This window comes from Myodes glareolus, chromosome 16 (assembly GCF_982192425.1).
Source record: "Myodes glareolus chromosome 16, mMyoGla1.1, whole genome shotgun sequence".
NCBI lineage: Eukaryota > Metazoa > Chordata > Mammalia > Rodentia > Cricetidae > Myodes > Myodes glareolus.
Genome location: NC_142041.1, coordinates 12,494,284 through 12,638,462, shown reverse-complemented (window position 1 = coordinate 12,638,462; position 144,179 = coordinate 12,494,284). Strand labels below are relative to the sequence as shown.

Below are 144,179 nucleotides of genomic sequence, written 5' to 3'. Positions count from 1 at the left end.
ATTCTATCTTACACCACTAAGAATGGCCAAGATCAAAAACACTGATGACAACTTACGTTGGAAAGGATATGGGGTAAAGGGAACACTCCTGCATTGCTGGTGGCAGTGCAAACTGGTACAGTTGCTTTGGAAATGAGTATAGCAATTTCTCAGAAAATTAAGAAACAATCTACCTCAAGACCCAGCAATACCGCTGTTGGGTATATACCCAAAAGATGCTTGATCATACCACAAGGACATGTGCTCAACTACGTTCATAGCAGCATTATTTGTAATAGCAAGAACCTGGAAACAACCTAGATGCCCCTCAACCAAAGAATGGATAAAGAAAATGTGGTCCATTTGCACAATGGAGTACTACACAGAGGTAAAAAAATAACGAGATCTTGAAATTTGCAGGCAAATGGATGGATCTAGAAAACATCATATTGAGTGAGGTAACCCAGACCCAGGAAGACAAATATCATACCTACTCACTCATAAGTGGCTTTTAGACATTAAGCAAAGAAAAACCAGCCTACAATTCACAATCCCAGAGAAACTAGACAACAAAAGAACCCTAAGAGAGACACACATGGATCTGCACAGGAAGGTAAAAAAGACAAAAATCTTCTGAGTAAATTGGGAGTATGGGGGTCACGTGAGAGAGAAGAAGGGGAGAGGGAAAAAAGGAAGGAGAGTGGAGAAAAATGTATAGCTAAAAAACAATAAAAAATAGTCTAGTGCTGAGTCCTCTTCTGATTGCACAACCCTAGACGCACCAAAGGCCACTGAAACAGACACTTTCAGTAGGGGGAAGCCATCTCGACTGTGTAATTAATCCTGGCAATCTCTTCTATAGTTTTTCCATGGCTTTTGAAATCTTTTCTCTCCTCAAATTTATAATAACCTTTCAACTCTGTTTTCTTCCAGTTTTACATATGGCCTCTAATCCATCTGGAAACGATTTTGGTATGTGGTATGTAAAGTATTTATTGAAAAGAATAGTTTTAGTAAAACTGATGCGGTAGGCTAGGCTCTTTGAGAACAGGAAGCAGGTTCTGATTCACTCTCGGGGATCCTGGCCTTTCCCAGGCTGAAGCATGATACACTCACCCTCCGTCCTTAGGGCTCTAGAAGCCGGAGTAAACTTCGGATCGATGGCTTCTCACAATAGACAGCATGCAGGTGACAGTATTCATGACACTCTACTCGTGTCAAGACATCTTCCACCCTAGGTCTCCATAGACTCAGGAAAATGTTCCGATTGCCCTGTCTCTGGCCAACAGCGCCCCCTGGTGTCATCTTGCAGTTGCCTGCACTGACATGCCAGGTGGGCAAATTCTTTTCCACTTGAATAATGCCTCCCCATTATTAAGAGGCAACCATTTCCTGGTTACCTCCTAATAATAATGGTGACGACGACAATGATGATAATGATAATAATAATAATAATAATAATAATAATAATAATAATTTGATATGGATTAGAGGAACTATTGGGGGTGGAGCTGTTAACTTGGCTCCTTAGTAACCAGTGTCTGGAGCTGAGAGTTCCAATCGCTGCTCTGGCTGGGGGTTTAAAACAAGGTCCATAAAATGTGCTAAAATTGAATTTTATTAGACAAGAAAGAATCCTTGAAATTTCCAGAGAACAGAGAGTTCAAAAAATCTAGTAGTACGTGCTCAACCCAAATTAAAGGCAATACAAGATAGTATTGCTGTACAAAATATGTAGTTGACAAGCAGAAGCCAAAACATGAATACTAAACAAAGTCTTGGTACAACGCTCTGCCTGCATACCTGAGACTGAACTCAACTGACTGTATGTACAGAATAGCCCTGGCGAGGAATCGTTGTGACTAAAATCACAGTAGCCACAAGTCGTGAATAAATATGGAGAGATACAATGGAGTGGATCGTTAAGGATGGCTACAGGGACTACTAAGGCACCTCTTGCCACAGCATTTAAAAAACGTGGGAGAAAATATATATGATTTATTCTGGGAGGGTTCTGTGGCAGGACTCCCCATCTGTCTGGAACCCAAACCTTCCTCAGCATTTCACAAATGTTTGCTTACACCGAAGAACTGTGTGTTCTATGCTTCACTACACCTGAAAGCGGGGAAAATCTGCTTCCGCTTCTAAATCAGAGAAGTTCCGCACCTTGACCTCTTCTGGAAGGGCACAAGCCTCTGGCCCTGGCCAACCTCCTGCCTTTCTCTTTAAAGGTCTTCTGGAAGCCGTCTTTGTTCTGTAGACCTTCCGGTTTCCCTCTTTGTAATCTGACTCCCTACTCAGCAGTGCGCTCACTTTGGTTTCTTTTTCCCCAGCTGCCTTTCTTTAGTTGACCACGTGGATTTTTTCATCTTTCAGGTTTTCCCCTTTGGAGGGAGCATGCTCAGTGTTAATGGTGTGGGTGTAGAAAGAGTGGTTCTCGCGTGAGCTGACTCACATATACCAAGGCAATTGAGAAGGATGCTTTGTTTGTCTCTGTGTGTTGTTTCTTAAAACGCGTGCTGGATTTATGTCAGCCCAGCAGGTACAGCACCTATAATCTCAGCATCAGGGAGGCTGAGACAGGAGGATTGAGAACTAAAAGCCAGCTCGGGACCATCAAGGTGGCTCAGTGGGTCAGTGCTTTTTGCCAACACTCAAGACCTGAGTTCTCTCCCCAGAACCCACACAGTAGAGAAGACAGACTCCTGCAAGCTCTCGACTGTCTTCCACACATACCATACATGGTATGACCATGTAAACACACACACACACACACACACACACACGAAAAATAGATATAAAATAATTTTTAGAAAAAGAAGACAGCCTGGGCTACACAGTGAGATCCTGTCTTAAAAACAAACAGAACACTACTTCGTGGTTCGGAATTAGGATTAGAGTAACATTGCTAAAATACGTCCCCAAGATGCACCTACGCTTCCATTTCCCTTTTTCTTTTTTAAAATTTAGCTTAACTTTTCATCAGTTACACATAAACAGCCAGCCTCTGTTTAATTCCTATTTGATGCTGTAAGCACTTGCACACATGATGGTGTGGGGGTACATATGTGCTAATATATACCTGAATATAAGAACACAGGGAAAATGATTTTATGATTGGGAGGGCATGAACAAAAGGATTAGGTGTACACTTGAACTCTTGTTCCCTTGTAACCCATATTTTTCACGTGTCTTTTCTGTTTCATTTATAGTAGGTACCCTAACATTTGTATGAAGGAATACCTTATTTTCTTATGACTCAGATAAATTCTTTAAACACTTGAAATAATGAAGCTAAAAATCATTTTTTTTTCCGCCACGACCACCATCCCAGGTAGAAGAATATGATAGCTAAGGGCATGGGTTATGTTCCCATCCTTTGTCTGTGTGACAGGTTGTTCTCACTGGGTCTCAGTGGCCTGATATTTAAAAACAAAATCACAATAATAGTAAACAGGTTGGTTATGAATAGTTATTTCTGTAAACACAGTTCTTGGCATATAATAGTGTGTTTCAGACACGATAGTAGGGGAAAAGGAGGATTTGCATCAAGAGAAAAGAGGGTGATTGCAGAGCAGCAAAGGCAGCGAGGACAATACAACAGCAATGCTTCTCTGAAGGATGGGACAGAAACCGGATGTCTGTCTCTTTCTCCTTCAAAGGCCATGACCATGTTGGTTGCTAAGGACCACAGCTGCTTTGAACCTGAGGAACTAGTCAGAGAGAAATGATGCTCCTGGCATGTTTCAAAGCATGTTTACTGAGATTCTGTTGGCTGAAGGAGGAGGAAGGGAATGGCAATGGGAAAGGTACATTGAAACTGTTTGAAGGCAAGCTTTAGTGAAGAGGTCTTTGACTATGTATACATGCTTTCTACTGTTAGACTTTATTATTATTTTCAACAGGAAATATGGTTCAGTTCTCAGATTACTATAAAAGATACACACTGCCTGGCCTCATTTTGTCCTAGCATTTAGTTTTCCTCTGGAGTTTGTACGCAAATTCAAATAGGAACTGTTGTTTTTATTCCTCTTTCCTTCACAGAGAAAAGCTGTTAGTTGCATTCATTAGTCCTATCCCTTGCTGCAAAATGAAAATATGAAGGCTTTTCAGCAAAGTGGAGGCTCATTTATTTTGGTCAGTGCATAGGGCTTTGTGATGGGGTAAATAAAGGCCAGTTCCTATTGAGAGACACTTACCTTTCTGCTGCTGCTGAGGTGTGGCTATGAATGAGCTTGTTCTTGGGTCTCTGGGTATGTGTAACAGCTTAAACTTCCAGAAGTAGAATTATTGGGTGACCAAGTAAGGATATTTTTTTTAAATATTTATTTTGTGTACAATATTCTGTCTATATGTATGCCTGCAGGCCAGAAGAGGGCACCAGACCTCATTACAGATGGTTGTGAGCCACCATGTGGTTGCTGGGAATTGAACTCAGGACCTTTGGAAGAGCAGGCAATGCTCTTAACCACTGAGCCATCTCTCCAGCCCCCTCAAGTAAGGATCTTGTGGTGGTAAATAGATGCTTGCAGGTTATTTTTCTTAGGGATTTCTACCAGTCTTGGATTTTTACTAGCACTAGCCTAGTTTGTGACTCCCCTTTCTGGCTTTGGAAGCATTGCTGATGCTTCCCATGCACCTACGTTTCCTTCTCGCAGATGGGAACACACGTTTTCTTTTATGGCTTTAGGAAGACATCCCCACTCTGATATTTTAAAAGAATTCACACCTGCCTTCTGGGGCTTCTCATCACTTCATGTTTTAACTTTTAAGTCTGACCCTTTGGGAATGTATCCTTTGTGGTATGAAGTCTGGATGCATCCTGTGTTTCTAGTTGGCTACATAGATGTCTATAGATGATTGCATTAAAAATCCAGTATTACTCCTGTCTTCAAACACCATCATATTATATCCAGAATTCCCCTGTGTGTCTTCATGTGTCTATCTGTCTTTATTTTTAATATATGGTTTTTGTCCCAGTGGCCCTATACAGTCACACTCTTAAGGCAAACACGAATTAAATTAATCCCACGCTAGCTCAGGATTATGTATAATAGAGGGGTTCTTTATTTAGGGGGAAACTCTGTACCAACCAGGAACAGTACTGAATTCAATATCCAGGAGAGAGAGAGAGAGGGAATGCATCTTTTTGATACCCAAGGCCACGCCTAACCTGGTTCAGCCTCTCAAAGCCATTGGCTGAAGGATATTCCCCATCAACACTCTGGTGTTATCAGAGTTCAGGTTTTACAGACTGTGTTGAACCTGATAGATAGAAGCAGTGCCTGATTGTTGCTTTCTGAATTTTTCTGGTTTTTTTTCCCCCTCCTATCAGGTTTGTATCCGGAAAAAAAAGAATCTGCAAACAGAATTTGTTTTTCCTTGCTATAGTTACAGAACTCAAATATTCTTCCTTTTGAGTACCATTGATCAATAAGGATACTAAACATCCACAGCATAGTGGGCATTCTATTGCTCCTAAATTTGGGGAGAATGACTCCCATGACTGCTGATGAGATAATTGCTATTGTGCTGATATTCGTGTGTGATTTTTTTTTTATGTGTATGAGTGTTTTACCTGTGTCTGTGCACAGTGTATGTGTCCGGTGCCCAGAGAAGCCGGAAGAGTAGGTCAGATTCCTTGGGCCTGGAGTTAAAGGTAGCTGCAAGCTGCATATGTTGCTGGGACTTGAACTCAGGACCTCTGGAAGAGCAGCCAGTGGCCTTAACTGCTGAGCCATCTCTTTAGTCCCTATGTGTGTGAAATTTAAACACTTAGAAACCTAAAAAGATGCACAGACAAATATTTAGAGTTGCAAAGATAACACAGATGACTAACGTATGTCTTCTATTTAGAGTCCATGAATGCTAGCATCCTATCTCATCATGAAATAATTATCAAAACCAAGAAATGAACATTGGTTACATGTGTGTGCTGAATCAGATTAAAGGGGGAATTCATTTATTCTTCTTTCTGAGTCTCTTTTGTAAAAGTTGCACTCTGTCTTGAGAGGACTGCAGCCAGTGAGGGTATCGAAGTGATGACTGCTTTGTGACCCTCACAACTGCTGCAAGCCCGAAACCCTGGGGAGGGAATGTGAGGTAGGGGTGTGTGTGGGTGTGTGTGCGCGCGCGCATGCGCATGTGTGCACTCAAGAGGTTTTCTTGAGCTGAAGTTCCCTCACTTCTTAGGCATTCCTAACAGTCCAGTGCCAAGACTACTGAGGAAAATGGAGAGTAATGGATGATTAATCGACATGTTTTCAAAGCCCCAGAGAACCGGTCCCTCCAGGCTGTGGAACTTGTGGGAAATCACTTGGATTCAGAAATAAAATCACATTGGAGGAGGTGAACTGAGACTCCTCAAAGAACACAGACTCCAGAAAGCTCAGCTGAAGCAGGAAGAAAGGCTTTCTGAAAAACTTGGGGAGTACAGAGAAAACCCCAGTGAGAGAGACTCCCTCCAGGGAGGAGCCCGGAAAAGTGGCATTCCCTTTCTACAGAGACTTCACACTCACGTGTCAAAGACTAGACAGATATTTAGCAATATTGGCCAAAAAACATCTTGAAACCAAATTTTCGAAGCTGAATGTGGAAAGGGTGCCATTACTTTGTGGCAGACTTTGGATCAAAGTCACTCCTACACTAGCTCTCTTAAGAGAGAGAAAATGCAGAATTACGCTGTTGGACACACCGACCTAGAGATGCAGCTGAGTTAGCTGTGAAAGTTTCGAATGGGTGCTCCGATATCTTGAATCACTGAGAAAATTCATGGCGCCACCTTCTCAGAGACAAGAGAAGTTTGGGATAAACTTCACAGAGCTGGGAAGGGAAGCTGTTTGAGGGAAGAGATGGAATTCCAATCCTGCTTCAATTCTGTCCAAACTGTTTGTTTGTTTATGTGAGATTTAAACACACTTTCTAAATTCTATTGATTTTGGTTCATAGACCATCTGATATTTATATTCTAGCATTCTTCACTGATCTGTTATATGCAAAGACAACTTTACTAGTTTTTCTGTGGCCTTGTGTTTTAAGTGAGCCATCTCTCCAGCCCTTGTGGTTTTTCTTTCTTTCTTTTTTCTATTTTAAAGTAATCTTAATCAGGTTTCTGTATAAATGCTGCTCTTTCAAGAGTGTCTTATGGGGTGAGTTGGTCAGAAGTTGAATAACTATGCTTCTTCCAGTTTGTTTTGTGTTTGTTGGGGGCTAGTTTGGGGAAGTTGCCTAGAAAGCCATACATTCTTCTAGGTATTCAGTTTTATTTCCAACATTTAGCAAACAGCATTTTTCTTAACTTAAAAAATAATCTTGTTTTGATCTGTGTTCTCCACTTTGGAGACGTTTTCCTCACAACTTATGCATGTTGACTTTTATTCAACAAATTTATTTGTTGTACAGCTTTTTAACCTTTTTTGACTTTATTCCTGTGTTTTTTAATTTTCTCAGTTTCCTCTAAGTGTTGACACGTGCTTAATTTGTTTTTATTTTTTCATGTCACTATTTGAGGTAAGTTCCAACTCCTCCATGCTTATCCACTAGTAGTAACCTGTTTGCTTTGTTGCTCTCAATATTCCTGCAGTTTTAATTAGGTTTTTTTTTTTTTTTTTTTTTTTTTTTTTTTTTTTTTTGGTTTTGGTTTTTCAGCACCGTTGCATAATAGCTGTGACAATGAGATGGTTCACTTGCCACCAAGGGCCTAGTGCCCCGAGTTTCCATTCTGGGAACCTGTATAAAGGTAAAAGGAGAGAACTAGCTCCTAAAATTTGCCCTCAGATCACTATACACGTGCCCTGGCACACACACACATGTGCATGCACAACACACACTAAATAAATAACTATAAAAAAGAAAGGAAAGGTTTTGGGTTGGTGAGATAGCTTAGTGCATAGTGGCACTTATAGCCAACACTGGTGACTTGGGTCCAGGCCCTGAAATCCACATGTGGAAGGAGAGAACCAACTTCCACATGTTGCCCTCTGACCTCTACTGGATGCTTGTTCAACACCCTTCCAAATAAGTTTTTTAAAAAGCTCTGATTTTGCTAACATTTTACCTTTATCTATTTCTCTCTACATTTAGGGCATTGATTGTATTTGGTCACATTATTTGTCTGTGTATAATATCCTTTCTGCCAGATGATATCCATGTGCTATTTCTGTGAGCAAGGGTTATTACTGTTAGGTTGTGTCTCTTCCTGCCACAGCCTGACTCAGTCTCCATTTTCTGTCTTGACCTTTGTGTAAATATTCTGAGCTGACTTCTCAGACATGATGTTGCCATCTGGCCAGACTATTGGATGCAGAAGAGCCTAGAAAGACGCTCAAGCTCAGTTAGGACGTCTTCCAAAGCTCAAAGACTTCCTTCATCTGCCTGCTCCCTGCAAACGCGGCATTCCTACACAGTCCCTCTTTGAAGTCACAGCTTTTGCTCTCCAAACAAAGTGGGCTCAGGAGGCCTCTGAGCCTCTCTAATGCTCTGCCCTGCCCCCAAGGTGACCCTCTGGTGTTCAGGGGCTCTTTCACTGCCATTGTCTGAGCTCTGTAATGATGGGACATGGTAACACCTCTTCTTCCTCTCCCAACTTCCAGGAGCTCAGCTCTGCTCTCAGTTCAGTTCTCAGAGTTAATCCCTATCCATACCTCCTAATAGTGCTACTCCCTATGGGATTATGGGGGGCAATTACATTCAGATACACACATACACACACACACACACACACACTTTTACACTTCCCAAGGGGCTCTCGTTCTGTGGATATTTATTTCTCCAGGTGTCTCTAGGACTTATCACTGGCGGGTCCCTTTCCCTCTCATCCCTACACTCTCCTGCGCAAATGGTCTAGTCTTTGGGTCTCACCACATTCTGGAGTTTCTCTGTGTCTCATAAGATCACGAATTATGGAATGTATCGAGTTGGTTCTTCTGTGCTCACTTGTTACCTGGTAGTTTTCAGAAAGGAAGACGTTTGGACCTCGGCTGTGGCCAGGCTCCTTTTAGAAGGTTTTCATGCCTTTAACGTGTCCCTTGTGGAGCTAGTTGAGGGCCTGAGGATCAGGCATTCCGTCCGGTTAGAATCATACTTTAACACAGTAGAACAAAACAGACTCATGGTAGCCTTTTTAATGTCTTGTATTTAAGACTTTCAATGATAGTTTTTTTTTTTTTGCTAAACAGAAAAAATATATTTTAAATGAATTAGTTTTATATTTCTGGAAGTTGAGGCTGGGGTTGTGCACATTCTAGAACACTCTATCTGAGCTGCGTCCCTGAGGAGGGAAGTCCAGGTGCCCTACAACCTACACAGGTGTTAGGTCCAATAAGGCATCATAAACTGAAAACATCACTCTCAAAATTTACTTGATCTACTGAACATCACAGCTTCACATAGCCTATCATGCACAGGTTCAGTGTACCTAGCCTGGACTACAGTTGGGTAAAATCATCTAACCTAACAAAACCTCCCTAACAATAAAGTAGTGACAATCTTTCCCATTTGTTGAATACAGCATTTCTCGGTGTTCTGGGGGAGGGGAGACGACCTAGATCTAGGTCGCTCTTACAGGTCCCTTAGATAAGTATTTGCACATAACCTACACATCCTGTTTTCCTTAATTATCTGCCAAATTGATTGCAATGCCTAACAAAACAGACCGTAAATATCAGTTACAGTATGTTGCGAGAATAACCAAGGGGGAAGTTTGTACAAGTTAGTACAATTTTTTTTTCCCCCTGAATAGTTTCAGATCTGTGGTTGGTTCTCAGCCTAGAACTCCCAAGGTGCAGCCAACCTTCCGTTCTTTTAATCAGGACTGCAACGGTGGGCCATGGCGGTGACTGGAGACTGAGCCAAGCTCTTGCTGCCTAGCAATGGACCTGGGGTCGGGGAGGTCTGTGTGTTCAGGCTGCCTACTGATAGCTTAGAACTTAGAAACTACTAGGGTAGTTTCTGATGAATGGCACTGTCGGTGTTGTAGCAGCACAGAGCAAATGACAAACCATAGTCTGTAGCGACCCGGACAGAGTTAGCAACATTCTATCACACTACCTGGCCCCAGACAGCTCCCTTTGGCTTCCCCCAAGAGCACTTCTGTACCAGAATTTCATTCTGTAGATCTCCTACCCACCACTCGAAACAGAGGAAGCAAAAGCCCAGAGCCTTGAGTTTCCATAGCGCCTCTGCCAGCCTCACCTCCACTGGCAGCCCGGCCCCATTCTTGCCTCCCATCCTGGGAGAGATGTTCCTTCTCTCCAAGACTGCAACCTTCTTGTAGCTCCTATATTTCTGCTCTTTGACTTTTAGAATTTTACCAGTTATCTTTGTCTCTTCAGCTTTCATTTACAAATAAATTTTTACCTCTTCATCCCAAACAACCACACACATCCCTTCTCTCATTCCTTCTCTCGATTCCTCCAGCGTTTTGCTCTTCTTTCTCTCCGCAGCACACGTTGCCTTTTCCCCAAGCATGGGCCACCAACCCTCCCAGCCATTCTATTTGTCTGTCCCCCTCCACACATGGACATTGTTGTCACTAAGAGAAAGCCAACCCCCGTCCCAATCATTTCCTTCTCTGGAAACCCCATCAAGTCACGACACCCAGTACCTCGACTTCTAGAAAACAATAGAATCTCAGTCTTACTGGTCTTTTCTTCCCATCACTAAACCCTCACTCAGTAACTGCTAGGTTTCAAATCCAGGACAAAAGGTTGAGGTGCCTATTTAACATATCCAAGTGGACCTGGAGGCCAGGTTTCTCCTGCATCCCTCAGTTCCTCCCAGCCCATTCCAGGGTCCTCCTGGTTGGCACACCCCACCCTCTACCCTTAATTCTCCCTTCCGCCCGGAGGCTGGGCTGTCCTTCCTCCAGCTGCCCCTCCCTATATAATCCAGCCATTTTGGTTACTCCTTCCTTTTTTGGGTCTCCTGGTTAATGCACCCAGTTCCCCTCTCCCATCATTTCCCTTCTCCTTACATGGCTCAGGGCCGTGTCCACTATTGTGTCTTCCGGATGTTCCTGCATTTCTATGTCTCCTTTTATCTACAATAAACTGTCTCCTTCTCCTTCACCATACCTAGCTGCAGTTGTGTTCTCTCTCTCTCTCTCTCTCTCTCTCTCTCTCTCTCTCTCTCTCTCTCTCTCTCTCTTCCTCTTTCTTTCATTTAGGAACAACTCGTACTGACAGTAATATTACAGAAATGATACAGTAGGCCAGAAGCCCAGAAAGGGGACACAGAACCATAAAGGAGGTCAGGTTGGTTACCAGCGGCGATGTCCACGAGACCTGTAGCCTCGTTAGTCTCAGGAAAAGCATTTCAGGTTGCAGTTCTCAGTAACTTTATTTTCCAAAACTATGCCCCAGGGGACCACACCATCCTTGCTTCTTTAAAAATAAGCAGAAATAAAAAGCTTCTCTCAGCCCAGGCTGGATGGAGTCAGCCCAGTGCCTCTCGGAAGGCGTTCAGGTCTCTCAGCAGCAGTTCTGCACCGGGCCTCTGCAGGGCGCGGGCCTCCCAGCAGCTACAGAGGATGCTCTGCAGCGTCTGCCCCACCGGGGAGGTAGTGAACACCGCTCCCGCCAGCGACGGGCGCAGATTGTAGGCCACCACCGCGTACAGCACCTGCAGACGCTCGCCTGAGTAAGGCACTTCCCTGGTGGCCATCTGCCAGAGGGTGATACCGAAAGAGTAGATGTCGGCTTTGGGCGTGGCGCTCTCTCCTTTCAGGAGCTCCGGAGCTTGGTGCGTGTAGGTGCCTCCTATGTGGTGAGGGCGCGTCTGACTGCAGCACAGATCTTGCAACTTCTGGGAGCAGCCAAAGTCGCTAATCTTACAGATGTCCTGCTCACTGATCAAAATGTTCGCTGGTTTCAGGTCCAAGTGCAAAATGCTTTGTGAGTGGAGAAAAAGCAGGCCGCGAACAATATCTAGGGAATACTGAAGGCACTTCCCCAAACTCAGTGGTTCTCTGCTGCAGCTTAGGGGTCCTGGAGAGCTGGTGGCACCGTAGATGACTTGGTGTAGAGTGACATTACCCCCAAACTCCATGATTATGGTACCCAGGCTGTTGGAGTCTTTGGGCGTGCGCGTGCTGGCAGCCACAACCCCGACTATGTTGTCGTGGCGCAGCCTTGCAATGTTGAGTTCAGCCCAGAAACTCTGCTGGGATGCATGTAGGTTCTTGGTGCACTTGTTCACTTGCTTTATGGCCACGGGAACACCTCGGTAAGTGGCTTTGTACACCGACCCAAACCCTCCGGAACCCAGCTTGTACAGTAGGCATACCTGTTCCCAGTCGATGGAGCACCAGGCCTGCCCGCGTGGCAGCCGCGGGGCCCGAGGAGAAGTGGCCCCCAGTAACAGTTTCCCTGCCTTCCTGGGAACCACCAAGGGACTGCTGCAGGGCCGCGAGTCCACCGAGGGTGACAGCTTGCCATGGGCGTAGCGATACAGGGCTAGAGGTGATGGCATCACACCTTCAGGTAGGAGAGGCACCGGGGCACTAGGGAGAAAAGACTAGGAACAACCAGAAGGCACTGGAAGCATGGTTGAGTGTTCCTGCCTTCGCTCTAGTCCCTTTTACTCCTTCCTAGTATTCTTAAAACGAGCCACATCTGCGCTATCACTTGGCAAGATGGGCTGGAGGTGGGGCACAGGTGAAGCATGGCAGTTTCTTTCGGATGAAACCATTGCTGTCTCACAGCTAATGTAAATCCTTAGCAAAAAAAAACCCCACCTCTCACAGGTTAAAGAGCACCGGCCTGCCTCAGGGCTCACCTCTCCTTTAAACTGTTTCTTTAATCATAATACGATGAAAGCGATTTTCAAGTATCATTGGATACACCGGCCCTTAGACTGAAGAGAAAAACAGAAAAAAAAACAGTGAACTTTGGTACACTTTCCAGGCTATAATGATTGTCGGTGCTAGTGTTCACCTGCATTAAATCACTGTCAGCAGCTACTGGCTGCGAGAGTTGCAATACAGACAGCAGACATTTTGGAAACACTTGCCCAGATTATTAGGTACAACCTTCATAAGAATGAACAATTGTAACTTAGTGTCATTGATCCAAATAGTCAACACACACACACACACACACACACACGCCTTCTAAGTTCATCAGAAGGGAGAATTCTGATGCTGTATTCAACTTCTGCAGCGAGATAACAAAACTTCTGAGCAGCACCCCGACTTCCTACCGGTCTTTCCCTTCCAAGGCAAGTCAGGTCACCCACAGCTCGCTTACTTTGAAGACAGATTCCACAGTCAAGGAGCTACTTGGGATTTAATGCAGCGTTGGAGGAAGGGAAAGAGAACACGATTGTGATGGCCACGGCTGTAAATAACAGCAGACACAGGAAAAGCAGGAGAAACAGACACGCCACAGAATCACCTACACCACAGGAAAGCAGGTACTGAATATAAGTTCAGGGTCTGGCCACCAAACCACAGACCCATCTTTTCTGATTTTTTTTTTTTTTTTTTTTTTTTTTTTGCCTATGCGGATCTACGGTGGATGGTGGAAAGTTGTGTGAGGGTTGTTCTGCACGCTGCCAAGGGGCGCTGACGGACAGTCACGGAATTACTTGCGGTGCCTGGCCGGGAATCGAACTCGGGTCCTCGGTCAGAGCGGTCAGAGCAGTCGGGCGCTCTGCCCCCTAAGCTGTCTCTCCAGCTTTTGATTTTTACAATAAAGCATTCATTTTCTTGCTGTCTCTTTGGGGGGAAAGAAGAGAGCAACACCATTACCCTGTCTTTCAGAACAGTCCCTAAAAGAGCTACATTTTCAGCTGCTGGGTAAAGCTTTATATTCTGTTTTGCTTAAAGGCGATAAGTAACCACTTTTTATGTGACAACGATGTGCTTCTGATTTTAGAACGACAGGTTTTGAGAAGGCAAGTTAGTAAAAAGAGAGCCATTCCTATAAACAACTCAGAATCCAGACAATTCCAAGTCTCTACTTGATGGTAATAATACAGTTTAGTCTATCACCTTGGGCATAATATTTAATTGTTTAAACCTCAATGCTTTATGTAAGAAATTGGGATAATAATAGTTATCAAAATAAACATTTTGGAAGACTAGAAGTTGAACAGATTAACAGGATAAACTATTTAAAAAGCAATAGTGCATTTTAATAAAATCTCCATTCTCTGCAGTTTTGCCTGTAACACCCGATTCTGTGTTACCCCCTCGGTACAGTTCGCAGGCCACTGTACCGTACGCGAGCCGGGCAAGGGCCTGGAGATTGAAAGAACACACAAGCGACCTGGGTCCTTCACATGGAGATCAGCCTAAAGCCGTTTATTCAACGTCGTGGACTTCCTTAAATACTTAGCTGCTGCACAGGTGGGAAATTGCCACACCCAAGATGGAGTAAACAATGCCCTACAGCTAAGCACCAGGCAGGGCAGAGGGAGCACAAAACCAAACAGAATGTTTTAGCTGGCTGACCAGAAACTGTCCTCAAGTAATCCCAGGAGCAGGGGTAGACCCGGGCCCTACATTTGCCAAACCCCAAATAAAAAAGGCCAATAGTGAGCATAACAACATTTAAAAGTACTGATTTAGCTGGTTGATGGTGGCACATGCCTTTGATCCCAGCACTCAGGAAACAGAAGCAAGCAGGTGGATCTCTCTGACCTCAAGGTCAGCCTGGTTTAAAGAGTGAGTTCCAGGAAAGCCAGGGCTACACAGAGAAACCTTGTCTCAACCCTTCACCTCCCTCCCCCCCCAAAAAGAAGAGTGTACTGAAATTACACTACAAACCTGCGCCATAGCTATCACATAGATAAAATTACAGCTCTGGACTCTGAACTGGGGACTTTAGGAGCCATAGGGTGCCTTCAACCTGGGTATCACACAAAATACGTTATAATGTGATTTATTATTTTGTAAGTTTCAATTCTAAGACAACCTCATCAACAATTCATTTTTTAAAGTCCAGTTTAGTATGGAGCCCAAATGCCAGGTATTAGTGAAAGCGTGACTCATGGTGTATGTTCAAATCTCAAGTTCATTGCTGCTGTCACCTGCCCATCTATTCAAGTTCAACTGAACGTCCACTAGTTACTGCTTGTTTCCTTTTAGAGATATTGAAAGACCTCGGATATGGGGAGACTCTCACTCAAGTCTCGGGATAACACGACCCACCCAGTAACTCAGGAGAGACTGTCTGTCCTTGCTGCAATCACAGGTTTAATCCACGGGAAGACGAGAACCAGTGCACTGGGCTGAGACTCATAACCCATGCAGGGGAAGGTTCGACCCTGAGTACCTGGGAGAAGGGTTTTTTTTTTTTTTTTAAAGATTTATTTATTATGTATACAACATTCCTTCCATGTATGCTTGCATGCCAGAAGAGGGCACCAGATCTCATTATAGATGGCTGTGAGCCATCATGTGGTTTCTGGGAATTGAACTCAGGACCTTAGGAAGAGCAGCCAGTGCTCTTAACCTCTGAGCCATCTCTCCAGCCGGAGAAGGGGTTTTTAAGGGAAGAAACCACAGCCCAGTAATCCGAAAGGGGTAGGGAGGGTGTCACAGAAAATTCTGAAAATACCAGTGAGGAACACAAGGGGGGTAACTCCCTGTTCCTCAACGTTATTCTCAAGATTACAATCTAACTTTATCTTCAGCTAGTTCCTGAAACACTGAACAGGCTAATCCTAGATTTCTGATTCTTCTCTCCCTGCTTAGATTTTTGGCTCTATTTTTTTCCTGCTTTGGGGGGCGTCTGGATTTATCCAGGTCCTTCAATATTTTAAACAACTAATGGGTTACATCCTAATAAACCCACTGTAGGTTGAAAATACCAATAGATGGAAAAGTCATTTATTAAATGCGTTACCTACTGTAATGAGCATGGAACCAGATTCCTCTGAATGAATAAAGAAAGGGGAATCTGTAGTGTAGATAGAACAGGAAATTTATAGAATAAGAATGAATGCAACTTAGTGTAATGTAAAAGCATTTATTTCTGTGTGTGGTATGGAAAATTACTAAAGTGAAATATTAAGAGAACATTTGCCCGCTTGAAGGCTGCCACACCCATCTGGCCCTGCCAGATGGAGAGGCTGCACAAAGCAACTGTGGTAATGAAATAATCTTGCCACATAAGAGGGACCCCCACCCTTCTGTGGCCAGTCGATACTGATAACCTAGGACACCTGTTTATCAGAAGGATCAAGCAAAGGGCAGTTTCGAACTGACTTAAAAGAGGGGGCTGAAGCAGGACGGTTATCTCACTTCTCATAATGGCCCAGGCATCTGGCCTCGTGGAAAGAGAGATCCTCCAAGCCTGCCTCCTGAAAAGCAGAAATATTAAACCCCTTGCCTAAACATCTAATGCTCTGTCTCCTGAGTACAGAGCTTCATATCCCGAAAAAAGACATTTAACATCTTGCATCCTGAATGCAAAGCCTCATTCCCTGAGAATGGACATTGAAGGTCTGTCTCCCGAGAACAGACAAGATACTCTGCCTTTCAGAATGCTTTGCCATCCCGAGAGCAAAGTTTCGTCTTTTAAGCAGACAGAACGCTTTGCCATCCCGAGAGCAAATCTTCATCGTCGAGAGTAGAGAACTAAAAGCCTTGTCTCCTGAGACTTGGTCACCCGAAAAACCGAGTCCCAAGGCCCTACATTCTGAGGTAGACTAGCACCAGGCCAGAGACTACGCGGTGAAGGATTGATCCAGCACCTGATATCAGCCTGGAACAGGACATCGGAACCTTATTTCCTGAGTGCAGACTATGGGGTCAAGAGTAGAGCCTCGTTATCCAGCCCCAGTGCGGTCAGGTGTCCAGCCTGAAGAAATTCAAAAAGCCCTTTTTAAGCTGAAGAATACCAGGTCATATGATACTATTTCATGCATGTATGAGATGTTAAGAGAAGAGCATAGACACGCTAATACATATGTTTAGTGTGTGAAATGTTAAGAGATATAGATAATTGATAAGATTAGGAAATGTTAATGGATAAGTCAAGGTTAAGAAGTGTTTTATAGATAGATAATGAAAAAGTTTTTATAGATAAGTAATAGATAAGTTGTATTAAGGTTAAGAAGTGTTTTATGGATAAGTGATAAGTTAGATTAAGGTTATGAATTGGTTTTATGTATTAGGTTTATTAGAATTAATAATTGTGATATTGAATTGCCTGTGTGATTGCCATTATCAATCCCCCATGCCTATTAAGATTGTAAACCCATTGATGTATTGGATATTGAAGTTGCTAGTAAAGAATCATTATAAAACAATTCCCTTGCTTGGTCTGGTCACTCATCGCTCTCTGGGGAGAAGGGCACAGAGTCATCATAGATATTACTTGAAAAGAACCTGGAGTTGAAGTCTCCCAGCTTGTAACACCTACCAAATGTCAGAGATGGTTACTAACCCCATGTCAGAAGTACAGGCCATTCTCAGCCTAGTAAAGGTCTGTTGAGGGAGTATGTATGCTACACCACTGTAATGTTAAAACACTGTAGTTTGAAGTCATAAATCAAACCGTGGAAAGCTGGGCGACAAGCTACATTACACTTCTTTCTAGGCAAGCTGCCATTACTCTGAAAAGATCTACCACCATTATCAATTTTCTTTTCTACAGCAGCACCTAAGTTCTTACGATTTTAATTAACTGTATTTAATGTTGACTTTGTCTATATACTATTTTGTTATTTTTAACCTATGATGGGTTCATTGTGGTGTAACCCAGTCGTAGTTTAATATATCTATAAAAGGAAACAAGAAGTGGATAGTGACCACTCAACTACAAAACGTGATAGATGAGCAAGTGACGGAAGCAGTGAACTGGAGATTTGTGCTTACGCCGTGAATCATGTTTTCATCAAAACCTTGCATTTGGGTAAATACTAAACTCTCATTTAGAAATGAAATATTTACAGATCTCAGGAGTGGATAAAGCCGGGATATGGAGATAAATTACAAAGGCTCTGGGGTTAGATGAATGGGGTTGCTAACTGTCCCATCAGCTCAGTTTCCACCCATGGAAAAGGTGCTGAACACAGCCAACCACAGGCTTGTGATGAAGACTCAGATTTCCAAAACTCCTTCGCTCGGGGTTTATGATAGATGGCACTTAACTACTAACTATTGTTTATGAACCTCATAGAAATAAAACTCTGGTGTGTGTGGGCTTATCCCAAGTAAGAAACACTGATGTGTTAAGGGCACTAGTTAAAAAAAATCTACTGGGGTTAAATAAATTCATTTTCTTGTAAGTTAAAAGTCTAAACTGTGTTTTCTGGCACTTTCGTTTTCAAGCTAAAGATGTAAAAGCACGTGACAGTATCCACGTACGGCCAATCCACGGAGCGTTAATTAAGTTTATCTCATCAAATACAACAAGGCTTTGTGACCTCCACAGGCAAAAGGCAACTCCTGAAGGTCAGGACAGGTAGGACCTAGAGCTGGGAAGGAGGCTGCGCTAGTCCAGACCTCTCCTGGCAGGCTGCACAACCTCTGCCCCCCTAGATGCAGACTTCGGGATCTGCAGACGTCAGCACGTTTATCAGAGGCGACAACAGACACGGAATCTACGGCTCCCGGGACGCGGTTCCCTACGGAGCCCCTCGGGGCGCACAGACCGGCCCCGCCCCGTCGCGGGCGGCCCGGGCGTTTCCTTCCTGCTCCGGGTCCCGGAAGTCGAGCGGCGGCACCGTCGGACCCGCCCGGTGGCTGAGGCCTCGGGGGTCCCCAGAGGAGGACCCTGCCACCGAGCACCGCCCCGCCCTTCCCCACAGGCTAGCGCGTCCTAGGGTCGTCGAGTAACCGTCGGGAGACATTTTGAAAATGCTTTGAAACGCTACAGACGTCACGACGACGCTCGAGACCCTTGGGTGTGGGGGAGGGCGGGACGGGCGACGCCACATTCGCGCACGCGCAGTCCTGAAAACAAGCTGCTCGGGGAGCTGGGGGGCGGGGCCGCTGCAGGGAGCTCAGGTTACGTCCAGCCGGATTTCCGAATGGCGAAATTAGAAGTAGGAGAGTATTGGAGTCCTTGGTAATTCCCCCCCCCCAACAGCCCCGCCCGTTTACAAACGCGAATTAAGGCCGAAAACTCACTTTTGAGTTAAACCAAACCAAAAACCCAAACGTTCAAACATAGACAAATACCTGTCTTACTAAAAATTCTCAAGTAAAACTTGAAATAGCATTATGCTACTTATATTCTTCTGGAATTTGAATTTCATACCTTGTAATAGAACACTGACTTGTTTCTAAATCAGTGACGTGCACATAGAATTACTGCCATTTCTCTGTGATCAACTTTGAATTTCAGAGCTTGATCTACATTTTGTAGAACGGAAGACAATCCCAGGGTGAGATTTGTGCACACGACTTGGTTCTGTTCCTCATAGAAGCGGCACTCTCTACCATTTAGGTTGGTCACTTGGATTTTGAATTTTAACTCTGAAAATATCTATCTATCTATCTATCTATCTATCTATCTATCTATCTATCTATCTATCTATCTATCTACATATATATTTAAATACCTTCTCACTTGACAAGATTTTAATACATACAGCCTGGTGATATGGTATCCATGTCCACTGTTGGCCCAACAGGGGAAGCACCACATCACCAAAACCTGCAACTGGGTTCAAGGCCTGTGAGGGCTGTAGGCTTGTCATGAAAATAGGACTGCCTAGCTTCCCTTTTAGAGAAGTCTTTCTGTTTCTCCATCCTTTACCATGGAGCTGTATGACTGGAACTGTGTTTGACGAGGCTCTTTTCTGTGTCTTGCCCATTCGGTTTCCCATCCTTTCCAGGTATCCCATCAGGATCTCATGAAGTTCCAAAACTCTCCCATTTGTGCGTGTGCTCAGCCTTCTGCTTAACCAAGTCATATGGAAGAAGCTTCTCATCTACAATTCTATGTGGAGTCCAGAAATATTTCCTATGATCTGCTAAGCAAATTTTTAATCTTTGCATTATCACCATCCTGACGTATACTATGTGTCAGAGAGAAATGTCGCAAATCAACTTTTGTGGGACAGAGCCAGACACAGCAGGGCTAAAATGTAAAGTTAAAGCACCAGATGCTAATGGCAGGAAAGAAAAAAAATCTCAGATCAACAATCTACAATTCAGCACAAGAACTTAGACAAGGCAGTAGACAGAGCCTGGAGGAACATAGAGATGGAAATTAGAAAGTAAAGTCAATGGGAAAGATCTGTAGAGCAAAGATAGCTTTTCAAAGTTTGGCAAATCAAACCAATCTCTACCAAGGCTTGTAACACGGAGGGTCAGCTGCTTGTTGGGGCCCGGTACCCCATAACCAGCAAGCCCCAAAGAAAATCACACACAGGACTCCATAAGATTACAAACTGATTGGCCCATTAGCTCAGGCTACTTACTAGCTCTTATAACTTATGTTAGCCCATTATTTTTATCTATGTTAGCCACACGGCTCAGTACCTTTCTCAGTGGGGTAGCTTACACCTTGCCTCTCCAGTGGTCTGGGCAGAACTGGTGAGGACTGGGATTCCTCCTTCCTAGCATTCTCCTGTTCTACTTCCTGTCTGGTTTACCTGCCTATACTTCCTGCCTGGCCAATCAGCATTTACTTAAAACATGATTGACAGAATACAGACAGTTCTCCCCCACCACTTCCCCCTCTTTTTTTTTTTTTTAACAAAGGAAAATACCCATAGTCCAGTCCATTTTTTTGGAAATGTAGGCGTAGTATTTCAGGCTACTTCCGGCTGGTTGGGGGCACTGATAATCTTATGGGGACCTAAAGAAAATTTAGAATTATGATCAAGTCCTGACTGGAGTATCCTGTGAATCTTGATCATCTTAGGCAGCAATCTTAAATCTGTTTTGAGTGTAGAACTCAGACACCTGGGCCATCTGTTCCTACTGGAGATTTATCAGGTGGTCTTTCTTGATCAAACTGGATTTTTCTTATCACAGAATGAATTCACAGCCTCTCATTTTCTGTGGAAACAAAAGCAAAATCTCTTTTCCAAAGTAACATACCTTTTTACTTCAATTTTGAAGTCAAGGTATTTTTAAAATACCTGTCTGAGTTCTACATTCAAAACAGATTCAAGACTGCTGCCTGAGATGATCAAGACTCACAGGATACTCCAGTCAGGACTTGATCATAATTCTAAATTTTCTTTAGGTCCCCATAAGATTATCAGTGCCCCCAACCAGCCGGAAGTAGCCTGAAATACTATGCCTACATTTCCAAAACATGAACTATGGGTATTTTCCTTTGTTTAAAAAAAAAAAGAGGGGAAAGTGGTGGGGGAGAATTGTCTGTATTCTGCCAATCATGTTTTAAGTAAATGCTGATTGGCCAGGCAGGAAGTATAGGTGGGTAAACCAGACAGGAAGTAGAACAGGAGAATGCTAGGAAGGAGGAATCCCAGTCCTCACCAGTTCTGCCCAGACCACTGGAGAGGCAAGATGTAAGCTACCCTGCTGAGAAAGGTACTGAGCCATGTGGCTAACATAGATAAGAATAATGGGTTAATATAACTTATAAGAGTTAACAAGAAGCCTGAGTTAATGGGCCAATCAGTTTTATAACTTATGGAGATCTCTGTGTGATTTTCTTTGGGGCTTGCCGGCTGTGGGGAACTGGGCAGGGTAGAAACCCCAATGAGCAGGCCCCTTCATGTTACAAAGGCTGACATGTACAAGAGAAGACACCCATTATCAACCGTGCTGGTTAGAGTAATAATGGCCCCTCTGGAAGTGCAGCTCTTAACTACTGAGCCATTACTCTCGCCCCTGCTTTCAAAAGTACATTAGAAAGTTGTGTGCTATTTTGTTTGTGTTCTGACAAATGAAGCTTGCCTGGAGATCAGAGGGTAGAGCCAGCCACTAGTTAATCATAGAAGTGAGGCGGTGGTAGTGCAAGCCTTTAATCTCAGTACTTGTGAGGTGGAGACAGAAGTGATAAAGTAGGGTGTGGCCAGGATCGGAGCCCTTTTGGACAGAGGCATAAGAGAGGAAGGAAACAACTAGTTTCTGCTCTTGGTTCTTTGATCTTCCAGGTTTTTACCCCGATATCTGACTCATGGTTTTTATTGATTAAGATTAATTAGATTCACGCTTCAGAAAGTAGAGGAGGGGCTAGTTGGGGAAAAAGTGGTTCAGTGGGCATGGGGACAAAGAAAGGTAATGTGGGGTGAACATTTCAAAATCATATGTATTTATGAAATTTGAAAGATACAAATAAAAATAAAAACACTTTAAAAGTGTTACTTTAAAAGTATTTAATGATGCTTTATTGCTATGATATAAATTTCCTTATTTCATGGCGGTGGAATAAGGAGTAAAACAGAAGTGAATATATAAATATACATAAGCATATGTTTACAGCCATATGAGTTCATGGAGACATGTATGTCAGTTACAATGCTCATGTCTGTCACTGGTCATATGGCCACAGCTGGCTTTGTCTAACTACGAACTTCCATTACTCATTCTGGATCTTTATGCCTTCAGCAAGCACTGGTTTGGCCCTTATCTAGTGAAGGGACCTGATACTTCAGTCCTAAATGGTCTGGGCTATTAAAGGTCCTACTTGGAATGGGATATCATTTTCTAGCAAGCATAACCATAGGGCATAATAATAACAGAAGTCATAAGAGATTTCCTATATGGCAGGTATTTTCTCCCTTATCAACACTGTGTAGGAGTTGAACTTTCCTTTGGTAACCAGGGTCAGCCTCCCTTGTAACAGGGGAACAATCATCCCAGATATTCTAGAAGCAGATGAAGCCTTCCGGAGAACCTCGCCCAACCTTTCGGAGTGCTGTGCTGTTCTCTCACTGGGACTAGAAAAGAGTCTTCAAAAGGCAACCCTTCCTTCTGTCAATCCAGCTGATTCAGGATGGTGGGAACATGCTGTGACCCATGGAATTCACGAGCATGAGACTTTGTCAAGTTTATTTTGCTGTGAACTCAGTTCTTTGCTCAAAAGCAATACTATACAAGACACTATGGCAGAGGACAAAACATTTTGCAGTCCATAGATAGCAATTTTAGCACAGCGTTAAATGCAGGGAAGAAAACCTATATCCAGAATAAGAATCTGTACTAGCAGGAATAAAACACCATCCCATCCCGTGTGGTAGCAGATCCATGTAAGCAACCTGCCATTAGGTAGCTGACTTCATTCCCCTGCGGGAAAGAGGCCATATAAGGCATTCAACATTAGTCTCTAACGCACCATAGTCAGGATTGCCTTGCAGAATATAGTTCATGCTACAAGTCCATACATAATCTTCATCCTTGCCTCATGGTTCTGCTGAGTATTGATTGAATACATGGAAACAGCTCCTAGCATGCACAAATCGCTCGTCCCATCCCTGTGTTTATTAAAACTTTTTTTTTTTTTGACTGAGGTTACCCCCTGGGAATTATTCTCCTGGGATGCCAATACTTTTAGGCTCACACTTTACTGTTCTAAATTCTGCCAGCGGGAGGGCTTCTCTCCACCTTTCTGCAGGAATGGCTCAAAAAGGGCTGTGGTCCCGTTGCTATCCAGTCCAAGCACAGTGTCAGAGCACTGCACAGGAACACCTGTAGCCAGACTTTTCTTTCCTCTTTCTCAGCTTCTGATCCCAAGAACCACCCAAGAGGCCATCAGCGCAGGCTGGGAGAGATAAGGGAGAGAAGCAGAAACAGGGACCTGTGGACACTGTGGCTTCTCCATGTGACTTACTTTTAGAGTTTCAGGACGTGTCTGCTGGGACCAATGGCCTGCACACACATTCCATTTGATGGTAGCATATGACTGTGTGAGCGTGTCCAACTTTATGTATTAGTTCATCAGGTAACACCCAGCCCATGATGGGCAGCTCAGGCCTCACAGTAATGTGGTGGCTTACGGTGCTGATTTCATAATGAGGTTCAGGTTGTTAGCCATAGCATTTCAGATGATTGGTCATAAAGCTGGGTGCTGGGTACATATAACTTCCAGATAAAGAGATACATTTATACATTATTATTTGAAATATTTCTTCTGCTTCCTCCTCTTCTTCCTTCTTTGGTTTTTCAAGACAGGTTTTTTTCTGTATAACAGCCTTGTTCATCCTGGAACTCTCTCTGTAGACCAAACTGGCCTCAAACTCAGAGATGCACCACTGCTGCCTCACTATATTCCTTAATGAATATAACTGATAATGCTTATAACTGATAGATCTATGTTACGGTCCTCAGCATATTTGAATATTTAAGCTTGTAGATATCTGCAGGTTACTGACTATTTTGCCCTGTAAAATGACCTATGAAGTAAACTGCTTTCCTTAAGTGTTTCTCAAATAAACTCTACATAAAACGCAAATACACATCTTTTAAAGATGTTTACATTATTTATTTCATGAATTATGTTTTGGGGGCCTTGAATCTCTTGTGACTTCAACATTCAGCAGTGTGGAACTAGGACTGTTTGTTCCCCACAAATCCATCAACACGGTAAGTTTCTAAAGCAAGACCATCTAGACCCCTCTGAACTAGGAAGCGACACTGGAATGGAGAGCTGACAGCTTTGAGAGATGAGGGAGCACAGTGAAGGCGATTGTTGGCCTTGCCAACTAAAAGCAAAGTCATTTTCAGTATTTTTTTTTCTTAGTGGGTATTGGAAATTTTTTTTTCTTTCAAAATTGGAAACCGCACATCAATCCCCAGGAAGTGATAAACCCAAATCTGCCCAGCAGCTTTGACTACGGCCGTGGCCTGGTTAAGACATAGCCCACTGCCAGTCTCCCACATTCACTCATCTTTTGGAGCAGCCGTGCAGATGAGTTAAACGAGATGCAGGAAGAACCGCACTCCCACGGTGTTAGAGTCCTGGATGGTGGTTAAGTCTTCCGTGAGACCTTCAGGAACTCACTGTTCTCCATTCACAACTTTCCTGGGGGGAAGTCAATCTAGCCACTCACACTTATTGATACTGTCCCCACAAGAACAGTCCCCATTCCACAGGTTGAGGGACAAAAGTGGGAACCATTCCAGAACTGAAGAAACAGTGACCAAATCGGTTCAGGAACCCTGTGTGCAGACTGAGAATTGATCTGAGCTAAAACGCCAATGTTTACTTCCCAAAGGCTCTACAAGGCTGGGCTGGTAACACAGTGGGTTCCGTGGAATTAGGGTCACATTAGAGCCAGAGTTCTTGCAGTTTCTGAAAGCTTTGGTAACTTTGTCCGAATGTGTGTACTCATTCTCATAAAAATCTGGTACCCTAGGGGAACCGGAGGAAAAGTTAACAATATGTGCTTTTGGTCATGTCCTTCCTTAAGAGGACACAGTCTTCCCTTCATTCCAGTTATTATTAATCTGTAGATTGACTTAAGTCTGGGTACTGATTAAGTAACCATGCCTCTGTTTTTGACTCAAGTTATACTTTCGATCAATTGATTTAGAAATATGAAGTTATATAAATAGTAAGAGTTTAGTAGGCTTCCTATATTAGCTAATTTTTGGTTGTTGTGTCTGAAATACCACAGACTGGATAATAGTTTAATCAGCCAACAGTTATATAGGCTTGGAGGTTCAAAGTTGGGAAACTCATCTAATGAGAATGTTCTTGCTGGTGAGTGCTCTCAGCAGAATCGCGAGGTGATGCAGGAATTCTATACAAGGGAGTACCGACAGGGGCTGAGCCAATCAGGACTTAGTAACAGATCTACTCTGAAGCACTTCATTAATTCACTGAAGCATGATTTGATAGATACATTCATGAGGGGAGAACTCACAGGACCCAAGGCAAAAACAGACAGAATCCTAATAATCTGACATGCAGCAAAATTAAAGATACATCAGTTAAGTAAAAAAGCAAAGCATAGGAAATGTTTCCTGTTAAAAATGACCAGAGATGAGAAACTATGTATGTGCTTATGAAAGAAAAATAAGAATTTTAAGAAAGACTAGGCCAGAAATCAACAAGATTGCTTATTTAAACCAATGAGGAAAATGTATGAGGGTGTGAGGAGAGGTATTTATTTGCTGTGCTTTTAAATTATACATTATACATTTTAGAATCATAATATTTAAAATGCTCAAAAATATCAATAAGAACAAGGAATGAGCAAAAACAGGATACAGAAACAAATGAATCCACCTGTTTCAAACACAGCACACCTATACTGAAAGAGGTAACACTGAGCGTAGAATTGTAAACACTATTTCTATCAGGTAAAGAACAGAAGGACTATAAATATTATGTTATTATAAATATGTATTGGCTATGATGCTATTTTACATATATTTCATAATTAGTAGTTACATAAACTCAAAATGAAAGCTAAGTTTGTCACTCATGGAGGAGGGAATTAATTAGCTTGTGGCCAGGAGAAAGGTTAGAATAAAATCTCAGTTATTGTTGGACTGAAATCTTTGAATTTGTAAACAAGAATGAGCCTGTGGAGATACATAAATACATTCTGTGATGGCTAATTTTATGTCAACTTGACAGAGGCCAGAGTCATCTGAGAGAAGGGAACCCAACTAAAAATCTGTCACCATAAGATTGGGTTGCAGAAAAGTCTGCAGAACATTTTCTTAATTAGTGATTGATGGGGAAGGGTCAAGCACACTGTGGGTAGTACCATTCCTGGACTGGTGGTCCTGGGTTCTGTAAGAAAGCAGATTGAGCAAGCAAGACTTGATGAGCAAGCCAGCAAGCAGTTCCCCTTCATGACCTCTGCATCAGCTCCTGCCCCCAGGATCAGGTTTCTGCCCTGTTTAAGTTCCTGTCCTGACTTCCTTCAGTGGTGAACAGTGATGTGAACATGTAAGCCACATAAACCCTTTCCTCTCCAACTTGCTTTGGTCATGGTGTTTTGTCACAGCCATAGAAACCCAAACTAAGACAAATATAAACATATTTTTACATACATTATTAAGAAAAAGAAATAAAAAATCTCTTGTGAATATAGACACAAAAGTTCCTAACACAATACTAAGAAATCGAATCCAGCGTACATACTTATAAAAGAGGATAACACTCCATTACAAAGTTGTGTTCATCCTCAGAATTCAAGGTCAGTTAAATACTCAAAAATCAACAAATATATCTCAGCAGTTAAAAGCATTGGCTGCTCTTACAAATGATCCAGGTTAAATTCCCAGCACCCACATGGCAGCTAACAACTGTCTGACACTTTGGTACCAGGGAATCCAACACCTTCTTCTGGACTCTGAGGACATCAGGCATGCATGTAGAACACAGACATACAAGTAGGTAAAACACCAATTTATATAAACACATAAATTAGCTAATTTAAAAATGGATCGTAAACCTCCATTGAAAACATCATACTATGTAACTTCTAGAGAAAATTTAAGAAAAAAATATGCATACTTTTAAGTTTAGTGATGAGATTTTAGATTCTACTGCAAAAACACCATTCAAGAAAGAAAAAAAATGTAAATGGACTTGACGAACTGAGAACACAAGTCACAGACTGAGAAAATATATGCAGATCACATAACTGACCATGATTGTAATATTAAAGAACTCTAAAGCTCAACAATAAAAATTATTTAATAAATATATATTTTTTTTAAATGGGTAAAAGACCAGAAGGAAAACTTTTCTCAAATTTTGTACAGTTGGCAAATAAATATCTGAGATGGTCCTGGGCATCATTTGTGATTAGAATGTCAAGGAGAATGGCAAGGAGACAGAGCTAAAGTCCTTACACTCCACTGCATCAGACCCCACAAAGACGGGTAGCAGCAAGGACTCTCTAGACACACCGAGGCAACAAAAGGAACAGCGCTTTGGGAGCGAGATGTAGGAAGTCTGTGATCAAAGGAATCACGAAAGCAGACACAGTCTTAAAACCGATTGACTGCACAGAGAATAACAAAAATGGAACAATAAAAAACTCTGTGCATATTGTAACTTCGCGCGTCTTGATCTTAGTTACACCCTAAAACTAGGGAAACGCCTAAGACCTAAGGATTCCATAGATTTCTCAGACGCAGGGATTATAAACCACGGTGAATAAAATTTACTTTCCGAGTTTCAGACAATCTCGGGAGCAATTAAAACTGAGATGAAATTCAGTCTTACTCACATGAAAAGCCAGACAACAGAGTTTGGAGGAAAATCGCCTGGTTAGGTGAGCAGAGGAAATCTCAGAAAGGGGACACTCAGATTCTTTGCATATACTCGGTCCAAATTTCTGGCAGATTCCTGGCATACTCCTGTGTTGGGCAGACTCCAAACTGCCATAGGTAGGCTAAAGGAACCTCTGTTTGAGTGCAGCCGGCCACCAAGGGATCAGGCTAAAGCAAACAATACCGCTCCTCAACACTCCTTAGAACAGTAGTTCTCAAACTTCCCAACACTGCGACCCTTTAATACAACACCTCATGTTGTGGTGACCCCAACCATAAAATCATTTTGTTGCTACTTCATAACTGTAGTTTTGCCGCGTTATGATTTGTAATGTAACTATCTGACCCTTAGGGGTTGAGACCCATTGGCTGAGAACCACTGCTTTCGAGACACAGCCAAATCATGAAATTGTTAGAAGCGTCAAGAAACAGGAATTTGTGCGCCACCAGATACGAGCGAAAGTGACTCGTGGAGGCTAGCCCCGGGAAGGCACAGTCAGATGAGTTAGCAACAGGGATCTCAAAGCGGTGCACGAGGGATGAACAACTTAATTTTAGTAGAGAAAAAGAAATCATTGACAGATATGAAGGTCCAGAAACTCAAAAACACTCTACTGGGAACGAAACACTCCTGCAGGCTGGGGATGATGCAGTTCAGGAGGTGAGCTTACTGAGCATGCAAGTGGCCCTGTTTGCAGCAGAATATGCAAATATGTAAAGAAACCGAAATATTACCCTAAATACTCATTGAGAGTTACACAAAAGCCTTAAATGCTAAACCATGCTTGTGAAGCTCCAGGGTGCGTGTGTGCGTGCAGGGAATAGGAGGTGAGGAGGGAAGTTTGGCTGTAGTGTAGGCAGTGTCTCCACTGGTGGCTCAGTCATTCTCACCTACGAATAAAAGGAAAATCAGGCATGGTGAATGCTAAACCAGGCGGAAGTGGTTGGAAGTCATGGATGGGATGGAAGCTGACATTCAAAAGGGCAAGAAGGATGGCTAACCACTGTAAACCTCACAAAAACAGGGCCAGAGAAAGGGAGAACTAATCCTTAAGTCAATAATAAATATAAGAACAAAACCAGAATCTAGGTGGAAAGGAGCTGAGTTAACCCATTAAACATCAACGAAGGCTGGCAATATGTGAACGACAGAAACAAAGCCAGGTTCCTTCCCTTCTCTCCCTTCCTCTCCTTCCCTTCTTCCTTTCCCACAGGTCACTTTCTCTACCCCATTTCAGGTTTTTTTTTTTTTTTTAAATTGAAAATAGATTTTTTTTTTGTAGCAAGAATTCTAATTGTACTAGATGTAGTACGAGTTCTAATTGTTCTTAATAATAAAAACCCGGAGTCAACTATCAGGGGCGAAAGCTGAAAGATCAGAAAAGCAGAGCAGCCAATCATTAGAGAGTTCTTACCTCTACCAATGCTCAGACCAACGGGGGGCTCTTCTGTCAGACTGAATCCTGAACTCCTGTCTCCTCCCACCTTACGGTCCTCTCTCTGCCCAGCCACATCACGTCCCATCTCTACCTCCCAAGTACTGGGATTAAAGTTGTGTGCCACCTTGGCTTAGCTCTGGTTCTCTTTTAGACTGGTTTAATCTTGTATAGCCCAGGGTAGCCTTGAGCTCACCCCATCTGCCTCTGTCTCCTGAATGCTGGGATTAAAGGTGTGTGCGGTCACTGCCTGGTCTCTATGGCTAACTAGTGTGGTTAGCTCCGCACTCTGATCTTATTTTTGTTTTATTTGTTAAAGCACAACTAAAACATCACCACAGATTTTTTTTCTCATATAATATATCCTGATTATGGTTTTCCCTCCCTCTACTCTTCCCAGTTCTGCCCACTTCCCCTCCCATCCAGATCCACACTCCCTTTCTGTCATTTGAAAGCAAACAGGCGTATAAGGAATAATAACAAAATAACAAAAAATTAACACATTGGAGTTGGACAAAACAAACAGATAGAAAGAATGGAGCCCAATAAAAGGCACAAAAATCAGAGATCCCACTGTTCATATACTCAGGAATTCCATGGTAAACATCTTTTCACACTCTGTAGGCCACCACCACAAATGATATAGTGTCCTTTGCCATGCAGAAGTGTTACAGTTTCTTGAAGAACCTTAAAACCAACTTTATGAAGATGATAGAGGTTCTCAAAGAGGAAATGAATAACCCCTTAAAGAAAGCCAAGAAAAAACAAAGAGTGGAAGGAAATGAATAAAGCTGTTTGAGAATTAGAAATGGAAATAGAGGCAATAAAGAAAACACAAACTGAGGGAATTCTGGAAACGGAAAAATCCAGGTAAGTGAGCAGGAACTACAGATAAAATCATCACTAACTAACAGAATTCAAGAGATGGAAGAAAGAATCTCCGGCGTTGAACTCACAATAAAGAAATAGATATATGATCAAAAATGTTATATCTAAAAAATTCCGGATGCAATAGCTCCAGGAAATCTGGGATGCAGTGGAAAGACCAAACCTAAGAATAATAGGAATAGAAAAGGGAGAAGAACTCCAGCTCAAAGACCCAGAAAATATTTTTAGCAAAATCATAAAAGAAAAATTTCCTAACCTAAAGAAGGACAAGTGTATAAAGGCACAAGAAGCTTACAGAACACCAAATAGATTGGAAAAATAGAAAGTTCCTATGCCACATAATAATCAAAACACTAAACATACAGAATAAAGGAAGAATATTAAGAATTACAAAGTAAAAAGGCCAAGTAACGTGAAGGCAGACCAATCAGAATTATACCCGACTTCTCGATGGAAACACTATAAGCCAGAAGGGCCTGGACAGATGTGCTTGTAGACTCTAGGAGACCATGGATGCAAGCCCAGACTTATATACCCAGTAAAACTTTCTATCACCATGGATGAAGAAAACAAGAGGTTCCATGATAAAGTTAATCAACAGTCATCCACAAATCCAGCCCCACAGAAGGCACTAGAAGGAAAACTCCAACCCAAGGAGGTTAACTATACCCACTTGTACAGCCACTATGAAAATCAATATGGAGGTTCCTCAGAAAACTGGGAATCGATCTATCTCAAGACACAGACACATAGGTAGAACAGCCCAGAGACTAGGATAGAGTCAAATAGAACTGGGTTTTAAAAAAAAAGTCAATGAAATGCTTTCTAATGAGATTCTGCTATACTCAGAGATCAGTGCCTAGCCCAATCATCACCAAAGAGGCATTATCCAACAACTGATGGGAGCAGATGCAGAGATCAACAGTTAAACACTAGACAGAACCAGAGGATCCCACAGAAGAAGGGTAGGAAGGGTTGTAGGAGCCAGAGGAGTCAAGGACACCATGAGAACATGGACCACAGAATCAATTAAGCAGGGGCCATAGGGGCTCACAGATACTGAAGTGACAATCGCAGACCCTTTATGGGTCTGATCTAGGTCCTTATGTTTGTAGAGCTTGGTGTTCTTGGGGGACTCCAAACAGTGGGAGAGGGGGCTGTCTCTGACTCTTTTGCCTGCACTTGGGACCCGTTTCCTCCTACTGGGTCACCTTGTTCAGCCTTGATATGAGGGTTTGTGCCTTGCCTTATTGTAAATTTGCTATGGTTGATATTCTTGGGAGGCCTGTGTTGTGGAATAGCACTGTAACTATGTAAAGATGTGTTACATTTGTTTATGTTGTGGAATATTACTTTAATTAGGTAAAAATGTGTTACATTTGTTTATATTTCATTCGTTTAACGATGTAAAGATGTGTTGCCTTGCCTGTCTAAGGCACCTGGTTGTTATATATAAAAAAGCTTACTGGCTAACAGCTAGTCAGTGGAGGGAAAAGCAGAACTGGTGAGCAGAGGGAATAAATAGGAAGAGGGAATGAGAGAGGAAGAGAAGGAGAGAAAAGAGAAAGAGATGCCTGGGGCTAGCTAGCCAGGCAGCTGCCATCCAGACAGACATGGAGTAGCACAGCACATACAGAATGGAAGGAAGGTGAAAAGCCCTGAGCAACACGTCGATGAAGAGAGATAGGTTAGTTGAAGCTATAAGAGCTAGTGGGACAAGCATAGGATAAGGCCAAGCATTCATAATTGATAAGAAGTCTCTGGGTCTTGACTTGGGAGCTGGCTGGTGGCCCAAAAGAAAGCCTGCTATACATGCGCCAGTGGACTGAAGGGCAGGGAACCCAGGGCTACATGCTGACCTACTCAGCCAATAGATGGCCAGAGCTGGAGTGGAATAGACAGAAGTGGGAACCACAAACGTGGTCAGCCATTGATGCCAGCCCTGCTGTCTGCTCTTCTAGGAGAAATTAAAGTTCTCTCTGCATCTTACACTTGATATAAAAACCAAATACATTTAAATATAAAAGTGGAAACAAAAGTTATAACAAATCTGTGAGGCTAGGCAGACACAGGTGATTTTCCAACTGTGAGAAGTTCTTTCCCTGGACTGTGTCCCACATAACAATGCCTGGAACTCTAGAGTCATAGGATACAAATAAAAATCTGTGATGAAATAGGAATGTAAAGCCTTAGAGGCTGGAGAGATGGCTCAGTGGTTAATAGCATTTGATGCTCTTCCAGAGGATCTGGGTTCAAATTTTAGCGCCCACAAGATCGCCAACAACAATCCAGTTTCAGGGGATCTGGCACCCTCTTCTGGTCTCTGAAGGCACTGCAGGCATGTGTTGCACAGACACATGCTGGCAAAACACCCATACACATAAAATAAAATAAATAAATATTAAAGAAAAAAAAGAAACTCCAAAGCTTTAAAAGTTGTTTCTCTGCTATCTTTTCATGCCAAAGGCATAAACAATAATATTGCTGGATAATTCAGAATGCAGACGATCAGTTTCTCTATAAGAAAAATTTTATGAATATACCCGGAGCAGATATGAACATGAGCAAAGGGTACACAAGCCGGTCACAGATGCTTAAACAAAGGCCATCAAATATGAAAAATGATGTTTAAATTCAATAGTAAATTCCAGGAAACGAGAATCAATGCAATAAGTAAAATACCTCTTTGCTCTCATCAAACTGGCAAAAGCTAACAGGGAGCATGGGTTCCTTACTGGAGGGTAAGTGTAGACATCAACCAAAACACAGTCTGTGCATTCCTGGCCAGCTTTTTCTTGATCAGTCTGTTTGAAGCAGAAAGGCCCACCCTAAATGAGGGCGATAGCTCCTGGTAGCAGCTCAGGTAAAAAGACATTGAAGAAGGGAACTTGGCTTATTGCCTGCCTGTTCTCACTCTTGCTGGCAAGTTCATCCATCTATCCTGTTGCCAAGGCTTCACTTCCCTGATTCTATCAGCTGCTTCCTCCGGATTCCAACACAGGCAAAGGACCACAGTTCTTCAGGCTACACTAGGACTACGGAGACGTCCAGCCTCACGGAACAGTGCAGTCACCAGATTTCCAGCCTCTCTCTTGTGAGACAGCTGTTGTTGGACTGTTTGAACCGTACTGTGTAATACCGTACGGCTAATAACCTCCCCTTCAGTACATATACACTCTATTGATTCTGCTGCTCTATAGAACCCTAATACAAATTGTAATCTCTGTCCACATTATCTCCCCATATTCCTTGGAAATTTCAAGATCTTAAGGGGTGAAGCCAGTGACATCCTTCTGGGAAAATAAGCAGATATAAACTGCAATCTAGAGAACAAACGCATTGAAACCACTCAGTTTCCAGCCAAGCAAGCTGACTGAACGCACATTGATGCTGCTGTTACGGAGGGCAATGTGGCAGTGTTGACCACAATTTAAGTTGGAAGAATTCAAAATTCTTCCATGTTTTTTGACTTATCTAAATATTTGTGGGGGGTAGTGGGTGTTTTTGTGACCCAATCTGATGATTTTTAATGTCTTAAAGATTTTTCAAAATTGGTCACTAGTGAACTACTGAACCCCACGCTCATGGGGTCCATGCCGGTTTCCCTCTCCTCGGGGCCTTGTTGCTGCCGCTAGGTGACCTCATGGGTCCTCCTGATATTACGCTCCCTGGGGCTTAGCCATGTGCATTGTCCCTCCCCCTTCTCCCCTCTCCTATATAGTTGTCTTGAAGACTCAGGGGTTTGGAGTCCAGAACCTTACCAAGGACTTCCCTTGGGTCTTGGGTTTGGGAACCACAGAATGACGACAGACTCTGGGGCCAAGCTGGAACGCGAAGAACGGAAGCTTCTGCACTCCCGTCTTCCAGTTTCCGTGGTGACTGTAATCCCTTTACAACCAGAACTTCTTTTCCTTCCACAGATGATGGTGGTGGTAGGCGTTATTACAGGCTGGTATTGGCATACCTGGACTCTCATTTCACACTTTGAAAGCACACAAGGATGTACACACATTTGTTCTTCCTTCCTCCCTCCCTCCCTCCAGTCTTTTCTTTTCTATAAACATTATTTATTTATTGTGTATACAGTGTTCTGCCTGCATGTATGACTACAGGCCAGAAGAGGGCACCAGATCTCATTATAGATGGTTGTGAGCTGCCCTGTGGCTGCTGGGAATTGAATTCAGGACTTTTGGAAGATCAGGCAGTGCTCTTAACCTCTGAGCCATCTCTCCAGCTCCTTTCTTTTTTTCGTAAGGCAAGACTCTGAATATGTGTCTCTTGAAAGGCTCAGGTTTCCAGAACAGCAGAGTTCAGAGGTGGGGGCTTTAGTGCTCTGAGGTTATTAACGGATCAATCCATTGACTGATATAAAATTTCATGGCATTTTTAAGAGTTGGTAGAAATTTAAGAAGAGACCTAGCTGGAGAAGTAGGTCATAAGGGTGTACTTTGGGGGGACATATATTGTCGACTGCCTCTTTTTCTACTTGTGAGCCTCTACAAGGCAAGAAAATGCTCACCCACTAATGTTTCTGCCATGACATTCTGCTTCAGCACAACAGAACAGAGCCAAGTGACCATGGGCTGAAATATTGGAAGCCATCAGCCAATAGGAATCTTACCCACCTCTGGTATTTTCCCCCAGATTAGGACGGTTTGACTTAATGACAGAGGAACAATCTGCATTTCATGATGGAAAACTACGGCAGATTTAAAGTCCGTCCTTTTCCCGGGCTCATGCTACCTTCTAATCTCCTTTTGTGATCCTGCCGTGCACCCATGAGGGAGTCAACGGCCAATCTGCAGTGTTCTGTTACGCTGGCTGGGCAAGGCTGTTGAACAGGCTCTGTGTACTATGGGCGGTTTCACTTTCATTGATGTGCCGGATGGGTTGGGAACCCCATCATAACTAGGGAACATCTGTATTCGGAGACACGTACACTCCTCATGATGTAACACGAGGACAGGAGTTGTTTTGTCTGATGTTTCTTTTCAGAACTTAGAGTGTCCAGTGCACCTTAGGTGATTAACAGATGTTTGTAGAACAGAACGGATCCTGTTTGTTTGGGATTCCTACCGGAGCAGGAGCACCGAGCCAGCCACACTTGCCATCAAATTCAGAAACCTACGCTGTGCCTTTGGTCACAGACCTACAGTGTGCTCTGGATGAAGAAACAGAGGCACCACCACCTTCCCCTACATCTTCCCAACCGCACAGATGCTGGGGTCTCTCGATATTTGCTGACAAAAGCAGGCTTCCCTAATGGAATTTTTAGTCTATGATTTTCTCGCGTCAAACCATCATTTAAAAAGTGTGTCCTAAATCTTCTATTTGTCCTACATCCAGCAAGAGTTGGACACTTTCACTCTAACTGAGTGTGCCAAGTATTTTTTAGGCAATGCTTTTTTAGACTTATATGTTTTATGTGTCTGCCTGGTGTTTGTAGAGGTGAACTAGGGGGACATCAGATCCCCTGGAACTAGAGTTATGGCTGGTTGTGAGCCACCACGTAGGTGCTTGGCATTATACTTTGGTCCTCTTGAAGAATCACAAGTGCTCTTAACAGCTGAGCCATCTCTCCAGCCCGATTTTCTAACTTTTAATTCCTTATCATCTTGTTAACATGGATTCGTGTGTCTGTGTGCTAAGAATTGACGATGCAAACCCAGCCACTTTCATGACTATGAAATATATTTGAGAACATGCATATTACTTTTAAGCACTTCTTTTCTAGCAAATTTCCAATAATTAGACTAAATCAAGAGTTACTGGTGTCTCTGTTCACCAATTATCTTCTGCTGTTATGTCTCAAGTCTAAAGTGTCCTCTATAGGCTGATGTGTTTGGACACTTGGTCCCCGGTCAGTAATAACACTTGGGAGGTTGCAGAACCAGAGGATGTAGTACCAACCTAGCGGAAGTAGAACACTGAGAGGTAGGTCCATGAGGTATTTTATCCCTGGCATGATTTCTGCCTCCGGGTTGGCCAACAGAAGCTGCTTCCTCATGCTTCTAATCATTGAGATCCTCTTGCCACCAGGCTTTCTCTGCCAGGGTGGACTGGAATCCCCAAAACCACGAGCCACAACTAGACCCTTCTTCCCTCATTTCTTCCAGGCATTTTGGCACAGTAACAAGCAACGAGGCTCATGGATCCTTTCAAACGCTGAGTGTACTGATTGCATTTTTGCTTTTGTGAATTGTTTGTACTTCTCAACGAAAAACAGTCTAATGTGTTTTCAGAATTTGTAGGCGTTTGAACCCACCTTCTGCTTGAACATCTGTTTGATGTCTGAGCTTGAAGTGTTCCAATATTTCCAACCCTTTTGTTTCAGCTAAGGCTTTCAAATGGAAAATATAATGAATCTATAGATCTTTCCTTTTGTCTTCACAGTTCAGAACTGAGATTCCATGGATCCTTTGAAGTATAGCTACAAGAATAAGATCGTCAAAGATTCCCTACGTTGTTGAATTCTGTAGTAGAAGTGTTGAGTAATTTCTGTCTGAAGAAGCGGAACAAAGATGTAGAACTTGCTTTGATGCAGAAAGCCAGAATAAGAGATGGTTTTGAGTATGAACACACAAAAATTTCTATTTTAGGTCAAAGTTATTTTGTTATGTTCTAGACTCAAGTTTGAAAGAATAGATTTTTTTTAAAAAAAGGGTATTAAATCTAATATGACTGAGTCTTTAAGTGAGACTTGCTCTTCGCTTTTGATCTGAAAGGTACATGTTAATTATCTGCCACAGGCTCAGAACTAGACTGAGGTTTGCCCTCAGGTGCTTGGGCTGTGCGGTGTCTCAAGTTTAAATGATAGGTAACGTCTGGAAGGAAAGTAAGGTACTGGCCAGCGGGGGAGATTAGATGCATCTTTATGGAAGAAACCATTAGATGGTGGAAGGATTTGTGGCAGAAAACTTGTTTCGTAGGATGTAGTTCTTTATCATTGCGAAAGGCATTTGGGTTGTGTTAAAGTCACCTTCCTCGACTCTCAGAACGATTTTAGAGTCTGTGCTTGTTTCAAGCACAGGTTCCTTGGAGGGTAGGGAGGTAGTGTGTCTTCAATTCTCTGCATAGGGCACCATAGCTGAGGAGCTTAACTGCCCAGGCAATGGGCATTCCCAGGGCACGAAAAGCTGCTTATAAGGAATACGCTTACGAAATGGCATCAGCTGTGTGACCACTAATTAGAGAGAATTTAGCCCCAGAAACAGCATTTGCTGATGTGTTCTGGTAAGATGATCAATGGCACTGTCTAGATTTTGAAAGGATCCTCAAGGAAGATCGAAGTGCTGCGCCAACAAATAGGTTAAACCACAAGTGGAATCTCCGGGGAATTATAATATTATACACGGAAATGTCTGTGCGTCTTTCATTCTCAAAGGCCTGGAATCTCGACTGTGATGGTCATTATTACCAATGTGTGTGTGTGTGAGGTGTGTGTATGTTGGACGTGCATGCCCATGCTCACACATGCAGAGGCCAGATGGAGATGTCAGCTGTCCCTACTGTCTTATAGTCTTAGGCAGGCTCTCTGGCTAAAGCTGCATCTCCTCACTACAGCTGTGCTGACCAGACATCGAGCTCCCAGAATCTGCTTGTCTCTATCCACCATTGTTGGGCTTACAGGCGCATGCAGTTATGTCTGTGTTTTTATGTGGGCGCTAGGACTGGAACTCAGCTCCACCGGCACATTTACAGACTCGGCTATCTCCTCCGCCCCCTTGACTATAGGATTGTAATGAACGACCCATTTGCCTGCTTTCAAAAATGTCTGGCTCACAGACACTTTCACTTACGCATTTATAATACACATTGGTATTCATCCCAAGCACAGCTCCACTGAGAAAGCAAGGCTAGGATGTTCATAGGTTAAAAAAAAAATTGCTTCTTAAGAGAAAATCATTTTCACCAGTAGCCTACGATCAATACAAACAAGAATTCTAAGGATTAATTTGTGGAGGCAACTATCACTAAACACTGTGTCTTTATGTGTTTTCTTGTGTTTTTTTTTTGGAAGATTTATTTATTTATTTATTATGTATACAGTGTTCGACTGCCATGTAGTCTGCAGATAATAGGGCACCAGATCTCATTATAGATGGTTGTGAGCCACCATGTGGTTGCTGGGAATTGAACTCAATCTTCTGAAAGAGCAGCCAGTGCTCTTAACTGCTGAGCTCTCTCTCCAGCCCCCATCTTATGTACCTTCTTAAGGAGACAGAACCTGGGAATTGATGTGTTTTGCCATAAGCTATTAAAGAGTCTCCATTTCCTTCACTAAATGTCTCCTCTAAAGAATGACAGTTAAAGCTAGCTGTAATAGGGGTCTACAGAAAACCAGACAAATACATCAGGCTGTGGCTAAGAAGCTGGCTTACTCTGGGGCAAGTACTAATTTGTAGGGCAGGCAAGCAGGATAGAGAGCCTAAAAGAGCATAGATTTCAGTTTGGGGTTGATAGATGTCCGGGAGCAGGACTCTCTTCCTTGTGAAAATTCACTTTTTTTTTTCCCATCGCATTTGAATAAGAGGACCTCCAAAATCATGAAGTATAATTTGCTTCACTTCAGGTCTACTAATTTCAATATTAACTATACTGAAACAAATATGCTCAAAGGACATCTAGACTGATTGACCAGAGACTGGCTACCAAGCCTTGAAAAACTGGTGAGTGATTCTGAGTTCTTTGTGGAATAAGATACAGTTGAAAAGAAGATAATTTCCATCAGTCCCAGTCCAGCTGGCCTTGGTGAGTTCCCAGTAGATCAGCCCCACCATCACAGTGGGTGGGCGCATCCCTAGTGGTCCTGACTTCCTTGCTTATGTTCTCCCTCCTTCTGCTCCTCGTATGGACCTTGGGAGCAGTGCTCCAATGTGGGTCTCTGTCCCTATCTCCATCCATCGCCAGATGAGGGTTCTATGATGATATGCAAGATATTCATCAGTGTGATATTCATCAGTGTGACTATAGGATAGGGCCAGTTCAGGTGCCCTCTACTCAGCAGCCCAAGGAACAAGCTGGGGACATCTCCTTGGACACCTGGGAACCCCTCTAGAGTCCAGTCTCTTGCCAACTCTAAAATGGCTCCCTAAATTAAGATATCTACTTCCCTGCTCCCATATCCACTCTTCCTCCATCCCAGCCGTCCAATTCCCCCAAGCTCTCCCCATCCTCCTCTTCTCACTTCTCTCTCCCCACCTCCCCTCACCCCCACACCACTCCCACCCAGAAGCTCTCCATTTTTGCCTGGCAATCTTGTCTACTTCCAATATCCAGGAGGATAACTACACGTTTTTCTTTGGGTTCACCTTCCTATTTAGCTTCTCTAGGATCACAAATTATAGGCTCAATGTCCTTTATTTATGGCTAGAATCCATTAATGAGTGAGTACACACCATATTTGTCTTTTTGGGTCTGGGTTACCTCACTCAGGATAGTATTTTCTATTTCCATCCGTTTGCATGCAAAATTCAAGATGTCATTGTTTTTTTTTACCACTGAGTAGTACTCTAATGCATATATATTCCACACTTTCTTTATCCATTCTTCCATTGAGGGGCATCTAGGTTGTTTCCAGGTTCTGGCTATTACAAATAAAGCAGCTATGAAGATAGTTGAACAAATGCTTTTGTAGTATGATAGGGCATCTCTTGGGTATATTCCCAGGAGTGGTATTGTTGGATCCTGGGGTAGGTTGATCCCAAATTTCCTGAGAAACCGCCACACTGATTTCCAAAGTGGTTGCAGAAGTTTGCATTCCCACCAGCAATGGATGAGTGTTCCCCTTACTCCACATCCTCTTCAGCAAAGGCTATCATTGGTGTTTTTGATTTTAGCCATTCTGACAGGTGTAAGATGGTATCTCAAAGTTGTTTTGATTTGCATTTCCCTGATCGCTAATCATGAGGTTGAGCATGACCTTAAACGTCTTTTGGTCATTCGAACTTCTGTTGAGAATTCTCTGTTCAGTTCAGTGCCCCATTTTTTAATTGGGTTAATTAGAACAGATTTACACAGGCATGTATCTAGTGTTAATTCTAAGGATTGATGTGGGATACTTTCATACTTGCTGGAACTAAGTGAAATCCAGAATTACAAATACAAGAGCCCCTATTTCCTTTCCCTGATTGAAGCGCAGGGAGAAGTGGCTGAGGCACAGCACACTGCTTCCCTAACTGGTTCCTGGAGGTGTTAAATAAATTTGCAGAATTGTTATCTTCCCTGGGAGCTGCTTTCTTGGCTACCGTGGTTTTAGCCGAAATGACGCACGTGGTAACCATTCCGGCTCATCTGCATTGACAAAGCTTGATTTAATGAGCTGGGAGCGAATCAACCAACCCCATAGGAACTTGGGGAAAGGTAATTCCTATGACTGGCGAAGGCTAAATGTTGATTTGATCTTTACGCACACTACTTGAGCAGCATTTGTGACTTCTAGATGCAGCGGCATTCAGGTTTTGATGTTTTGACTTTTTGTGTATGTGTGCCGAGGTCAAAGGAGGTTGATGTTAGGTGTCTTTAACTCATCCCCACTTCTGAGACAGGGTCTCTCGCTGAACGCTGAACTTGGAGCTCACTGACTGGCTAGACTGAAGGCCCATTGAGCTCTGGGTATCCTTGTCCCAGCCTGCCTGCTGGGGATTGAAGTCGGGTTTCCAGAGCTCGCACAGCAGGCAATTCACTGCCAGAGCCAGCTCCCTAGGCCTCCAAGTTTTGACTTTAAAAATAATACTCTCTGCTCCAATAATAATCTAAAAGCTCAAAAAGTCTTTTAAAAAATACTTTATGGGTATGAACGTTTTGCTCACACGTGTGTCTGTGCACCACATGTGCCTGGTGCCCATGGGGGTCCAAAGAGGGCACTGGATCCCCTGGAACTGGAGTTATGGACAGCTGGAAGCCACCATGTGAGTGATGGGGATGCAACCTGCTCCCCTGTGAGAAGAATCTCTCTGGCCTCTCCCAAAGCTCAAAAGCCTCATATCTCCTGGGACCTACAATTTCATTCAAAAAACAAACAGCCTTGGAGGCTGCAGTTCCAGCTTTATATCAGCAAATCAAAAGATACTTAGTAGTTATAGGCAGTCCACACTCCTCCACCCATGAGTTATACGGACCACAGAAAATGCACTCTGGGGTTATTAGAAAACAAAATAACGTTGGGAGAAGGTGGGGAATGGTTCTGGGGATGTGAAGGGTAACTATGATCAAAATAATTACATACGTATATTAATTCTCAAAGAATATTGTCTAAAAGCAGGAGGAGGAAAACGTTACAGTAAAGGGGCATCTCTGAGGATTCAGGAGGATCTGTGTTATCGAAAGCGTTCTATATTTCTATTTATATATTCTGTGGAATTTGGGAGTCTTTTTCCTTACAACAAATACCACTGCAGGCTATAAGAAGCTGCAGTAATAAGTAGTAGCGAGTGAGGATCTACACCTGGGTATCCCAACAGGAAGCAGCGGCCTGCTTCTTTGGATGTGAGTTTCTAAAGTACAGTTATCACTGCAGCCCCACGACGCGAAGCTGCCTTACAGAAGTCACACACACACCAGGATGACCTTTGTCTATATTTTATACAAATACAACAGTAGTTTGTGAATACATTTTAAGTACATGATATACACGATAAGCCACTTGATTTTCCAATATCACAGAATAGCAATTTAAAATGCAATAAAAATATACAAAATTCAGTCTGGAATGCAGATTTTTTTTTCATTTCTATTTGACTCAAAACTTTACCATTAGAGCATTTTTAGAGTACTAGTCCAAACACTTTTTTTCATTAGCTAAAAATACAATTTCAGCAGTCAGCTTATGTTCAGGCATGATGCAGTCCATTTTCCCGATGGACTCCCAGTTTTTGTTAAATTCAAAGGGCTGTTAGTAACTTATAGTGTGTTCTTCACTCCACACCCTACATCAAGCCCACTTTCCACTCTGAGTTACAGTCACCTTGTGGACAAAAGCTGGGTTTGTTCTGGTAACATTTGCACATCCACGATCTCCTTTTGCAAGCGCACATGAATACACTGTGGTGGTGTAAAAGTTTGTTAATGACAAATTAAGTCACAGTATAAAAATATATTGTACACCTTTACACCTATGTAGTCCTTTTCCTATGGATAAAAAAAAAATACAACTGAACGAGACAGAAGTTTGTAGCACCGTGAGAGTTGTGTCCCAAGTGACAGTAGCAGCATGATCCCATATAATGTTGAAGGAGGGTTTCTGAGAAGATAGACATTCATTCTGGTTTGTCTGTACCACTGAAGCTTATACAGAGAAATCTGTGTCATCTATAGAGCTAGATAAGCTATCAAAAGACACTGCCTTCCATCCCCAGGGGCTGCTAACATTGGAGAAAGGCTTACTGGTGATCTGTGTGCTGTTACTAAGGCTGGTAGCGTTATCTTGCATATAATCTCCGAGGAGCGCTCTGTGGCTACAATATAATTCAGGTATTCATACAGACCCACGTGATCAAGATACATTGTGTGACCTGGCTGCTGACAGCGTGCATAAAACAAAACAGACTCACCGAGGGACTCATTAGTCAGAAAAACCAGTCTGCCTTCACTAAGGACGAATACTCAACATTGAGAAGATCTCCTCCAATGTCACATGGATCTCAGTAGGCTAGAAGCAACTTGGGTGAACTGGTTTCTTTCTTTTTTTTAACTTACTTACGGACTGGGAAGACAGTGTGCTTTGAGATACGTAAACCTTGTAAAAAAATAAACCATTGTAAAACCATATGAAAAGACACACACTGATTCTGTGCAATATAGCAAATCGATAAGAAAACACTGTAAAAATGTACCTGTTTAAAATACCATCTACCATTTTTTTGTACACAAAGCATTATATATCAAAGGCCTACATATATAGCATCTAATGGCACTTGAAACGAATATAATAAGTCTTAAAATAAAAGGCATAACCTATAGAAAGTTTCTGTAAAAGTTTAGGTTCATTTTGAAAGTGCTATATCTTGTAGTAATGTGAAGTATAGAGGTTGACCAAGCTCTCTTTTTTAATTGGCCTCTATGTGTCCTGCTCACTAGATGAATGATCCTGAAATATGTACTCTATAACATTCATTATTAGCTTAATAAAGCAATCAGCTCTGGCTCATGTTTCAGTCAGTATATGGTTTTAAAAAACCGTCACTGTCCAAATTAACACAATATATCACTATATTCCACAAATGGCTAAAAAAACAAAAAAGCACAAGCAACAAAGACGCAAAAACACACAGCTCGAAAGAAATGCTGACTGAAATAAAAAAAAAAAAAGAAAAAGCTGCGTACAGAATGGTGCATAACCCACCAAGAAAACTTAAGTCCTAGAAAATTGAACTATGGAATAGGATTTTAAATGAAAGCCTAACAGTGACCAATAACTACCAGGGTGGTATTAGTAAATATCAGTGGAGTATATTGCCTACGGCGCCTCGGTTCTTCCACCGCCGTGCTGCGGCAGCTGCCGACACAGTCTGCACACACACGAGAGGGTCAAACTGAATGAGGCTCGGTGTCTTGTCTGAGCTCCAAACTCTACACTAAACTATTTTCGTTAAGGTTAATCCCTTTTCTTTCAGCCAATCTAAGGCACTATCAGAAATTCCAAGGACGATGAATCTGGCCACTGGTGAATGAAAACAGCATTGGCAAGAACTATCCCTAATCACTCCTACTTCAAATAAAAACCAAAACAAGTGACAACATTTTCTAGGGGGGAGGGGAGCCAATTCTGTGTTACATCCTTGTTAAAACATTGTGCAATTACATTAAAAGCTGCCTGATCTTTAATAGAAAAATCTATCAAGAAAGGGTTTAGTGACCACTGCAGTCAATTAAAAACAAAACAATACAAAACAAACAAATAAACAAACAAAAAAATCCAACCCAACTTGCTGGATTCCCTCTTACTTTGAAGTGTTATTCAAGTCTGTGGGGGCAGCAATAGGCAGAGAGGTGTACATACGAGGAAAATGAAGACTCTACATTTTAACACTGTACCCTGGAAGATGTGTATTAGAGTTCTGTGCAGGGCAAGAATTAAGATAAAAATATATTTATATATATACAGATATGGCGCCATTCCCATTTCAAAATGCTTTATTTCATATATCCTGGTACTCCCTTTTTTTCAATTAGCAGTGAAATACAGCCCATAAAGGCCAACGTCTCAGGTCATTAGTGTGACTTCTTCTTACGCAAATTTTAGATAGAATAAGCTAGTGCTTTCATATGTGATGTCTGGGACCAACCTCTACATAAAAATAGGTTTTCTATTTACTTGTGCTCTGTCACCAAGCTTCTTTTCCTTTTTCAATGGTGATTAAAGCAATATTGAACACTAATCATTCAACTAGAGCTTTAGGTAAGCGATCTGTTTCACAGAAACTAAGGAAGCCGCCTTGAAGCAAAGAGCCCATGTGGAGAGTGAGCATGCGCCCGACCACAGCCCGGGAGCAGCTCGAAGAGCTAAAAATGCATTTCCTTATTAACATATATAATTTTAATGCCTTTGGAACACTTTTTTTTAATAAAATGTAAATTTTCATAATAAAATTTAAATACATAAGTATAAAAACTATTGCTCCAGGGTGAAAACCAGGAGCGAGAGCCCTCCAGAGAGCGACTCTGGTTCTACCAAGTGCGCTAGACGTGTGTGTAACATACAGCGAAAGCCCCACCCATATGACATCTTCCACTTCTCCTCAGTTTATACTACTCCCAAGGATTTTAAATAACGCATCATATTCAGCAATCTATACTCATGTTTAGAATTAATGGTAAACAATGCAATCTGCAGTGAATAGTTGGCCCTATGAAAGGGAACGGGTTTCCCCACACAGGGCTGATTGAGTGCTCTGAAATTCAGGAATATTTCTTCTTCCTCCTCCTTTTTTTTTTTTTTTTTTTTTTTTTAAGAGATACATACTCTTCTGTAAATTTTCCCCTACCCCTGCCCCAACAAAAGGGGTCTCAAAATAAGGAGTTAACAAGTGCTTAATAGACACAGCTTGCAGGCTGATGCCACGAGCAACCCTTAGGAAAATCTCCACGGCACTGCTGATCAGAGCCCTGGCTGGGGTGAGGAAGCCATCACTACCGCGTCTGTGAGCACCACACCCTCAGTGCTTTCACACTCACTCGGTGTGTGCCTTATTTTCCTTGCTTCCTCTATAAACTCGGCTTGTTGTAACACTCCTCCCACTCTCTAAGATGTGTCAAAAGTGGGGTTTTACTGTGTGGGTTGTGTAACACGTCGTGGAGACTCCTCAGGTCGCTTTTTAATGTGTTTAAGTTCTCCATCCAACCACGGCGGGGCGAGGAGGACGTACACTGCTGTTTTAGAAGTGCCGGGATAGGCTTACTCTGCCCCGGAAGAGTCCAGTTTTCAGCTCTGGCAACGGTGGGAATTCTCTAGACAAGTTCTGAGGTCTGGCTGTATGTTTGACATCCATCGTCCGGCTGAGGAGTCTCACTCCAGTGACTGAGGCAGTCTACTCTGCGTTTCACTGACTACTGCCCCACAATGGCCCTAAGACTCTGGACTAACCACGGACAACATGCAACATTAAGAATGCTGGTACACTGAGGCCATTCTGGGCACGAAAGGCGAAGGACATGAAACAGGACATTTCTGCCCTGGTCCTGAAGACTGATACCACACACTGTTAACATAAAGTAAAGATGGTTGAGATGTGGCAGAACAGCCTGAGGGCCAACACAGAACACCCTGTGACCTCTCAAGGTTTCTTTTAGATGCTGAAACTCTCTTCTCTCGTTTTGTCATGTGCTCATACTATTCTAGCCAGACAATAGTCTTCAAAATATATTGATCTGAAATGATGGCATATTTAAGAAACCACTATAATCTCCCCAAGCTGGATTCTCGATTCCTTTAAAACACTTGATCATGAATCTATTTAGGGGCTAGCAAAACATGTAAAACACCTCAGCTATTCACACACGTTACATAAGATTTACATTGTATTGCATATTTGCAAAAAAAAAAATGAGCCGAATGTCCGATGCCCAATGCTATTAGACAAAAATGAAAATTTTAAAGCCTAATAGTAATTTGAACACAGGACCTGAAGAATTTAGTGATAATAATGGCGCTCCTATATGAAGTAAAACTCTGAGACTATGACAGCTGGCAGTAAATCGGGAGAAACAGCAAACGTAATTAAACATGAACGGTTTCAAAGCTTATCGAAGAGGCTAGTTCCTATTATTTACTGGCTTTGTGAAACCTGATATTATACAAAAGCAGAAGTCTTTGTATTGTCTTAAAGTAGGCACTAAGATAAAAACGGTCGGCGAGGGCGGGGCTACACACACGCGCCTCCCCCTCGAACCTGCCACCAGGCCCTACTGAAAGGCCTGGTGGAAACGGGGCAGGGTGGTGCTCGTGCTCAGGCTGCTGGTGAACGCCGCGGAGAGCGAGTGCAGAGAACCGAGACCCACGGTGCTCGTAGGATCCTGGAGATCCTGTGTTTGGGCGGGCAGCTGAGAAACGGAAGAATGTGCTTCATCTTGGGAATAGCTCATCCCAAGGCTCCCCACTGACAGAGGATTGTAAGGAGGGCCATTTAATGGTATAAAATTGAACAGCTGAGAAAAATCCAATGCTGGTGTGTTGAGGGGGTCACTGATGGAAATAGAGCTCTTTGACAGCGAGAGGTCTCCCGCACCGTCATCGAGGGACCCGCTCTGAGGATCTAACCCTAACTTAGATGACGACGCTTGAGAATCCTGGGATGAAGAGGGCGCACCACTTTGTAACTCCATCAGGTAACTCTCAATCTCCCCCTTTAACGGCTGTTCTTTTTCAGGAATAGAGATTGCGTATGAGGTAGAACTGAACGGGCATTTGAAAGCAAGATGGTGGGAGGGGTGAACAGCATCCATGTCGATGGGGCACGTCATTCCCAAAGGTAAAGTTGTGATCATTTGGTGAGCAGATCCGGAGCTCTGCATGGACTGAAATGGAGTGTTATAGAGGTTTAACTGCAAAGTGTTTGTGAATGGCTTGGACAAGAGTTCACTGGAAGGCAAGGACATCACCGGCAGGAGCTCGTCTTTTATAGGCACAGACATGTTACAGGTGAAAGGGTCCAGGAAATCTACCGGTTCAGTTTTGACCTTCAGAAGCTCTTGGTTGTGACTCTTCTTCATATGTCGAGTGAGGTGATCCTTCCGTCCGAATCTCTGTGCACAGTACTGGCAGAGGAAGTCCTTTCTCCCGGTGTGCACCACCATGTGTCTCCGGACGTCCTTCCGGGTGTAGAACCGGCGCTCACAGTGCTCACACTGGTGCTTCTTCTCCTTCACGCCCCCGGAGGACTTGCCCGCGTGCGACTTCAGGTGCTCCAGGAGCACGCCGGTGCTTTCGAAAGTCTGCAAACACACCTTGCAGGTGAGGTCGCCGCTGGTGGCAGCGTGCAGGGCCAAGTGCCGCTTGAAGCCGAGCTTGGTGTTGTAGCTCTTGCCGCACTCCTCGCATTTGAAGGTCTCTTTGTTGGGGTCGTGGGTGTGGAGGTGATTCTTCAGGTGGTCTTTGCGGTGAAACATTTTCTCACAATAATTACACTTGTGGGTTTTCTCAGGAGAGTGAGTAGCCATGTGCCTTTAAACATAGATAGATTCTGTGAGTGATTATCTTAGCAAAAGCGTACATACTCATTCTTCAAACGGGAAGCTAAACTACTAAGGCTCGCTCCCAGCTCTCCTAACGAGGGTCTCCCTGAGCAGCACACAGCACAGCACAGCTAACACACCGCACAGCTCGAGCCATCTATGTCGCCACTTTAGTGCTGACTGGGTTTCAGCTCTCATTCAAAAGTAAACAAGCAAGACCGAACACATCCATGTAATGTCCACACCCTTTCCACGAAGAAACTTTTCTTTACACACGGAAATTCTACTCTCATTAAGCATTTTTTACTTTAAAAAAAAAAAATCCAAAGACACTACCACAGACGTATGTCACTTAGAATATTTCAAGCTACCCAATGTCTAATCTACTTAACATTTCCTGTCTGCGAATGAGCTGAGAAATGTGTATACAGATACACACACTTACAACGGCTTCAGACGGCCAACACAAGAGAAAGCATAATCTGAAAGACAAATAGAGCGTAGTACCTTTGTAATTTGTACTTAGAAACAAAGGCCTTGGTGCAGTCTTGTTGTGTGCACTTGTAGGGCCTCTCTCCTGTGTGAGAGTAGGAGTGAACCTTTAATTTCTCAACACTGTTAAAGGCCTTGTCACACAGTTGGCAAGGGAAGTTTTTTCTTGGTTTGGTTTCACCACGCTTACGTTTCCCTGAAGGGGCTTTCTGGGTATCTCTTACTTCTGACAAATCACCAGGAATGACAGTGGCCATCGCAGCCTAAACCAGGCCTTCTTGTTGGACACCTGGGAACTGCCCAACTCCACTAAGTGATATAGCTTTAGGTGGCTTCTCAAGTTTCATGTGGTCGTAAAAGAAAGCAAAAAGGGACTGGAAAAAAAAATAAGAAACAACTAGTTTGTAACTAAACTCAATTAAAAAATTATTTGCTTTGTGATGCTTTTGAATTAAAAAAGAAACCATAAAATGGATTCAGCTGGTCCAATGTAATATCTGTAGGTTCCTTTGTATTTTCCAAAACAGATAGATATCAACGCATTGCTCAGAATGAACAGTTCATACATACCCTGAAATCGCACCTGACAAACGCTGGACTTAGCAGGGCAGCAGTGACTCGGGAACTCAGAGTAGGGTTCTAAAGGTTGCACCAGCAACCTCCCGTCTTACAGCTGAACAGCCGCTGCACTCTGTGCCCATCACGCTGTGCATGTGGGTCACGTGAACACATATGCACTTAGAGCACTTGGCAAACCAGGGAGTCCATGGAAGAGGTGCGGGAAGCTGAGACCCCGTAGGAAGAGAGGTGAAAGCACCACCGAGTGCAAACTGACCCTTCTGACCAGCGCTAGAATACTCTAAGGGGGTTTCTGAATGAGGGTGGAAATGACTGATCTTCAGAGCAAATATTCTTGACATGGTGAAGCCTGTTGATAACACTTGAGGTGATCACTGCAGACCCTTGTCATCTGGGGAAGTGTGGTTAGTGTCCTTCAACTGTTTCTGTCATAGAGAAGACTATTCTTACTGGGTGCACTAACGTTACTAGTAAGCTGGAACCATTAGGCCTCCCCAAGCTGAACAAATTAGCTTTTGATACAACTGAACCTGAGTGTGGCACACCTGTTCAGAGTTCTCACAGTGCACAACATCTGTGCAAAAATGCATCATCACAGAAGTGTTTCGCCCTGAGTTTCAATTCACTATCAGCACTATGAGGAAGAGTGAAGCATGCATGTTGTGCAACAAAAGAATGTCGCTACTTTTAAACAAGATAATTGAAACTAAACAGAAACCTCCATAGATAAGAAGTAGTTAATATAATTAACTCTATTTCTCAGAGCAGGAAAATCAACTCCTCAAAGACTTTACTGTTATGTAAGTTAGATCAGTGGCTCTCAACCTCCCTAATGCCACCACCCTTTAATATAGTTCCTCATGTTGGAGTGCCCCCAACTATAAAATTACTTTGTCGCAACTTTATAATTACAATTTTGCTACTGTTATGAATCATAATGTAAACATTTGATATGTGACACTGGTGGGGTGAGAACCACTGAGTTAAATGTTTCCTCAAGGTTTCTTAAGGTAATTTAGAGGGGTTTTTCCAAGAGACCACAGAAATGGTAGCAACCGTAATGCCTTTTAAAAGGATCTGACGACTAAATATAGTTAAATGAATTTGTCATCCTCTTAGATATTTTAAAGAAAAACAACTTTCTTATCTCACCTGTGTTTTGGTACTAGATTGACACATGCCTTTACACAATTTAGTGTGTTACACTCACTTTTACAGATTCCAGTTAGACTTTTTTCAGGAATTCTAAACACCTACATTTTGGTAACAGTTAAGTGCATGCCATATCTTTTTGTACTTTAGCAGAGAGGCTGTCCCTAGTAGACTAAGCAGCAGTGAGCCATTATCTGACTGAAGCAGTACAGCATTCAGGCAAGCTGAGCACATACAGTTTTGTTTTTTTTTTGTTTTTTTTTTTTTGTAAGACAGATGCAGGCTTTTATATTGTTCTAATTATCAGGAAGCTCCTCTTACAGTTTACAAATGATATTAATATGATGCAACGAGTATCACAATGCTGATGCAGCTGTTAGCTCTGATATCACACACTGATGCAGCTGTTAGCTCTGACATCACAGCACTGATGCAGCTGTTAGCTCTGACATCACAGCACTGGCGCAGCTGTTAGCTCTGACATCATAAAACTAATGCAGCTGTTAGCTCTGAAATCACACTCTGATGCAGCTGTTAGCTCTGACATCACAGCACTGATGTAGCTGTTAGCTCTGACATAACAGAACTAAGGCAGCTGTTTGCTCTGACATCATAGCACAGTTGAACTGTTAGCGCTGACATCACAGCACTGATGCAGCTGTTAGTTCTGACATCTTACTACTCATGCAGCTGTTAGCTCTGACATCACAGAACTAAGGCAGCTGTTAGCTCTGACATAGCACAGATGAGCTGTTAGCGTTCGTTGACATCACAGCACTGATGCAGCTGTTAGCTCTGACATCACAATACTGATGCAGCTGTTAGCTGTGACATCACAGCACTGATGCAGCTGTTAGCTCTGACATCACAGCACTGATGCAGCTGTTAGCTCTGACATCACAGAACTAAGGTAGCTGTTAGCTCTGATATAGCACAGACGAGCTGTTAGCGTTGACATCACAGCACTGATGCAGCTGTTAGCTCTGGCTATGGGTTTTCTGAAGCTCAAAGACTTGCTCTCTTCCTGTTATGAGCTCATTCAAAGGACAGATGTTTTGCCTCCCTCCATGTTAGGGGTAAGAGCTACTCTACAGATCAATAATGACAGTGAATTAGTATAAAATTTTGATTTTCATTGTGATTTCCTCACTAGATGCTTTCATAGACGTACTGAGACTATGATCACGTCAATCATTTTGCAATTGCAGGATCAAAAGGGAATGTAAGGTGTCTAAATAACTAGGTCTGAACACTGGTCATAATCACCACTGTAGCAACACAGCTATGATGCTGAGAATCCCAGAAGAGAAAAACAACTTTAATGCAACTCCTCCCTAAAAAGACACTAAAAGGGCACCATAAAACAACACGAACGCATCTGTATTAAACCGGGGTACTCAATATGAAGTAATGAATGGATGTTTCTGGATGTACATACTGAGCAATGAGGAAGCACACTGATAGCAAATATTACACTTTTCTAAGACCAGCTGAAAATTTTCATGGCTGATAACGCTTTTATATTTTAATCCATTACAAAATTCAAATTACTTATTATAGGTACATTTAAAATTTCAGGATAAATATAAAGTTGTGAACATAACATCAAATAAAAATTATATTCACAATGTTTATAAACTGAATACTTTAAAGGCACATGCATATAACTAGTGATTTTTGTTCAATGCGTACCTGATTAAGGATGGAAAAAGCCTCAGACTTTGATCTTAGCCAGTCCCATTAACTCTTCGTGGAAGAGAGCAGAATCCAGCCCTTCCCATTTTGGCCAATCTATGAAGAAGTAGAAACAGAATGGATTATAGTATAAGTGAAACTGGAGTGTAAAGGACAGAAACTAAAGCGTGAACAAACTGCAATTTCAGAGCGCATGCTATATTCCACTCTGCCGATGAGTCGTGCATTAATTCCCACCAACTGCTTGTTTTGATTAGTTGTAAGCACACTTTACATGGCCAAATAAATGCACACATAAAAAGAAAAAAACAGCATTACCTAGAAAAAAAAAGCCAATTTGTGATGCTGAATGATTCCCCACTTGTTAATAAAAAAGGAATCTAACCAAAAGAAATGGCTATTAGAGTTACTGACTGCAAACAAAATTAGTGAAGAGTTATTAAGCTTAATATGATGGAAGATACAAACTCAGTTTCGTCAGGAGAGTGCCTCTGGAAACCTCATCTCAGCATTGCTACCCACACTGCCTACACTTGTGACTGGGGCTACTTGCAGAACTGCCAATTTAAACTGAAGAATGGTGTAAGGCTGGTTGGAATGTAGCAACCACCCTCTGTTCAGATTCCAGGTACATGTGAGGGACATTAAATACAGGTTTGCTACAAGAGCCAGGTGTCAGGGAAAAGGCAAAACTTTTTTTGCATGAGATCATTGTTGAAAAACCTGAAGATATCTTAAAGATGCCAGCGGGCAGCTAGGTCTTTAGCTGACTGACAGTATATATACACACTGTGTTGATATTTATGATGAAAGGAAATGGCATAACAATGGTATAAAGTAAAAGAGACCTACAAGTATCACAAAGAACACAAGGCAGTGGTTAGTACGCTGTGATTACTTTCACTTAAGTACTCAGAAGCATTTGATTAGAAGAGCGTGAGGGGCAATAAAAATCAAATACTTAAAAACCAATAACAAAAGGATATGCCGACGACAGGTTCGGTTTAAAACTTTTCAAGCTGTATAACAATCTAACTTTTCAAGCTGTATAACAATCTAATAATATTTCTTAAAATCCTCACTTACTTTCAGAATTTGATGATATGTAAAAATAATATAGAAAGAAAATATTTAATAGAGGACATTCAAGCATCATTACAAAATTACTAAGTATATAGAACCCAGTATTATTATTATTCACATTATTTAAAAAAATAAAACTTTAAACAAATAAAGGTATTTTTTAAAGTCCAAGCAAAAGCCCCATTTTTATCAAGCATAGGACATGCATAAGTGGAAGAACATTAAAATTGCAAAATAGCAACATTAGTTTTGTCAATACTTACTTGCCCAGGGCACACACTGAATATTTGGTGTGGTAATTATGAATATAAAAGTTCCTGAATAATGTAAATACTTTATAAAGAGTATTTTCATTTTTGGCCTTTCCTTGCAGTCAGTGACCGAGATGGCTGCATCTACCCCCACTGCTAGTGAACTACGTGCTGCTGTCTGTGTGGTCAAGACAGGATTTAGGCGCCAACTCCTATCTCATCTCCATTCTACTGTGATCTGTGATAGGGCAGGTTAGCAAGACAACCTGCATGTGGAGAAATCCTGACATACACTTGAGTTTGGAAGGAGGGTCAGTGCTATCATTTTTATATGAGAACTGCCCAAAAAAAATTCCAAAAGGAAGTAATAACTAAGAAAAAAGTTTAAAAGACAATTTGTAAGGTAATTTTTTAATAATTTAATTAACCATTAAAATAATTAGCAATTCTGAGTGCATGATTTGGGTAGAATTAATTCTAAAACCAAAGTTGACTAGCAAATAACAAATCTGTGTATTTTTTGTTATAAATCTTACTGCCTTCTAAACACGTTCACACTCTAAACATGTTCACACTCTACCTATGCTGACCAGTGCAGGGCATTTCATAACAGAAAGGCCTTAGTGGTTAAGGATTTCAGACAGTCCACAAACAGAACTGTCTACAAATTACCCCCGCTATATAGCTTATAACCAGAAATAAAACTGCAAATAAAGCCACCATGTTAACTTAATTTATCTTATAATGTAACTCCTAAATTAATTTCTCTAAATTTTACCCTACTTTGAATTTTTATTAATTGCCAAATAATTTCAAAGAACTATTCATTATTTCCCTAAACAAAGGAAATCAGGAGTTAATTAGATTTGGACAGAATAAATATAAAAAAATAAACACAGCTTATATTTATGTACGCTGAACTAAAATGTTAACTACACTTATCTGTGTATTCTGAGTCCGGCGGGGGTGGTGGTATCATCACTGCTCTAAGTCTGTATCCCAGAAAACTTACATTCATGCTTCCCTTTTCTAGTTAAATACTTTATCAAAGATTGGTTTCATTACTTAAGTGATGGAATCCCTCTGTGCCTTTGTCTGAGGGACTGTAGAAGGGGGGAGCACACACACCCACTCTATGCTGTGACTTCAGAACACGTCCAGCCCTGCGGATTCCTCCTCTACCCTACTCCGCAGGTGACTCTGCATTAGACAGCAGCGGTAGCTGGGGGAGAGAGTCTATGCTTGGGCACGGAAGTTCATCCTCTTACGTTTTATTTTATTCTGAGGAGATAGTGGCTCATGAAGAAAAATAACAAGCAAGCAAATTGCACTTCAGAGGGTTTGCTGAAATTGATTTCTATGAGAAGTTGAAACAGTTTTTGTATTTCAGCCCCACAGTTCTGAGAGTTGCTTTGTCAGTTACAAAGCCTGAGCGACACTTACCTGCACTGGTAATTTTTTTCATTTTAAAAAGTCAAAGAGATTTTGCTAAGAATCACCAAAGCTTTGCTCCCACTTATACGAATCATAACAAACCACTGGCTCACAATTCAGAAAGATGTCAACATGTGCTTAAAATACTTTCCGTAGAGAATAAACAGGGTGGATCACAGAAGGAAACTCAGCAGCGATAATACTCTATATGTATGATAAAGTAATAAAATGTTGAAGAACGGGAGATGAACTAGATTATATAACTGAACTCAACTTTGAAGGAGGCGTACCACGTATTTGGAGCACTGCTTTAAAACATCATTAATCCTATCTAACTTGGGAGTTCTCAGCAGTCAGCTCTCCATCTACAGAGTCCTTTGCGAGAGAAGAATAAAAACTACAATGAATTACAAAACTTAAGAAAGGGTAACGAGGTGAGCATGATCAAAATGCATTCTATACACATATTAAACTGTCAAAAAAATGAAGATTAAAAAGAAGACAAACGCAAAAATCAAACGAACAAAAAAGACCTTCAGAGAATGAGCAATCAACTGTAGGCAGCGTGGGGCAGGGTCAGGCCAGTTTTATTCACTGCTGTTTCCCATAAATGACAGTAAAGTAACTGTTGAATGAACAAGAAAGATTAAAACGGTAAGTGCTTACCACTAACATAACAACCTGCAGGCTTGCTCATCATAGCAGACAGAAGACAGCAAATACATATTCCAGTCCAAGATAATACTAGCACTTATAATAACTTAAAACCTGGTCGAAATACTCATTTTTTCGAGCATGCTCTGGTGGATGAGATCCTTACAGAATTAGCTAGCAGGGGCAGAGAGCAGCAATCCAGCCCCTCTTAATAAAAATTCCTAGCGTGAAAACATGCCTGGTACCTGTGCTACCTGGCCTGAAGCAGAGAGATGGTGAGGTGCACGGGTGGATTATCTCTACAGGGGACAGAGGAGCAGCAAGCCCACTGCGAAGCAGCGAGCACAGCCAAGATGCGTACTTAACTCACCTGAATTTCGGGTCTTCAAGAACTCAGCACTGAGACTTGAGCAAAATCACAGCACTTACTTTTACTACATTAGATGTCAGTCAATTAATCATACAGTTAAGGGTGCCTTTTGAAAATTTTCTATATTTGATTTTTTTCTGTTTGTTTTGAGTAATTTGTTAAAGCGTAGTTCTACGACAATGTTTTTCAACTTTACCACAAAATTAGCCCTAATCATATCTAGACGCATCCTATATTTAATATAAAGCAAAAACTTAGAGAGGTGAAGGAAATGGCTTATCTTTTTGTTTCTGAAGGACAGGTAGGGCAATGTCCACAGATTTCAAACCCCAGAGTTCCCAGAAACTCCACCACTATTCTTCAATGCTTGCTTTCTAGGGAGTCACACAGAACACCAGACACCCAGAAACATGGGTAAGTCAAGCAAATGTGATTTTTAATTCACAAATATGTGCCCTAGTTATTTATTACGGAGGAGAAAGGCCACTGAGTTAAAGAGGATGAGTGGACTGTAACTCAGGAGTCAGCATGTGTGTCTTATGTGTACGGGAGATCCTCTGTGATCGCACATCTTTATGAAATGGAAACCAGGACACACAGAGCATGCCAGGCATGCCTCTCTTGGTGTAGGAACGTTAGTTCTTGCACAGAGGAAACAAAAGAGGAATTGCAGAAGAGAAAGTGACGAGGGCGAGCAGGAGCGGCAGCTGATCGCGATTAGAACAATGCAAAGTAAGAAAGTTTAATCAATACTAGTAACTGTTTTTGGAGGCTTTTCTGGGCTTCTAAAAGCGCACAAACATTTCCACATCCACCATGCAGCTACACTAGAAAGGAGGTGGCCCGTTGGTCACGTTCCTGAGTTCACTCTTACTACCACTAACTGCATGAGTTGCTGGGGTGGGTGCTGATCAACTACCCTAACACACTGATGTCCTGAACCACTTGGAGTATGTCTTCTAGGATGAGTAGTTACCTAATGCAATTCAAATCACAGAACCCAAGTTTCATATCTGGATGCTCAGGCACTCATAGCAAATCTGTAGGTAAGCTCAGGAAAAGGTGCTGATCAGACGGAACGTAAGAAAAATGCTAGGTAAAATCTTAGTTATAAAATGTGAAGCCGGGCGGTGCTGGCGCATGCCTTTAATCCCAGCACTCGGGAGGCAGAGGCAGAGGCAGAGGCAGAGGCAGAGGCAGAGGCAGAGGCAGAGGCAGAGGCAGAGGCAGAGGCAGAGGCAGAGGCAGAGGCAGAGGCAGAGGCAGAGGCAGAGGCAGAGGCAGAGGCAGAGGCAGGTGGAGCTCTGTGAGTTTAAGGCCAGCCTGGTCTACAAAGTAAGTTTAGGACAGGCTCCAAAGCTACAGAGAAACCCTGTTTCGAAAAAAACAAAACAAAACGAAAATGTGAGAAATCACTTTCAAGCTATCAAAGTAGTGCACGGTGTAAATGTAGGCCGTGCAGTGTGAAGAGGGATAAACACTGGCCACGCTGCATGCTGAGGCTCAAGGAACAAGGCAATGCATGGATACAGAACAGAACCCAGTCCTCACGAAAGGTTCTGCCCCTGCCACTAGCCTGTGCACCCTGTGCTACATCGAGCGACTGTCAGGGTTAAAATCACATCTAGAAACAAAACTTTTCTTTATTCCCACTTGAGTGGGAACTTTATTCCCACTCCAAGCTGAATAGGATTAGTCTTAGGCAACATCATCAAGAGACATAGCTAGTGTCCTGCCGTGCTATGGTCATCTGATGAACTTTATTTATTTGGGGTTTTTGTGTGACAGGGTTTCTCGAACTCAGAGACCCACCTGCCTCTGTCTCCTGAGTGCTGGGATTAAAGGCGTGTGCCACCACTGCCCAGCTCTACCTGATAAATATTTGTTGAGAAAAGCTGCAGTCCCTGATAAGGGATTTCTGAAGCAGAGAAAGCAGGGAAGCATGTTGTGAGCTCTGGAAACCTCACCCAGCCGCAAAGCATGACCAGAGAAAACCTAAGGCAGGGAAACGGTTAGTGTGCTCTGACAGTGGGGCAAGCGGGATGTGCCCAGGATGACTGGAGGCCATGGGGAACCTTACTGCTTCCGCACCCCAGCAGGTGGCTCCAGGAGACAAGAGTGCAAGCAGGGGACTCAGGCACATGCTATTCGGACCAGGCAGGCTGGGAACGAAATGGTGGACATTCCAAAACCGTCCTTGTTCACATGCTCTGCCCCCGTAACCCATAAGCACATGTGCCCTGTACTGATCCCGATGCATTGTATGGAAATGAACGAGAGTCTTACGGAAAGAAAAATCATTTCAAGCGGAATTCTAAAGCCTTTGAAGAGAATATTCTATATGTGAGGTTAAGAATGAGGATGTCACTGTAAATATCAGAGGGAAAAAAATCAACTGATCACAATACAAGAAAGTCAAAAAAGGGAAGCTTTGTATAAACAGTGTGGTTCAGAAAAAGTAAGTATTTTTCCTTTCTCTAGCTACTAAAAATAGCTCCACAGTAACAGAACTCAGAATAACACAATTCTAAAAGGAGGACATGAGGTGGGAGGGAGATGTGATTCAAAGTCCTAGGGGGAACTGGAACATGGGGTGATGGATGGGTCTGGTACATTATGTACATGTACAAAATTTTCAAAAAGTAAATGAAAACTAAAAGTCCCTATCATTATCAATAAAAATACCATCATTAATAACAGTTTAAAAGATAATCCCACAAAATTAAAACAATCATTAACACTTTTATTAAAATTATCTGCAGTGTAGAGCTGACTAAAATTTTATGCTAACTCAAGCTTAAGTATTTATTCTCCATAGAATGCTGTTGGTATTAATATTAGTTTATGATCCTTTACTTGGATGATTAGTTCTTTTCATGTTTCTAAGAGGTTCTGTTTAGTTCTCAGTCCAAGGCCTAGTTTCTCAGGGCTGGGGGAGGGGAGGGCACTGGCCATAGACGACCAGTTTAGGAGTCTGAACCCACTGAGTAACCACTTTGGCCTTTTCCAGGCTCCTTTTCCTGAAGTCATGGGGTCCGAGACTCTGAACTCCTGTCTTGGGCTTAAGGTCCCGCTGATAGACTTACCTGGCTCAAATCCAGCTGTGCTTGGGTTCCGAATACTGCTGTACCTCGATTCTGTGCCACTGAGTTATGACTACAGCTGGGGAATCTAGATGCTCTTGTGTGTCCCCTTCCCAGCAATGGTGGGAAGCTGCTCAGGTCCTACTGAGCTCTGCACTCTAGCATGGGCCCCGTTCTGGAGAGCCTGCCTAATACCTGATGTGCTTCTCTACCCGCACACAGCTTGTAAGAGTTTCTCGGCAAATGGGACACACAGCGGTTCTGGGGCGTAGTTTACCCATCTGTGGGCTCTCCGAGAGGAGACAAACACGCTGTACAGAAGCAATGCATTCCAAAACAGAAAAGCTGTTCTCTGCCTTGTACAGATGACAGGTTAAAGGAAGTCCTGCAGATCACAGAGCACGGCGAGTCCTAAGACCCTGCGTGGCATGCTTATTATGTGGCAGGCTTTTCAAAGCTTCTACTATGACAGCTTACATAATTAAGGATCGGGAATAACTGATCACTTTGAAAATCATGCCATATAATGATAAAAGCCACCTACCTGAGGCCCTGTTCCAAACTCTAGCAAGGTCACCTTATTAATAGATCATCATAGAATGAAGCATTCTGGGTGCCCAATCCCACCAAGGCAGCACCGAGAGGCAACCTAGGAAGAAAAGAAGAATTAGTTTGGAATTCCAAAAGGCAGGCTTGATCTGCTGTATGGTGTATTTGTCGTTCATTCTCACTTATTCTTTGTACTGTATTCCAGGGAAGGATCAATCTTAAACCTGGCTAGGAGCAAATGTAAAACAAAATAGAATATATTGGAAAATGAAAATACACAAATGAGTATCTACAACTTGAGCCACAGTTATCTAGATGATTTGCATTTATTTCATTCAGTTGTATTATAAATTTGCTATTTTTCAAATTGATCATTTATTTTCCTTTTATACTCTAAGGACACCTATTCTTCCCCATGACATTGTCACAAAGGTCATTTGTCAGGCCCTTCTTGTTCTGAGCAAAGACTAAGGAAGAATCGGGTCCCGTGAGTGACAGCACGAAGGGTGCGAACTCCTGATGGCCAGACCCACCTTCAACAGTACAGGAAAAAATAATCGAAATGTCTTCCTGAGTACACCTCATGTGCAGTCAGCCTTGGTACCCCAGGGTTGCAAATTATGAAGACAGACAGACCTGTTGGAGCATGTTCAAGACAGAAAAGGGACGCCCCAAGTTCTACACAGAAAATTATCTGTTTCCTATCTGGAACTGAGAGCCAAATCCCAGTTCCACACAGTTACTGCTCTATTAAGATGAGTGGCTGACACTGAGGTAATAAATATGCCCAACACCCACTGTGCACAGAACTGCTCTGTCCTACCTGGGTACCGGCAGATGCGACCTCGGTCCTGTAGGAGTAAGCAAACTGCCATGAGGTGGCACTAGTGAGAGCAGTGAGAAACAGCATCGTACAGGACAAGTGACGGGGAAGTTCCAGGAGGAAAAGATACAATTCATTTTTCATGACTTGCTTGAAGAATGTTCCCTTAAGACCCCTCTCCCTTCAGAAAACAGTGTGTGCGTCCGGAGACAGCCAGGTCGGACCCACCGGTCCCTGGGTTCTAAGATGGCCTCTAACTGCAGGGCAATGTGGCTTCCACACTTTCTGAAACAAACCCAGTGCAGCTCCAGTGCTGTGGATATGGCCACATGCATGTCCTAATGAAATAATCAGGGGCTTTGGAAAAACCTGGACACGATGAAAGCACTGAGATCAACAAATACTTGGGAAGGCAGGAGGAGGAGAGTGTGCTCTCTTGAATGAAAGCTATGACCAGAGTAGCGGCCCAAAGACAAGGTGACAATTAGCAAAAGAAACACTCCCCAGAGACTGCTTCGGTGTTGGTGTTGCCAAACAGTAAGATAAGTAAGAGGGGAGCCCAAGGTAGCGCAGCCTGTGCCCAGACACAATCAGCCAAGTGGACACCAGTGGCTACCAAGGTAGCGCAGCCTGTGCCCAGACACAATCAGCCAAGTGGACACCACTAAGCATTGCCACTAGGAGATAAAACCACAGAATTTCCCAAGGAAGGAAGGAAAAGGTAGTAAAACAAAAACAGCTCTACTAAGAGCCATAGAACAACTCATAAACATTGTCTAGCAATAGTCATTTGGGGAGAAGGACACTAACTTTAGCAATAAAACTACGGGCAGGAGAGGCAGGGTAAATAACGAGAGGAGGGGCAGCAAGGAAGCATAAAAGAGGCCTGGCTTGGTGGTGAAGGGCTTCCAGCAAGATGATGTTTCTTTTGTAGCACTGAAGAACAGAAGAGAGGAAGAGGGAAAGAGAGACGGCAGGAGGAGAGGGGGGAAGAAGAGAGGAAAAGGAAGGGGGAAGGGGCAAGAAGGGCAGGGAAAGAGGGGAGAAGAGGAGGGAGAGGAAACTAGAGAGAGAAAGGAGGGAGGACAGGAGGTTTAGTTACTCTTCTATGGCTGTGATAAAGCACCTTGATAGAACAACTGAAGGGCGCTTTGTTCTGGGTCACAGTTTGAGGTGTGGTCCATGGCAGCCCAGCTGGAAAAGGCTGGTCCCACTGCCCCCACGGGTAGGAGGCAGCTCGCCATGCATGCTGTACTCAGCACTCTTCCTCTTTATGTACTCTGGGACCCAAGCCAAGGAATGTGCCATCCACTTTTAGGATGCTCTTCCCACCTCGGTTAACCTAATCAACAGGACCCCTCACAGGTGTGCCCCATGCTGTCTCCTGGATGATCCAGGTCTTGCTAATAACCAACACTAACCATCCCAGAAGGGGAGGGGAGGGGAGGGAGGAAGAGGAGGAAGAGATTCAGCAGAAAGATCAGGAGGCTGAGTGTGCGTCTGAGTGTGGGCAGAACACAGGGAAGGACTTGTGGCAAGCAGAAAGACAGGCAGGTGACTTTGCAGTAAGGAAACTGGTTTCCCTATACTGACGAGGGGTGTGTATGCTCAGCTGCTGATCTTTTCTTGTCCCAGAATGAAAAAATTCAGCCTCCTCACGCTGGCCATGGCTGAGCAGAAATGCCCTCTTTGTGGCTTAACAATAAAGAGCAAGGTGGTAGACGGAGGAAGAACAGAGGAGCCAGGACATCCTCCCGTTTCACAAAACAATAAACAGAACTTGCTACAAAGGACTCAGTCTCTTAGTTACTGCTGGTGGAAGACGGAATAGTAAACTGCTGAATCTTTCTGGAATATACTGTGGAAATACAGAAAGTTCTTTAAAATCCAAACACATGGACTTGACAAATAATTTTTGAAAGTTAACTCTCTCTTTCTCTCTCTCTTTCTCGGAAAGGACTTAAACATAAAGTCAAAATACATTTTAAGAATAAAATTGATAATGTTTAATAAAATGGATGGATCCCAGTGTACATATGACAGAATAAACATGGCAGCTATTAAAACCTACAAAGTTTAAAATCATGAAATTACATGGAAAAGAGCAGTTAAATAATTTAATATATTAGGGCCACATGGGAAAACATACAATGCTAATTTTTAATATTTATTATTATTATTTTTCATTGTGTAGGCATGCAGGTGTCCTCAGAGACTAGAGGCATTGAACACCTTGCCTCCCAACTTGAGCCAGAGTTACTACTGGCAGTTGTCAGCTGCCCAATGCGGGTGCTGGGAACTTAACTCCTGTCCTTTATAAGAGCAATATGGTCTCTTGACCTCCAAGACATTCTCTCCAGCTATGGCATTCTATTCAAACCCTTTCAAGTATTTAGGTAACTAACAAATACAAGATTGGGAAGATAAAGACTGAATACTCTCTTCTATTACCTAAATATTTTATTTTTATAATTAGAAAATTTTGCTTTTACCAAAAATTATGTTTTCAACAAATGCCAGTGGAAAAGTTTGATGTCCATATACCAAGAAATGAAGTGAGTCATACTTCAAACCATATACAGAACTTTACTCTGGATCACAGATTAAATGTAAGATTTAGTCGGTGTAAAACCCAAGTTATAAGACGTTTAGAAGAAAATATTAGAAACAAAACTATCTGTGAAGAGTAGTAAATTAGCTCACACCAACGAAAGCACAAACTGTTAAAACAACAAACGGGTAAACTGGACTTCAGTAAAACTTAAAAACGGTCTTCAAGACATCAAGAAAAGGGAAAACTAGGAAGGCAGAGGACAGACAAACCCTTACAGAATGTCTGCCTGATAAAGAACTTCTATCTAGAAAAGAATTTCTAAAACTCAACAAGATGGCAATAAAACAATTAAAAATGAACAACAATAATAAAAAAAGCCAGGTGGTGGCAGTGGCAGACACCTTTAATCCCAGTACTGGGAGGCAGAGGCAGGCAGATTTCTGGGAGTTTGAGGCCAGTCTAGTCTACAGAGCCAGTTCCAGGATCCCCCCCAAAAACACACACACACACACAAAACAAAACAAAACGAAAAACAAAAACAAACCAAAAGCATTAAAAAAAAAAAAAAGACTAAGAAAGCCATTAGCAGGTATTCCCTCATGAGAACATAAACCGGCTGGAAAGATGTCTTTTAGCCACTAAGAGCACATGCTGCTCTGGCGAGGAATTTAAATCTGTTCCTAGCACCCATATCAGGTGGCTTCCAAGTGCCTATACCTCCAGGACTGGGGATCTTGCGCCCTCTTCTGGCCTTTGTGGGCACCTGCATGCTCATGTACATATGTACTCACAGAGAAACACAGATAGATAACTGAAAATAAAATATTTTTTTAAAAGGAAAAATAAAAAAATGGCAAAAACTAACCCTACATGAATAGATGTTTGGCATGACTGGCTATCAGGGAAATGCAAATTAACAGCAGTGAGCTCATTCCACGGATCCTAAGTGGCTGACTGGGTTTGGCAGTTCTTGTGCAATAGGCCTCTCTGAAATTGTATTACACAGTGGGCACACCCCTAATGAAAAGAAGGTAACAATGATGCAATTCACTTTGAGAACAGTTGTGGTTTCTTAAAAAGTCAAACATGCGCCTACCATGTGACAGCCATTTCATTTCTATCTACTTAGGCAAGAGATAAAAGCATACATCCTTACAGAGACTTGTGCGTGGATATCCAAAGCGCCTTTGTTTTAATAGTCAAGATTATATAGAAGCCAAATGCCTGTCAATGTGGACCCAATCCGCTGGGGAGCAGCAATAAGGAATGAACAGCAGATATTTGCAGAAACATGAATAAATCTCCAAGTAATTATTTATGCTTGTTGAAACAAGCCAGGCCAGAAAAGGTACATGTTGTGTGGTTCCATTCATACGAACAGGTGTCGAGGAAATGGGAAATACACTACAGTGAGAAGACAGGAGGTAGAGAGGGAGGATCAATCACAAAGGCTGTAAATAAGCCAGCAGGAATGGCAGATACACTCAGTGTGTCATGCAGGGACAGCCTTACAGTGGGATCCAAACGGTATACTGTGCGCTTCCTATCTGCTTCATAGACACCAACCGTACCTCAGTGAAGTCATGAGAAAACAGAATGGCAGGGTTTGTACTAGAAATATCAGTGAAGAGAAAAACACATCTTCAGATGAATTTACTGAAATCTCAAGAGAAAATCCTCTAAGAATGGACAATCTGGAATCTTTACAAGGGCAATGGCTCAACACGACGAAACTCTCTCCTTCCCATTCAGACGGGGAGACCGTGTGAGGAAGTTCAGTGTAGCTGCGAGAAGCGTGCAGCCCTGGTAGGAAAGACACACATCCAAGTGGCTTCAGGGCCACATTCTCAGCTGTTCTCCTCGGAGGAGCCAGGGAGGCTCACCTGTTGCTTATGAACCGGCATACCATACCACATGATTTCAAGGTTCCAGGAATACACTCGAGCTGGAACTGAGAGCTGTGGACAATAAATAGTTCTAGGATTCATTCCATTTATTAAATACCAAGGAAGTGTCTGCTGCCAGGTTTGGGTGCAGCTTCCACACTGCTGCTGTAAATACTAACTGTCTTGGACTTCTGATGATCATTTAATTTTTTTTTAAACTTTATACTTGGACAAAGGTGCATCCATACAACCCTTCTGACTTTACTTTCAGTATTTGATCAATGACATGGGATATTCAACTACCTCATTATAAAACTGGTTTTGTGTTTGGCGACTGTTCAATGCAGACTGCTGTAATGGCTAATTTGATGCTTGGTAGATAAGGCATAATGAATACACTTTCTGCTATAGTAACACCCATTACTTAGTATGCTAACTTAAAAGATAAATTTTCAATCGCAGAACTAAACGCTAAGCTTACACTAGGCTGTAGACTGTGACCCATTCATTGCAGGACCTGAAGACTGAGTTTACTGGCAACCATCTTTCAAGGAAAGATATCCCATGCTAACTGGTACACATGGTCCACCAGGAGCATCTTCATCTAGTTTTAAAACAGACAATAGATGACATTTAATGTTTCTGAATTATACATTTATCATTTTTTATTTTGATTAACACTAGAGCCTGGACAAATGTAACCCAAAGAACAAGTGTGAGCCACACATGGGCAGGTATTCCAGGTGGGAGGAGTTAGAAGCAGGACTAGATAACTGTAGGAGATATGTTTTATTTCAAGCAAAGTGCAGGAGTTGGAGCCTGGAGCTATCTGATTAGATGGCTGAAGGGCTTCCCCCGACACTTGCATACTGGCCCCATGCTCAGACTGTTGAGAAGGAGCCAATCGCTGTGTCCCTGTGGCTCGCTGAAACAGAACCAGCTGGACGTAACTGTCTGGTTTCTAACCAGCTTAGCTTTTTTTTTTTTTAGACACAACTTTAACTTTCTTTACTTATCAAACTGTACACTCTGTTGTTTGCTGACAGGTGATAATCAAAGGGATTCCAATTCACCAATCTGAAGCTTGGGGCAGCAGCCATGAGGGCAGACCCCTTTCCACCACCCACAAACTCTTCAGTTTGCGCCACACCTCTGAGCCCTTTTCCTGCTGTGACATGGGGACATGCTGGAGGAGTCATTTCATAATCTTAGACAGTGAGTTTCTGGTCTTCACCTCTGCACACTGTTCCTTTCAAAGTTTACTTGGAGAAGGCTCCAACACAGATTCTCACGCTGACTCAGGCTGACCTACTTCTGAGAATAAAGGCTGGTCCAAATCCTACCTGATCAGTATACCTTTGGGCAGTTTATCCTCTTTTAAAAACTGTAAGTAAGTATGTATGTATGTATGTATGTATGTATGTGGCATCTGTGGAAGTGGGAGCACAGCTTGTGGGGGTTGGGTCCTCCTTTCACCATGTGTCTAGGGAACTGAACTCAGATCATCAGGATTGGCGGCAGTCACAGAAAGCTTACTGTAGTCTTTATTATAGTCCTGAGAGCTCAATATATAAAGCTACTGCATACAGCACGCTACTCAGCAATCAGTGCTGTCCCACGATGTCCTGATATGTACAGGACCAGGGCTGCTGAGATGGCTCAGTGGGTAATGATGTCTGCTCAGCTCAGTCCCTGGAAACTATGTAGAAGGTAGAAGCAGAGGATCAACTCTACAAGGATAGCCTCTCAAATCCACATGTGTGTCCTGATGCATGCCTGTCTCTTCTCTCCCATATCATACACACATTTACACAATAATGATACATTATAAAAATAAGGACTGACTCTCCCCAATACCAATTCTTTTACAGATCACAGTCAACACAGAAACAAAAGAACATTTCATATAAAAGGCTTATGCACTCAAAGAGTAACATGGTATCTGGTGAAGTGCATGCTTATGATTGCATGTTTGTAGACGGGTTTTATGGTAATTGCAGTCACAGATAAACCCAAATCACAACTACAGAATCTGGTTTTCAGTGAAATGGAATGGCAATTTGGGCAAAATTTTTGCCTGTTCAGAGATAAACTTACCAGGGCTGAACTGTGGCTGGTAGAGGACTACTATTTTTTTTTTTTTTTTTTTTTTGGTTTTGCGAGACAAGGTTTCTCTGTAGCTTTGGAGCCTGTCCTGGAACTAGCTCTTGTAGACCAGGTTGGCCTCGAACTCAGAGAGATCCGCCTGCCTCTGCCTCCCGAGTGCTGGGATTAAAGGTATGTGCCACCACTTCCCGGGTAGAGGACTTTTAAGCCCTTTAAAACACATACAACTGAGGTACCTCTCTTTCACACAGCCCAGTGGTTCTCAACTTTCCTAAGGCTGGGACCCTTTAATACAGTTCCACATGTCGTGGTGACCCTTGAATGAAAATTATTTTCATTGCTACTTCTTAACTGTAGTTTTGTTACTGTTATGAATTGCAATGTAAACATCTGTATGCAGGATGGTCTTAGGTGGCCCCTGTGAAAGGGTCATGACCCACATGTTGAGAACCACTTACAAGGCCCATTATCTCCCTTTCCCACCCCAGCTAATCACCCATAGTTCCCCTGTGGCTAAGGCAAGGGTTGGCCAGAGTTGTGTGGCATTAACGCCCATCCAGCACAACCAGGCTGGTGAGGGTGATGTAGAGAGGGAACTCAGTCACAGGGAGAGGTGGGGCCCAATACAGCTCAACAATTAGAATATGGATACACATAGGAGGCACTCAAGTGTTTTAAAACAAATAGAAACTAGGAAGAGGAAGGGGAAGAGGAGGGCCCTTTCCACCTCGTTGGCCCACCAGGTGATGAAGAAAACAGTTGTCTCCACAAATGGTTGAGAATTGAAAACTTGAAAGTTCTCTGGACTTTTAATTGCATATCAAGCATTTAAGGAGATAAGACCTTTTTCTTGTCTTGGTCCATTCTCAACGATACCAGGAAGCTGTAATCACTGTGCCACCTTGTGGTCATGACTAGAAAGTTCATTTTCCCTTAATGGACCAGATAGTCCCCGACTCCTGCACAAAGGCATCAAGGAATACATTAGACACAACTTAGAGACAAATAAATGTCTATCATCTCACGTAGGTCTTCAAGTGTCACTGGGAACGCAACACTCGATAGTCTACAGGCGAAGATCTAACAAAGGGGCACTGATAATTCATCATTATTGACAACCAAAAACAGAAGGAAGAAAACACTACACAATAAATACAGGCTAGGGACAGGGAAAGTCCACAGGAGGAACAGATCTGGGTGGAGGGTGCTCCTGAGAGGAGGTAGAGCAGAACAGGACTAGAGCTGGGGTGTGCTGAGCACCATGGGGATGAAGTTCCCCTTGGTGGGATCCATGGGGTCTTAGGAAAGGAGTGTTGAGGGAGGCTGGAGAGGACACAGCAGCAGCAGCAGCAGCGAGACTTGGTGGTGTGTGAGAGAAATCTCATCCAGGTCAAACAGGGCACTGTGGTCTGGGTAACGGGCTCAGCTTTTTTCAGCTTCAGGTGGCTCAGCTCTACAGCAAGGTTTACACTGGGCTGTCGTGGGCAGTGGGAGACAGTGCACAGGAGACGCATCCTGTAATGAGGAGCGGCAGCAGCCAGGAGAATTTTACACGAGCAGGAGTTAGTAGGGTGAAGACACTGAATGGCGACTTATTTAATAGATCCTGGGAAATGAGCAAAGTTGATTTTTTTAAAATGTTGTAAATTCCTTTACTGCTATCTCTCCTATTTCTATCACCCCCAAATCATGTAGAGTTCCAGTTTTTCATTTCCTAACCCTTTCCCCAAAAGGTGCTACCTCCTTCCCAGGCAACAGAGCAAGGGCAAGACTTGAGTCTGGATTCATTTTTGCTTCCTCCAGCCTAGAGCCAGGAAGGCATGGTGACAGAGGGACGGACAGATGGACGGCACAAGGGCCTGAGAGGATCAAGAAAAGGACTACTCTATGCTGAGTGCTGTCTTTCCAGACCCGGCCTCAGTGTGTGGGAGAGGTCTGTCATAATAGTAGATGGATAGATCTGTCACAATAGCAGAACCATAATCCTCTCTGGAGTAGACCAATTAACGTGGATTTTCAGCAAGGCTGTACCTGGTGTTTTATAGCTGTTGCCTTGGACAGGCTTCTAGCTCTGATTTTCCATCAATCTGGTATCTATAAGTGGGAAGGAGAAGCAGTTCCTGCCTGCCCCCAAGTATCACAGGCTGTCCCAGGAGAGCAGTTAGCCTGAAGCAAGAGCAACCAGGACCCAAGAGTCTCTCTCTCACGCGTGCAGGTGCGTACAGACACACAGACACACACAATAGATGCTCTTGTTGGGTGGTACTCCCTGGAAGAGTAAATCTAAACTGCAGAGCAGGCCCAGGGACCCTTGAGATTCAGTACCTACTGTCCAGTAGGTTGGGCTGTTGAAGACGGGCACTGGGATAAGAGGTGGAAGGTAGTGTGGTCAAGGGCATGACTACATTGGGGATGTAGATGGGTAAGAGGTAGGTAGCTGTCCCCAAAGTGAGTTCCTGAATGCCTGCTAGACATTCCCATGGGACCTGGGGAACCCTGAAATATGTGAAGGGGCCAGATCCCTGCCCCTGAGGAAGTCTCTCCCTCTACTCTTGCGGGTCCTGGAGGGAGCAGATGGGCCACAGAGGCTTCTCAGAGGAGTAAGGGGGTGCAGTGTATATCCTCTGCTTCCCCTTGTATCAATATACAGGGACCATGTTGATTCTTTCTCTGGGTCCCTTAGCAGGAACTTGATGTGAAACCCTTCCTGGACGGTTGTGGAATCTTGGATGCCTGATGGGTTTGGCCACGGAGCATGAAGGGGCTCAGGTCCTTGGCAAAAGCTCTGTGTGTCCCAGGTCTCCCACTGCCGGCACTGGGCAGTGTTCTGAAGACACAGCACCTCTGCTGGGATCAGGCATGCGCATCACCCAGAAGTTGCCCTTAACCTGGGGTTTCACATGGTCCTTGGGCACCTTAAAGAAGCAGGTGTTGGAGGGAAGGTTGTGGCGGATGGAGTTCTTCCAGCTCTCACAGCCATCCCTGAAGAAGCGGAAACGCTGCCTAGACCCAGGGAATGACCTGGGCCAGCTTTAGCCTGAGGACGGAAGGATGCAGCCTGAATTATCAAGGTGATCATTGGCAACGAGGTTTGTTGGGCCTCAGGTTATCTCGTCTTCCTCCTCTTGGGGTACTTCGAGGAAACTCAGCTTTTGGGGGCCTCAGGTGAGGCTGTAAGGGAGGCAGCCCTGGGCTGGGGTCTGGCCTAGCAGAGGGCTCAGGGCTACCAGATGGCGTATGTGGAGGCTAGGTGCCAGTCTGAGGCCATGCTACCATCAAAGGTTTGAAAGAGCAGGGTGAGAGCTGGGATGTCGCTCAGTGGTAGGATGCTGCCTAGCATGGGTGAGATGATGCATTCGATAGCCAGTGCCACACACACACACACACACACACACACATACACACACACATGTGTGTGTATCTCGTAATAAAAATAAGCAGAGCTCAAGGTTCGTATGGAGAACAGCAGTGGTAGAGACACTTTGGACCTTAGGAGTGTGGGAAGGAACCCAATGTCGGGAGTACACCATCAGAGAGCCAGGCAAGAGGAGCAAGGGGGCTACTACACAGGATGAAGTCCCAATAAGCTCTCCTGCCTCAGAGGGAAAGGGTACACGTCAGGAAGGAACTGTTCAGGGCGGTTCTCCCAGAGCTCCCTCATTCTTTGCCTCCAGACTGGCTCTGACTACTGGTCCAGATGTCCCTTTCCGGCAGTAGCCCTCCTTACTTCTTGCCACCCCAGAAGATCCGCCACCCCCCCCCTCTGCTTTTCTTGGCTCTCCAGAGCTTTTAGTAATCTTGGAAAGAGCTTTCCTTAGGGGAACAGCAGAGTCCAGAGATGAGAGATGGGAGAGAATGTTCTAGACAGAGCTGGGGAGTAACTCTGGCTCAAATCCTGACAGGCACTGGACCCGCTGTCACCTTGCACTCGCTGCCTTTTAATTACTTAGTGACATCACTGTCCTTCGTCACAGGCGGGGGCGGGAGGGCCGAAGAGAAAGCACCATGCGAGTGTGTGGTGTGTCTGGGGTAACGTCAGGGCACCTTGGTCAGGTCTTGTGAGTAGTCCCGATACTTCAGATGCCTCAGCTGAAGTCTTTCAGATAGCTCCAGTGCCAATTTACATTTTCATTTTAAAATGATTATTTGGTAATGTGCACAATCTCCTTTTCATTTTCCTGCTTTGCCAAATTTAATTAGTTTGCTTTGACAGATGAGTCTCTTCCTACCTTAAGGCAAACCTGTAATGTCAGAGTACAATAATGATGGTGATGATCCTGAACATGGTGGAGGACATGGGCTCTGAGCAGCCAAGCACGATACCAGTGCACCTCCCTAACACTGCGGTGGTAAAGCACGCACCATGCACCTTCTGAGTCAGTCCTTTGGGTAAAAACAGTAGGCTGGACAACAGGATTGGGGTCCAGGAAGACAGCAAAGGCGACGATGACCGAGGTGACGGTTAAGGGGAGCAATGAGGGACACGGGTGAGGAACAGAAGCATACACAGCGTGGGTGGCGCTGACGGCTGAGATACAGACACCATCATGTCCGACCTGGTCACTGAGTCTTCCTAGAGGTCCAAATGACCATGTGACTGACGTGCTAAGGAAAACATAGACATTTATCTCTTTGCCCACTCAGTTTATACCTAAGAATTGAGTTGAAGAAAATTACTAGAGAAGTAAACAATGATTTATGCACATGGCCACATAAGAACTATAAACCTTCCTAGCGAACAACTGGGAGGAAACTAGATAATCATGTTTATTCACCAATTCCGTGGATATTTTATTCACAAATATTCTAGCTTTACCTCCCTCAAGCATCTTTTTCCTTTGGCAGTGCCAACCTCCTGGGGAAACAGTCTGTGTTGTGTACGTGGTCTCATCCTTTACCATCCAGCCTACGGAAGACAACAGCACCTTCTCCCTAGGAGGCAAACCTAGTGGCATCTTTTTGTTATCACCGTGGGGTGATCTTCAGTGCCACCACTGTGCAAATTCTAGCCTCTTGCTTTCCCGAGTCCTGCTGTTTGGTCATTTCCTTTGCACTTTCCCTGGGTGGCACTGCTTTTCCACTTGTCCTTGCTCACCGGCAAGCCAGCACTTCCTGACACTTGCAGGTTGCTGGATCTCCTAGCCCTCTGCACACCCTCTCACTGAGCACCAGGTTCCTCCTGTGCTATGTGCAGCTTCACGCTCATGAAACCACTACCTCTGCCTCTCTCGTGGTCTCCCATGCGTCTTTCTATATAAGCCAACTCCCTACACGTCAGTCTTTCCCTCCTGGGCTTTACACATACTGCAGACTGCACCGTGCCTGCTTTGGGTCAGGTACTAAGCCAGATCCTCTCCTCAGACCGCAAGCAGGGCTTCCTTAGACTGACAGGTGGTAGAAGTCAGGAAGGAGGAATCCAAAGATGCACAGTTCTGAGGGGCTGGATGAACAAGGACCCTCGAAGACAGCAGCAAACACAAAAGAATAGATGCCTGAATGATGAGGAACAACCTGGAAAAACCTGGCAGGATAATGAGACAGCAATCCTGCTCCTGTGAGGGGAAACTTCAGACACTAGAGACAAAGGGAACAAGTTAGGGGACCAGCTAGAGGGCCACCTTCCCGAATGCCCTGTGCTCTCCTTGGGGACTGCCAGCCCAGAAGTAAGTGGGGCTCCTGAGCCGCGTGTACAGTGCCCTTTGCAGGATGACGGTGACTGCTGTCCTCTCACCTTGTAGTCTCAAGGCCCGTGGCTAGAGGACAGGGGCTCCTCGAAAGCTACGCGTCAGGCAGAACCCCGTGAAAAGCACAGCTCCTTAGACAAGTGGGCTGCTCTCTGAGCTGCAGCGATGGTGCCTGTGTCCAGCCACCTTGCTACCGTCTAGGAGTTCAGTTCCATCTGTGTGTATCCGGTCTCCCTCCTGAGCTGGCAGTAGAGGGCAAGGTGTGCACCTCCAGCTTTTATCTCTTCTTTCTCTGAGAACCAGACAGATAGTGAACATCTGTGCAGTCTGTAGGACGAGTGGCGGGGAAGAAAGTGAGCAAACCCTGTGCAGCGGTTAGGAGCTCTGTGATAAAAGTCATCTGCCTAGGAAGACGTCCCCAGGAGCAATTATTGCCACCGCCTCAAAAAAAAAAAAAAAGAAAAAAAGAAAAAAAAAAGAAAAAGCTGTTTAGAGGAAAGCCATACTACAGGAATTATGTATTACAATGCTATTTGTATATCCGTCTCGTGCTAAAGAAGCAAGTGTTTATCTTCAGTGGAGTAGAATATCAGGTGACTGGTCTGAGATCCTCACAGCAAGGCCAAAGTCTCAAAACGGGTTGTGTGCCTTTTTCAGTTCCTGAAAGCTGTGAGCATCATGGACTGCATGTAAATTGTCTTCGTCACTACCGGGTACCTTTCGGGACAGAACCACAATGCTTGTAGCATATAGGCACCAGATTCCCTGCACAGCATTACGGGGAATGCCGCCTGTACAGAGCATCTGAAATCTGTTGTAGGCCATTTTAAAGATAGACAAAAGTTGAGAAAGCAGCAAAATGAATCCTTGCACCCATAACCGGTTTTGACAGCAGTGTAGCAGAGTTTGCAGATGATGGCACCAAAGATCACCCCATGGTGATAACAAAAAGATGCGATTAGGTATGCCTCCTAGGAAAAGGGTGCTGTTTTCTTCTGTGATAGGCTGGATGTCTAGAGATGGGGTGGAGAAGGAATGAGACCACATACAAAACACAAACTCTTTTCTCAGGAGGTTGGCACTACCAAGGAAAAGAGACTTGAGGGGCTGGAATGGAGGTTAAGATTTGGGTTTTGCTTTTTTGATGGAAGAAAATTTGAGCACAGTTTATAAGCAGAGAGGAAAAATGGGAAATTCCAGAATGGGAGGGGGAGCCTGACAGGTTGTCTCCAGCAGCTCGCCTCATGTCATACACAGCCTTATGGCACAGCCACCTTAGCCGGACAGCTAGACAGCTAGGTATAGTCTCCCCAGGGCTCAGAAGAAGTGCTGGGCAACACTATAGAAACCCAGAAGCAAAGAAACGCCAGGCAGGGACTGTGCAGAGGGCACAGCCTGCTTTGGAAAGGCAGCAGGAGGCCTGGTGAGTCTTAGGCAAAGGTGTCAGCGGACACTACTGGTGGAGACTGCAGGAAGAGGACTGAGCCCAGGGCCTGAGTATCAGTGTACCACCAAAGACCCAGCTTAAGACTCAGCGAGCCTCTCTCCCAGCCAGGATAAAAGCCCACCGAAGAACTGACAGGGCACAGCCCTTGTCTCATTGGTTATCCTCCTCTGCTGTTCCTGCCCACTGCCATCCTGATCCTCAGTCACAGGTCAGACCTTCACAGAGCTGCATGCCCTTGCTCCTCTGAGCCTGGCTCTCCTGTCCTTTCTCCACATGTCCACTGCGAATATGCCCCTACAGCAGAAGTGTCAAACTGCAATTCTGATTCCAAGCGAGTGACCATGAGTGGTTTTATGAGGAGAGGCCAGATGTCTAAACTGTAAGGTATAGGGGTTGCTGAGAACCAGTCACTGTTGACAATAAATACCCAGAATTCTGGTGAACACGGACCTGACGGGGAATACCTGAGCACTCCAAATAGCAGAGGATCATGTGAGGGCCTGCCCTGGTCAGACCCAGCACACCCACTTCCTCTTGCCCCGCAGGGCTCCCTCAGGACCAGTATGGCGGTCTCAGCGCACCAGGTGAGAAACACATTTCTGCCTCCTATTCCCGGTGAAACCATTTCTTTCACCTAAATGTCATCCCCTCTCTTTCCTGCCTCTTTCTTAACTCAAGCCTTTTCCAAGGCCCAGCTCAAGCTTCCCTTCTTCCTCCCATAGCGTTTGATATCTAAGTTATTCTCTGGACATTTAAAAACATACTGCCTTTGTGTTTCTTTGTACTTCCGCCCACCACTTAACTGGCATTTTTAAAAGCAAGCGAAAGTTGAGGCAGTGAACACAGGTACCCTAAAGGAGTGGCAAGGGTGCTTCAACTCCCACTTAGCACAAGAATCAAGTTTTAGTTGTCAGGAAGCGAAGTAAAAAACAAAGTCAGTCTGGTCTCTCGCTACAGAATGGTCAACTTTAGGTACCAATGACCATCTCCGCCCTCGAGCGAAGGCAAGGAAGCTGCAGTCTGTCTTTTAAACCAGTGTAAATTCTTGTGATTGTAGGCAAATCTGTGCAGCTGTTTACAATGCTTTGTTAAAATAATGTCAGCCGGTCTAGTTTTACCTTGAGGTTTCTATGAAGAGTAAGAAACGAGAAGCAAATAAATGTTTAAAAAGTTTCTCTGAAGGTGATAGCATTCCAATACTGATTCAAAATTTAATCACATTTTCATACCAGTTATTTTTTAAAAATTCAAAATGATATTTACGGAGCTGAAAAAAATGTCCAACCCTTCAACATGGGGATCATCACAGGACTGCCCAAGTGACGCTCTTGCGCTTGGCCTTCTCACAGGGGGTAGACAGCACACACACTGCAGGGATTTCCTTTACAGTTCCTGGGAGGGAAGGGCCACCAGTACACTCTGGCCTTAGAAGTTCAATATCGAAAATTAACCAACCTAAGCAATACTTTCCACTGCTACCATATAGAATTACATTGTTTACTGAAGCAAAGCTGTCCAAAACTCCTGAAAGAAACAGTGACCATCCAGAAATCAGGTGGCTTGGCTGTAAATCTGACTCAAATGAACTATGTCTGAGATCCTTCCTGTAAAACAAAGTTTAGATTTATAATATTTCTGAATCTACTTTCCCTTAGAAAGCACATACATTTTCCACCAATTCTATATATATGTATGCATATAAATATATTCACACAACACTCTCTAACCTGAGTGAATCAGTGAAACGTTAAGCCTCCAATTTTAATTCTTGCAACAAATTTATTACTTCTTAAATATGTTAATCTTGGCATTGACATAACCGTTCTACACCAACAAATGAATTTATAATTAGCTTTTGTATTCTGCTCATACTGAGACTCACTCAGTGCGTGCTGTACACCCGTTCAGTCTGAACTTCCTATCTCAGGCTGCTTGGAAAATGAAACAAGAAAGGTAAAAGCACACGGATGCTGCTGCGATCCAGCCCAAGTGTTTTATGGCTGAAGCACAGCATTAATACTTAAATACGACGATGATATAATTTAAAAGTCATGTTGGTCAGTGATTCACAGAACTTAACCAATCAAGTTAAGTTTCCTTTCCTCCTAAGCAGAAACAGTCTCTTTTTGTGTGCGATCGTTTTGGTTTTGCTTTTACTAGGAAGAACTTGTAATTATAACTTGGCTAAAATAAAAACTCTTATGACACTTCTCATCTTTACATGCTCGGGACCTCTGCTTTCTGATTTGACCAGTTTCAAGCCACACTTGAAGAACTCGCCCAGCGCTGCTTCATTTTAGTGAAACGGCAGATTAGACAGACAACAGCATTTACCTTTAGAGTTTTCCCAAATTTTCACTTTTGGCAGCCGAACACGGCAGTTGTGAGCTGCAGAACTTTTGAGACCTAGCTGGAGTGCAGCACCACACACAGAGGCAGGGCACACACAGGAGCGTCCGTGCTCATCTCCCTGCACGGTCCTGTCCCACGGGTGCTCCAGAACCTCACCACTGGCTAACACAGCAGCTGGGTGCCTGCCGCAGCACTGCCATACACAGGGTGGCAGCAGAGAGAGCACAGCAGAGCCAAGCAGCAAGCACACTTGGATGCCAAGGGGAGCACACCAGTGTGTCTGAATCCTGATTAGGAAAAAAGTTCGCAGACACACGGGCATTTTGGTTTTAATTAACAAGTTCCTTTTCATTCTGGCAGAGGGACCATGGGCTGCAGAAAGGCATTATGAGTCACCCTCGGGACGGGACCCGTTCTGCTCTCCTAAGCTGCTTTCTCCTTTGCTTGCTGTGACCAAGAAAGGGTGAATTGAGTATCATTTCATTCAAGTATGACACTGGGCCAATGTGGAGCCGAGCAGCTATATCTATAGCCATGTTCTGAGATAACCTGAGCCGTGGGCAAAGGTACTTCAGAACACGGCTCCCTTTTAAGAACAGAATGCAGTGAGAACAGGGGCACGCTTAAGAAATAAAAGTTTAATAAAACTGAATGGAGTTATAATATCCACAAAGAGGACTTTTGAAGAAAACACTCAGAACAGTGCCTTTACCCGGCACTGAAGCAGCACTGTCTGAGAAAACACGTAACAGTTAAAGCTCCCAAACACGGCAGATGTACAGCCGAACACCAGGCTATCTGTTAACACTTTTCTTTGAGAAACAACTAATATGATTGAAGATACTTAAGATCTTTGATGCAATTTTGGCCATTTAAAATATGTTTATTAACTGTCAAAGACAAATGCTTAAGACCTTTTGCAGACTGCCAGACTTTATTTTATTTTAACAATTACTTTGTTTACAAACTTCTAGGACTTAAAAGCATATTCAGAAACGAAAACAATTCTTTCGGCTAAAATTCTGTCGCTTTCAACAGTAAATCAATTTATTCAGATAAATATTTAAATCTCTCTTTTTTTCCAGTTAAGTTTATTATATGATGGTTTATTTTCATCTCAGTTTGGGTAACCAATTATGGCAACACATCTTCACATACAGTCCTTTAAACCATGATGCATGACAATTATTATTGAGGACTGCCTTATACCTTTCTTTAGAAGTCTGAAAGAAATCCTTGGGAAGGCTGACGTGCCCAGCCCACAGAGCAGACTGAAATTGGCTCTCTGCATGCCATCCCTTCTTAGGATGCATAGGTTTTGCTTCGGGAAAGTAGAGCGAATGTGGTCACCCAGTCCTACAGACCGATGCACACTGCACTCACCTGGACGTCTGCTCTCTGGAAACCTCTAACTCTGCCAAGAAAGAGCCAACAGGGCTGCTTCCACCACTACTGCTGTAACTATTTTCTCGGCCGTCCAGTTCTATCTTAATGCTGAGATCACACAACTTTCCGACAGTTTTCAAATAAAATATTAATATTAGAAGAGAAACACAACCAAGATAGAAATTTATGTAATTAAATTACCTCAGACAATAACAAATCACCAAAACACAGGAAAAACATTTTCTGACATTTACTTAAGCAGTTTTAAGGGTCTGAGGCTGAGGTTATAACCAGGTATACTGGACATACCACTGTTCATTTTAAGGACACGACAGGTCTTACCCATCACATGCAAAGTAGCAAAATTTCCATAAACTTATAAAAATTATAATTAAGTTTCAGGTCGAAGCAGAAGAGCTAATTTCTCTTCTCCAGAATGGAACCCTCATATAAATTGTCCTTAGAAAATGTAAAAGGCAACCTAAGAAAGGGAATACACTCTTATTTAAATGCTACTTTACTCCATTGCCTTAAGATGATACAATAGAATCTTTTATTGTAACTCCTTGGGCACTTTGAGAACTAATTTGGGCTCTGTAATTATAGCATTAAGACAATACAAGAAAATAAAACTAATTTACTGAGAAAAGCTAGCAGGCTAAAATTCAATCGGTGCTGTGTTGAACCTGCAAAGTTAAACAACCTTAAGCTTCCAGCTTTGGTTCCCTAAAGTTCTCTCCATCTAGAACAATCCATTGATGAATCTTCAGTGAAACAGAATGGACAACTACACTTTCTGATTCTGCCTTTTAGACAAAAGACTTAGAGTCCTCATTTAAAAATTGATTTTTAGTTTCCAAAAAAAAATGTATCCTAAAGATTCCAGTGCTCACTGATCAGACAGTAGATTTTTTTCCTTTTTACAGTGTGAGGCGGCAGCTCTTCAACTGCATCATTTACTGTGAGAATATTCTCATACTCAGACACAGTAACATAGAAAAACCATAAACAACCTACATGCAGTACACCAACACTGGTCTGGGACAATAGTTTAATATGAACAACTGAAAAGTGTAAAATGAGGCTCTCGTTCTCAAAACAGGTAGATCTCAAGACCCTGCAATGCACTATATCCACTGCAGGAAGGACTCAGAGCTGGCTGCAAAACTAAAGGTGAATTCTAGAGAACACAGAGAAGGCTTCAATTCTCCTTCAGAAAATCAATAGCTAATTAGTAAATGGAAAGAGAAACGTCTTTAATCAGCAGCGTACACCTTAAAATACTCTGAAAATCAAGTCTCATTTGTGGAACACTCTTATCTGCATCTTGTGAAAGGTTTTAAAGTGTTCTCAAGGTTGTAAGAAATTATTCAAATTGCCCCTAAAAATCCACAGAACAAAACTATTCTTAGAATGAGGCTTTGAAATTTATTTTACTAACCTAGAAAAGTTTTAAGCTTTCCAGTAAAGAACAAGGAAGGCAATTTTCAACGCCTCCTAAGGCTCTCAGACTATTTCACAGAACTACATATTTAAATCCTCTTTAAAATCTTTTTTAGAAACAGCAGAAAATGACTTTCTTCTTTTCTTTCTGTTAAAAAAAAGCATTTCAAATCATCACTACAAATCATTCGTAGAATTTAGTTTAATCCAAAGCTAAAGAGAGAAGGGGCAGAGGCTCTGAAGGTCTAATTTTAAAAAGGTGGTTACAAATTCAGCAATTTACACTAAAATTATTCTCTGATAAAATTCCCCAAATTAACACTCAGATATCCTTTTTGTAAACTTGTGATTTTTGCTTTATAGCTGGTTGTGCTTTATTCACATAAGCTGAATTTTAAGTTTATCATAATCACTATTTTATTCTGAAATTCTTATTTCTCCAGCCTCTCATCATTATTTTGAACATTTAGTTTACACTGATGTTGAGCACACTTCGATGGTCAGAAGTCTTATATTTAAATGGCACCAAAACCACATTTTGTTCTCTAGTATCTTCACATTTTAAGTTTTCTATGATTTTTAAATGAGAAAAACGTTCCATTTAAAAAACAAGGCAGAGGAATACTCCTAGCAAACTGATTTTGCTACCAGCCTGGGCTGCAGGAGCAGACAGTCAGCCTGTGCACGCACGCCCATTTCATAGGCAGTCCCCTCAGACCCCAACACAGACTCTGGGTAGTTTCAACACCAGGATCCTGCGGGGACTCTGTTTACAAGGCACACTGGGACCTTGAAACACTAACAATTTTAATGTCACATCACACTACTTCCCTTTTTAAAAAATGAGATATTATTTGTTTTATAACTTTTCTGTACTTTGATATGCATTATAAAAAGTAAAAGCCTTAAGAATAACAAACACCAATACATAAACAAAATCAGAACCCAAAAACATTCAAATGTCTCTGAGAGTTAGCATCACCATATCCTGGTCAATTCTCTCCTGTATGGAGGACACACAGACAGGAGGACACACCAGGTAGAATGCAAACCTCAGGGAGAAAGGCCAATAAATTGAAAAGTAAAATTCAAACTATGCCTCTCATAATTTCTACTGGGCTTTTCTGCAGACATATTTCTCATAATGTCAAATGTTAACACCTACACACCAACCTTTCATAAAAATTTATAATCTAGAAACACTCATTTACTTTCTCAAATTAAATCAGAAATTAGATTTTCAAATGAGATATAAATTTGCCCTGATATGAAGGAAAAGCATTAACAGCAGATTTCAGATTTGAGAGTTTCAAAAAAGTTAACAATGATATGATTACAAAAAAAAAGCAACAATAAATCACTTCTAAAGTGTCTTTGTGTTGGGATGGCAAAGAGCTCTTCTGCATGAGTTCTGAAATCTCAGGGAACCATGGACCCTGCCCTTGCACTGAACTTGTTTGTAAACACTTTTCTAAGCCTACCTAAACACTTACTAATTGCTTAAATATGCTGCCTACATTAATTCTTGTTAAAATTAAAGAAATTAAAGGTCTGCCTTTGTTTCCAAGCAGTGACAGACATGCTTTCAACATATTCAGTGTTTCAGAAAAAAATGTTTCTAAGGTTCTTCAAACACTTGAAATGATAGCTCAAGGGAGGGCTTCTGTCTTTCACCCTGAACAGATCCCACTTGCTTAGCTTTTGCCCAACAGACACACTTTTCTTCTTCGGAAACTCTCCCCCTCACATGTAACAGGTTAACTTTTTACATGTTAAATTCCCAAAGTAGAAAATTACAAATAATAATATCAAAATATTCCTAGAAGGATGAACATTCTGATTACACAACTTGAGAAAAATGATTACTGAAAACAAACTTCAAAGGCAGCCATAGACATAGATTTTGGTTGTCTGTTTTTTAAAATCCCAGTTACAATAGGAACATGACATTTAATTTAGAAACAACAATTTAATTCTTAGGTAAAATTCCAGGATACTATATGAAAATGTATTTAACAACAATAAAGACTCTAATAACAATGAAGGAAAATTCCCATATTTGATTGATATTAAAACATAAACAGCATTCTTAAAATTTCCAACTATATTGATAGACAAATTCACTATTTTAGATATAAAATATATTTACTGAAATATTTTGATTATAATAAATACACAGATATGGAGTTTTATCAGTAGTAGCCCACACTCACTAAATCATCTACCACCGCAGAAAAATTCTTTTAAGAATTCTGAATAGCAACACTGGGCATCTAAGTCTCAGACAGGAATCTAAATCGGTGAGGTTTCTCTGACCTTAAGTGGAGCGGGAGATACCCTTAGATAATTTTGTAAACTGGTATAATTTAATAGGACTTCCAGACAAAGGACGTTCAACAGGTAGGATTTCTAAGGCATCAGAAAACCTTAAAAACCAATTCAATCCAGCTATTGTGACACTCTCTATCTAAACGAGACTCTAAGACTCACAGGTTTTAATCTGGGCATTCTGAGCACATTTTCTAATTTAGAAAAGTAACTGGCTGTACAAAACCCAAACATAAAGTTTATATCACTCTATATGAGAAAGAATAACCTTTAATAGGAGAAGTTCTGTTGAAGCTGACAATGAAGAATGGAACCCTATTTTTTAAGCGCCCAAACAACTTAATAGCTCAATGAGCTAACAACCAAAAGCAAAAACCTGCCTTGACTTTGACTGACATTGAATATATTGGTATTAGTATTTGGTTTGTCGAAGTGACAACTGTTCAGCATCCAAAAGTCTGGTGCATTTTAAGCACAAAGCACAATCCTGACTACTTATAGTCAAAGTAACTATCTTAAGCCAAAACACAATGAAAATGCAAAATAAACTTCAGAGGTTTTCGAAGTGATGCAGGAATTTCTGAACCCTTTGGACAGAAGGTTAGAGTGGGGAGGGGCTATCTTCTTCAATGATACTTTAATCTCTTTTCAAGCCATTATGATATAATAATGATTTGTGACACTGTGTTTTCTTTAGTGACTTCTTAGAAAGCTGTGGCTGTTTCCCAAGTGGGAAACCACAGGATGATGCTCGCAGGACACTGACAGAATTCTCGTGAAGGTATTTACAGAAAGGTGCTGAGAAATGTTCAGTTAGAAACAGGAACTAACACACAATGGACTTCAAAATAATAACTTTCATACAGTATGGCAAAAGAGAACATTGCCTAAGAAGCCCAGAAATTCAGTTCTAACTCGGATCTATTTCTACAAACTGTAAAAAACAAAGCAACACAGAGATGTAGTTCCCAAACTCCATATGCCTGTGGAAACCGAATGTGAGTTGTTTCCAGTCCAGATCAGTCTTCATCTCAAGTACCAGTACAGTTAACAATGTACACATTTGACCTTTTGAAAATACTGTGGCCATCGAAGGCACAAGAGCCGATGGGGGCTAAAGATCAGTAAACATTTCCTGTTAAACACAAATCACTTCAACTGAAAAGATGCAAATTGATAGGTTTCAGGATTTTCAAGCATTTTCACTTCCAAAGGGTAAAGTTACAACATATGCATAGGGTGGACTTGAAAAATGGATGTATATGTAAAGTTTTCCATGGTCTTCACGAGAGCCACTCCCGCCTCCCCAGAAATGCCTACTGCTTACAATGTTAAAGAATCTTCACCACTTTTCCTGTAATTTTCAACCAGAAGTCCTCAATGTACCTGAAGCCAAACTGAATATTAGGTATTTTACAAAATGGCTGTAAACCCCCATTAGGGGCATACATGGCTCTTTGATCTCACTGCACAGAATGCATAACTGTTCAATAATGCTATACCATTACACCACACACCTTCAAGTATTTCCATTTTTTCCACAATTCCTTCCAAAATCAGCTTCCAGAGAAAAGCAATGTAACATGAAAAGTTTCTGGGAGGGCTCGTTACATAAAAGAACAGCGTGGATGAGAACTAAGCCACACACATATCCATCTTCTGCCCGGCTTGTTTACCCCTCCTCTCCCTCCATACTCCTAAACGTGGGTGCACTCAGTAATGGAAAGAGAAGGCTCTTCCATCAGCACACACTTCCAGCACCTCTGCCTTTGGTCTGCAGACAGTAAGTCTGCGTAGGTGATGCAAACCCTAAGAAAAGAGAGGCTGTCCCTTTAAAATGCCCTGCTCTGTCCCAGATCCCACGTGGAACCAACATCAGCAGCACTTTCCCACTACCATCAATGTGATGTAAGAGGCACCATCCTTTTAGATACATAAACCCAGAAACCCTCAGTCCAACATTCCTTAGTGAGGGCGAACAGGTGAAGCAAACGTGTCAGGAAGGGAGAAGCCAAACAACTCCCCACCCCTCCCCAGAAGGTTCGCCAGTCTCGCCCTCCAGTCTCTCTGGGCAACAGCACCTTTCCACCCCTCCTCTGGAGAGCCCAGTTTAAAGAAAGGAGGGAGCCACTAACAAAACCTGAGGCATAAATGCGACGAAAATGCAATCTAAAGCCGCAAAGGTTTATTCTTCCAATCACACACATTAACTCTATTAAGAAAATGGCATCACTTTCTTTCCTACCAAAAAAAGCAAACCCCGCAAAGATCATTAAAAGGGAGTTATAAAATAGCAAATATCGTGTTTATCTTATCTCAGATCAGTCCACATTACCAATAAGTTTAGCAGTTTCTGCACTACCACCTCCCCCTCCCTCCCCCTGCTTCTCTTGCATTGGATTTTCACGTTTTCTCATTGTCGGTGGAGTTATAAAAGGCTTTTGCCCTTCGAAAGTTTTAAAAAATAAATAAATATTAACTCCTTGGTCCCTGCAAAGTCAAAATGGACTTCAGGGGAAAGGCGGTTCACACTTTTACCTTTAGCGAGAAAGGGGGGAGCATCCCGGATTTTTAGGGATTTTTTGCGATTTTTTAACAATTTTTATTTGGTTATATGCCTGAGTTCTCCCTCCATTTTGGTTGTTTATGATACTGACAACAAGCTGTCCCTGCTCCGTCCCGATCTCCTGCTTTCATTTAGCACCCCCTCCCCCTACGCCCCCGCCGCCACCCTGCTGGGTCCGGCGCCCCGCGGACCCCGCACCCCGACTCGGCTATCCCACCTGGGCAGAGGGCAAAAACAAATGCATTTCTCCAGAAAAGAAAAACCTCTTCGGAAAAGGGGGCAAAGTTACCCCAAGTCACTCCCAGTGCCCCCCAAATATTGCCGACCGCGGGTCTCCGCCAGGCCCTTTGGGAAGCGACCTTCCCCCGGGATGTTTTGGTGGAAAATGCGGAGAGTTTCCTCTCAAAACCGAATTTATATTAATTTTTCCCTTATTTTTCGGGTCTCTAATGTCTTCCGCTCTCGCTGCTGCCGCTGCCGCTGTCACAATATTCACAGTACCAGAGAGGAGGAGGAGGAGGAGGAAAACTTTTCAAACTTTCCAGACCCTGAATAAAAGGGTTTTTTTTTTTCCCACCGACCTCACCTTCGGGTCCCCAGACGCGTAGCCCCCTGCCCTGTCAGCAGCGACCTCGGGAGTCCTCGCAGCCCCGCCGCACGATTTTATTTGATTTTTTATTATTATTTTTCTCTCTGGGGTCCTGAGCAGGGGCTGGGAGTAGCACAAACTTTTCCTCCTCCTGCCGCCGCCGCGGCTCCTCTGCCCCCTCGGCTAGTCCCATAATTTAAATAACCCTGATATTCCTCCCGCTAAACGCCTCCCCGCCGTCCCGGACCCCGGGAGAACTCACCGCGGGGCTTTAACATCCTCCCTCCGGCCCGTCCGCCGCCTTTACACCGCCCGCGGAATTTCTAATAATTTTTTTCTCATATTTCGGGCTGGACGCGGCGGGCCTGGAAATTGTTTCCTTACGCCTCTTTCCAGCAGCCATTGTAGTGTATGCGCTGCCCCTGCAGCTCAACTTGCAGCTGCCGCCGCCGCTGCCGCCGCCGCCGCCGCCGCCGCCGCCGACGTCGCGCCCACTGCCGCCTCCCCCCGCCCGCTCGGCCGCCGCCCCCGCCCCGCGCCCGCCCGCTGGCCCGCCCTGGCCCCCGCCCGCCGCGGGGCCCGCCCCCCGCCCGCTCCGCCCCAGGTCCGGCCAATCCGTGAGGCCGCCGCCGGGTTCCGGCAGATCCATTGGTTGTGGGGCTGCCCGTCAGGCAGAAGTGTTAAGAGCGAGGCTGTAGGGCGGGGGGCGCGGTGGGGCGGAGCGAGGGCGGGGTCTCACACCGCCCCACCCACTCCCCCTGCCTGGGCTCTCCTCCCACCGCCCGGGGGCGGAGCGAACAGCGCCCGCCCCCACCGCGCAGAGTCCCGCGCGCCTGTCAATCTGGCGGCGGCGCGCGCGGATTGGACGAGCCGAAACGGGGGGCGCGGGGGCAGCATGTTGGGGTGCGCGCTACTTAAGGTCCTGCTGCGTGAGCCACTGACGTGTTTGGAGCTGGAGCCGGCTCGGGTGCTGGCGGAGTTGCGACCGGTGGTGAGTGGTCTCCGGCCCCTCCTTCCCTCCACCGCAGGCCCCGGACCACACTAGCCGAGGAGCCCGACCCTAGTTCGCGGCGCCACATCGTCTCCGGCGTGCCCCGCTGTCGCTGCTCGCGCTACGCGATCCGTCCGGCTAGGGCAGCGGAAGGTGACCCCATGCAGGTCTGGACACCCCGGATAGTGTCACTCTCTGCCCTGCCCTCCCCGGGTCCCCGCGCTCTGCTGCCCGCCCCCCCCCCCCCACTTCCCAGCCCCCGTGTCGTGTTCACCTGTGCCCGGTGTCCACAGTCGGACACTGCGGAGCGACACCCCGGAAGGCGATGCGGTCCGGGAGTCGCGTGCGTTGGGCTCTCCTCCGATCTCCCAGTTCTCGGGGTGGTGTGTACTTTGACTTTATGTCCCTGATCCTCTGTACCCAGGTTTACAGCGTGGTGTGTTTCTGCTTCCGGATTTAGCTCTCAGACCAGACTCTGAGCAGCCTAGGGGCCTGGACGTGTTCAGTAACGCTCCCTTCCCCCACCACGGATCAAAGCTACGAGGAGAGTGGGAATCCGACATCAGGAACTCTTTTTGGTAAGCAGTTTGCCCCTTAGAGTAGATCTTAGAGTTATTCCTCACGTGTGCTGTAGGTTTGCAACCTTCCCTCAAACCTTTGATTTTCTTTCTTTCTTTCTGAATATCCATCCACTTGGAAGTAGTAGAGCGTTGTAACAGTTGTTCACTCCTGAATCTTCAAAGAGTAAGCAGATAAGGCCTCTTCAGCAGGGCACTCCATCTCGCCCTTCAGAAGCACTCCGTGTAAACTGACATATCCTCTTCCTGAACAGTTCACACAGGATTCATGTGAAGGAGGAGGCATTCAGAAATCCATGTTTAAAGTGACTTGTGTTTAGAATCCAGAATAAAAGACAATGAAATGGGAATAGCTCGAAGTAGCAAATTTGATGCCTGTGTTGTGTAGGTATTTTTAAAGATTTTTTCTGGCAGATGATACTGACATAGAACAGAATCCCTTTGTGGTTAGGACATAGTTTGAGTTCTATTTGTGTCTGATTGTTGCTGAGATTGTTATATACCTGGTGTATGAAGAATCAAGCAGAGTTCTGTGAAGACATGACAGGATAGATATGAAAGAGAAGGTGGTAAATTTCCTTAGTCCCGTTACTTCTCTTAGGAAGAGACAATTGTATAAAATTCTGCCCTCCGAGGAGGAAAAGCTTCTAGATACAGTTGGACTCTGTACTGAGTTTCTGTCAAGATGCTTCTATTGGCTGGATATTTTCAATGAAGGTCATGAAATAAAATAATTATTTGGTAATTATTGAAAGTTAAAGAACTGAAGAAGAATCAGAACCATCCTTTCTATCCCACGGAAGAGTTGGACTCCTTTAGCCTAGACATCCGGCTGTTTCTCAGTATAGAAGGAACTGGATAGGGTGACCATTGACTGAGAATACATTCACTTGTCTGGAGTTCAGGGCCTTCAATTACTTTTTCTGAAGATATATTATTTCTTTGAACGTTTTTGTCACGTTTCATACAAAAATTCTGACTTCTGAAAATACCCATACATGTTTTTTTGTTTGTTTGTTTGTTTGTTTTAAATTCAGTGGCATTGTGAACTTCATACTGTCTTGTTTCTCTGGAATCTACTTTGATTTTTAGGTAGAAAAATGATTAAAGTTGGGCAGGATTTGGACACGTATGCCACATCAGCGCCTTATGCTTAGTACAGGGATATTTTTCAAAGATGATGGGCTGTGTATTAATGCCATATCAAAATATTGAAACAAATAAAGATCACTCTGAAATAGCTGTGACTACTGCTATTTTCTTTGAAGAGAATTGTCACCAGTTTCCCATGAACTGGAGTCTGAGGAGCCGTTGTCCTGAGCCATGACCGATAGATAGCCTTACTTCCTGAAGTGTGGTCCTCTGCTTGGGATAGCTGACTGGCTCTCAGGGAAGTGTGCTGTCTTTAATCAATCCAGACTTCTTGCAGAACTGTGTGTCTAAGATTCCAGTTGGAAAATTACTGAGCCACAGTAGCATTCCCTGACTTCCTCCAGCCCAGGGGAGTTGCATTGAAGTAGAGGTAGCGCTGGAAGAAAACTCTGCATTGGAGCGCTAACCGAGCAGTAGCTTGGCTTTTAGAGATACTCACTGTGCTCTGTTGTTTACTAAAGTACCTTCTGCTTAGAGAGTTAAGTTTTCCATGCTTGTGACATTTTCTGGTCATTTCCTTCTGATCTGTTTTTCTCCCACGTGCCTTCAGTGAGAAGACAAGATGCCCCTGGTCACACGGCGCCTGAGGGACCCTGACATAAACCCTTGCTTGTCGGTAGGGTGGTTTGTTTTTCATTGTCGTGAGTGTTAACTTGGGAAAACCGCTCTTAATTTTGTTGGCATTTGTTTCAGACAGTTATTGAATAAAGTATATTCTATGAAAAAGGTATTCCTGGCCAGTGTATTTTATTTCACTATGACATTTAAAAATGACCAAAATGTAGCTAACAAAGACTCTTTTCTTCAGTTTTGCTTAGTTGTGAAGTAAGCCGCGTTTGGTTGTCACTGTAAGCTTGGCCAGCATATGTAATGCCAAGGAAAATCTTGAAACCTAAACGTGGTACAACACAGCAAACTCTTAAAAACAATGATTTTAATCACAACAGTTATTTAATCTGAGACAGCCTGGCTGAGTCATAGGGTGACGGTACAATTAGCTTATTTTAAGCTTAATGGTTCTCACAAAGGTATCTTAAAAACAACATTGTGTTGAAATAATAACCTTTTGTTCACATTAATTGGGTATAACTTGTAACACTCTGTTGTGTCCTTGCCACTCGTGAGAAATACAATATAAATGTCATCATATTGTTGCCATGCGGAGCACTAACACACCATTCTGTATGGACTTTTCATACATGCACACTATACAGTATATATCCATTGGTCTGTATTTTTTGTTTCCAACAACTTTATTAAGTATGCAAATATTGTTTAGATAAGTTATATTTCTTAGAATGGTGAAACCGATTGCCTGCCTATTGGAAACTTTATTTTGATAACTTCTCATAGCCATACCTTTTTTTTTTTTGAAGCTTGTTGTCCAAACCGCTTCTAGTTCAGACAGCTTAAGTTTAATTACCAGTGCTACCGACTTCATTTCAAACACGTGGCCCTGTGCTGCTAACTTTCTTTTTGAAGTCACATTAATGATAACTATTAAAACTGCATATGTAACAGTTCACTTGCGTAATGGAGTGAACGATAGCCAAAAATGCATCTAGATGAATGCTGTTAATTTAGGTTGCCTTGATGTAGATCACTTACTTGTGCAATTTACTTGGAATCTCAAAATGAGCGTTAAGATCAAACATCAAGTCAAAATGAAAATTGGGGAAAGCCAGGAGCACGCCGTGAGCTGGGAGACAGGTTTCTCCCACTTGCTGTGAAGCAATGCTCCGCATGGTAGATCTTGCTTCAGCTTCTGGGACAAATGACCACAGTCAGTGCTTTGGCTCAGACTCGTGTGATCAGGTACTTAGAAAACTGGCCCGGACTGGAAAAAAAGATGTCTTTTTAAGTTGAGTGACTTTTGAAATAGTTGGCTATATTATTTGGGTTTTATAAGTCTACCCACTAAAATATGAACAAAAATAAACCATTTCCCATCTGCTCAGAGGGGAAGCCTTTGTGTTTGGGTCTTTTTTAGATCACATTCCACATTTTAAATGACGACTCTCTTACATATTTAAGGAATCTGATGCTTCTACCAGATGTATGGATGAAAATAACTATGACAGGGAAAGATGTTCAAATTACTTCTTGAAGTACAAAAACTGCCGGCGATTCTGGGTAAGCCCACTTTGGCACGCTTCTGGTAAAACTCTGCTCTTGGCTCTTGATTGAAGCTGATATCAATCAATAACCCATATTCTTTCCAATAATGGCTGGAGGGAAATTTAACCTCCAACCTTACCTCCCGTGTAGTATTTCAACACTATGGGGTCCTTGAGAGACTGTTTCATTCTAGTGTAAGTTTCAATATAAATAAGTCTTCCTAAGGAAGTATCTGTAATCATAAAACAACATTGTTATAAATTTGTGTTTCCTGGAGAGGAGGAGAAAGTATAGTTTACCCTGATATCATACATCTCCTTAGACTTTTGTTTCTGTCTCTTTTCCCACAGCAATCACAGTGTTAAAATGTAATTAATACGTTGATAATTCATTTGTTTCCTTGAGAACCATAGCCAGTTCCTTCCTTTTCTTTTTCTGATAATTAGTCTCATTTAATCATGCCTAGCTTTTGTAGGTGAACTGTATACACTCTTGTGTATGTGCTTCATGGCCTGTTCCTACCCCACTCCTGCTGATGTTTTCTGTGGGGACAATCACTTCAGTGCCAGTAAATGTTAGTAGATTGAAACATCCAGAGTTCTAGAAGTAGGTTTTGGAGTTTTAAAACTTTGGTTTCACCCAGCACTTGGGAAACCGAGGCAGGCGGATCTCTGTGAGTTCAAGGCCAGGCTGGCCTACAGAGCTAGTTCCAGGACAAGTTCTAAAGCTACACAGAGAAACCCTATCTTGGGAGTGGAGGGAGGGAAACCCTTAGGTTTTAGAATTTTTTTTTTTGAAGAAACAATGGAAAATTACTGGCAAGTTATTGCCATTTAATACATGACTGATTTTGATGTTTTCTTTTATGCCTATACACAGAATTCTGTCATGATCCAAAGAAGACAAAATGGAGTTGAGCCATCTATGCCTACAGCAGCAGAAAGAGATGAAATTTTGCGAGCAATGCAAAAGATGCCTTATTGACTGTCTGCATTAAAATTGTTTTTATAACTTGAAGCAGATGACTTTTATTTTTTTATCAATGATTACTGAGATCTTAAGACTATACTGGTTTCATCCCAGCAATTTTGAGTTGTACAAGGTGAGGCAGAAGTTCAGTTAGCCTGTCTCTTTGGTGTTTGCTTTCAGTGCGGTGACAAGAATATGCTATTTCTATGCTGCCCCTGATAGAAGGACCGCTGTGGGGAAGGGCTGTGGGAACTGAGCCGTCTTTGGCCCAGAAAGAGACTTAACATGAGAACAGACTCCTGGGGCTGTTATGTAGGTGGAGTTTCTGAGGAAAGGGATTGATGCAAGCATCACTATGGTGGCCGGGAAGGGGACCGTGATGAGTTGAAGAATATCCTGTGTTGAAAATGAGTAGAGATGAGGTGGAGAGGGGATTGGCAAGGTGCATTGTGGGTGGATGTGTGGTGGGCTGCAGACCTGGTCTCCCCGAAGTCTTCGTCCTGCTGCACCCGCCATCTTTAAGGTTAATGCATTCACTAGGAGGTCAGTGGTCACGAGAAGAACCATCCTTTAAGGAAAGGCTTGATGAGTCCATGATTCTGGTGAAAATTTACGAGTTTTTTGATCACCTAAAGCTATAGGACTGGTTCTTAGATGACAGTAATAGGCAAAGAAGAAATGGACCTTCCCAGAAGTAGGATTTCTAGTTTCAGGGTGAGAGCGCATGCAGCTTACGGGGTTTATTGGATAAATCAGCGTGGGCAAGCTTCACTTCTTTCAATGACAACAAATAATGGAATGTTTGGTGTTCACTGGATGATGCAGGGGCCCTCCTTATTCCCACCGCTCTTTCATAGTTTGTTCCGTATTTAATAATAGTGTGTTTTAGGAAGTGCAGGCAAACTGTTGTGTCCCTTTCCGTCACCTGGTCCTGAATCAAGAGCATCAGTAGCTACTGACAACAAAATCTCCAGCCGTAAACCAAGCTCAGAAATGTCTAAACCAGATGGCATTTATCATTTTATTTTATTTTTGAGACAAGGTCTTGCTGTGTAGTCCGGCCTGGCCTGGAACTTGGTGGTCCTCACACCTCAGCCTTCTGACACTGGGATAACGTGAGCTACCACATCGGGCTTAACCTGATTGTTGGATGTGATTCTGTTTGAGTAAAAATGGATGGAGAATATTTTGTGGGGCAGAATTTGGGGGAGTAGCCAATTAATGTTTGGTTTGACTTGAGGCCCATACCAGGAGAGGGAGCCCATGCCCTACACTGCCTGGATGGCCAGGAACCAGAGACTGGCTAGCACAGAGACCTGGGATTGCTACCTTGTCTGGTCATCACCAGAGAGGCTGCCTCGGGCGGCAGATGGAGGAGGTGCAGAGACTCACAGCCACATATGAGGAGAAAGAGTCTAAGTCAGAGGTCTCTATCAGGCCCCTCTCCTCAGAGGTTGAGGCGCCCTGTGGAGCAGTGTGAAGAAAGACTAGGAATTAGAGGAGATGGAGGACATACCCCTCTAAACTAAGCAGGGCTCGCATGGGCTTACACAAGCTCACGTGGCCTCACGTGGACTCACAGAGACGGAAATGGCAAGCACAGGACCAGATGGGTCTGCATCATGCCCTCTGCACATATGTTATGGCTGTTAGCTTGGTATTCTTGTGAGACTCCAAGCAGTACGAGTGGGTGTATCTCTGGCTCTTTAACCTGCTCTTGAGACTCTCTTCCTCCTAATGGATTGCCTTGTCTAGCCTCAGTATCAGGGCTCTCGCCTTGTCTTATTATTTCTTGTCCTGTTTGACTGTTGTCTCTTGGAGGTCTGCTCTTTTGTGAAGAGGAGACAGGTGGAATATATCTGGAGGAGGAGAGATGGGGGTGAAGAACTAGGAGGAAGGGAGGGCGGGGAAATTGTGGTTGTTGTGTATTGTGAGAGAAGAATATTTTCAATTAAAAAAAAGATACAACATTTTGGGTTGACTTCTGTGAAAGTGATGAATTCAGGTAGAGTTTCAGAAGAGTTATTACTTACTTATATGACCTTTTCAATACATGTAAGCATATTCCCTGGTCTAGAATTTTAGCATCACCCCTATATGCTTGTTAGAATTCAAATGCACGTGACTGAGGTACCTTCTTAACATATCAAAACAGACTGGGTTGCCAGGTTCTCCCAGCATCTTTCAGTCCCTCCCTGTTACATGGTCCTCCTGACTGCCATGCCCCACTCCCTACCCTAAACTCCAGCCCAGGTATTTGGGCTTCTCTCCCCAAGCTGCCTTTCCCTATATAATTACCTGGCACTATGGTCTACCCTTTACTCTTATGGCCTCTTGGTTCTGTTCCTCTCCCCTCTTCTCATATGGCCTGGCTCCCGGATGTCTCTGCCTCTGACTATGCTCTCCCTCTTGTCTATAATAAACTTGCTCCTCCATTATAAGCAGTCATGTCCTTTTTTTGTGTGTCTTTCTTCATTCATCCGATGCTGAAACCCAGGAATGGTATAAACGAGTTCCCTTCCAAGGAACTCAGCCACTCCAAACCAAGCTGCTGATTAGACTCTTACAGGGTATGTATGGCTCATTTGTTTCTGCTGACTTCCGCTGCCCACAAAATTTGGTTCCAATATCGAGAGTTCAATTGTTCAGCAGCTGCTTCCTCTACTTGTTTTTCTCACTATTTGTCTCCCATCTGAGCGTCTCTCTGGGCTCTGCCCTGCTCTGTCCTCCATGTGGGCACTTATGTGTTTCTCTGGCCCCTGCAGCCTACTATGCCTCTGGCCTGCTACATCCATCTGTACTTCTTTTCCTTCTGCTCTCTCCCTCGTCTCCTCTACTGGATAAGTGCCACTGTGGAGCTCCCTGTTTTGTCTCCTTTTACTATGGAAATCACACTGGTGTGCTCGGAAGCTCCTCTTGCCCCCACTGGGCTCCGATCACAAGGAGGCTGGATGCCTTTCTGTTGTAGAATATTATTTTAAGATGTGCTACGTTTGTTTATGCTGTGAAACATTCGTTCAGTGATGTGAAGATGTTTCGTATTCTTTTACGTTGCATTTGTTTAACTCTGTGAAGCTGTGTTTCTTTGCCTGTTTAAAACACCTGATTGGTTTAATAAAGAGCTGAACAGCCAATAGGTAGGAAGGAGAAAGGATAGGTGGGGCGGTCAGGCAGAGAGAATAAGAAAAGAGATCAAGGAGTGAGAGAAGGAGGAGGACTCAAGGGGCCAGCCGACTAGTTACACAGCCAGCCACTTAGTAAGAAGTAAAGAAAGGTGTACAGAAATAGAGAAAGGTAAATGCCCAGAGGCAAAAGATAGACAGGGCAATTTAAGTTAAGAAAAACTGGCTAGAAATAAGCCACGCTAAGGCTGGACATTCATAATCAAGACTAAGTCTCTCTGTGTGTATTTATTTGGCAGCTGGGTGATGGGACCCCAAAAGAGTAAAGAGTAAAAAACAACCAATTATACTTTTTCCTCTGTGATTTAAAACATTTTTCTCTCTGACAAGTTTCCTATTCCACTTGGGGACTCCCTGAGTGGAAATTCTTGTTACAATGACACTTTGTTCACTTCAGCTCTGCTGGCTTTCCCTTACCTTTCCTAGGAACCGCAGGCCCTACACTATCTCTCAGCTCCTGCCTGCCGCCCCATAGCTCCCACTCTGAGGTCCCTCCTGGCACTCATAGGAACACACCCTTCACACCTAGTCTTGTGTTCTTTCTCTTCCTCCACAGACTCAGATTTTATTACAACAGTAGGGCCTCAGTACAAATCAGTGGCCCCAAACTGGCATACTTGATTTCCAAATTCTCTCAAATCGTAACAATTGCCCCCCAAATTTCTCATATCTTCACTTGCTCTGCTCTACACTTCCAAGTGTCTCTTATCTCCAAGGTTCTACTTTCCACTCTTAAAAAATCTTTTATCTCTATGATTTCTCTGTGATCTGCTCTCTCAAAATCTTTTAAGACTATGCTGTGAACTCTATCTCAGAATTTGTAAGTTCATTGGGTATGGTTAGAAAAAAAATCTATAAAAAATTTGGCTTGAAATTTATAACAAAAGGCTTATAATTAAAATTTTTTACATGGATGCATATGTAATTCAGCTTATGTTTAGACTATACTGTATATGTAGCTTAGATTCAACTCTTACTTAAGAAATAGATATTTTAAAATTTCTTTTATTATTTTTAAAAGAAAACAAACTATATTTTTTCATTTTACATACCAATCCCACCCACTCCCTTCCTCCCATTTTCTTCACCTACTCCCTCACCCCACTTCCCCATCCACTCCTCAGGGAGGCTAAGGCACATTGCTTTGGGGAAGGTCCAAGGCCCTCCCTACTATATCTAGGCTAAACAAGGCATCCATCCAAAGAGAATTTGTACAGGTATAAGAAAGTGATTTAAGATATGTAAAAAAGAAAGTTTCATGTTCCTTTCCCTTTCTATGCCATTGTTTTTTTAAGCAGAAAGAGTTTTATTTTTAAGTTCTTTTTTTTTTTTTTAGATTTATTTATTTTATATAGTGTTCTGTTTGCATGTATGCCTGCAGGCCAGAAGAGGGCACCAGATTTCATTACAGATGGTTGTGCGCCACCATGTGGTTGCTGGGAATTGAACTCAGGACCTCTGGAAGAACAATCAATGCTCTTAACCTCTGAGCCATCTCTCCAGCCCCTCTCTATGCCATTGTGAAGCACTAACTACTATTACCATAGTAACAAGCTCAAAAGTTTAAAACTCCTTTGGTTTTTTTTCTAGATAAGGACTTCTCATTGTGCTAAAAGCATCCATTTAATCTGTATATACCCAGCTGTCTGGATAGAAGAAAGAGTGTTCATGCTCTTAACCCAAAATCATTTTTGGGATCCCAAGCTTTTACTCTGACTCAAGGGTGTGAGTCCACTGCTTCTCCTACAATGTGGATTTCAGGACAGATTGAAAGCAATGGTAATGCTAACACATGTAAAAGTTTTATCTCATTTTAGGAACTTAATTTTTTTTGTAAGCTTCGGGGAATTGACTTGAATGCACTTCTCACTGGTCAAACAAACTCCAGATAAGGACTCCTGTCAACCAACATGTAGCACTAATAACAAAATCCCAGAGACATATTGGGGTTCAACCTGAAGATTAGAGAAGCAAAGCAGCCCAGCCACTAGAGAGCTCTTACCTATAGGAAATCTTCAGATGAAAGAAGAGCGAGTTCATGTCTCATCCCACCTTATATTCCTCTCTAGTGTTGGGATTAAAGGCATATACCACCACTGCCTGGCCTGTATGGCTGACTAGTGTGACTGTTTTGTGTTCTGGTCTTCAGGAAAGCTTTATTTATTAAAATACAAATGAAATATCACTACATTTCCCCCTTTTGTCTAAAAATAAAAAGGCTGTAACTAATATAACAAAAACTATATACAATAAGTACAATAACTATGTACAATATATACAGGCAACAAATACATCAACAGTGTCTAGTCCATTTGCATTTGATAGATTCAGAGAAAATACTCCATATCTATCCTATCTTGCTGAGTTCAGAGTTGTATGCCTAATTTACATTCTATCATAACTTGCTTTGTACATCAGCCAAACAAGGAAAATTATAATTATAACTATATGGTCTTCATCTCCCTCAGAGACCCAAGAAGGAAATAATATTAACTGAGTAAGCAGGAAGTGTGAGCAAGCGACTTCCAAAAAAATGTGAGAAATGGCAGAAACAACTGGTTGCCTGGACAGTCACCCAAAGTTCCTCTGCTACATTGGGGCATCCATCTTTGGCTTACAGGCCTAGCATATTGGATAGATTTTTCTGTGAAGCAGGATATTCTGAAGGGCTATCCCTCCCTGTCTTGACAGTGTTTGACAGTCACATTCTTTTGCATCCTGATTGTCCAATTAGAACAGCATGCTGTCAGCAATTGAGGCAAGGGCATTTTCTTGCCTAGTGGATGACTTTTTCCCCATGGTAAGCTCCATGTGGAGTTTCTTCAATGCCCATTATCTTCTCTGAAATATATTGGTGCTGCTACGAGCAGACATGTCTCATTGTCATAAAAAAGAAACCTATGTTTTTAAAATATCTTAAATGCCATATTCTGTAGATATCTGAAGTTTTTGAAGACAATCTATCTATTTAAAATATATGATTGATTTTGAAAGCATACCTAATATGCTACAAGTTTGATTGTAATAGGTGACTAATTAGGAAACTGCGTTTTCTTATTATCCTAAACAGCTGATAATAAGAGCTTTCAAGGGCTAGAAATCTGTACTACATTGTTGAATGAGTTATATGGGTACAAAACCTTGAACAAGAGTAGAAACATATGTTACAGTATGTTCTAACAAAATTATTCTCAAATTTTTATCAATACATAAAATTGGTATACAATATACAAAATTCCAATCCAATGTAAAACATTTAAAACTAGATGCAATCTAACTTTTTATCTTATATCTATATCCTCCTTTTTTTCTTTTCAGAGCATATTCAATAATCTATCTTTTATATCTATATCCATTTTTTTCTTTTCAGAACAAGAATTGTGAATATAAAGTCCTTTGTTCAATTTTCCTCCTAGTCTTATCCAGTAAAAACTTGTAACCAACTCCCCTAAACAATGACAAATATCCATAACCCATTGAATGACCAAAAAACACCCACACTTACCTCTTGGGAAAGTGGGCACCATATTCATAAATTACTTCTTGATGTCTCGGGGGGGGGGGGCAACAGAATCTTTAAGGTGTCCTGAAAAGAAAAATTTTGATTAATTGTCAAGTCATGGGAGAGGTAGCTGTATCATTTATTGTCCAGTTTCTGTGTAATGGGAAAGTGCAGGGCTTGCCTCAAGTCTTGGAGAGAGTAGTCTGTTAGACTGGATCATCTCAGCTAGCCACCTCAAAATTGTTCTGAGCAGTTTGTAGTCCAAAACTGATCTTTAGGTGGTGTTTTTCAGCTTAGTGGTGTTATCATAGTGCTGGAGGAATTGTTGTTGTGGAACCCTATCCTCCTTTTTGAGACTTCAAAGGTTGCTGTTGGGCATGCTCATGGTTCACTGCAGAAAACCGATAGAGACTCAAACCCAAAATTATGTATAGGAAGGTAGATGAAATCTTTTTCTAGAATTAGTTAGTACTCTATATGACCATCAATATCATGACAAAAAGTTTAGAATATATATGTATATATATGCATTAATAATATAAAATTTATACCTTAAGAAAAGCTTTCAAAGGGTCAGTATAAAATCAAATAATTATGAGATTAGTGTCAATAAATTAGTCCTTAAATTTTTGTTTTTCTTATGTTCCACATTGGGTGGCTCTTAGGACATGAGATAGAGATTTTGGATTTCATTTTAAAAAGCAAGCTTGACTTTAGAGAAGGAGAGAGTCACACTCCCAACTCCAAAGCCAGCTTTAATCTTTAAGGACCAGGACTGCAAAAAGACCATTTGTATTATATGTCTGTAGACATTAACAGAAGCAAACATTTAGGAAGATTTATGAATTTTTATCCTCTTGGAAATGTGATATACAAATAGGTCAATTTATTCTTTATCTTGAGACAATTTTTTTTCTGGATGATTTGTCCTTTTTCTTCAGATGTCTCATTTGTTCAGTGGTCTTCAGATTCCTTAGCTGGATACCTTTATTCTCCCTAAAAGACAGAAATAAAACCCTTCCCCAACCCTAATTTTAGGGAGATTTTGGCAAGTTAAATCTTATCAAATGAAAAGAATTTGTTAGTTTTATGTGTTAGTTGAGATTAAATGGTCTTGCTATTTGATGAACTGTCACCTCTTCTAATCAAGATGTCTCTCTTGTTCAAATTGAGTTTTTATCAATTTTAATGATATCCATAGCTTTTCTTCTCCTGTGGAAACAAAATAAAACCCTTCTTCTATGTAACACATGTCCTGATTTCCATTCTGAGCCAGTACCTTTTTAAAGTATAGTGGCTGATTTAATTCTGTAGTTTTTTTAAACATTCCAATGTCTCTCTGCAGTTGTTTGTCCTTTCTTGGTGTGGGACAATTGTCGATATTCTGTCAATTATATTTTAAATAAACACTGATTGACCAGTAGCCAGGCAGGAAGTATAGGTGGGACAACCGGACAGGAAGTAGAGGCGGGTCACAGTGTTGTATAAATGTATATAGACTTGGGATAGAGAAGACAAAGAAAATAGACAGTTATAAAAAAAGCAATTGGCTTTTTAAAAATTAAAACAAAGTCTTTAAAGAAACAGACAGCCATACATTAAAAGAGTAAAGAAAAACAAGTCATATAAAGATGGAATATATATGGAGAGTCTGGATTATGTATACTAGTGTGTTTTTTTTGAAATTTTGACTGAGAATAAGTTAAGTACAGAAAGACATTTTATTGTACAGGCTGCCAAACTAAACCAACATATATACTTTAAAGGTATCTTGACTTCAAAATTTGAGTCTAAGAATATGTTGGTTTGGAAAAGAGGTTCTGCTTTTGTTTCCACAGAGGATGAGAACCTGTGGACTCCTTCCAGACTAATGTGGTTTGATGGAATAAAATGCCCTGAATGGTCTTCAAACCCCTAAAATTACATCACTCAACAAAAAGCAGGAAGCAGTTTGAAAAGAACTATGCTCAAATTCCCAAATATTGTTTATAAATGTTTGCTTACAATTAGAGCAGAATATGTATAGAGATGAATACTTTTCATTGGTATGGATCTTGGTTATTACTACAAATTTAAGGTCAATTTCATTTATATAGAAATATATATATATATATACATATACATATATATATTTGATCAAGGTATTTTGTTTGTGCAGCTCATTTAAAAATGTAATATATAATTAAGAAATATAGGTTAATAGATAATTATCTATTTAGTCAAACTTGTAGTTATATTAGTTAGGTTTTCAAGGTGTACAGAGATATATTTCAGATAGACAGTTATTCTTAAAACCTTTCAAAGACTTATAGAATATGGCATTTAAAATGTTTTAAAAACTTAGGACTTTTCATGACAATGAGACATGTCTGTTTCTGACAGCACCAATCTACTTCAAGAGGATGATGGGCTTCAAAGAGGCTCCTTATGGAGTTTGTTAGCCATTTGGGCAAGAAACTGCTTTTGCATGGACTGCTTGATGTTATGCTGTATGAACTGGATATGCAGGACCCTTAGAAAAATGACTGTTGAACTTGCCTAAAGGTTAGACAGTCTTTCAGGGTTTCTGCTTCATGAAAAAGTCTTCCAGACATTCTGCAGGACACAGACATTCTGCAGACATTCTGCAGGACACAGAAGAAAGTGACTGACAAACTCCCAATATATGTGAAACTGTCTTTAAAATTTCCTGCTTCATGAAAAAGTCTGCTGGATACTGTGGGCCTGTAGGTCAAAGATGGGTGCCACAATGTTACAGAAGAACTTTGGATGAGTGTCCAGGCAGCAAGATGTCTCTGTCAATTCTAGAGTTTTGGAAGTTGCTTACACTACTCTTACTGTTTACTTAGGTAATATTTTATCCTTCTGGGGTCTTTGATGGAGTTGAAAAATAGATAGTTATGTTTATAGTTTTCTTTAGTTATGATAAAAGATAAAGTAGATATAAATATTGTAACTGTAATTTTTGCTTGATATTTGTTTTGTTATATGTAATTTTACTATGTTAAAGTTTAAACTTTCCCTTTCATTTAGACAGAAAAGGGGAGATGATGTGGGATTCTCCTCTGTAGACTGTGAGTACCATTGGTTAATAAAGAAGCTGCTTTGAGCCTATTGAAGTGCAGAATAGGGCAAGGTAGGAGTTCCAAACAGATAGAGGAGAGAGAGTAAGCAGAGTCAATGAGACACCATGTAGCCGCCACAGGAGACAGATACCAGATGCTGGACAGTACCTTACCGCTAGGCCACATTCATGTGGTAATACACAGATTAATAGAAATGTGTTAAATTAATATGTAAGAGTTAATCAATCAGAAGCATGAGCTAATAGGCCAAGCAGTGTCATAATAATATAGTTTCAGTGTGATTCTTTTGGGTCTGGTTGGCTGGGAACAAACAAGCAACCTCTGTTTACAGATTTCTGCATTAACTTGTTCTAGAGGTCCTCTCGGACACGTGTGGGATTGGATGTGTGTTATGTATGTGGGATGATTCTTATTCCTGATTGTGTCTTGTAACTGAGTAAATAATAAAGTCAATTCTGTATCATATGGTGTAAATTTAGTTGTTTTAATATGCAAAACAATTCTTTATGCATATTGTGAATCAGTAACTATATTGAAAGTTTCTTTAAATTTCTTAGTACCATGAGAATAGCATATAATTCTGACTTTTGGAAAGAATCATAAGGACTTTGATCCATTTCACTTAATTTTTTTGATCTGTAGCCTGCCTTTCCTAATTTGTTTGCATCAGTATAAAATGTAGGAGTTCCAGTTATTGGTGTGACCCATGCATGGTGAGGAAGAATACAGTTAGTTCTCTTTATAAGTTGAATCCTCTTGCTTTTGGGATAATTGTTATTAATCTCTCCCAAAAAATATTGTAAGCACTTTGACAGGGTTCACTTTCTGCTCATAATTTGTCAATTTCATCATTATTAAAAGGTCTATAATTTTTGCTGGGTGTATTCCTGCTAATTGACAAAATCTCAAATTTCCATTTAAAATTAACTCATAGACCTTTTCCACATAAGTTTTTATTTTATTTTATTTTTTTTTACTCAATCTATGTGGTAAAAAGATCCATTCTAGATAATATCTTCCCTCTCCATTAAAATTCCTTTAGGGGAATGTTTGGAGGGTAATATGACCAGAATGTAGTTAAGATTCAGGCCCACATGATCCACATGTGCCTTCTGTAATTTCTCTTCAATCAAAGTCAATTCTCTCTCAGCTTCAGCTGATAATTCCCTTGGGTTATTTAAGTCCTTGTCACTATCTAAGGTTTTATTTAAATTAATCAGGGTATCAGGACCCATCCCAATAATGTGCTATAGATGGGAAATGTCTCCTAGGAATCTTTAGAAGTCATTAAGAGTATGGAATTGACCTCTCCTAATTTGCACTTTTTGAGTTCTAGTTTTTTGTAAACCTATTTATAGTGTAAATAATTAATAATATCTCCTCTTTGTATTTTTTCAGGAGCAATTTGTAATCCCCAACAAGGCAAAATTTTACTTTTCAAATGTTCTTTCTAAAGTATCTACATTTGAATCAGGTAGTAAAATGACATCCATGTAATGGTAAACTGTAGATTCAGAATATATTGCTTATGTATCATTTCCAATAGCTCACTTACAAAATAAGTGAGACTATTTAACATTTCCTGTGGGAGAATCTTCCATTAATACCTCTTAGCAGGCTAATAATTATTATAAATATGCACTGTGAAGGCAAATTTTTCTGTCCTCTATTTTTCTGTCCTCTATACTATAAAGGTATAGTGAAGAAAGAGTCTTTTAAATCAATAACTATAAGAGGCCATGCTTTATGCAATAGTGAAGGCAAAGGAATGCCAGACTGTAAAGAGTTCATTGGCTGATTTACCTTATTAATAGCTCTTAGATCTGTTACCATTCTCCATTTTTCCAGATTTCTTTTAAACAACAAATACAGGATAATTCCAAGACCTGGTTGATTCTCCAATATGCTGAGTATCTAGTTGCACCTGTACCAGCTGTTTTAAAGGCTACAACTTTCTCTATTGTTAAAGGCCATTGCTTAACCCATTCAGGTTTGTCTGTCAACCATTTTAAAGGTAGGGCTGTTGGTTCCTTTGTAATATCAGCAACTGTTGTGCCCTGCTCTTGTACAACCTGAATGGTTGGTGATTGTTGTTTATAATATCTTGTAGTATTTTTCCCAGAAAAAAATACATCAATGCGTGGTTTGTTTCTAAGATTGGGGAAATGTTAATCTGAGTTTTCTATTGCTGTAAGAAATAATGTCCCCACAAATTCCTTGCTATGTTAGCTACATATAGATTTAATATTCCTCTCTGTCCTTCTGGCCCTATACATTTGACCCATTTTACCCTCTGCTTTACTTGAGATAAAGTTCCACTCTCTAAAAACTGAACATTTGCATCCTGAAGAAGCCAATTTGGATGTCAAGATTCTGATGAAATTATTGTTTCATCTACACCTGTGTCTACCAGACCTTCAATGACAATGTCATTTATTCATATTTTTAAGTTTTGCCTTTGTCTATTTATAGAAGTTTTCCAAAATACTCGCTGTATGATTTATTCTGAATTTTTTTGTTCTTTCTTCTGTAGCTGTTCTATTATCCAGAGCAATATTGTTTTAATTGTTCTGAAAAGGAGTTTCCTCTATGATGGCAGAAAATGATTGAACCAGATTTGACATAGTGGCCTGTGAGAGGTCCCCTCATGGAGTTTCCCAATGGCAAAAGATTACCTTAAATATTTCTCACTGACCTACATTCAATAACCCAATGCCTGCCTTTGCCACAACTTCTGCATAATCCAGAAGGGAGGTGCATTCTGAATGGATTATGCTTAGGAAAAAATATTGTTTCTAGGAATGCCCTCTCTACAATCTCTTTTAAGGTAAAGGTGACCTTGTTTGCCACATTTATACAATCTGACATTTGTTTTATTCTCAAACCTCTGGAAATCACCTCTCCTATCCATATATCATCATGGTCATGAGATTCGATATTAATTGTATCGCAAATCCATCCTCCAAAAGTGCCAACCTTGCCTTTATAATTATCTTTTTGCATAGAGATTTGGCATTTTAAAAGCCAGAAATTCAATTATTATTTGTCTAGTTTCTGAATTTGGTATCATTCTATTTACTGCTGAAGTAAATCTCTGTAAGAAATCTGTAAAGGTTTCTTTTGTTTAACTTTATAAATGACTAAATTTTCTTTCCTATTTCTTCAATTCTTTCCCAAGCATTCAAAGCTGCTGCATGTCATAAATCCAGCGTGTGGTCATCATATACAGCTTGCCTTTCTATAGTAGCATAATCTCTGTCTCCAAGGGTTTTTCTTTGGGAGATTTCCCTACCTCTAGCTTTAGTCCATTGTTCAACACTCATAGCCTTTTCTCTGAACCAGTTACTCCATTGTGATTGTGGAACAGGCTTTAATACACAGTTAATAAGTTCTATCCAGTCTTTACTGATAATGCTATTACAAACTGACCTTAACATTTGCTTCACATAAGGTGAATGCATGCCATATGAGACTATTGTTTCCTTGAATCTCCTTAAATCTAGCGTTGGCCAGGAGTCCAGTTAGCAGTAACAGAGCCTCTGCCATTTGGCAATCGCTCTAAGGTTACCGGATATATTAAGTTTGGTTATTTGAAAACCTTAGGTTATTCCTCTCTATTCTTTTTTTTCTTTTAAATGCCCATCATTTTATTAAATACAGTGCTCTCGGGTGGCAGAGCACATGGCAGGGAGACAGGAAAGCGGGGAGCACACGCAAACCAGAAACCATGTGTTCTTCTTCTGGGAACCCACTTAAATACCCTGTGGGAGTGGCATGCTGGAATTTGGAGTCCAGACCAAGGCAACTCCTAGGCCAGGGGGCTGGGATGGATGCCAGGGACTGGGGCTATGCTCCAGATTTACCATTCCAGACACTTTGGATATAAGGGTGACAGGAAGTTGAGGTGATAATTATGACCAATATTTTAGGCTCTCTTTGGAAAAAGGACATAGATTCCAGTCTGCCTGATTCCTGTGGGCATGGGGCAATGTGGGGGAGGGGAGAGCTGGGTGTTGGTGGGTCCATGTTCAGCCAGAGGTATGACTGGAAAGGCATTCTGTTTGCTGTCATCCTGGAGATGCCAGGCATTTGTTTCTTGAGGGAGGTAAGAAGGCAGGTGTCTAGAAGGAAAAAAATGTTGTTATTACTGGACCTATAAAATGGGGCTAGCCATGGAATGAGACACAATAGCAGAGGAAACCAGATCTTAGTTGGCAGGTGTCCTTGATCCAGAGGAGCTGGTACCGATGGTGACATCCAGGAACTGGTACAGGTGCAGCAGGAATAACCTGCAATATATGCTTAGAGAACTGTACAGATTTACATCTTGGTATCATAGCAAAAGGATATTATTTTAGGTTAGAAGGCTATTAGAGGAAATTTGGAACTCTGACCTTTGAAGGCTGAAACCTGTTAATCCTGGACCATGAAGCCTGTTAAAGAACAGTAACATTGCGTTGTCAAGTGCCTTTAGACAGATCTGGGAGGTATAGATGAGCAAAAAATGAGAGCTTTTGGCTAGCAGGCAGCCCCAAGTCCTCTCCTTGTCCTTGGAGAACATCAGTCTTAGAAGCAGTATTTGCCATTAGCTGTTGAGTGTGAGAGGCCCAAAGATTTTTCCCAGTGAAGCCGAACTTGCCTGGCAGAGCACGTGCACAGAAAGGCTCGTTTTCCAGCATGGCAAACTTCCTGGGCCCGCAGGAAAAATTAAGGCCCCTTGGTGGGAAACCTCCATTACGTTAGGAGAAAATCCTAAGACGGGTGGCTCTGCCGGCGCAAAGAAATCCATTTAGGTTAGATCAAACCAAAATAAAATGCCCATCATTTTACTAAATACAGCGCTCGCAGGTGGCCGAGCGCATGGCGGGGTGACAGAAAAGCGGGGAGCACACGCAAATAATGCAGTACTTAGATTGGTTCTCCATTAAATTCCTCTGTCTGGATTTGAATATCTCTGTGATCTGTCTTATTAGGTTTTTCTAAGGCCTGTATCTTAGCACTCATACGGTTAATGTTTTTAGTGATAAAACAAAAATGATAAAGCTGATAATGTTTACAATCGACATTACATAAATCCCATCTAAATTAGACATCCTCTTAGTTAATTGTTTCATTTTCAAACTATCTAGCATATTATCATACAGAGACCCGCACCCCTCCATTGCAATGTTTTTTTTCCAATTTTTTTTGAAAGAGTGTTTCTCTGTAGCTTTGGAGCCTTCCCTGGACTCGCTCTGTAGGCCAAGTTGGTCTCAAACTCACAGAGATCCGCATGTCTCTGCTTTCTGAGTGCTGGGATTAAAGGCGTGAGTCACCACTGCCCGGCTTGGTTTTTTCCCATTTTTTAATGCGGAGAAAAAAGCTGTCTCTTTTAACTAATTCATCCCTTTAAGAATTCCCAATTGTCTTATCAAATCTACCGATGATAATGATGAAGATGTGAGACTTATTGCTGCTATGTAGAACAGTAAAAGCCTGACTGGATTTCAAGGCAGCTACGTAGTTTGGCAACAGCCTGAGAACGGGGTTCAGGGAGAGCCCATTAACCATGGGAGAGAGGTGTGGGGAGAAGGGGAGAAGGAGAGGAAGAGGGGGAGAGAGAGATAGAGATAGAGAGATCTAAAAAATGCACAGGGGATTGTTGGGGGAAGCACATGTTGTAGGGGGGCTGCCTGAGATGAGAACAAGCCAGTCTAGGGCAGATGAGTCCTGTGGTGTTTGAAGCCCAGGTACTTCTGGAGTTTTGGTGGCAGCTGGAGACTGTTTCAGAGAGGCTGTAACAGGAAAATCCCAAACTCCCTCAAAGACTTGGGGGAAAAAAAAGCAAGCCTAGCTGGGTGGGGCTAGAGTCTCACATGCAGCTCCAGCCTGTGCTGGTGGTCAAATAGCCACAGGCAAATGGCTTTTTCATGAATGTGTACCCTAAACGTTGGGCACCAATTGTAGTACGAATAATAAAAGCCCAGAGATAGATATTGGGGTTCAACCTGAAGATCAGAGAAACAAAACAGCCAAGCCACTAGAGAGCTCTTACCTCTAGGAAAACTTCAGACTGAGAGTGAGTTCCTGTTTTACCCTGCCTTATGTTCCTCTCTAGTGCTGGGGTTAAATGCATGCATCACCACCACCTGGCCTCTGTGGCTAACTAGAGTGGCTGCTGGGATTAAAGATGTTTAACACAACTGCCTGGCCCGTATGGCTGATTAGTGTGGCTGTTTTGTTTTCTGGTCTTCAGGCAAGCTTTATTTATTAACATACAAATGAAAAATCACTGCACCAACAGCCTAAATTTACCCACCTGCCTGATCCTAAGGATGGGGTCTCTCTCCTCCCATTCTTTAATCTTGGGGCTCTCCCACAACCGCCAGGACCATGGGCCTAAAAGTTTTAAACGTACACCAAAGAAAGTTTCCCCTAAGCCCCTTAGAAATTTTCCATAACCCCCTTACCTACTCTATCTAGTCTATCTGTCCTAGCATATTTCATGTCAACTACAGACTGCTACAGGAACTGGCCATCCCCAGGTATTCCCCCAGAATCAACCTCCCAGATTGGTCTAGTCTCACAAACTGCTCCAAAATGACCTGCCTTTCCCTAACCCCTGATGGTCCTGCAAAGCCTGGACAGGAAGCGAAACAGCCTACCCTTCCTGGACTTGGCCTGCACTCCGGTATCCTTGGGTTCCCAACAAGGATGCTGCAATGTCAATAGGAAGTAGTCATAGAAGATTAAGTTGCCCCTTCTCATTTATTTGTTATTGACAAAAAAATTGGGGTGTTAGTTCTCAAACCTGTAACAAATGGCTGAGGTGCCTACTTAACATATCAAAGTAGACCTGGCTGCCAGGTTCTCCCAGCATCCTTCAGTCCTTCCAGCATCCTTCAGTCCTCCCAGCATCCTTCAGTCCTCCCAGCATCCCTGTTACAGGGTCCTCCTGGCTGGCATACCTTGCCCTCTATCTTAGGCTGCCCTCCCAAAGGTTGGCCTTTCCAACCATTTTTGTTACCTCGCCCTTTGGTCTGTCCTTTATCCTCATGGCCTCTTGGTTCTGCTTCGCTCCTCTCTTCCCCCTCCCATCTCCTCACAGGACCCAGGTCAGTCTGGTCATGTTCACTCTGGATTCTCCTGAATCTCTCTTCTCTGGCTATCTCTCCCTTTTATCTATAATAATTTTTTTCCTCCTTCATGCCCTTCCTTTTTTTATCTTGTTTCATACAATACTAATATAAACATTCATTTTGTAGCTATTTGTCTTGATGTGGACCTTTAAAGCTTTCCATTTGCTTATTTTTTTCCCTTCCTGCTATATTACTACCTTTCCCTCTTAACCCCCAGTGCTATCATCATTTATCCCTGGTACCAAGGTCAACTTCTGAGTTATGTTGTGACTGTTAACTTTTAAAATATCCGACAGACTTTTCAGTCCTAGCACCAGTCAGAGGCCCATGTTTTACATCTTCAACACCTTTGACCCCGATGGCAGCCATCCTAATGGCTATTCATGGCTTGCTATCCTTGGAGTTGGATTGTGTGTCTTCTCATATAGACATTGGCTGTGTACCCAAGGCTTGGGAGAGTCTTTTCAAGACTGCGTGCTGTCTAGTGCTGTCTAATGCAAGAGTCTCAGTGGAGGTTCCTGCTGCAGACAAGCTGCTGGGCTCTGGGGCCTCTAGTTGTGTTTGAGGGTGGTTCGCTCTTGTTGGGAAAGATACTTGTCCCATACAGCCTAGTGGTCCAACAACCTGTGAGGTTAAATCATGACACATCTTGCAGAACTTCACCTCATCTGGAAAGTAGTTCTTTAGGACCTCATAGAGATGGAAGACTGTGCACAAGGATCAAAAAGGATCTGGTCCAGGTTTTCCATTTTTCAAAACCTTGTTAGTTCATACAGCTGCCAGGGTTTTATCCCACTAATACTGTCGCCTGGAAAAGGCTTCTGCTTGTCCTAGGGGAGGGAGTGGCTCCTGCTGCTTTCTCTTTCTCTCTTAGACATGGTCACTTGCAGCCAGATTGGTCTTGGAATCACAATGTAGCTGAGCATCATCACGAGCTCCTGATACCCCTGCCTCTAACTCCCCAGTGGTTTTATGAGCCACAATCATGAGGGCTACTGCTTATCCTGAGCATTGAAGCCTGGCACCACTCAGTCAACTCAAAGAAGCTGCCTGCACCTTACAGAACCACGCTGCCCAGTCCTTCCTGAAACAGCCCAGGGAGAGGTGCAAACTGATCAGACACCTCTACCTTCATGAAGTAACTTTAGACAATTTGCCTGGCTAGTAAAATGGACCTAACTGCAAAACAAACCTACAAGGCAAAAATACAAACCAGTATTGGCTGGTCCTGGAAATCAAAGCCGCTGAGAAAACGGGTCCCATAGGTTGTCACTGGAAGGGAGATTAAAAGTCAGAATCAGGAGTCCTAGGGGTTGTCCCACACAAATATTGTCAAAGCAAGATACAGTTCTACAAGACCATAGGACACTCTTGTCATAGTTCTTTACATACATTAGGTATAAGGTACTGTATAAAAGGGTTTGCAATTTTTCCTCATCTGTTGATTTTGATTTTTCACCTTTTTTTTTTTTTTTGAGACAGGGTTTCACTGTGTAGCCCTGGCGGTCCTGAAACTCACTCTGTAGACCAAGCTAGCTTTGAACTCATAGAGATCGACCTGCATCTACCTCCCGGGTGCTGGTATCAAAAGTGTGCACCACCACCCAACTTTATGTATACTTTTTCATTTTTAAATTTGGTGAATATAAGCTAAATAACATTAACCATTTATGTTAGAATATTTATCTAAGAAGTGATTTTTTTCCTTTTGACAACACATTGAATAAATTTTGCCTAATGTAAGCTCATAAAGATTTACATGTGTATACCTGATTTCTTCTGAGAGGTCTATGGTTTTACATCCATGCATTGTTCCCCTTTGAGTTACTTTTAAGGTATGGTCTTAGGCAAACAGCTATTTTCACTTTTTACCTGTGACTATCCAGTTTTCTCAACACTTTATGTTGAACAAGACTATTCTTTGTCCCATTGAATTAGCATCTTGGTTGCAAATCATTGATTACACATGTGAGTGATTGGTTTATTCTCTATACTCTATTCTGCGGATGCATATATGTCTGCCCTTCAGCAAACATGTCTTGATTATTTTAGTTTCTTTTTTTATGACTGGTGTCTGTTAAGTGTATTTTCTATAAGTTGCTTTGATGACAAAATTACATGGGACTGAGCATTCTATCATCATTGGTCAGTTTGGGGTCATCTACTTTAAGGAGAAGCTTCTCTTGATAATGGTTGAGAGATGATCTGATTTGTGGGGATAAAATTATTAAACACTAGGAGTTATCTTAATAGATCCACTTTTATTCCCTTTTATTTAATTGTGCCTTTGAACTTTCTTATACTAGGGATTTTCTTTTGCTGCTGTTGCTTTTCTTTTCTTCTCTAATTTTTTGATCTTTTCTGCTCAATTCCATGATTTTGTTCTCCTGTTTTCTTATTTTACCTTTTACTTACTTAACCTTACTCCCTCTAATTTATTCCCCTTTCTCTTATTCATTTTATTAATTTACTGTTTCTACATTTTTATTATTTTACTGTTTCTACATTTTTATTATTTTACTGTTTCTACATTTATCCTAAATAAATATTAAATTTATTTTGCCTTAGTCATACTGTTTCTAGTTTCATTGTTTATATATTGGAGGGTTTTACTTGATTAAATGTGTTTTTATGTCCACCAAAATTTGATGTTGTGGTGTTGTAGGATGTCTTTCTGTATATGGGTTGTTTTTGTTTTTATTGGTTGACAAATAAGGCTGTTTTGGTCAGTGGCTTAGCAGAATAAAGCCAGGGAGATATTCCTAACATAGATGTAGAAAGAGAGTAGGTGGAGTCAAAGAGATGCCATGTAGTTGTCAACGGAGAAAGATGCCAGGACATTACCAATAGGCCTCATTACCAATCAACCTCATGGTGATACACAGATTAATAGAAATGGGTTGATTTAAGATGTAAGAGCTAGTTAGGAATATGCTTAAGCTTTTGGTCAAGCAGTGTTGTAATTAATATAGTTTTCATGTGATTATTTTAGTCTGGGGAGCCAGGAAACAAATGAGCAGTCTCCGTTTACATTGGGCACCATTTTGTAAATGGAGACTGCCTTTCATTTCTAGCATTCTTTCATTTCTGTTAATCTGTGTATTGCCACAAGGTTGTGGCTTCTCCTCATTTTCTACATGTGTTGTTTCCTTGGCAGTTGGCTGGGGTCTTTCTTCTTCAGCAGCTACATGGTGTCTCATTGACTCCGCCTACTTTCTCTCTATATCTCTATTCAGATTTCCTGGCTGGCTTTACTCTGCTAAGCCATTGGCCGAAACAGCTTTATATGTCAACCAATAAAAGCAACATATACACAGAAGGACATCCCACATCACCGCAGCTGTTAGTTTTCTCCTCCTTTGTAAGTAATACTACAGATACTGTTTAAGATACCTCCTAATTGACCTGCTCAATTAGGAGATCCTCAAATGAAATTAGAAGAGATACCAAAACCAACAGACCAGTGGAAGGAAAATTTTAAAAATCAGGGAGGAAATTTTAAAATTCCTAGACAAATGAAGATAAAAGCAAACTTACCAGAATCTCTGGGATACAGCTAAGTTATCTATAAGAGGAAAGTTTACAGTTGATAAAGTCACCTCCTGAATAACCTGATGCCTCATCTCAAAATCTTAGAAAAACAAGAGCAATCCAAATTCCAAAGTAGTTGACAGCAGAAAATAGTAAATGTCAGGGCAGAAATAATGACAGAGACAAAGAGAACATTTTATATGCGTAAACAGTTGGTTCTTTGGGAAGACAACCAAGACTGACAAACCTCTACCAGATTTAAGAGAAGACTTGAGCTAGCAAAATGAGAGATGATACAGCAGAATCCAATAAATTCTAGAGGATACTAGGGAATCCTTTGACAGCTTTTCCAATATGCTGAAAAGTCTAGAAGAAATGAATATATTCCTAGACAACTATGAACTGCCAAAATTAGGAAGAAGCTTAAATAGACCCTTAGCAGGCACTGAGAGAAAATTGGTGTCTTAAAAAGTCTCAGAAAAGGCCGGGCGGTGGTGGCGCACGCTTTTAATCCCAGCACTCGGGAGGCAGAGGCAGGCGGATCTAGGTGAGTTCGAGGCCAGCCTGGTCTACAAGAGCTAGTTCCAGGTCGGGCTCCAAAACCACAGAGAAACCCTGTCTCGAAAAACCAAAAAAAAAAAAAAAGTCTCAGAAAAGGAAATCCCAGGACTAACAAATGTATCAAGCTGTACCAAATGCCTCAGGAAGAGCTAATGCCAACACCCCTCATGTTGTTTCACAAATGACCGGGAGAGACATGCCACTGTGGGACACGCCATGGTTACAGTTCTCCAGCATCATGATGCAGGAGATGGGGAGCTGGGGAAGTTGGTAATTAAAAGTGTCAGGATGTTAGTGAGTATCTCACAAACTTTTTATATACGACAATTTTATATGAGACTATTCAAAAACAACATATATGCATATGTATATACAGATGTCATTTTATCACATTCCTGTGCATCTAATATAGAAGCTTCAGGTTATCTGTGGATTGAGAAGGTGATATTATGTGTCTGTAATATGTAACAATCCTTTTTAAAAACCACTGTATTTGCAAAATCCCAGAAGTCATAAATGGTATAACTTATGGTGATAGGCATAATGTCCGATATCCTTCTAGTGCATAATAAATGACCAACAAATGTTTATGTTTGGGGTAGGTTATAGCTTTTAGAACTGAAAAATGTACAAGGCTCAAACAATGTCAATGGACTGACAACATTGACAACTGTCAATGGACTGACAATCTTCTGAGAAGTAGTCAATGCCAAGGTTTTCCAAGATGTCTCACGTACATATGAAAATTATCTGCATGTTTTCTTTGTACCAAAGGAATACCATATTATATAAGCTCCACTGTAGTTTGCTTTTTGCTTTTAACAGGCGTAGTTTGGAACAATTTGAAAGCAAGGTGATAGCAGTCATTTGTGTTATATTTTATCTATCAGATAACTTATAAGAGTTGAAATTTTAGATGGAAGGTTTTGGTATCTTAAATTTTGTAGATACTGATAAATCAATTGCTCTCCAAGGAGAAGCTCATCAATTTACTCTGATAAATGAAGACTTGGAGTGTTTCTTTCCTGGCATCTTCAGTCCCAACTTGAAACTCTTTTCATCTTGACCAATCTGATGAATGACACCAGAACCAATATGTTCTTTTTCTTTTGTCCCCTCCTTTTAAGATTGTTGCTGTAAATGAATTAGAAGCCCTTGGCTATCTTTGGGAAAGTATCTCTTTGTCGTATTTGTTCTGTATATATTTTTGCTTTCTGAATTATTATTTTACATATATCTTTTATTTTAAGATAAAATAAAAGCATTTTCTGTACAGTGTTTTATGATGCCATATAATTAACTGCATCATTTTACTTATGGTTTTTTTTTTTGCAGTTTGAAAATACTAAATGACAAGTAAAAAAAAAAAAAACAAAAACCAACAACACTATCGGTTCAGTTATCCCCAGCAAGCACCTGCCAAGTGTGTCTGGTAAGTGGCATGGCCAGCTAGCAGTGCAGGAGCATATGGATGCTCGGCTAGTACTGCAGGAATATATGGATACTTGTCTAACAGTGCAGGGGCGTATGGATGCTAGAATAACAGTGCAGGGTGTATTGATGCTCCACTAACAGTGGAGGAGCATATGGATGCTCAACTAATGCTGCACGGGTATATGGATGCTTGGCTAACAGTGCACGAGAGTATGGATGAGTAAGTTTCTCAAGGGACTTCACTGTGTGACTGAAAACTGTCCGTAGGAATAATAGAAAACCAGGAGGTAAACAACTCGAATAACACCGAGGTGCACATGTCTGTGTCATTTTGGGGAACTCCTTACTAGTGGAATCCACAGCATATGAAGGGAATTAGCACAGAGAAAGAAAGGTAGAATGGGTTCAGATTGCTGTGTTTGGTGCTTCATAGCTTGCTTTATATGCAAGGGACAGAGGCGGCGCGATTTGATTTTTTGTTTGCGAGCACAACCGTTCCCAGTGATAACTCTCGGTTTCAGCAGTTGTTCCCACTGTTGTCACTGCGTCATCCAGCAGATGAGCATCCTGCTGCTGTATAGAGAGGAATTTGTGCTCAGTCCCAGAAGTTTGTAGGATTTCCTGTTGTACGGCTGGCTTTATTGCAAGAACTAGATGGTGCTATCACACCGTGAGATGTGCACTGGGTATGTGCACGTATCTCTCTGCTGCGCATATGCGCGGGGTACCCACTTTCCTCCAGGCACATTCTGAAATCACATTGAAAAAAAAAATGCTTGGGGACTGGGAAGACAGCTTCAGTGCTGGAGTTCTTTAGCAACCATTAGCCTCCAAAATGCTCTACTGATCTGCAAAGGTCACCCGAGCTTACCCATTCAGCGGCTCCTGTCTTGCTTTATTTCGTGTCCCTAATAAGCTTGGGAACCACTTGGATTCCTTCTTCAAGTCCTGCAGGTACCTTTAAATACATGAGACGAAAAAAAGGGTCATTTCAAAGCACACCTGGGTTGAAGAGAAGGGGGGCAAGCTATAAGTAAATTCAAACAAAGGGAAGAACAGAAAATGAGGGGTGTGTGTAGCCTTGAAGGGAGAGAGCTATTCAGCTAAGTGCAGGGTACTGGGCAAGAATGTCTATGGCGGCTCCTGAAGCAATCATAATGTAAGGGAAGTGTCAGCGTCTGAATTAACATCCTGATGAATAATACAAGTATTGCATGGCAGATTGTGGTAAGAACATTGTGTTTATACAAGTTTGGCTTCTGCCTCCTCTTGAGTATCATCTTGCTTCATCCTCGAGCTTCTTCTGTGATTTGAAATGTACAATTTAAAAGAGCCGGATACTGGGCAGTGGGGGCACATTCCTTCGATCCCAGCGCTCAGGGGGCAGAAGCAGGTGGATCTCTGTGAATTTGAGGCCAGCCTGGTCTATGGAGCAAGTTCCAGGACAGCTAGGGCTGTTATACAGAGAAACCCTGACACAAAAAACCAAAAAGAAAAAAAAAAAAAAGCTAAAGTGAACCCAGAGAGACTTCTGTTGGTTGGGTGTGTGGGTGCTGACATTTGAGAGATGTGTGTATAGTACTGGTGTATTCACAAGTAAAAGCTGCCGTGAGTCTAGGCGAACTCTGGTAAAGTTATGGCACCAGCCACCTAGTCTTGCTTTGCTCGACAACCCCCAAATCTTCCCTTCCCAAGTTACAATGATAAAAGACAGAACTCTCATCTCTGCTGGAAAAAGGTTGTTCAAAACCAAACCGAGCGCTTGCTCTTCTTTCCACACCCTTTCTTTCATTGTTCTAGCGTCTGGTCCAGATCGTTCCCTCGTCTTTCTTACTCCTACTCCGCCACTATCTCTCTTCGTTCATTCCCGTCTGAAATCCCCAGTAAGCAAGAGAAGTGTAAAAACCCCACTGGTCAGGGCCTGGAGGATTCCAAAAGGAACTGGGTGTGTCTACCACGTAAGCGAGAATAGATAGTATTCCCCATCAAGGCTTAGGGCACAATTCACATAACGCAGCTGACTGTTGGCTAGATGGTTCTTCTCCCACCAGCTAGAACCTCCCCTGCCCTCTTCTCCCCACCCAATGCCTTTCCCTCATGTCCCTTTTCAATCTGTTCTTCATTCCCTCCAGAGAACCTCCTCTTACTTCCACTATCTCTGCCCAGTCAAGCCTAGGCATTCCTGAAATGGCTCTTGAGTTTTGCCCACACCTCCCCGACGGCCGTGATTTAGCGTGGAGTCTCCTTGACTCTGCTCATGATTATGTGATGCGACTGTTCACTTTGTCCTTGCGTTGCCTATGGGAGCTGTGTCACTCTGGAAAGTGCAAAGGCAGAGACCATTGTGGCACGTCGTATTTGCATTTTCTCTTCATGAGTAACATTCTACTGAAAATTAATACAGCTCTGTGGAGTTGGTCTTCTTGGTTTAAAGATGCCAAACCGAGACTCAGTGCATCGGGCATGAGGCAGAGTTGCGGGTGCTCTTCCTCTTCTCGTCAGGTTGACCCTGCTTCTTAATGTCTATCCTACTTTCCAGCTCTCCTGATTGTGGCTATTATCCAAATTGTCATTTCTTTCACCCATTAGTACTTACTGAGTTTGTGAAGCAGGCAGTGTTAAAGTGAATGAGAGAAGTGTATTCCAGGAGGAAGTTACACATGAAGGATATGGATTGGTAGTTGATTCTCTACCAAACCTTTTCATTCACTCTAGGAAAGCTTTCAAAACCTGTTTAGTGCTCTGGACCCTTTCCGTCCTCTCTGCTACAGAAGAAGCTGTGGAGATGGCATTAGTGAGAGAGGAAAAAGTGTTCTCGGTCATAAAATAGCAAGAAAGAACGAAATAAGAAGCCTGGATCACGGCCAAGTAGCATATATTTTTCTCTTGATAAAAGTATTGGTTTGTCATTTTCCTGTGCTAACGACGCCCTGAAGAACTTGGTTGGGGAGCTGCAGATCCTGGAGGGGGTGTCTTCAGTTTATATTCTGTGCCTGGCAACCGGTGTCATCCATGGCTGTCTGTTTCATTCACTTCAAACGTACATGTCCCTGTGGAACAGCATTCCAATCCCATGACGACTCCCACAGAGCATTCCCACACTGGAGAGTGTCTTTCACAACCCCAGTGGACCACATTTCTCTACCTCTGGAGGAAAACAAACTCTATGATTATCGCCACCGCTGAAAACTCACACCGGCGTTCTTCTGCCGCTGTGCTAACCACGGTCTGTTCATCTCCAGTCTTGTGTAGTCTCATGGCATTCCACAGGATGAGCACATGGATTAATGAATGCTTCATTCAGTTACCTCTTAGGCCTTTAACTTTATTTCTTGCTCCTTTTAAATTTTGAACTGGCGGATGAAGGCTGGGGAAAGCTGAGGAGGGAAGGTATGTTCTTGAGGGAAATACACCATTACTGGTTGGAGTCGTGGCTAAGTTTATAATGTGGTTTTAATTCTAGCGCTCTCTCTCTGTCTCTCTGTCTCTGTCTCTGTCTCTCTCTCTCTCTCTCTCTGTGTGTTTGTGTGTGTATGTGTAAGTCAGAGGACAATCTCAGGCCAGCCTCAGGAACACTATCCACCTTCCATGAGACAGGGTCTCCCTTTTTCCTGAAGCACACTAATTAGCTAAATTGGCTGGTTAATGACTCTCACGGATGCTCCTCTTTCTGACTCTCTAGTGTCCCACACTTGGCCTTTTATATGAGTTCTGGGAATCGTCCTCATGCTTTTGAGGCAAGATCTAGTTTAACACCTATTTCCCGAGCCTTGGATATTTCCTTAAACTTCGAGGTCTCGTGTTCTGCATCTATCAAATGCCATCCTTCGAGAGCACACACGGGCATGGAGTAAGACAGGTGGATGACAAGCTCAGCATAGTGACCGGGCTGGAGAAGGCCCACATAGCCATTTGTTATTATTTTCTATTCCTTTTTTGCGTAGAGGCAAAAGTGAACCGAGGATCTTGGAATCCCATTCAAGTAATCGGGTTTAAACCTGTAAACTAGGAGCCTTACATTTGAGTTCTACACACTGGAATAATAGATGAATTATATTCATCTATAATATTGTTGTTGACCTTCAAGCTAGCAGCCTAGTCTGGAGTAAGAATTACTTGGTGCCACGCTGCAGTAGTCTTTATGAAAACTTTGCTCCATTTACCGACAGCAGGAATTATTAACCTCCCACTTGCTAATGTTCAGAAACCGTTTCTATCTCTCGGGACCCTCAGTATCCATTCATGCTTAAGATCAGTTTGTTGATTGCTGCAGCTGTTCATCTGGGTTATTGACAGAAACATCATCCAATCTGGAGGCCAATATCAAAGCTTTCCCAGATCCAGGCGACAAACGACATCAGAGACGCCAGGGCAGTGAGTAAGTGCAATGGATTTTGAATTCGTACAGAAAAGGTATATTGTCATGTGTAAATATGCTGTGCATGAGGCTGGAAAACATTTTCAAATCTGAATCTGTAGAATGCTAAATATCTTTGAAGGCAAAAATCCTTAGAGAAGTCTAATATTGTAACTGATTTGCTGATATTATGCCAATTTCTTCCACAACGGCTTCAGGATGACTCTCAAGGGTGTTACACTCTATGTTCATGACCCAGTCTGGAACTGAAACTATACAATAATCTAGACGTTCGTTTGAGTTTGGAGTCATATAGTTCCATGTAGAAAAGAACACTTCACTGCCCCTTGTCCTCCCTGATGGAGGCCGTGGTGTGTTAATAGAATTGTCCAGGGACATTTATCTCTGACAGAGGCAGCCACATCAAACAAGCCCTGTCTCAAAACACAGAAGATCCATCTAATGCACTGGTATAGGTTGCCAACCTCTGATCTTCTGTGGGTTTAACGTGGCGGAAGGGCACTTCTCTCTATGACCCACTATGGACTGGAGAACCAATAAAGGGGAAAGGGAAGGAAGCCTTGGGTAAATTTAGGAACCAGCCTGAGTCATCTGAGTTCCTCTGACTGTGCAGGTTGGATGTCATTAGGTGGAGAAAGAGATTTAGTTAATCAGATTTTTTTAAAAAATTTATTTCAAAATGCTCCAAAATGGTGACTGAAAGTGCAAAACATAAAAATATTGTCTTCCAGGATCTGCACAGAGGGATTGGTTCCAGAAACCCTTGCAGGTACCAAACTCAAGGTGTTTAAGTTCCATATCTTTACATGTTATGTGTTCATGTTCTCTCATATACTTTGAATCATCCTTCAGAGGCTTACAGATATGAATATAATGTAAATGCAGTGTAAATTACTGTTAGACTGTGGTGTAGGGAATAATGACAAGAAAAATAAAACCTGCCTATGTTTAGTTCAGACATCATTTTAAAAAAGATTTTCTATTTATGTTGATGGAATAAAAAAACATACTGTCCAGGCAGACGGGAGGCCTGCGCACTGCTTCTCGGGACAAGTCAGAGGCAGTCATGTCTGAACGAATGGAATGAGTGGAAAAAAATCACACCCACAGTTAGGGCAGTAGGGTTCACCTAAATAGCTCGCTCACACAAGATACGCCTCTCGCAGTCTGCCACGCAAATTCAAACAGTGCTGACAACTGGAGGGTGTAATTGGAACTGAGTGTAACTAAAGGAGGAGAGGGCCTGCGTCTAAACACAGGCAAATACAGAAGAAGTAAATGGAAAATAGACAGTCTGGTGCTGGCGACTGGGCTATGCTAGACCTGAGCTCTGCACAGGGCCACATTCCCAACCCTTGAGATCTAGCTACAGCTCACCTTGGTTTAGACAGACCTCATGGTCCTTCAGTGTCCATCCATCAAGTGCTGGGATTGCAGGCAGTGCCACCATGTCCAATCTGCATGTGATTTTTTTCATTTTGTTTTTAATTTAGTGAATTTTTTGTTTGTTTTTTATTTTTATTTTTTTTATTTTGTTTTTCTAGAAAGAATTTCTCTGTAGAGCCCTGGCTGTCCTGGAACTAGCCCTGTAGGCCAGGCTGGCCTCATATTCAGAGATCCGCCTGCCTCTGCCTCCCAAGTGCTGGGATTAAAGGCACCTGCTGCCAACACCTGATTAGTTTGGTGAATTCATTTACAGCAGATTTTCTGGGCACCAGACAGGGTATTGCAGAAGATGTAAAATGAAACAAAAACAAGGCAAAAAAAAAAAATGAACAAGTGTAAAACAGATAGAATTGGACAAAGCCAGGGACTTGAGAAGTCATATTTACCTTTGGTTTGAGTCTAAGCATTTTTATAGAATCCTGCAGTTTGTTGGCTTGGCTATGACTCTGCTGCATATTGCAATTGTTCCATAGAGCAGAAATAAGGAAACGTCCCCCCCGAATTGTGTTTCCCCCGTTGGTTTTCCTTGCACCAATTCTAAATGTCAAAACGAAAAGGTTTACTCTGTGGCTCACTCTAAACAAGCTCGGCTCAGGGTCCAGGTAGTGCTGCTCATCAGCCAACATAAGTACTTATTTTTGAAAGTGTATTTTTGACTTTAAACACTTAAATCCATTGTGGTTTATCATGTCAATATGTGTTTTGGCGACTGTGCAGCTCCAAGGAGGCCTGTTAAAATTTGTCAGGCGGTCTGTTGGAAGGTCCAGCTTCAGCAGCCCATTCCCCCTGTGCTCAGAGGGCTCCAAGGTACACCCAAACATGCGCTGTCCCCACCTATGGGGGAGATAATGCCAAGTCTAACCGGCAATTGGACTCCCAGCCAAATCAGTGTTTCACTGAGGAAAAACATAACCTAAGAACTGGAGTTTGTGTGGGTGACTGAGCCTACACTGTGAAATTAGAATAAATTAAATTCAGACATCATCTTCAATTAAACATCAATCGAGAATCTTCTCATCTAAACTTCAACAACTTTGGGTTATTTCTCGCGGGGGTGGGGGTTAGTAGTGTCTGCGCTTTCATAGATGAGGGAAACCGAACCCCAAGTATTCTCGTGATGGCCAGGACACGAGACGGAAGATGGGCAAGTGTGAAACACAATTTAATATTCCGTCTAGTGTGCATCTTTTACGGACAAAAACGCCTCTTGAAAATAAATCAGCTTCATACAACTACTTTAATGTCTATATTTTTAAAATGAAACTTCTTCTATTATAAACATGGATAGAAATTGTTGCTTTTGTTATCCCAATTATTAAAATGGCACTAGGAAGTCTTTTGAAAATTGAATGGAAAAGCTCTGGAGGGAAAACATTGCACCGTTCCCTCCCTGTTTATCCAGAAAAGATGCATATTTGTGATGTGCTCCGGTCAGCGATGGGAACATGGTTTCTGCCAAAAACATTTTTTCGGAAGTCGTCTACACACAATAATTACAAGTCGTCTCCCAAACAGAGCAATGTTATAACCATCACTGCTGCTGTCAGAACTACATGACTGCTAAAAATAAGATCTGCCGCTTTTCAAAGCTTCGTGCGCGCCGTGCACAGCGCCACACACTGGACGATTGAACTGTTTGCAGTTCTCACCGTCACATCACCTAGGAAAGCTTCTGCAGCTGCAGCTTGAATTATCTTGTTACTTATTTAAGTTCTGCACACTTATGTTGTGTGTGATGTATGTATATACGTGTGTGTGTGCATGGGATATGTGTGTGCATGTGGACTCCAGAAACAGAATCAGATGTCTTCTTCAATGACCTTCCACATTTTGAGACAGGGTCTCTCCCTGAACCCGGAGTTCACTGCGATGACTATTCTGTCTGGCCATCAATACCTGGGGACCCTCTTGTCTCTTCCTGATGCCAGTGCTAGGGTTGCAAGCACATGATGCCATGATTAGCATTCTTACATGTGCACTAGGCATCTGAACTCAGGCGCTAATGCTTGCACAACAAGCACCTTGTCCACTGAGCCACACCCACGATTGTAATCGTGTAATGTGTAGGGGATGGAACCGGGGTTTTAACTCAGAAACACAATTCCATAGCTCACATTCATGTCAAGTAATATTGCTGTGTTGTTCATCTGCTGCTGCCTTAGACTGAGTCACATAGGTGTAGGCAAAAGTCCTAAAAGCGGGGGCATCCAGGATTGAGGGGCTGCGTCTGCTGCTCATTGTCCAGGGGTAGAAGTCATCACATGGGGCAGGAGAGGGAGAAAGAGAAAGATAGAATGGGAACCTGTTTATCAGGACTCTGTTAGCTGATCCAGTCTTGGGGGAAGGTGGGTCCACTCATGACACCCATTCGTAAGAACAGGGTCATCCTGACGTCATCCTTTTTAAATTTTCCCACTTCTTAATGTTGCCGCACTGGGGGCTGAGATTCAAACTCACCCCAAGTAGCAATGCAGACACTAAGAAAGGTGGTCTGGAGCTGTTCGGCTTACTTCTTTGAAACATGCAGAGAGGTTACTTCAGCATTCATCTACCAAAAAATATTTCATAATTTCTTCTAGGTTACAGACATTGAGGAACAGAGGCCTAGAGGGAAGGAGGGAGGGGGAAAGGGAAGGGGAAATGTGATGTGGGATTCCCCTCTGTATGCTATGAATATTTTTTATTTTAACCATTGGCTAATAAAGAAGCTATGGCAGGGCAGAATATAGCAAGGAAAGAAGGGGGAGTCAGGGACATACCATGTAGCTGCCCAAGAAGCAAGAGGTGGCAAACCACAAGCCTCATGATAAAATCTAAAATAATAGAAATGGGTTAATTTAAGATAAAATAGTTAGTAACAAGAAACCTGAACTAATAGGCCAAAGAGTACACAATTAATATTAAGTCCCAGAATGGTTATTTTGCAAGCAGCTGCAGGAACTAGTGAGCGGGCCCTGGTGGGTGGAGAGACAGTCCCGGGGAGGGGACGGCAGAATGGAGGATATTCATGGCTACCGAAATGAGGAGAGGGAGTGGCTTGCAAGAAGGTTCTGGAGAGATTTGGATAGAGACTTCAGAAGACAGCTTTTCTTCAGACTGGCCTCTAAGGGGAATCCCAGTGATGACCCCAGTTCTTTGCCAGGACGTCAGCAGGCTCTGATGGGAGAGGCTTCATAACCCTGAGCAGGCAATGCAACCAGAATTTTCATGTAAATGCACCTCCTCGCTTATGAAGCCCTCCCCGGCTCTGCAGCTTTCTCTTTCAGCCCGCAAAGATTCCTTGAGACTATGATGATGAAGCCGTGGGACTCACTACAGCCTGTGGGTGGGAATATGGAGCTCACAGAATCTTGGATTATTATCCTCCCCAGAAAAGGTGCTGGGAAACCCCAGACACTATGCTCTACCAAACGTGTAGTAGATCTGGATTGAAATGGTATAGATGGTGGCATACTAACAGCCTTCTTTAATTTTATAAACTCAGAAAAAGGATTTTGTACATCAAAGCCTGGCAACAACAGAAGCACAGGTTTGATTGCTTGAGAAACTTTGGCAAGATTCTTGGACTATGCCTGTAACGAAGAACCGTGTCTGATCACATTGCGTAGACATGGAGTTGGGCTATTGCTTGTGGAACACAACTGGCAAGATTTTGTTTGTTCGGAGACCTTGCAGCCACTCCGTCTTGTTTCTCAGAGTTCAGATGCCCACACTGTTTCCTCAGCAATGCGTTTGGTATTTGTGATTGATGTTTGGAAAGAAGAGGGTGGGGACAGGCTGAACTCATCCCCAGTGGCCTAAATATACCTGTCACTCCCCAGAAGGTATAGGGATATGTGAGCAAATACACAAAGCACGGAACGCAGAACGCTGGCAGCTGCACGATTTCAGCACAGTCATTATGGAAAGCAACGGTAGATTTTTTGTTTTGTTTTGTTTTGCTTTTTTTCCCCCGAGACAGGGTTTCTTTGCAGCTTTGGAGTCTGTCCTGGAACTAGCTCTTGTAGACCAGGCTGGCCTCGAACTCACAGAGATCCGCCTGCCTCTGCCTCCCGAGTGCTGGGATTAAAGGTGTGCACCATCACTACCAGGCTAGATGTGCTTTTAGAAAACACAAAACAAACACAAAACAAACTCCTTCCCCCCAAGCCCCCGTAAACTTCATTAGAAGATTCAGCAGATCTTAGGTTTGTGTATAGGGTGGTAGTGAAGTAATCAACACGCAAACTCTGGTGAGTTTCCCATCTTCCAGGGATAAGTCAGGAGAAAATGCAGAAAGGATCCTGCAGTTAAAGCGTAGGTTCTGCTCAGTGCGGAGAAGCGGAGAAGGAATACACAGCCACAAAAACTTATTTGCTCTTGAAGATCAAGTCCATCGTTGCCAGTCAGCAAAGGATTTCAACCTGTATCCGCATTCTCCAAAAAAAAAAAAAAAAAACCACCCAATGGCCAGCATCTTCCTACTGTAAATAAGCTTGTCTCTACCCTATGTCTCACTCTGCTTCTCTAAATGGGGTTCTCAAAGAGATGTTTCTACTTACCATTGAGAGCAAGAAGTTTTGGGTTTGGGGATGGGGCTCAGTTGGTAAAGTTGGATTAGTGTACGTGAACACTAATCAAGTATTTGGGTGGCAAATACTTGCAATCCCAGCACACGGGGCTGGAGTCAGGAAGATCAAATGTAGTGAGTTCAAAATCATCCTACTTAAGAAACAAAACAAAATAAAAATCCAACAACAAGAAATTTTGGTTTTGTATAGTATAGAAAATATAGTGCAGATTATTGCGTAAGGTTACTAGCTAATTCTGCAGATTTGTCCCCATTTGCTTATAAAAGCTCACCTGTGACATCTAAAATAAGTTACATGCAAACGTTCTCTGCTGAGTTTGTAGCTTAGGGACCAGAAAACACCTGCAGCATCCAGCGACAGTGATTTGCTGTTTGGCATTTTACAGTTTTAATCTCAGTCAAAGATGGCAGTAAAATTGCAGTATAAACTAAGCTGCAATTTATTTTTTAATAAGTTGTTAATTATCCAGTCAGTTTGGTAAGTGGGTGCATCTTTGTGTTTATGCATGTACCTCTGTATGCATGTGGGTATATGCATGTGTGTATGTGTGCATGTATGTAAGTCAGAGGGCAATCTCAAGTGTCACTTCCCAGGTGCTGCTGACCCTCTTTTTGACGAACAATCTGTCCTTGGCCCCAGAGCTCGTGTAGACGAGGCTGCTTGCCTCTGTCTCCTAAGCATTGAGTGGTAGACCACTGCAGCTAGTTTTCTTGATGTAGGTTTTGGGGATTGACCTAAGTCATCTCTTATGACTATTGAAAATATATTTCAGAAAATTGTAAATGTTTGTGAATAGCTTAACTAATGGACTTTGTGTCTAACCTTTAAAAACATCTCTTGCTAAATTTACTATTTTAAATATAAAGTATACAGGATAGAGAGAAAGGAGGTTGTACCACGTCAGCATTGAGGGGCATGCGCAAACTCTAACACCTGCGCGGCGGGATTTATCTATATAACAGTAACTGAGATGTGTTCGTTGTTTACTAACATTTGTTTTCACAGAACTGAAGGACATTTGAAAAGGTCAAGTGGCTTGACTGAGTTCACACGACCAGTAAATTAGGGGCTATGGATTCAGATTCAGACTGCCTGATTCCCGAAAAACAGTTCTACTCCCCTTTCCTGCGAATGAACTCAGAAATTCAATTTTGGGTCTTCATTTCTTCAGGCTAGGACCCTTTTCGGATCTCCAGGCGAAAAACTAAAACTTTGAATTGATAAGGACACGTTTTTGCTAGAATCCCACAGAAGAACAAGGGCTTGAAAAACCTGCCTGAGTCTTGAGCCTGCAGCGATCAAAATCGACCACCAAGAATCTGCTCGTCCTGAAGATGCTGGATACCTGATCTCAAAGAAGCTTTGTGCTATTTCCATAAGCTCTCACTAGGCATAGATAGCATAGATGTTGCTGTCTCTCAGTGCAAGCACTTTGGGGATAGTGGTCTCTGCACAGAGCAGGTAGACCTTAAAACTTAGACCTCACCTAGCTTTGGCAGGAGTGACCCAGAGTTGCTGAGGATGGCTTGCTGTTATGCTAACGTGGAAACCACCGTCACCATGACAAAGGACAAAGACTGCCTTTAATATTGTCAGTCACTATATAATGGCTAAGTGCTGCCTTTGACCATGAGGCCCTCCCTTAATGCTCTTCTCTATCTGGAAAAACTCCGAGTAGGGATATGTTGTGGGATGTTCCTGTGTGGACTGCCCCGTTTCTTTGGCATGTTGTTTGAATTCAAAAGATGCAAAAGCCAAGACTTTCCAAATTATGCTTGCATGGAGATATAAGCCCTCAGAGGAATATGCAGCACTGACTAGCTGCCATCGCAAGGAAACAAAACCCAGCACCCTAATGGTTGTGTCTGAAGGGCTTCCTGGGATGGGTCTCCTGTAGATAGGACCTTCATTCTAATCAGGGAGGTAAGTGTCCATTCCGACCATCTCCCAGAGTGGAGAAAGGCTTCCAGTCTTCAGTTGACAGGTGCATGAACAGGGAAGAAATATATGAATCTATGTCAGAATTGAAATTCAGCTGTTCTTCATGAAGAGCCCTGGAAACCAGCCCACTACCATCTAGTTTAAAAGTGACTGATGGGCGACCTTTGTATTGCTGAGATGCCTAAACACAGGTCCTGGTAAGGAGTCTTAGTCACTCAGTTAGCCTGGTCCTCACCGTCCTGAGGCTGCCTGTGCTCATCAGTTCTTTCTACCCACTCTGAGGTGCTTTGATCTCTGGTGTAGACGTAAGGACCTTGCTTCCAGAATCCGTGATCTAGTAACCTAAAAACCTGGTTGTGCTTTACTCCCCAAGCTGCTGTCTAAAGGAAGAACAGCTTACTCACGGTGAGGAATGTTCCAGAGACATTTAATTACAGCATCTGGAGATGTGTCACTCAACCATAGCTGGTTCAAGTTGTGGTCAGCTGTTTTATTAAGTCCTTTGTCATCTTCCTAACCTTTCAGCCTGTAATTATTGTTCGTGTGAGGGAAGTCTTCTGTCCTCTGAAGCTAAACCCCAAGATAAACTGATAAACTCATGCCTTCATAAGCGTGATGCTTGCATTCCCTTGCATTTTAAGATGCTTTACCTGGCAGTGGTGGTGCCTGCCTTTAATCCCAGTGCTCGGAGGCAGAGGCAGGTGGATCTCTGTGAGTTTGAGGATAGCATGGTCTGTCTACACAGTGAATTCCAGTATAGCCAGGGCTGCAAAGAGAAACCGTGTCTCGAAAAGCAAACAAAAAGTTTCTGCTCATGGTTTTTGTTACCTGGTTATGTCTACTTATGAATTTTAGAATCACAGTTTTGCAGAACTAGGGTGAATTTAGAGACTATCTACTGCCCATCTTCATTGTAACTTAAAATTGAAAACAGGAAGGCTAGACATTTTGCAAAGTCTCTAGCAGCTTGGTAACAGCATCACGCTATTACATCAAGTATGTGACCCTTGATTTGAAGATTTCCATGACCTCCCAACCTCACTGAAGTGAGGACGTTCTGGGTTAGCCAGCGGTAGATAGTCTTAGAGATTTGGACACAGTCACCTAGATTCAGAAATGCCTAGATAGGGAATCGTGTAAGACGGAACTTGGGCAGCCAGTTAAAGACAGGCATAGAAAAGGAAAAACTGGCAGCGTCGGGGACCCCAAGTCTCTTGTCTGGTTTGATAGATTCTAAGTATGAGCTAAAGTAGCAGGGTGTTAGCAGGGTTAAACAGCGTGTGAACATTTTCAAATGCTGACAAAATAAATTCGACACGATGTGTTTTTGCCAAAATCACTACCTTAATTTTCCCCCTTAAGGTAAATACGGACATTGTTAAAGTTTACTTCGTCTGAGAAAGGCAGCGGCAGGAATGTGTTCTCACTGCCTTACATTCCTCCGTCTTTCTGCCACTCAGCTCAGGTTTGTTGAGTAACACCTGGGAGAAGGGGACAGGGAGGAGGGAGAGCCCAATTTGTAGATGTGATGGTGGCTTGGGGCAGAGGCCAGCAGGATGTAGAGGCTATCAAGGCCACAGGGCGCTAAGCTAGGAGGATACCTGTAGACACGTGTCCCCTGCTTAAGAAGGTGCATCTTGACTGATTTTATTATTTTTTTTTAAATTCCTTTTTCAGGGTAATGTTTTATTAAGAAAATAATAAAGTGAAAAGTTCTTTCCTGGATCTTAATCTGGGAAGTTTTTGTTTTTAATGAATTGATTTAATGAAATAATGTTAAATGACCGGAAGGCGTGATAGCACAAAGGATGCTCATGTGCTGCTCACCCTGACCCGCGCCTGTTTGTAGTTCCCAGCAGCCTTCCTCCCTTTCCTTCTCCTGCACAGATAGTTATGTATTTTTTTCAAAAAGACTTGAGAGTGCATTATCCCATTTACCCCTAAATGTTGTAAGTATATGTATGTTTTCTATGAACAAGAACACTCTGTTCCGTAAAAATGTACAGTGACCAAAAATCAAGAACCCTATATTGATAAACAGTTATTATCCAATTTATATCACATCTGAATTTGGCAACTGTCTCAGTAACATCTTACATATCTTTTTTTTTTAATGGTAAAAATCCAGCCCGGAGTCTGGGTTTAGTTTCACATTTTTTCACCTTTCATGACCGACATTGCTTTTTTTCGAGACAGGGTTTCTCTGTGTAACTTTGGTGCCTGTCCTGGAACTAGCTCTCATAGACCAGGCTGGCCTTGAACTCACAGAGATCCAACTGCCTCTGCCTCCTGAGTGCCGGCACTGCCTGGCCATGCCTGACATTTTTAAGAGTATGGACGACTCCTTTGTAGTTCTTGCTAATTTGGCTATCCTATGACTGCCTCACCTCATAAGGGCTATGTTGTGTTGGAAGGAGCTCTGGATAAGGATGCTGTGTTCACTGTGCATAATATCTGGAGATATACACGTTTGCCAATGTTAATGATAAATGTAGCTGTCGGTGCTGTTCACCTTAAAATAAGATCACGCATTATAGAAGATGGGTTCTTTGGTTTCCTTCATCTTAAAGTTGAATCACCTTTAAGATGCTCCGTGGGCTCACAGTCAGTTCACATTAAAATCTAGGGTACTTCTAGAGGATAGGGTTGTGTGTATAAAGACATACTAAGCCGGGGAACATAGCCTAGCAAACACAGACGGAATTAAAATGCAAGTCAATGCCGACACAAACAGGAATGCCTTGCGTTCAGCTGCTGCACAGGCATGTTTTCTAGGTAGATACTTGAATGCACGCACCTTCCATTTCTGTCAGCGAATATCCGTGTCCAAGGTAAGTTGTGTCATTTGAGGATAGCTTATATTTCTGACCTCCTTGTAAGAATTCTTTCTGTCTCCAGCTAAGCACGAAATGATTCAGAATGATCCCAAATGATCTTAGTTTGTGATGGCTCATTGTGATGCCTTCCTGTTTATAGCTGGGAACCCATCTTTCACATCCGCGATGAAATGTCATAAAGACTGGGCTTCTGGGAGAAAGTCCGAAACTGCCTCAAGTAGTTGATGAGCTGACCAATGCCGACCTTTCTGCAGAGGTCACTGGATTTTCCCCGGCACCTTCGCTTCCGAACCGATCCTGCTAACATGTGGTTTGTCTATAAGCCTGGAAGGGCATCTTGTTTCAATAACGTTTTTCAGCTGTAGCTGAGCCTCTGTGGTTTACAAAGGATAGCCAAGTGCTGGCAACCTAGTGGGTCCTGTGATATGTTTTTGTTGTTGTTGTTTGTTTTGTTTTTGTTTGTTTAGAAACACAGAGAGATTCACCGTCGCTCTTTAGTCCCAAGCACAGCAAGCAGGACCGAGAACGAGGGAAGGAGATGGTTTCACTATCTCAGGCGCGGGGGGCTGGGGTGTGCCCTAGAGGGAGCGGTGCCAGCGATTCCTGTTTCCTCAGTTGGGAACCAAGGTGCCTTAGGAAGCTGTTTCAGCCTGATAAAGCTGCCTCACGGCCCAAGGGTGAAAACGTGGTGGCTCCATGCTGCCATCTGGTGGTTTATTGCCACACTGCCTTCTCTTAGGAAGTCCCAAATTCCTGGGGACCAGCCCCCAGCGGGCCTAGGAAGGCCAATGTGAAACACCACAAAGTTGGATAACTGATTAGGAGGTTCACCTGTGAAAAACATACACATACTTACAACACTAAATTGATTCAGCAGGTTCTCTCTCTCTCTCTCTCTCTCTCTGTGTCTCTCTCTTTCTATGTATAAAGAGATACAATAGTAACTAAAAAGAGACCATGAATTTGAGAGGGAGGGGCAGGGTGAAACAAGACGGAAGGGATTGGATGGAGGAGGTGAGGATGATGTCAATATACTACCCATATTTGAAATTAGAAAAATCACACAGCGTGAAGTTTAGAACCTGAGATATGACTCCATGGGTAAAAGTGCCTAAGTGTGACAACCAGGGCCAACCTGGGCCTCAGATGGCAGGAGGAAAACCGAGTATAAATTGCAAGGCTTAAATTGTTCTCCAATCTCCAGTTGCGCTTTGTGCTTTATAGACACACATAAAGGCATCTTGAAAGTGGCCTAGACTCTTTGCCCAGCACGAGTCCTAGGACCTTTGCTCTCTCCTTTTGGGTTCTTTTGTCATCTGTGAAGCTCACCTTCTGTTCCTTTGAGAGAGTCCATCTTGCCCTTTGCACTCCTCCTCCTCCTCCCGTCTTGTCCAATAACAAAATTCAAACCAACAACAACAACACCGTTTGAGGCCTTTCGAGCTGCCCGGAGTGCTGAGCAGCAGAAAACAAGACGGGAAGACAAAACAACAGGGAAGATTTTATTGATGAGGAAAGTCTGTGATGGTCGAGCCGCGTGGGATCCTGGGTCCTCCTGGCTGGAGCCTGAGCCACTTTTCTCATTTATACCTTGCCTTCATACCTGCTTGGGAAACTGAGCAGTATATTGGCTGTCCTGTGGACATTTTTGTTTATTGATAATTGTGGAATGGACTTGTCACTATGAAAGTATGTCATACATTAATAAAAAGCTTAAAAGATGTCTGTGGATACAGGAAAGCCTTAGCCAGTGTCCTGTAAAATCTACCTATAATGGGCTGGACAGATGGTTCAATGGTTGGTTAAGAGCATTTGTTGCTCTTGCAGAGGACCTGGGTTTGGTTTCCACACCCACATGGTGGTTTACAGCGGTCTGTAACTCTAGTTCCAGGGGATCTGATACTCTCTTCTAGCCTCTGCAGGCACACATGTGATACACATACATGCATTCATACATATATGCAGACCAAATATGCATATGCATAAAATACAAAGATTTAAAATCTTTAAACTACAACTAAAGCAATCAAATTTCTTAAAATTTTTGAATGTGCATGTGTGTGTGTGCGCATGTGTGCGTGTGCACGTGTGTGTGTGTGTGTGTGTGTGTGTTTAATCAAGAGGTGGATACAGGTGTCACTATCTATTGTGTTCTACTTTATTTATTGAGACAGGGTCTCTCACTGAACCTGGAGCTTTCTGATTAGGGTAGGCTAGCTGGCCAGCACGCCCCAGGGATCTTCTTATGTATGCCTCCCCAGTGATGAAAATTGAAACATTTGCTACTGTATCTGAGCTTAGTTTCTCAGGCTTGCACCCTTTACAGACTGAACCATCTCCTTAGGTTGGAAATACCCTATATAAGGTTCATGATAAACCTAGAGCAGAATGAAGTGAATGAAACATTGTGACAGACAAGGAAGGTGGTGCTTTTGAATTGAATATTCTGTGCTAATATTAATTATTGTTATGATATAATGTGTGACAGAGTACTATTAAGGTTCATGCATGACCAATACATTGTATTCAGTGAAGTAGCAATATACAATTAAATATTTTTTTTGCTTAATTTGGAGAATTTAGAAGTTTGTCAGAATGGCTTTAGAGCAAAGTAATTTTTAAAAAATTGGTCAATACCACTGTTTAATTTGTATTATTTCTGAGTGAACACTTCTCATTTTTAGAAAAATATTTGAAAAGGAGTTATTTCTTTTCTGGGTGAGTGTTTTGTCTGCAAATATGTCTGTGCACTGCTTGCTTGCCTGGTGCCGTGGAGATCAGAAGAGGGAGCCAGATCTGTTGGAACTGGAGTAATGGGTGGTTGTGAGCTGCCATGTGGGTGCTGGGAACTGAACAAGATCTTCTGCAAGAAAAACAAATGTTCTTAACTGCTGATTCACCTCTTTAGCCCCCCCCCCTTTGTATGTATATATGTATGTATGTTTTCCCTCCCTCCTTTCTTTTTTTTTGGGGGGGGGCAGAGACTCTCACTGTTTTTTGGCTGGTCTGGAACTTGCTGTGTAGACCAGGGTGCCCTCAAACTCACAGGGAGCTGCCTGACTGCCTTCTGACCTTTGCCACCGCACCCAGCTGTGTGTAATGGCCAACCAACCATCCATTCTACTCTCTAAGCACAGGTCCTCTGACTCCTTTCTTTCACTTTATTTAACAATTATTCCTGACAGTGTGGGACAAATTCAGGGTCCATGTACACTCAGCACAAGTACCACCATTAAGCTACTTGCCAGCGCTACAAGATCTGCTTTTGTGAATGACGCTGTAGGCACTGTGCTTCCCAGAATTTCCCTATGATCTGTTTTCTAAAAATTTAAAATTAAAATGAATGTCATAGTAATATAATGTCTTTTGATTGTCTTCATACCCACAACTCTTCCCAGATCCATCCCATCCTTTCCCAACTTCCAGTCCTTTATTTTTATTTTTAATTTTGAGGCAGAGTCTTGACTGGCCTTGAACTCATTGTGTGGGTCTTGCTGCCCCTGAAATCTCAGAGATTAAAGGCTTTTTTTTGTTTATTTGTTTGTTTGTTTCAAATAAATAGCACACGGAGTCCAGCATGTGTTGCCCATATACTCAAGGTGGAGGGTCTCCCACTGGAACAGGGTTAGCCTACATGGTCTGTTTCACAAGACAAAATATTTATAACTATAATTAAAATCTACATGTTAAGCTTGTGGAAAGTGGTAGGCATTCCTTACCTGTGCAGCCCTATCTTCAAGCCCAGTGCTGGAGTTGTGTAGATTTTGTTTCTGTCCCACCACCTTTCTGATTTGTGAGGGTCTCAGTATGCGGGTCCCAAGCTGTCTGTAAGCGATAGGTTCAGCTATATCTGAAACTTCATGGAACCCCCCTAGATGTTAACTCCCTTGAGAAGCTATTGACACTGTGAGAAGCAGAGTCCTTTAAAAGGTCTTCCTCCAGGAATTTGTGTTAGAGATAGGAGGGAAGGCGGGCACAACGCGGATGAACACAGTGAAGGCGCCCCTGCAGATAGTTCCTACAGCTACTCCCCATGCTCCGGGTCCTGAAGAATAGGAGGCTGTGGCACACGCACCAGCCTTCAGGCTTTCCGTAGTCTACAGCCCTGTAGAGGGTCCAGACCTGAGTAAGCCCCAAACTGGAAGGCACTGTGCTCACTTGATAAACGTGGTGAAAGGAACCAGAGGGGAACCAAGCAGAAGAATCGAGTCCAGTAGCTTGGCCACCCCCAGAGCTGTTCTCTACTGTGAGCTGAGCCGGAAGCTTCCACTGTGACAGGCAACCTTGCAGGGGGTCCAAAGCAATACAGCCAGCCAATCATGGACTGATACCCCCAAAGCTGGTCCAAAATGGTCCCTTTCTCACTGTAAATAGATTCATCTTAGGTATTTGATAAAATAGCAGAAAACTAACATACCTTTCAACTGCCTTCTGAGGAAAACCCCTCGGTGCTGTGGTTCTGAGCATGAGGTGTGAGTGGAGGCGATAGTTTGAACAGTGAGTGGCATTTTAAAGAAAAGACGATACTAGGTCAACTGCTCCTTTCAAGGCCCGGCTCTTTGTCTTGCTTGCTTAGACAACCCCTGGGAACCTATTGCTAGGGTTTCTCCGTGACTGAATAAAAGAAACACCTGTTTTGTTTAAAACTACAGAAACAAGACTTTCTTCCAGGGGCTGGAGAGTGGGCTAAGCAGTGAGCGGTACTGCTGCCCTTGCAGAATTCATATCCTCTTCTGACCTTCTCGGGCGCTGCGCACATGTGGTGTGCAGACTTACATGCAGTCAAAACACTCATGCACATAAAAATAATAAAAATGAATTAAAACACAGTTCCTATATCCACTACTGGACACACACACACATTAATCGAGACAGGGTTTCTTTGTGTAGCCTTGACTGTCCTGGAACTCACTCTGTAGACCAGGCTGGACTCTTGCTGGATATATTCTTAATCAAGAAAGGCTCCATGGAATGCCATGGTGGTAGTTAGCCAGACCAGATCACTGAGGAAGTAGGATGCAGGGGTGCAGATGGCTATGCTCAGAGTAGCTGGAGGGGATTGAAGGGTGTCATTTCAACCAGCAGGACTGTGACCAAAGAGTTAGGAGCCAAATGGAGTGGGAGGTGTAAGCAGATTTACCCTTGGGAGTTCTTTGCTGTGATTCCTTTGCTGGTATAGCCTAAGGAAATAGCTACAAACTTCCCTCTCATCTCTCCCCTCTCTCCTTCCCTGCCTCCATCCCTTCCCTTCCCTTCACCCTCCCTCGCTAGATGCTAAGCATAAATTCGACAATGCTTTTGTATAAAAGTTCAGGTAGTCTAATCTACAAGGGAAGTAGAAAAAGGCAAGATCTCTTGAGTAAGTTGGGAGTGTGGGGATCATGGGAGAGGGTAGACAGGGAGTGGGGAGGAAGGAAGGGGAGCAGAGGAAAAAAAATACATATAGCTCAATAAAAACAATAATTTTTTTTTTTAAGAAGCTCAGATTGGAGCACCGGACTGAGCCCCCCATGGTCCAAATGAGGGGCAGAAGGAGGAAGAACATGAAAAAAAACTCAGGACCGCGAGGGGTGCGATCACCCACTGATACAAGGGGACGGATCTAATGAGAGTTCACCAAGGCCAGTTGGACTGGGACTGAACGAGCACGTGATCCAGCCAGATTCTCTGAATGTGGCCGGATTCTCTGAATGTGGCTGGCCCGGAGCCTTTCTGAAAAGCCATTGACGATGACACTGGGACTTGTTTCCTCTGCATATACTGAATTTTTGGGATCCAGTCTGTTTGGATACTCACCTTCCTGGACCTGGAGGGAGGGGGAGGAACTTGAACTTCCCACAGGGCTGGAAGCCCTGACTGCTCTTAGGGATGGAGAGGGAGGGGGGAGGGAGTGGGAGGATGTTGGGAGGAGGGGCGGAAATGGAAACTTTCATAATTTAATAAACTTTAAAAAAAAGAAGCTCAGATAATAAACATGTAAGTGTGGCAGGTTATTCTGTCCCTGCCCCAGCGAGTCCACACCACCACGGTTGCCTCGAAGCAGCAGGCAAGCAGGGTTGTCTGCCAGCTGAACTGCGCTTCCGGAAACGGTGTCGTGCTCGATTTGGCCTGAGATCTATGGTTTCAGTCCTTTGCTCTAGATTGTAGAGTGGAAAAAAATTTAGATTTTCTTTTAAGTTAGATATCTGTATTTTCCCAAATCACATAGACACTGTTGATGTGTCTAGAAAAACTCATTCCTCGCTGTAGATTCTTTCTCTTAGGATTTTCCCCATAGATGTTATGTGATATCATGTGGATTCTGGGCCAGTTGCCTTTCTGAGGCATGATGCCCCCATAGCAGGAGCTGATTGTGCACTCTGCCAAGCTCCAGCTTGTAAGACGTCTCCACTGGGCCTGGTGCATGCGTGCATGTGTGTGTGTGTGTGTGTGTGTGTGCGCACAAATAAAAGAATTTAGAAACCACTGGATTTAAAATCTAACCCAACAACTAACTCTTCCTGCTGCAGTAGAACATTATTCAGAAGCCACTGAAACCGGAATTTTGTGGGTCAACATTTCTTTCTTTCCCAGATCTGATCCATCTCCTAACTTTTTTTTCTTCCACTGGCTGGATTTCTCAACTCCAATCCTCGCAGGGAGGTCTTGGCTGTCTTCCTGATTCACTCTTACCCCAACATGTGACCTGCAAGTGACATGTGTGGACAATACAAATCTCCCGACATCACTCCTGCACTTAAAGTCCTCAGGTGGATTGTCCCAGCAAGCATGTCCTAGCTGGCGTTCACAAGGGTGTTACATATGTCCTGAGAACATTCAAGGTGTGGCCCTTGGAGAAGGCAACTGAAACAGTTCTTGTGGCTCTGGGCTTTCCATATATGAAGTAGACTGGTGTCTAAGAGAAGATAAAGATACAGCCTCTCTCCAGTCACCCGGACAGCGGCATCTTTTCCCTCCGACGGTCGCTATGCTGGATTAGCATCGCAGTGCACACTCTTTGAGAGTCTGCTTTACAGAGATGGCAGAGTCCTTCTGGTAAGGGCTTATTCATCTGCATACCCCACCCTGAGATCCAGAGCTCTTCCTTGAGGGCTTCCCACACCGTGTTTTTCTTGTCTAGATTTTCTGCCTTTTCCTTCTTACAAGTCAGTCTGAGCAAGTGAGGGAAGAATCCGGTTTTAGATGAAAGAGACCAGCCTTGGAATTTCAAGGATTTATTAAATGTTTGAGTCTAGGTGAACTTCAGTGGCTTTGGTTTTTCCCCTCCCTAAAGTAGATATCACAACATGATCTCATTGCATACAGAATCTACAACAAACAAGACAAAAGCAAAACCAGAATCGGTCAAGGGTATGACTTGAGTCTGGGGTAACAAAGTAAAGGAGGGATTGTCAGTCAGATTTCACAAAGAATAAGCTAGAAAAAAATGACTTGGATATTATTGCCCAGCACTGATTATGGTCATTAATAATGCACATTTCAAAAATAACTAAGAATAAATTCCAAAATAATGCAAAATATTAAGTGAATTGAACTCTGTTTAATTTTTCTGTACTATATACATGTATCAGAACATTACATTGTACTCCATTAATAATGTTTATGATATTTCAAATAAAATCATATTAATTATGAGTCAGACATGGTGGCACATGCCTTTAATCTCAGCAATTGGGAGGCAGAGGCAGGCAGATCTCTCTAAGTTCAAGGCCAGCCTGGTTTACACGGTGAGTTCTAGGCAAGTTCTAGGTTTCATAGTGAAACCTTGTCTCCAAACAAATTATAATAATTAAAAAAGAAAAGTCACTGAACAACTCGACTTTAAATAATCACTTGATTGATGATACACCATGTCAATGACTGCTGTGGTTCCTCATGCTTGGACTTCCAGGAGATCTTGACAAGAATGTCACAGACCCAGCTCTCTGAATACAATCTTCCAGTACAGTGGAGGGTCTTGGGAAAGCATCCCCTGCAGTTCTCTGGGTGTCGGGATGTGCTGTACCTGTAGGGATGAGATGGTGTGCTTTCTCTGTCTGGACTTCCCGAGCCCACCAGGTAGGCTTGCGGTTCTGTTTCTGCTGCTCTCAGTGCGTTGCGGGGGATGTCCTCTTTCGAAAGACAGTAGTTTTGCACCCTACCACTGGTGGCTGCCATGTTCCCTAACAATGTCAACACTCTGGATGCTGCCTTGTCACAAAAATCTTTTTTTTTTTAAAAAAAAAAAAGCTCAAAAATTGCTAACAAAGCAAGTGACAGTTTGGAATGAGTAGCTGTCTAAATTTTGAAGTTGAGTTTCCAAGGTTTTTTAATTTAAGCATCTTAGAGATACTTAGAAAAAAATGCTACAAATTTTAAGGACAATATGAAGAAAACATGCTGTATTTACTACTGGGTATGAAATGTTCATTGAGTTTTTATACATGTTTTTCTATCATCATCATCATCATCATCATCATCATCATTTTGTTTTTTTTTTTTGAGATAGGGTTTCTCTGTGCAGCCCTGGCTGTCCTGGAACTTTCTCTGTACATCAGGCTGTCCTGGAACTCAGAGATTACCTACCTCTGTCTCCTGAGTGCTGGAATTAAAGGCATGTGCTGACAGCACCTGGCAAATACTTTTTTTTTGAAGAAGAAGAAAAATAAGACATACTAGAGCGCGCTCTGCTTTTCACGGCTCTGTTATGCTTTATTTGCTCAGTAGATGGCGCCCTTCTCCCACTTTCAAAGATTTTGTTCACACTCGCGTATAAAGCGTTGATAATTCATTGGGACTAAATCCTCTTTGTGTCTTAGCTAGCGACTTTACAGAACCAACATACTTCACACGTAGAATATATTGTATAATAAAAACCTATATTTTTGCTACAGTAAAGAAGCGTGGCTTATTCCTGTGTCCACACAATTAGTTCTCCCGTTCACTTCTTGCCAAGCGCCTCATCTGCTAATCTGTTCTTCCTTCCACTCAGTGATTACCCATTCGGCACCGAGCATACGCAAGGCTTCACCAAACTCAAAGGATGCAAAGATGTGTGAGCCGTGGTCTTTGTCATAATTTCAAAATAAAAGCCCGAATCCACGTAGAGAGAAACATAATTACACTATGACACAATTGCGCTTATTCCAGCATTAGAACCCACATTGGGTGCGTGGGGAGGTCAGGGAAAGTGGCCTGAGTTATCCTGTGGGAGGAATGTGGGAGTTCCTTGGCATTATTAGCTCGACCCAGGCCAAGTCTTGAGAGATAAAGGGAAAGTCCAGTAACCATCAGGCTGGAAGTGCATCCCAGGGATCCATGGGGGTGTGCAGGGATGCACCTACATGTATGTACCTCTGCCTCTTCAAGCAGCTGGACCGCAAACACCGCCTATGGTCCTCCATCCTGCCTGATAGCGAATTCAACTCAGGGCAATGGAAAAGTGGTATCCTTGAATGTAATGGATAGCTGTTCTTCCTCCTCTTCCCTCCTCTCCTCTCCTCTCCTCTCCTCTCCTCTCCTCTCCTCTCCTCTCCTCTCCTCTCCTCTCCTCTCCTCTCCTCTCCTCTCCTCTCCTCTCCTCTCCTCTCCTCTCTCCCCTCCCCTCCCCTCCCCTCCCCTCCCCTCCACTCCCCTCCTCTCTTCTCTTCTCTCTCCTCTCCTCTCTTCCCCTTTTTCTTCTCTCTTCTCTTCCCCTCTCTTTTTCTCTCCCTCTTTTTTTTTTTGGGGGGGGGAGATTTTTTTTAGTGATATTTTGTTTGTATTTTAATAAATAAAACTTGGCTGAAGATCAGAGAGTAAAACAGTCCCACTGGTCAGCCTTACAGACCAGGCAGTGGTGACACACACCTTTAATCCCAGAAGCCACACTAGTTTGCCATAGAAACCAAGTGGTAATGGTGCACACCTTTAATCCCAGCCCTAGAGAGGAATATAAAATTGGAAGAGACAGATTTCAGACATGGTCGCATTCTGAGGATTCCTGGAGGCAGGATCGTCATTTCAAACTGAGGTAGGGTAAGAGCCAGTGGCTGGCTACTTTGCTTTTCTGACCTGTCTCTGGGTTTTTATTAGATGTGCTACAGGATTTCTCTGTGTAGCCTTGGCTGTCCTGGAACTTGCTTTGTAGACCCAGCTGGCCTCAAACTCGAAGAGATCCTCCTGTCTCTGCCTCCCAAGGGCTGGGATTAAAGGCGTGCGCCATCATTGCCTCAACTGACAACTTTTAAAACTTTACTGTTTTGAAGACGTTCAGGGCATTTTTTTTTAATCTCAAGGTAATTTTAGGAAACATTTAGATTGGGCTACATTGTTCCTGTTGTTGAGTGATGGCAATGAGTTTAAAAATGTCCACAGGGATTCTCAGTTGCTTTGAGGAGCTTGCTCAGTAGGTGAGTTCTGAGCCCCTCTTACAGTGATTCTGACCTCAGAGATCTAAAGCCTATTAGAATTTTTACAGTTTTCCCAGACAGCAGCCTGGTCAGCCTTAAAGGCTGTGGTAAGGGTGGGGGCTTTGTCTGTCACTCCTTAAAGATGTTTTTCCTATTTGTTTTTGTGTTTCTAGTCTGAGATGGTACATGGATTCCAGGACAAGGAGCCACTGCAGAGGCCTGTGGCCAGGGTGTTGAGGTAGAGACAGGGGTACCTGAGGACCTTGTTGCATTATGGGTGAGAGTATAGAAACCTGGGTCATGGTGGTGCTGGTGAAGACTCTGGTAGGGTGCAAGATCATTGAGATTCCAGAGGCTTCTAGAATGACAACATGAAGGAGCTGGAGAGGTGGATGAGGGGTGGAGAACACTCGTTCCTCACCTGTCCCTGGTTCAGTTCCCAGTGCTGGAATGGTGGTGTATAACCACCTGTATCTCAAGTTCCACGGGTCTTATGTCCTCCTCCGGCTTCTGAGGGCTTTGCATATATGTGGTGCACGTGGATACATGCCGGCAGACACTTATATACCCAAAATAAACGTAAGTAAAATCAGTAATAGAATGAAAGCATGTGGATCTCTGACAAAGGAGAACTCTATGGGCCCAACGATGGAAAAGAAGTAAGCCCCTTCATGGCACATGTTAAGAACTAGAAGAAGCTATAATGGGCCCTGAACACTGAGTCCTGAAGTGTTTCTCGGTAGTAATTCTTTCTTCAGTTTCCAATAGTGAATATTTCCCACAGCCTGTTCCCTCCTAATCCCTCATTTCCTTGTGTTCAAAACACACACTGACTATGATTGTTGAGAAATTTGGTAGCACATGGAGTAAATAATGCATGACCAATAGGCCCTGGCTTACATGGCTTCAACAATTTTCCTACTGTGATGGAAAAGTTCTATGTGGCCGGTGGAAGCCATGATTTGAATTTGGGGTTCCTTCTGGTTTAGTGACATGCAGACAACCCTTCTGGGAGATCCTGGGCAACAGATGCCACCTGCAGCTCCTGGTCATCCACGTGACCTTCAGGACTCAAGACAGTCACAGCAACTGTGCAGCTGAGCTGTGGTGTTTGGTAAGCTAGGGACGGTTGATGCATTTCTATGTGTAAGATTTTCAACTGGTCCTGTGTCCTGTCCCTAGGTGAATACACACACACACATACACACACACACACACACACACACACACACACACACACACACACACGAGATAGGAGAGAGGGAGCGAGAGAGAATGAGAGTGAGAGGTAGAGAGAGAGAACATTGGCGGGAGGAAGGTCTGGTTTTACTTGGGGGAAATGGGGATTGCTGAAGCTATCCACCACGCTCTAGTATCCGCCTATGCTGGCAAGAGGGAGACCCCAGCATGACAAGAGGAAAGAACCCTCAGTTCACCCGAGCTTGGGGACAAGTGAGGGCACGCGTAGGAGAACAGAGAGAAGAACTGGTGGGGTGAGGGGTTTCTGCTTCAAGCCTGGGTGTGGCCCAGATGATGAAGAGGAGGTAGCACACTGGAAAAGCTTCAGAACTGGGGATTTAAAGAAGCGGGGGATTTTGCTGGCAGAGCAGAAGGCGGCCACTGGAGTAGCGGAGAGGGCACTGAATGGGGGATTAGAGGGAAGTTGCCAGTAGCCAGGGTGGAATACTGAAACTTGGACACCAGGGCAAAAGTGGGGCAGCCGTTAGGCAAGCTTCAGAGAACCCAGGCGGGACTTTACTGAGGAGCAGTGTGCCCGAGTGTCAGGATACTTGGAAGGTTGCACCGGCGGCTGCATTCAAGCTACGGAGAAGTTCATGGGCGGGCACATGTGTGCCCACAGGCTAGAAAACTGGGTTCAAATTATTCTATTAATGGAGTGAAAGTGAAGAGAATAGCTAAGCAGAAGGTGTTGTAAAAGAAAGACACAGTAATTAAATAAAAACATTAAATAAAAACATTGTTTGCAGCCAAAGATGGAGAAGTTAGAATCTAAAGTCTTGCTAACTGATATCTGTCGAATACTCACTGTACTCTGACATGATTTTAAGCTGGTGTTAATATTACCTCTCTCAGCTCACAAACAACTTTATTGGGCAGATGCTGTTGTCTTCTTATTACAGATGAAGTGGAGAGCACATCTCCCACGTCACATCCACAAGCGACGGGACCTCAGTTTGAATCTAGCTCTGTGATTCTGGAGCCTAGATGCACAAAGGCACCGAGCATTTCCTTTGTATTTTTCTCCCTTTCAATTTCTTGAGTCTTCACACCCCATTCCGTTATCACTGGTGTAGCCTTGCTCGTAGATTTGATTGTCTGCTTTAAAAGCGCCATTCTGTCCTCGCTTACTGACTTTCTGCAGTTATCACCGGAAAATACTATCCCTGCACTTCCGAGATGACCATATTGGTTTACTTTTCTGTAAAGTGCAAGTTAGAGTTGATTGCTTAGGAAAAAAATATTTTACTGGATGTGCTACCATGGGCTAATCAGTGATTGTGTGCTTTGTTTTGTTTTGGTGGGTGTGCTAACCTGTGTGAGTAGTAGCCCACAGTCCTTGCCTCTGCTGACTCCAGCCCGTACAGAGGAGAAAGTGTGGCAGCGGGAGTGTGTGCCATGGCTGCTCAACTCACCGCAGACAGGAAGTTGAGGGACAGGGAGAAGCTTCAAAGGCCTGTCCTCAGTGAGCTCCTTCCTGTCACCTCCAAAAGTTTCCCCATCTTTTGGGGAAACAGTGCTACAGCTGAGTATCAAGTATTCAACACAGAGACCTGTGGGAGGCAGTTTACATTCTCACTGCAGTGGTGATTTTTCTTTCTTACACTCTTTTTGTTCATTTGGCTACCAAGGAAATGAGTTTACTATACTGATTATCAACCAGATGCATACACACTATGAAATATATTTGACTAGATTTTATGTTTGGTGGCCGTGAAAGGGAAGAGACATTTTACTGATGTATTGAGAAGATGGTATTGAGCAACTTGATGCAGGCGGTGGGGGGAGGGAGGGTCCCTAGGTTGTTAACAGACTGCTGGGTGGTTCCTTTGGAGAGGGGTATGGACGCACCTTTGAAACAGTGTATGCCCCACCAAGCCTCGCTCTGTCCTTTCTACAGCTAATGTAGACATTTAGGCATGGTCTGTCAGTGGGTTATTTCTCCCTTTATGCTTTGCTTGAATCACCTCAACTGAGACAGCCACACAGAAACCTCTCAGTTTTGCTGGGGTCAGTGTGTATTTTCTACTGATTATTGTACTAGCAGAGAACATCTCAGTCTAATAGTCTCAAAATTCCTTCTGTGCAAAGTCATCTCTTGTTTGTGACTCTTCGCCTTCATTAATGACACCATCTCTTTAAAAAATAATGCCTTATTAATTTTTGGAGAATTTTATACAATGAATTTCGATCACATTCCTTCCAGATCCACCCTCTCTATCCTCACTTTCCTATCCACCCAACTTCCAGTTTTCTTCTTTTCTTTTTTTTTTTTTCCAAGACAGGGTTTCTCTCTAGCTCTGGAGCCTGTCCTGGAACTCACTCCATAGGCCAGGCTGGCCTCGAACTCACAGAGATCCACCTGCTTCTGCCTCCCGAGTGCTAGGAATTAAAGGCGTGCATCACCACCGCCTGGCCTTTCTTCTTCTTTTTAAAAAAAGCCCATTGACTCCAATTTGGGGTACTTTATTACCCTTCGGGGCAGGACCTGCTCTGGAGTATCGTTGACCTGCTAGAAGTCACACCATTAATGAAATTGACTCTTTTTCTCCCAATGCTATCACATGCTGACAACTCCTCAGCTTGTGGTAGGGTTTCAGACTCCCTTTCCACTTTTATGCTGGGATTGTGTCTGAATTGAACCTGAGCAGGGCTTGTGAATGTGGTTAAGATTTCTGTGAGTTCACACCTGCAACGACCCTACTGTGTAAAGAAAATGCCACGGATTCCCTCTTCCTCTTTTAAATCTATAAACTCTCCAACCACAGGATCTTGTTCCCATTAATAGTACCAGGTATGTGTTCCATCTCATGGGGTTGGCTTTAGATCCCTTCAGAGAGTGATTAGTTACTTCCGTAGCCTTGTGCCACTATTGCACCAGTAGGGATAATTTTGCCGGTCGTTATTTTAGCTTCCAGAATCCACAGCTGGGTGATATGGATGATGACTTCTCTCCTCTTGTCGTGTGCACAGAGCCACCCAGCAGTGTGAAACTGTGTGCACAGCACCATCTAGCGGTGTGAAACTCTGTGCACAGTGCCATCCAGCAGTGTGTGAACTGGTCATCATGGATGACGCTTTCAGGTGAGCACCGTGCTGATTTCTGCATGCTGTGATTTATGTATGTGGTGTCTTCAGCAACAAAGTTTTACTATCAGATTTTGGAAGGTAACCAAGAGCACCAGCAATAACCTGTAATGTTTGAAAGACTATGGGACCCAAAAAGTCAAAAAGAAGTACCCATTTCTGAGGCTGAGATTTTTGTTAACCTCTGGTATCTAGTTTTATGAGTTAAATCAACCAGAGAAAGAGAGTACACATGGATACTCTTAAAGCTGAGAAGGAAGTTTTTATTGATGTCCAGAGGCTGCATGGGGATCTTGCCCAAATCATACAGTCTTGATTCTCAGAGTTTTTGACTTTTATGCAGAAAAAACACATCCTGGTTGACACACTGTACTTAGCAAGAAGTAGAACTACAGAAACCAAAAAGAAGGTTAGTGTATTTAGGACTCTCTGGGATCCTAGAACTATGGACCAAGTCTTTATGGATTATGCCTTTGTTTCCTCTTTTGCAGGTATTGGGGCCTACATGATTTTAGGGTCACAATGGTATCTCAAACACGGCATCAGTTGTGCTAAGGTCTGTTACAGTAGTAGGAACACTGTCGTTTTGTCATTGGTTAACTCAGTGTGAATGTCTTTTATGCATGAGAAAAGACAAGGACTTTCGCCAGAGTTTTCCTTGTTCTTGTTTGGTAGCTCAATCCCAAGCCTGCCCTTTGCCTGAAATTATGATAACATAAGTTAGGAAAGATTTCACAACATGCTTTCTCCAAAGGCCAAGAGAGGACAAAGATAAGCATTAATTTTTAAATTTTTTTGTTTAAAGGTCTTCAAGTCAGAGTAGAAACTATGGATTAAGCCAGTATTTGGTCCAATACTGTTTGTGTTAAGACATCTGCTCGAACTGTTTCCAATGACACTCCTTTGTCCAAACCAAACAAGACAATGGTGAACTATCTTGTATGCTTAGATTTGTAATGAGCACAGTTTGGAGGAGCTGTCTTTTACATTGAAAAAATTCTGTTTCAATTATAGTGAAGAATGCTGAGAAATCCTAAATCACCATTTTTTTTTACAGAAGTAAATACAATATTTGTTGGTTTTCACATTTAATATATTCTTCACAAACTGGAAGAAAGAATTACCAGGGAGGGAAAAACCTACTAAAAGACTAAAACATCCCAATTCAACAAAATGATATACACAGACAACTTTTCAGTAAAGCAGGCATGAGGAAGAGCAATACCTGTAATAACTTAATAAGATGATTTTAAAATTCACATATTGTTACCATCATCAGGATATCATCCTGGCCACCCCTTGGCTTCTGGTCCTTGTGGTCTTCACCGTCTGGATTCAGGTGAGCACAGAGGACACACTATGGAAGGCAGGCAGGCAGGCAGGCAGGCAGAGTGCGTTACTGAATTATACAGCGTTCTCCAGGGTGAGAATGGCCAATGGCCAAGGGGACCACTGTGGAACCAGGACATAATGAGATTCATCAGGCATCATTCTT

General features: G+C 42.7%; 3 protein-coding genes and 2 pseudogenes across 7 annotated transcripts; 2 read left to right on the top strand and 3 right to left on the bottom strand.

Annotated features, from left to right (window-relative positions):
• Positions 1-6,209: 6,209 nt before the first annotated feature.
• LOC146891396 (thioredoxin domain-containing protein 9 pseudogene) lies at positions 6,210-6,698 on the top strand (annotated as a pseudogene).
• Positions 6,699-11,412: 4,714 nt separating this feature from the next.
• On the bottom strand, positions 11,413-12,817 carry Mos (MOS proto-oncogene, serine/threonine kinase). Its single transcript, XM_048420217.3, has one exon. It carries the CDS (start codon positions 12,445-12,447, stop codon positions 11,413-11,415), a length of 1,035 nt encoding a protein of 344 aa, XP_048276174.1. The 5' UTR covers positions 12,448-12,817.
• A 29,164-nt stretch (positions 12,818-41,981) lies between these two features.
• Plag1 (PLAG1 zinc finger) lies at positions 41,982-85,045 on the bottom strand. 2 transcript variants are annotated; one of them, XM_048420347.3, is made up of 5 exons: positions 84,856-85,045; positions 59,425-59,529; positions 52,003-52,101; positions 48,595-48,953; positions 41,982-48,076 (listed from the first exon to the last, which is right to left on the bottom strand). In XM_048420347.3, the coding sequence occupies exons 4-5, from the start codon at positions 48,834-48,836 to the stop codon at positions 46,819-46,821; spliced, it is 1,500 nt and encodes a 499-aa protein (XP_048276304.1). In that variant the 5' UTR covers positions 48,837-48,953; positions 52,003-52,101; positions 59,425-59,529; positions 84,856-85,045; the 3' UTR covers positions 41,982-46,818. The 2 variants fall into 2 exon arrangements, with proteins under 2 accessions (XP_048276304.1, XP_048276306.1); XM_048420349.3 differs by lacking the exon at positions 48,595-48,953.
• On the bottom strand, positions 69,002-71,699 carry LOC146891395 (forkhead box protein H1 pseudogene; annotated as a pseudogene).
• A 407-nt stretch (positions 85,046-85,452) lies between the features above and the next one.
• Positions 85,453-90,449, top strand: Chchd7 (coiled-coil-helix-coiled-coil-helix domain containing 7). 4 transcript variants are annotated; one of them, XM_048420361.2, is made up of 5 exons: positions 85,453-85,584; positions 86,009-86,162; positions 87,865-87,930; positions 89,349-89,447; positions 90,312-90,449. In XM_048420361.2, exons 3-5 carry the CDS (start codon positions 87,877-87,879, stop codon positions 90,414-90,416), a joined length of 258 nt encoding a protein of 85 aa, XP_048276318.1. In that variant the 5' UTR covers positions 85,453-85,584; positions 86,009-86,162; positions 87,865-87,876; the 3' UTR covers positions 90,417-90,449. The 4 variants fall into 4 exon arrangements, with proteins under 4 accessions (XP_048276318.1, XP_048276317.1, XP_087753211.1 ...); XM_048420360.2 differs by having other exon boundaries at positions 85,463-85,584; positions 86,045-86,162; XM_087897085.1 differs by lacking the exon at positions 85,453-85,584 and adding an exon at positions 85,591-85,751 and having other exon boundaries at positions 86,045-86,162.
• Positions 90,450-144,179: the final 53,730 nt, after the last annotated feature.

Bases quoted from the DNA above. Each gene is read 5' to 3' on its own strand.
- Mos (XM_048420217.3), bottom strand. From the start codon at position 12,447: ATGCCATCACCTCTAGCCCTGTATCGCTACGCCCATGGCAAGCTGTCA.
- Plag1 (XM_048420347.3), bottom strand. From the start codon at position 48,836: ATGGCCACTGTCATTCCTGGTGATTTGTCAGAAGTAAGAGATACCCAG. The intron at 48,077-48,594 runs GTACTACGCTCT...CTATGTTTAAAG, and splicing joins TCTAAGTACAAATTACAAAG to GCACATGGCTACTCACTCTC.
- Chchd7 (XM_048420361.2), top strand. From the start codon at position 87,877: ATGCCCCTGGTCACACGGCGCCTGAGGGACCCTGACATAAACCCTTGC. The intron at 87,931-89,348 runs GTAGGGTGGTTT...TACATATTTAAG, and splicing joins ACATAAACCCTTGCTTGTCG to GAATCTGATGCTTCTACCAG. The intron at 89,448-90,311 runs GTAAGCCCACTT...GCCTATACACAG, and splicing joins AAAACTGCCGGCGATTCTGG to AATTCTGTCATGATCCAAAG.